Raw genomic sequence first — 144,179 nt, forward strand, 5'->3', positions numbered from 1 at the left:
GGGTTCCTGAAAAAGCTAACAAACTGTTGTTAAATTGTGAGCCATCCAGTGTCTTCACAAAGGGTATCCAAAGACATTCCAAAATTACCATGGTTTAATGTTTCAAAGAGGATTAATCAAATTACATTAAAGCACTGTGTGGGAATGCTTAGTCAGAACTGCAAGGTTTCAGTTCAGTTTGGTTTAATGTATTTTGAAGTGAATTGCACCAGATCAATTATGCCATTTAAATTCTGAATGAACATGCTCATATCAATAGTAGATGGGTTTAAATAATCTACTTTAAACTCACATCTTTAGTTAACTTAATTAACTTTTCTCCCATGCTAATGTATGATGGTCAATTTCATGGTCTCTAGGTTAATTTCAGTGTTGATACAAACACAATGAAATTTACCCCCCCCCCCTTTTTTTTTTTTTTTTTAAGGCCAACATTTGAGAATAACTAGAGAGAGAGAAGAATTACTTGTCTCCCTCTGACCTCTTGATTAAATCAGATAAGAGTTATTGATCATGTTTCACAAATTAAGTATTACAGTAATTATCTCTTAGGCATTTGATCTTAAAATAACTAAAGAAAAATACTTAGCAAGTAATATTCACCTAAGTTAATAGTCAAGGAAAAAGCTCTTCTTAATAGTTTCTATTTTCTTCACAGAAAAGTTAAGTGCAGAGTCTTCTCTCTGAGTGATTCTCTCATAGCTGAAAACAGTTCTGAGTCAGGGAAACTCAATTGCCGATTAATGTTACTGATTCTTATACTGAAAATTAAAAACAAACAAGTGAACACTTAAGGAACAGTGTGTTGTGGCTCCTACTCAGCTGCTCCAATATGGTTCCTCCTCCTGTGTGTCCTCTCTGTCCCTGCTTCAGTATCTTTTTTGCTCCTGTTCTGCTCAGGGCAGTTAGCTTAGTTTTGGTGCTTTTCCTTCTCTACTGTCCCTCCTGCCCCGACATATTTCTTGCTTCTCTCTTGCTCCTGCTTTGATGTTGTCTCTTGTTCCTGTTGTTTAGTGTCCCTCCTGCTCTGGCATTGTTTTCTCAGCATTTAATGTAATTTCTTAAATGCCTTCATGGAGGCATCATAAATTCATCTCATTATTTCAGTTTTGGCACACAGTGTATCTGTGCTTTCTGTTGTGAAGCCAGCTGGAAGCAGCTGGCCACCTGGAAGCCCAGCACAAGTCAGCCCCTGACCCCACTCCTATACATCCCTCCCATCCCTCTTCCACTACCAAAACCGTGCCAGTTACGCCCAATACAGTAATGGGCTCCTAAATTTCTTGTTTGGTCAGGTTCAGGCAATAAACTCGTCAAGACTTTTCCTGTGAAAGACCTTTAGAGATCCAAAAGGCATGTGCTGTAAATGACAGATTTCCTATTATTATTATTCTGCACCCTTGTATGCCTGAAGCTATTCTGCTTCTGTCAATGACCAATTTAATAACCTGTTGACCATTTTTTTATAGTCTTCATCCAGACAAAACTTTCTTGGCTGCTGGCAGGTTGGTGTTTCCAAAGGGACACAGAAATGTCTCCTGCTGTATAGACAAATAATGAAGGCCTCACCAAGTTTGAGACATTTGATTACAAAAACATTATCAACTCAGAAAACCCAAGCTGTCAAGAGTGAGATGTTCATCAATTTCAATTCAGAAATCAATTCTTTTTTTTTTTCTTTTTTTTTTTTTTTCCAAGTTTGAGTTTCACTTAGACCTTGGCAGTCCCTACCTAAACCAAAACAACAAACATTTCCTGAGAGGTTTGGCATTCTTCACATCAGGCTTTCACCATCTGTTGATAGGTAACTGGTGACCGAAGTAAGGAAGAAAAAATAAAAAAAATATAGCCCAATCAGTTCCTACATCTGGTTCAGCGTGGCACAAAGGCATAAATGAGTTGCTAGGCTGAAGAAAGTGCTAGACTTCTTATGGAGACAGTGATAACACATATTGACTAAAGTTTTCATGGTATTTTGGGCTAAATCTTCCTGCTGCTCTCAGAAACAATAGCTCTGGTAATAAAATCTGATTGTGAATCTAGAACAGATCATAGGTGAAGCAAAAAGAGAAAAAAGGTGCATTTGAAAGAGTGTGACCAAAGGGTTTCAGCTTAATTCAAAACCTCAGAAATGGAAATAAGTTATATGTGACTGAATGCAAAATTAGGACTAACCACTGAAACACTTAAAACTGACTGGTAGTGCTTCTATCCAGATAGATAGAAGCCATTTTTTAGATAGATAGATAGATATATTGATTGATAGATTGATAGATAGATTTAGATTTAGATTTAGATAGATAGATTTAGATTTAAATTTTAGATAGTTAGATAGATAGATAGATTTATATAGATAGATGCGTTTTTTTTTTTTTTTTTTTTTTTTTGGCATCTCATCTTTAAATCACCTAAAAATAATGTTTTCATATTGAAAGGCTTAATATTATAAAATTAAATTTTGGTCCACCATTCACAGAATATCTGGATGAAATGACAGAAAAACTTGTTTTAATCATTATATGTCATCATTTGAGAAATGTTGTACAATATGACAGACCAATAACTTACTGTCTTTTGGTTGATAAAAATCATGCAAGAGAACTTTTTTTTTTAATTATTTTTTTTTAAGTTAAATAATTCCAGGATCTGCAAATATTCTTTCTACATCATTTTAATGTAGGTATAAATACTTTTTTTTTTTAATATATTTTCTATAATAGCTCACAAAACTTGCAATTTTTGTTTCAAATGAAAGAAAAAGTGTTCTTAATTTAAGTATGTTTTTGACAGAATTGCATGCAAGCGCATCTAATATAATAGAAGCTAGATTAACTATATACCCTTTCTTATTTTTTTCTTCCCAGCTTTTAAGTACATTTACAAAACCACTTTTAAAAAGTTTTTCTAAGTTTTTCTGCTCTTCTCAAAGAGTGACTGTGAGTTTTTAGGGCAGCAGCCAAAAAGGGTTTTGAAAGGAAAGCTTCCAACATGCGAAGGAAACTTTAAGTGTCATTATGCAGATCATCATTTAGCAGCCACTCATATCTGAACAGATGGTAAAATCAATTCAAATGAATATGTAACCATATTTTCAAAGATCACAGCACCCTAAAGGAGAGTGTTAGAATTTATTTATCTTGAACATTTCTGATGTCTTAAATTAGGATAGAGATAAGGTTACTGAGGCAAAGGTTTTCACTGATAATTGCCATTTTAGATGTGTAAATCCAAAGTTTACACCCTTAAAATGTTATTTTAGCTTCAGAGGTTCCGGAATTTCCCAAGCGCCTTTTTTTTTTTTTTTTTTTTGTCAAAAGGAAACTTATACTCCAAAATTTCTGAAATGGGGAATATTCATGTCTGACTAAATTTTACCACTATTTGTTGCTTAGTTTACACTGAGGGTCCAGTGATATTCACAGGGTGGCAATTTATGTGTGTGTTTCTGATAAAAAAGGCCAGAAAAGAACAGAACTACCCCTCTATCTTACAGAGATGCAAATTTTGACAGGTTGCATTGTTTTTCTTACAACCTACAATACACCTAGATAGTTCACTTGGAATATGAGAGATTTTTTCTTGTCCTTTCCTATACTTCCTTTCACTTCCCTACCCTTCCTCCTCTTTCTATGCCTTTTTGTTTTCTAAATTTGTATTCCCTGATTTTAAAAGCAGTTTCTGGCCATTTATGACTGACTGAAATCAGAAAGCTGTATTTTTCTTGGGATGATGGACTTTAAGTGTTGCACTTTGTCATTTTGGAGCACAGCAAGACCCTGGTCCTGTTAAGAACACTCATCTGAATCTCTCTTTTTTAGATATTTTCTTCTTTCTTTTTCTTTTTCTTTCTTTCTTTCTTTCTTTCTTTCTTTCTTTCTTTCTTTCTTTCTGTCTCTGTCTTTTCTTTCTTCTTTCTTTCTGTCTTTCTTTCTTTCTGTCTTCTTTCTGTCTTTCTGTCTTTCTGACTTTGTCTCCTTAAAAGACTTACTGTATTGTGCTTCTTTGAGAAAACAACTGACCAATTTTAGCCTTTTGAGGATCTTGTCCCATTTTTAAAGAAATGTTCATAATTTTTGTTGGTGCTTCCAACCACCTCATTAATATTTATGCTGCAGTTTTTAATATTTGCTTGTGCCTTTATATAGAACAAACTAAAATCAATAACTTCTTTTCTGTCCCAAGCATGTATCACATGGATGAAGAAAAAGAGAAGGGACACATTATTATTGGAGCTGAAGGCAATTTTTTTATTTTTTTTTTTCAGTAGCATGATTTCTTTATACGTAGCTACCATAGGATCACCTTGTTATATGATGCACTGGTAATAACATTTATTATTGTCAAGTACAGCCAGTCTGGATTTTGATTTAAGGCAGTAGGTAATTCCTTTAAACAATGAATTATGTCTCTGTGCAATGTTAGCAGAGGACACAAATCTAAGTCCAGTTTCAGATTGCACTTATCCTACTTCACTACTATGAAACCATATTGTATTGCATTAAATGCTTTGAAGGTTCAAACAGGATCATAGAGAGAGGTGAAAAGCTTGTAGTTTTGATGAAAATGAATACGTATGTAATGAGAGGTTGCATTTTGGGTATCATTTATTACAAAATGAATGACAAAATACATTATTTTCCAAAATCCTCTTCTTATTTTCACTAATTCTGAATGATCACTATTTTAAGGTATGGTATGATTGATTATATTTAATTAAGTCTTTATATCATGAAAAAAAAAATGTGGATCTCAGTATTTTCACAGATTTTTGAATAGTAAAACAAGGACTTTTACTGCAGATAGCTATCTTGTTACTTGCTCTTGTTGGATTATAAGGTAATCTTTTTGACTACCATGCATAGATGTTTAAGATTGATGCCATTTATGGTGTGAATATGAGCTCTCACATTCTTTAAACTCTCAAGGCCACTATGTATTTAATCCCCAGTTCCTACTAGAGCACCCCTGAGAAGAAAGCAAGAACTAGCTTTTGTATATATTTAGCATAAAGCACATTAAATCTGCACAATTCTTATGTGAGATGCTAACAGTCAGAACAGACAATTTAGCCACAATGAAAACCTTTTGAAGTTTAACTGACTAACATCTCTTTTTCATATTCTCTATAATTTCAGTCTCCTCTAAAACATGTCTAGTTATCAGGAACGAAGAGTATCCTTAAAACCATCTTGTCATATCCTTTTCATCTCCCACTGAACTAAGAGTTCCATTGTCAGTTCAGTGCATCTTTTTTTCTACTGCACATGCTATATTTCCCTACAACATTACAGTTGCAGGTGCAGCAATTCAGAAGTTGGCCATAGAATGTGGATATAGAGAGACAATATCAGTCGAAGAAAATCACTTGCAGTTAAATATTTTTTCCTCTTGGCAGTGATCTGCATCTATTTGTGGCTGAAAGCTGTTGCACTGTAAGTGTTCCTGTGCAATAGGAAAGCAGAAATGCTGATGACAATGACAAACTATGTGTATTTATGAAGACACACACACACATACATATATTTATATAACTTGGCATTAAATAAAAATCCTAGCTTGAAAGAATAATTATGATTGATCATCAACTATAAAAGAGCATGATTTGCATGACAAGGTAAACAACTTTAAAATATTTTTGTACACTTGTTGATTGGAAAGAAAGGTAAACAGGGAAATGAGGTTTTTCTTACTCTTCCAGTATAATCAAGATTTTAATCAAGCCATGCAGATTCATCATAATGTTTGCCACACTATGTGTCTACAAGTGTCCTCACTAGACAGAGGAGTTTCCAGGGATCTTCTGTATTACACAAGAGTAATTGTCTCACACTAAGAAACGATCAAATAATCAAATGATCAAAATTATAGGAAAGGTTGCAAAGGCTGAAGAATTCTAGGATTCTAGAAAAATAGCTCACAAAGTAACTTGAGAGAACAAATCAAGAAGAACCTAATCACTGTTAGGTGATTATTAGCAATACTACTACTACTACTACTACTACTACTACTACAAGATTGTATTTTAAAGGTTACCTGGTTACCTTTTCACTCACCTTTTTATATCTATGTTGCCTTTTTCTTAAGCTTCCAAGTTTCTTTCTTATCTGATAGAAAAATGGTGAATCTCACATCCTGTAAGTCTTCTGTAGCTCTCACAAAGTACTATTGAAGCTCATCTAAGAGCAGGAAAACCTGAGAGAGGATAAGATATATATTATTAAAAAGTGCAATTTACTGTTTGATACTGTGGAGAATTTACATTAAATATCATGTGATTATACTACAAAAATATCTTTCTTTGTCAAGTACAACAATCATAGAATCATAGGATAATTAAGGTTGGAAAAAACCTTAAAGATCATCTGGTCCAACCACCACCGTACTACCACAGTCACCCACTAAACCATGTCCCTAAGCACCAGGTCCAACATTTCATTGAACACCCCCAGGGACGGTGATGCCACCACCTCCCTGGGCAACCTGTTCCAATGCCTGACCACTCTTTCTGAGAAGAAGTCTCCTAATTTCCAACCTGAACCACCCCTGGCACAACTTGAGGACATTCCCTCTAGTCCTATCACTAGTTATCTTCAAGAAGAGGCCGACCCCAAGCTCAATATAATTAACACCATACTATTGGGAAAAAGAGAAATATACATTTTGTTTTGTTTTGTTTTTGTTTTTAGTACAAACCAGAGATATTATAATTTTAGTCTGCTTTGCCTGTAATATCAAGGCACAGAAACGTCACTGTAAGTTTATAACCATTGCCAAAGGCCTAAAAATAAATACGATTGGCAGCAACTGTGACATAGTCTGCCAGTATTTCACTTTGTTAGACTGGTTTGATAAATCCTTTTCCTGAGATCAGATTATGGCAGACACTTATGGTGGTGATATTGTTGCAGCAAAAAGTGAATTTTGCACTGAAGTAACCCTGATAATCTAAAAGCCAATGGACATAGAATCCTTGTGACAGCCCACTCGTTGTTAGTATGAACTGAACCACTATGTTAGCCATGAAAAGAAAAAGACAAGGTGGTAAAACTACTATGCAGTAGTTCATGAACAATTGAAGTTAAAGGAGTTCTGGTGTGGTGTACAATATAAAGAAATTATTTTTGTAACTACTGCAATGCAGCTGGAAATAATGTACTGGATTTTTATAGACTGAAAATCTACTGAAACCAAATGCATTGAAAATGCAATGAAACAGTGATAAATTCAATCTATATGTTGGTAATTGAACACTGAATGTGCATGGCAGATGATTTTTCTAGATATTAGAAACCCATGTCTCATAGAAGTATAGTGACACATTTCCTTGTTCCTATATTCTGTCAAGACATTTCTGTCTACCTACAAGTAAAGGAACTGACTTGTGTGATTTGTCTATTTAAGCAAGTTCACTGGAAAACCTTAAGGCATGCTTTATTCTCTCAGTAATGTTTGCTGGTTTGTGACATCAGCTTGCTAATCTACAAGGATTTGTTAATTTGAATGTGCTACATCTGCTTTTGTAAAACCATTCATGAATAAGCTGGTCATCCCTAACTACAAGACAGTAATGTTGTAAAATATTTTTAATTTTGAAGAAATGGATGCTTACAATATATAAGCTGTAAAAGTTAGGATAATGAGGTAAAGATAAGACTTTTTTATTTTATTTTGTTTATTATTATTATTATTATTTTTTTGGTCAGTGCGTTTTAATTTATCTTCTCTTCATTTAGGCACTTGATTCATTCATAGTTTTTTACTTGTATTGTTTGAAGTCCTGTTGGTAAATTCTGAAACCTCCTTTATGTGTCAGTGAAAAATTCCTGGGTACTCTCTTAGCTGTAATCCCCATTCATTCTTCTTGATTGCCCTTGGACAGAGAAAATATGATGGCTCAAATAGTTTATATAAATGCTTTAAGGAAAGTACCTGTACAATGTCGTCACCATAACAAACTAGTGAAAACTGCCATAAAGTTTCAAATAATTTCTATGGCTATGTGTCTTTAATAGGATAGCATCTTCATTTGCTTTGATTTAATGTTGATTTTCCTTTAAGACTGCAATTATCCAGCTGGCAAACACAGAATGGTCTCCTTACTTATTTCCCAGCTTAAATATACAGCTATTCATCCAAACTGAGTCTACCAAATGAAATGTGTAGGTATTTTGGAAGATAAAGGAAAAGATTGCTCTTAACATTTTGATCTGTCATTTTCTAAGTGTGTTTCAGAATAGAACTGCATCCACAGATAATAATTTAAATATGAACGAAATACAAGTTATGGTGAACGGAGCAATGGAAGCTGGGTATGTTGACATTCTTTGGTAGCTTGAGCTTTTGAGGAGAGGTTTTGAGAAAAAAATTGCTATGCCATCATCTGCACGTACAGGATAATTTTCTAATCATAAGCACATATGATCAGAAATATTTCAGAAATCATTTTGAGAGCATAAACAGAAGAAAATTACATAACTCTGTTTCTTGGCTCCCCCCAAATTGTATTTATGTACCATACAATTCAGTGTTCTGATTAACCAAAATTGAAATGAACGGAAGTATAACCCCCATACTGACAGTAAGTATGACCAGACTTTTTTCTATCTGGACTATAAGTCCATGAGGTACAGAACACTTGCTTTGCTGCATTTTAAAGAAAAAAAAATAGTTATTGCCAGGAAACATATTATCTGAAACTTTTAGAGGTCTTCTAAAAGTGTCTTGATAAAAATAGATTAAAAAAAAAAAAAAGTTGAAACACAAAAATATGCTCAGAAAGAAGTAATTTTGACCTCATTTCATGTCAGAACATTTTTTGTAGTATTGCATTGCTTCACCATGTTGGTGAAAACGTTATCTCAGGCTGATTGCTCAAGGTCCCAACCTGCATATAAAAGAGATTTTGATTGAGATTTTTCAGTGTAGACTGAAAACTTTTTAGAATCCTGTCATCCAAGTGAACACCCTAACCTTTATACTTAAAGGGCACACACCTTCCTTAAAGAACTCAAAGGTTTTTATTTTATTTTTGAATTAAAAAATAAGAAAGAAATCCTAAAAAAATGAAATTATTATCTTCTGCTATGTTCTATTAATAGATCCCGCAGCTTAAGGCAATGATCTATATCAGCTTTACAGAAGATTACAGCAGTCACTTGGTTGTTCATAAGACACCGGAAATTCAAGTGGTTGCTTATTTTCAACTTGTAATAAAAAAAGGCCCAAGGACCTGCTATTAATATCACTATGTCATTCATGTCACCATCATGAGACTGCCTTTAGCAAGCTTTTAAGTGGTATTTACCCTCGAACTAGTACTTGAACAGCTTGTATAATATTTGCCTCTCTCAAAAATAAATCACTATCAAAACTTTAATATCCCCAGACATGTGACTATATCATTAGCAGTGTCTGTTTTCCTGCATGACCTTTCTCAATATATTTAGAACTGTCTTATTATTCTTGACACCACGTGAAAGATTTCAAAATAAGTGTATGCAGGTGAAATTGCTAAATGAAATCTCGTCTGACTTTTTGTTACCTTCTGGAAGAACTATGTTCTCTTTTTGCAGTGGTTATTCTGTAGGAATAATAGACTATACCGCTCAAGGGCATTTTGCAGATAGGCATTTGCTGCACTGAGTGTTTTTACATCCTGGAATACCCTGATGATTTTGAAACTCTAACATTATGTTAATGTATCTGACAGTGTAAGACAGACTTGCAAGCACATCAACATTAGTTGCGAACCTAGATATGTCTTATCACCTCATTTTTCAAGCTACTAAAAAATGCAGAGATAAATGGCCACACATTGCTTGCCCCAAGGACAGTGAACTGTAGGTGTCAAAGCAGAGAAAACTAATTAGTCAAAATCCACTACCTCAAGGTCAGAGAAAGTTTTTTTTTTTTTTTTTAGCTTGCATGAAGTGATCATCTACAGTTTCCTATGGTCCTTTCATTCTGGTCAGAGTGTCCCTCTCCATTTTTTCTTTCCCTGTACCTTTAGCATGGGCAGCCAGGAGGAAAAGCCTCCAGTATTCAAGTCCTATTTTTGCAAAGTGCATTGTTAATCACCAAGTCTTTGTATAATAATTTATTTCCTCATGGAGTCAACTGATCATGTCATCATCTTGGCTGTACTTCAGTAACTGGGTAATCTGACATTGAAGTCTGTTTATCTTCCTATGCATTGTCATGTGTTTTGGATCTTTCTGATGCATACCAGGATTCTGCGAGTTCAAAGGCTAAAACCATCTTGTACTCTTGTGTGTTTAACGTGCATGTATGGTAAATGAGTGTCCACCCTCATTCAAGCTTTCTTCTTATAATGTCTTTGAAATCACTTAATACTACATTAATGCTGAAAATAAGTTCATCATTTCTAATACACTGTGATATCTGGGATATCTTTCACAGCTTTTAAAAATTTCATCCAAAATAAGCTTTTTCCAGTCACAATTATTTTTAAAGCATCCTGTAAGTCACATTTTGCACCATTCAGTATTTGTCTAGCCATAGATATTGCTCAGGTAAAAATTTTACAGTTTAATAATTAAAAAACATTCTCTCTGTACTCCTATAATTAATAACATACAATTGCAATGAAGAGACACATATTCTTTCTAAAAAGGGCTTATTTTACCTGTAAAACTCTTCTGGCTTGGGCATGTGTTCAAATCAGATAGTCCACAAACATATTGTACTTTAAGAAGCATAAACTGGATTTTCAAGAGAGAAGGATCTCCTTACTGCTCTATAGGAGAATCATGTAAGCAAACTTTTGACAGATGCTCCAGGAAGAGCTCTTTGGTCATATTCTGGAATATGGTGAAATATTATTAAAACACATCTAAAATAATTCAGATTTATCATGAAGCTAACACTGCCTTTCATCTATGACATCTGTATGGCACATAACAAAATAAACCAACTATCTGGCATCTTGATCATGTTTTTATTTTTGTTTCTATTCTGCTCGCCCTTCATTTAGTCAGTCAGATAAATAGAACATTTGTTCTCAACCAAACTACATTGTCCAAACCTAAGTCAGTTAAAAATTCTTGTCCATTAAGACTGCAATTAATCACAGAGGCAACTAAGAATATCAGTTATGGGTCTATGTTAAATCAAGAGAAGAAAGGAAATTCAGATGGTGATTAAGATGAGAGACTAACTTTGAAACCAAAATTATAAATAGATTTTTGCTCATGTTTAGGTAGGAGTATTGCATTATATGTTGTGGATATAGCAAGATTTTCAGCATGTCGTTCATTCAGAGTATAGAAAAAACCTGTAAACACATTGTATATTGGGAAGCAGTAAAACTTCTGATTTTTTTTTTTTCCATTTACACTTTGATTCATACAATGAAAATGAATTTCAATTTTTCTTCTTTTAGATATGGCATCTTTATGTGGCATTACAAAAAGAGAGAAGAGTTAAACGCACTATTTTACTCATGACTGGGAAATACATAAAAGAAAATTTGACTCCAAATGTAGCTTTTATTATAAACAAACTGCTAACTTTTCTGTAAAATTCTGCAAAAAGTTTGAGACGTTTGATTGCAAAAATGTTATCAACTCAGAAAACCCAAGCTGTCAAGAGTGAGATGTTCATCAATTTCAATTCAGAAATCAATTCTTTTTTTTTTTTTTTTTTCCAAGTTTGAGTTTCACTTAGACCTTGGCAGTCCCTACCTGAACCAAAACAACAAACATTTTCTTTTCTGTAAAATTCTGCAAAAAGAATGTTGATCTGTTATTATTATTATTATTATTATTTTTCTATTTGGTTGGGTAAGCTTTCTCTGCACTTTCATAGCAGCCTGTAACAGACCTGAGTTGTAGACTTAACAGTTCAATTCCGATATTGATTAAGTTTAAGCAGAGATTTTTGCCTCTGGTAATGTAAATGAATTAGATCAAATAATTGAGTATATATTTCAAGCACTAAAAATTTTTAACTGGCTACAGACTTTTGCTTAAATTGCAGAAAAAGCGTGGGTTGAGCTACTACTGAAGTACTGACAGTGAGCCTTGAAGCCAGGCTTTCCAGACTCTGTAGCTGCTTAGAATTAAGTTAGGGACTCCAGAAACCCCAGGGACTGCGAAGACAAGAAAGAACCTTTCAACACATCCCCTAGGAAAAACCTGAAAATCCAGAACCTTAACCTTATTCAACTACACTTGGGAAGACTGTCAGCCCTTTATGATTTCCAAGCACCTCAGGGAGCTTTAAATATTGCAAGAGCTTTGTGGTCACCAAGGCAGAGGAAGATTTTTTGGCAGGACCCTCCTGGAGTTAAAGTATCTGATTAAGTTTTTGTGACCTGCTTGAGAATAACTAAAAATAAAATAAAATAAAATAAAATAAAATAAAATAATAAAATAAATTAAAATAAAATAAAATATAAATTAAAGAACCTTGCAGGTCCTTTATAGAAGTTGTTTTAACTAGGTGAAACTGGAAAACAGCTACCTTTGAAAGAACCAGTACCACTCAGTGGAAGTCCGTACCAACACATGACAATACCTGATCAGCAATTCATACGATAAGAGCAAGACAAGCTAAAAAATCTTACTTTTTAGATTATCATACTGATTATATGCAAATTATGCTGACTTTGATATGATTTTTTTTTTCTTTTTTGGAAAAGAGACTAAAATCAATGCAAACGAGTATTTCAACAATTCTTCACTTCATCAGACGAGTTTCATCAAACCAGAGTCCTGTCCCTCATGATTGCCAAGAGCAGATACATAAAGGAAAACAAGAAATAAGGTGAGTATTTATACTCCAGCTTTCCCATTCACCCTTCTCATGTCACCGATAACTTTGTGGGCTCCTACCATACTTGCTACCAGTAGTCTTTCTCCAAATCATTTTATTTTATAGAATCTATTGTTCCATGCCTTTAAATTTTAATATATCTTGGTGTGGGTTTTATTTGTTTGTTTGTTTTGAGATGGAGTGAACAGAACTTTTGGCAGCAAGTAAAAGCGTGAGTTCTAACCAAGTTGTCTATTTTGTTTTTCCCATTCCTAATCATTGCTAACACTCATTTTGCTTTTTTGCCTGCTGCAAATGTTATGTGATATTTTCAAGGAGCTATCCACATAAACTTCAAGAGCTCTTTTATAGATCGTACTAAAGGGCAGGTGGTTATTGTTAGTATACCACTGGCTGATTTCTTTATAAAATGAGTTACCTTATGTTACATCCTTTGAGTTAATCTGCCACTTTATCTCTTCTTTTTTTTTATTTTTTTTTTGGCATAATCCAAGTATTATAAGGTTCTTCATTAATACTTCACATTCAGCTTTGACTCTTCTGCGTATTTTTTTATTCTCAGCAAGATATGCTCATATAATTTTCAGATTTATTGCAAACAAAATTAATAACACAGACCTGAAAAGATTTCTCTTAAAAGTCCCTACAATTGTGAAAACTGACCATTTATTCCTTTGTTATTTATTTTTTTTCTTACCTAGGTAAAATCTTAACTGGTATCACTGACATATTACAGGAGTTTTTGTGTAAAATATACTGAAAAGCCAAGAATGGCCTATTAAACAAATCACCTCTCCCTTTCTCACGTTTATTCCTGTCTCAGAGAACTCTAATAGATATATCAGATATGACTTTCCTCTACAAAAGCTGTATTGTTACATTGTACCATACAGTATTTATCCTTTGGATTTATCCTTAGGTGACCCCTTACTCTCATTTCTACAGTTTTGTCCATGATAGAGCTCAGATCGATCTATGGTTATTCAGATCATCACCTGGGTTACTGGCATTGCTAGTGTCACCTTTTATTCCTCTTGTAACAATTGCAGTTTAAGCAACGCTTTAAAGTGTTTAAAACACTATCCTTATAAAATAGTTTAAGAGAGGAAACATCCTTACCTCTGTGATGAAAAACAATACACAGAGTTTACCTATTATTATTTATTATTATTATTATTAAACTTGATTTTTCTTGCATATCATCTGTATCTTGAATGTATCTGCCTTATATATCTACTTTATGCATCTGTCCTGACAGGTTTTAATTAAACTATGAAGCAATGGATACCAAACAAATATATTCCATTTTCTGCTGTATCATGTATTTCTGATTCTGAAAAGGAGCGTGAAATCCAATGCTAACCCTATTAATATTTTCATTTTTGAATGTGAATGTGGCTTGTGGTAGACTTTAGCAAATAGAGCATTTCATTAAATCAAACAAAAGTGATATGTTTATTTAGTTCAGATCTGTTATGGAAATACGCTCATTAAACATGATTAATAGTTTTTTTTTTTTAATAATTTATTTTGCAAAGGTAAAGACCCTTATAATATAGTGCAGGGGTTCAGTAGTGATGAATTTGAGTCCATTTTTTTTAAACTGCATTTCAAAATAAAGTTAAGGACAGCACAACTTTTGTAACACTGTCATCCTACAAATGAATGAGTAGATTGTATGTAACTCTCAGACCATTTCTGAATTAATTTTTGAATGATTTCATAAATGTTATCACCTGCAATTTTTCACTTTCTCTATGGCAGCTGAATTCTGAATATTTTGAAAGTGGATTGATATGATTTATGAGGATTATTGCTTTATTATTTTCACGAAATCAGATGCCTGTCCTTGAGATTTATTAGAAAATTTAGGGATTATCTAGGAATTACCTAGATTCTAGTAAGCATAGCCTTGTGCTGGACTCTGCCTTCACATCATATGCTATAGGTAAAGCATAAGGAATTTTGTACTTTTTAATTTGTCTCTTTCCTTGCTTATGAAAGACTTATGCAGAAATGGCCTGTGATAACCAAACTCTGATTTGAAGTATCAGCCAAAATGGCAAGGCAAGCAGTAGTGAAGGGCATTGTTTCATATGCTGCGCTAAGCTGCTGGGAAAGAAATGAAGGAGGAATACTTGGCATCCCGAATGTCTCAGGCATGTGGTCTCATGTTATATCCCGTTCCACAAACAACTTAAATGGTGTAACTGAACTAAAGCTGCAATGCTTTCCATAAGCCACTGATAAACCGCTTAAAGTATCCCATATATAGCTTACAGGGGCAGTAAAATTTTGGCAAAGATCTCCTCTTCAGGCTCTTTGGAGGGAGGAACTATGACTGTTAAATCTGTAGTTTATGCTTTATCATAACTGTTTTTGATATCCTTTTGTGATCTCTGAGCCAAAGAATACTAAACTGATCATACAGTTTAAGTGCAAAATCTAGTTGCCTTAATGGAGGAGTAAGCTTCAGCTGAGCAATACCACTGTACTCAACACAGTGTAAGCCCACTCATGATGCTTAGATATGCTCTATTGGTCAGTGGCATATTGTCAATATATTGTAAATTTGCATCCAGAAAGATTCAGGTTACATATTAGCATAACTATTTCTAATAATAAATTTACTGAAGCATGGAAATGAATTGCCCATCTAGACTTTGCTATCTCCTTCACTAGAGATTTTTAAAGATTGGCTACACAAGCATGCATCAGGAATGACAAAAATATAGTAGCTGATCCTGCCTTGTGCCAGAGAACTCAGTGACCTCTTGAAGTCCCTCTTAGCTTTATTTCCTATGATTCTGTGAAGATTTGAAAGTAAATATAATAAAAGCTTTGAGATACTCACAGACTGCAATAATGGAGCTGTATAATGTTTTGAATAGATGACACAAGTGCTCCCTTCCTGGGACTTTTGCCAGGTAAAGGGTTTTGAACTACAGCTTATCTGAATACTTACACTACTGAATTCCTCAATTTATTTCCAGGGAAGCCTTTATTCTTAAATCCATGTAAATAAATTGGGCATCTGAACAGAAGGGAACACATTCTGATTGTTAGGAATTAATTAGTATGTTGTAAGTGGTAATAAATGTAAATAACTCTATAGAGGACATTTCTCTGATTTAGTATATTTCCTCTTTGACCTGTGGAGACCTCTTTGACCTCTAATCTCTGTGTAGGTCAACTGATTTGTTATACGTACATGCAAATCTCAGAGGATTGTATCATTTTTTGTTTGGTTGTTTGGTTGTTTTTCTGGCTTCCTTTTTTTTTTTTTTAATTTAATATTGTCAATGGAAATTGACAAGCCTTTCTATGCTCAGTGACTCATTTTAGTATTAATTTTAAAGATCAAATCAATAGTGTTGAATACTGCAATATATTGTAGTTATGACAGCATTTAAATAAAATGAAAATTACCTTAAAAAGTACATGAAAATATCATGTATACATTCAAAAGTTAGGTAATACAATATGAAAGACTTTTTTGTTGTCTTAACATGATCTATTTTTTGAATAAATGGTATAGACTGTAATTAATTTATCACAACCTAATTCTTTCTTTTCTAAAAAGATTTTTTTTTCCACAATTGCTAAGCAATAGCACCATCTAGAAGTATAGTTTCAGTTATGTGCTAGTCTCTTTGAACCTATCATTTCCCTCCTTTCTTGCTAATGGGTGGATGATAGCCCTAATAAGCTTCCAAAGTGAATACTCTCAAAGTTTCCTAATTTTGTGAAATTCAGTACACTTTTATTAATTTACACAAGTCACTTGAAATTTAAAAGAAATTCATGTTTCTCTATTTAAAATAAGATCTCTATAAAAATTATCAGTGAAATAATTATAGAAAGGAATTATTGAAGAGAATATTTTTCCTTTACATCAGACTGAGAAATGGCAGAACCATTTTTGACATTTTTCAGAAGTATAGAGATAGAACCAGATACTTGGCAGAAAAAGTCTGCACAAATGAATAAAGCTTAGAAAAATATAAGAAACTGAGAATGGACCTTAAAATTGAAAATGCAGAGAAACTCTTGATAAGCCTTGATACACCATGAAAGATATGTGCTCATATCAGTAACATTGGACCAATACTAACATGTCATATGACAATAATGTAGCTTGTAAAAATTCTGTCTCATATACTACCTTGGTAGCCCTGACAAAATTTTCTCCCAGCACAGGAATGACATAAAATTTTATCTGTAGGTAAAGAACAGTTATTCCATGTGTAGTACATCAAAAACAAATTTCACTGATCCTGGATCACTGAATGGTCAAGGAAATGAATGGTTAAACTCCAGAGAATGAATTATTAAACATCCCTCTCTGTGTATCTCCGCTGGTAATGTAAATTCAGAAGCCAAGTTCAATAATGTTCATGGTATGGATATTTATGCTTTAGATTTGGAGTTTTGTTCTCTCTCAAATTCTGCAGCTGACCTAACCTGGCACCTGAGCCACACAGTTTTAGTAAATAAGTGTACCAGTTAGTGTGATTAATACCACTCAAGTGTTTGACAGCTTGCTGTCTTGCTGTCTGGAGTATGCAGTGGAATGGTTTGCTATGTTTTGCTTTATATATATATACATATACATATATATATGTATATATATATAGTCAATGTACTATCTTAATCTGGAACGTCTAGGATATTTTCAGGGAGAAATTTCGTGAAGATGATTATTATTATCATTATTATTTTTCATTAAAACATAATGACTTGTTGAAGTGAAACATTTTCTGACAACATGCTAGTTTCAAGAAAAAACTTTAGGAAAAGTTTCTTCCATCCAGCATTGTATTTTCCAGAAAAAAAGTAAAAAAGTAAAATAAAAGACTGTGGTCAACATTTGGATAATTGCTTAGTATGCAGCATGCAGAGATTGCAGAGATTTCTCAGATTCCAGATACAAGTTTCCTTTCCAACTCTTTAAAAGTGTATTATAGAAGATGGGATCAGAGATGAATGTTGGATCTGGGAAGAAAGGGGAATATTATACTTCTCTTTTACTTCATGGTGATCTTAAAACTTTGTACCAATTCCTTAAAAAAGTAAATCCCACAGCTTTATCCCCTCTTACGGACTTAGTCTATAAAGTACAATACATACATATTTATTATTTTGTATATTTTTAACTGAAAGAATGAGTGTTGTCACAATTTACTTGATCTGTTCAGCCTGGAAAAGAGGAGGCTGAGGGAAGACCTCATTGTGGTCTATAGCTTCCTCATGAGGGGGAGTGGAGGGGCAGACGCCAATCTATTGTCTTTGGTGACCAGTGATAAGACTTGAGGGAATGGAGTCAAGCTGCAACAGAGGAAGTTCATGCTGGATATAAGGAAAAGGTTCTTCACTAAGAGTGTGGCTGCACACTGGAACAGGCTCCCCAGGGATGTAGTCATGGCACCAAGCCTATCAGAGTTTAAGTGTTTGGATTATGCTCTCAGTCATATGATCTGAATTTTTGGGTAGACATATATGGTGCCAGGAGTTGGACTTGACGATCCTTGTGGGTCCCTTCCAACTTGGGATATTCTATGATTTTAATTCAAAGTAATTTGAGTTAATATTTTAGTTTCCCTAGGCTCTAGCCATAAAGAAACAACTCAACTAGAAATGTAAGGGAAAGCCAAGTATCATGGACAGGAAAGAACAGGCCTGGTCTCTTGTTCATGCCAAAGAAATGTGCCTTTAATATCTTATTGCACAAACTAGAATTTCTCCACATGGGAATTTCCATGCTGACTGAATTGCATTACTGTGGTTCAACTAAGAGGTGAAATAAACATGACAAACATAAATAATCAGGCAGATCTATGTTGTGCGAAGAAGCTTGGTACATGATACCTGAGACAGCACCAGAAAATAAACCATGTTTCCCGTGGGTGCCTTGTAACTCAAGCTCCTTCAGGCCATGTTGATTATCCTGATGGAGCAGGATTTAGCAGCAAGTGGGATACAAACTGGATTAGGAGCTGCCATTCTATGGTTCTTGGCACACTGAATGCAACCTGCGAGAATTTCACTGCTTTCCACAAAGAGACAGAATCGCCAAACAGGAGAATGTAAAATTGCAGTATAAACCAAACTGCCTAAAACTTATGTTTCTTCACACATAGAGTAACTTCTTTATGTAAACCTAAATTTTGGGTAACCTGGTAAAGCTGTAAATTTAAAAAGGATTTTCCTATACAGTGCAAGTTGGAAGAGAATCAAAAATAAATAATGGTCCAGTATAAGCAAGAAATATGGTATATAATCTAACTTTTATATATATATATATATTTATATATATATAAGTTTTATTAATATCAGGAACTCAACATATGCCTTTAATTTATTTCAACTTACATTTAAAATGTATTAAACAACTGATTTAGAATGTTCTTTGTGTTGTAAGTACAAAAAAAGCAGGACATTAGTATTTAGTGCTCTTTTAATTAAAATAGCAGTTTACTCTAAGCCCTGGAATTAATTACTTTTTGAACTGCTTCTCTGCTTTGCTAATAATGTTTGGCAGTTTTAAAATAGGGTAGCTAAACTTGAGGCTATTCATTTTAGAAAGTTGATTCAGAATACATTGAATAAGCAGAACTATAATTTAAAAAAAACGGTCATGTATAACTGCATACTACTAATTTAACCATGAAGACCTCTGTGAAAATTTGCATATATGAACTGTGAATGAAAGACCATTCAAAAAATGGAAATCCAAACCAATCATAGCATTATTGACCTAATGATACTAAATTTTGCCCTAGTGAGGACTTTAAATAGAGATGATTACTTTCTGTGAACCTAGCCCTTGGAAAGAAACAATGCATTTTGAAGGAGACATGTACTAAAAAAATGCTGGGTTTTAGCATATTTATTTAACTATGGAAAAGTATTTTAGAATTTAAATAACAAGATACTGATTTTAAACTGGAAATTGAGTAAAAATTTCATCTGGTAACAATGTACTGATGCAAACAGTAGTCAAGGAAAGATTCTGTATTTATAATAACTTTTTTTTTTTTTTCCCCAGAAATGATTGCCTTAATACCTTTTAATATTATCCCCCGTTTAGAATGTTTTGGTGCTAGTGTCCTAAAAGCAAAACCTCTATGTATACAGAACAAGAAAAACACCCCAGATAACTTCAGGCATTAATAAAGCAGGCTTCTACCTAAGTCAACTAACTTCTGGAAACATTAAAAATATTCAAGTAAGGACAGATGTGCCATTAGCGTGTCCATTACAGACAAGGACTGATTGTGTGAACCATGTGCGATACATAAGCAACAGTCCGTTCCTGATATTTGGGAAGGTAATGAACACTCCCTGAAGTAGCAGTTGCCAGCTCCACTTGTGTAAGTGCTGCTGGGGCAGTGACTCTTTGGAGTGCTTTTTATATTCTTCCCAAGTCAACAGCTTTGTTCCCATTTTGGGGACACTACTGCTTGGATTTGCTTGTATTTCTTAGAACCTCCATGTGATTCTGTTTTCACTCATGGTCACTGTGTTTAAAGGTGAGACACCTGCTGGAGGGTGTAACTGGATGGCATGATCCTGAATGAATCAGTCAGAGGTCATTGCCAAGTACTTCTGTTATATGAATTCAGATCCACAGAAGTATTTAATGTTCACTGCCAGATGTTGATTTGATATTTAATAGTGGAGCTTCCTGTATTTTGAAGTATTAATAATGAAGTATTTTTTACCTGAGAAGAGTTGTCTGCAATGGTATCCATGTATCTCCATTAGAAGTATGTCCCACTTGTCACCTTTCCATAGCCTGCCAGCCTTCCCTCTTCTCTCCACCCCAAGATTAAGAGAAGAACAATGCAATGCTAGTGCTAATCTAGAAGCTAATAGTTAATACAGAACTTCAGCTGGACTAATAAATGTGCATCCAACAGCCTCAGTGAAATTTTGTTGATTTACGCCTGCTGACCAAGCTAGGCATCTACATCTAATTCAGTGATCCTGTATAACTCTTCCTCTTTTACTGTCATCTCAATCTAGTTATTGATACATCATTTATTTACTTGTAGCTTTGACTTATATACTGCATATATAACTCATGTGCTAGGTATAAAAAAGGTGCTGATTTGGCAGTTAAAAAATAACATGCAGCATTCAAATTCTTTTTCTCTAAGACATTATAAATGAGTATTCTTTGATGAGGTTTACAGTGTTTTCATCGTATCTAACAATAAAGAACTTCAGTCCAAAATATGTGACCAGACACTGCCTTTCTTACTCTCTCAAAAGTTTCAAATGTTTGACAAGACAGCAAGATTCATGCTCTTCTTTCCACTGCTTGATATTACAAACAGTCCACTTAAAGAATACCTATCCTGCCTCCCTAGTGTAAGAAAGAATATTTGTCTTAAAATGTAAATTGAGTCCTATTAACTATCCCCTGGAAAAATGCATTCAATCACATTGTTCCACTGAACATTAATGAAATAAAAATTAGTTGAACTTTCCAAATTAACTCTTTTAAGATTCCACAGTATTAGGTAGTAGAAACAGTACTGTTCAGTCTTAAAAAAAGAAGTCATTTCTTTTGTTAATGGCAAGGAGAATATTTAATGAACTTCAGGAAATTTTGCAAGTTTCTTTATAAATAAATTCAACTTTACTATAACATACATTAAAGAGCATATACTTTTTAATGTATTTTCACAGTCCCTGTGCATATCACTATTTTTAAAGACAGTTTTCAGGTGGGAAATCTATTTGCTATATGGATATCTTTTTCCAAAATACAGTTATAGGAAGAAGGCAAAGCTGTAATGAAATGGCTCAGAGTTAAGTGCAGATGATTCAGCTAATAGCTAATAAGCCACTGGAACACAGCTATACAGCGATGTATAGTCTACTTTACCTGTATATTGTGCCAAGGTCCCAATGTCATCAATCATTAAGCTTCATTACCACAATAGTTATTTCCAGACATTTTCCATTTACACATGGCAAACTGATAGGCAAATGAATGCTCTGTTATAACATTTGCATGTAACCAGTTAGGGATGATATAGGAGAAATGTTCTATTCCCCTAAGACTTGAAAGGGAAGGTTATATTTCAGAAGAGCAGCAGGAGTGAGGCCCAGAACTGTCCTACTTGCACTCGCAAAAAGCTCCTCATCAGCAGCTTCTACTGTTTGCCTGTGGGCACTGGAGTCTTCTTAAGTATGCAGTCACATGATTATACTGAGAAATCCATCCTACAGTTTTTATTTTATTCCTGCATTTGGAAGTGTCATGGCTTTATCAAATGCTTTAATTTGGATTAACATTTTCTACAGCTGGTATCATATGGAAAGAATTCATCCCCCATCCTCCCATCCCCCCTATTTTTTAAGGTTAAGCAAGATTTCTGCAAGACCTTCTTTAAATTCATGTAAATATGGAAATTAAAATTTTAAATATGTTCTGCCTTGTACGAATGTTCATACTTGAATTGGCATAGTTCAAAAAACGTGAAGTTAGAAAGCTCAAAGTTTACTTATTTCTAATCTTCATTATACAAGATAAAGCATTGCTACTATGAATACCTAATTCCAAAATTCTGCAATGCATATGACTGTGTTTATGCATATATGTAGTGTTTGGTTTTAGGAAGATTTAGAAATTTGAAATACAGTTTAGGATATAAAAGTAAAAGATGACCTACATATTTTGCAGGCTTGAAAAATTCCCAAACTTTTATTTGTGTAAATATGAATCAAGGGGAACATATTTTTGCACCCAAGGGATTACTCTCAGAATTTAAAAATAGGTATATATATTAACCTTTGGAACTAGCCTGAATGATTCCATAGTATAAGATCCTGAATCATTTAATACCACATATTGTTCTTGAATCTAACACAGTCTTTCTGAGTATTAATAGCAGGTTTAATAATAAAGTAATTTTCGAAGGACTGATAAAATATTTGTAATTAATATATAGTGATATATTTTTAATTTATTAATTCATAATAAATATCAGATAGTTGTAATTCTTTGACACATTTACCTAACATTACTTTTTTTTTTTTTTTTCTGGGAATGCATAAAATATATGCGGTTGCATTTGATTTTGCAATAGGTCTTAATTAATTATACCAATTATCATTTATATGGTGGTCTTTAGTTTTAAAGAGTCAACCTTAACTGTGATATAAAGGTCCAAGTTTTCCATAGGCCAATTAATGTTATGTGATCTCAAATATTAGTAAATATTTTTTTACTGTAATATTTATGATTTCAATTAGACTGACCTATGTAAAAGAAATTTTGACATTCACTTAATATGCTTTTTGTGTGGCAACTAGCTGGAAATATTTTTTTAGGAAAAATGTAAGTAGCAGTTTCAAATTATTTTTTCTTTATGTTGTAAGGTAGAAAAAATAGACGTTTTGTAAGAAGGAAAATATAGATTTTAAAATTAATTTTACCTTCTGCCATTTCAGATTTCAACAAATTTCTTCAAATTCTTAGCCTGCGGTTGATGATCCAAAATATAATTTTGGGAGAGTTTTGCCATGAGATTCTTGTGGCTTCTTTGAAAACTGATTATTTAGAAGTTTTTTCTTGTTCACTTTTTTTTTTTTTTTAGTCTTTATTTTGGCAACAGTATTAATCACAAAACTCCTACTAAATGAATTGGAAAAGAGAACTGTCCAATATTTCTTTTTAACAACTTTCTTCGAGATTTTTCCAATAATAAGCATAGAATTTCAAACGTTCTTTCATGTAGCAATGTCTATGTTTAACTCATAAACCAATTCAACAACATGTGAATTACCAACCAAACAATCAACCAAACAACAACAACAACAAACACAATAACAAAACAAAAAAAACCACCACATATGCTGTACTCATAAATTCTTTTAGGAATGACCCTTATTCTTCAATGGCAAAATCAAAAGTCCTTGAAGCCCATGTGCCAAATGTATCTCAGACTCAAAAATGGAATCCTGACTAGCACTTGTGCAAGAATCATTTACTCCAGAGATGATAGGTTGACTTCCAGGTCAGTGGTCTCCAAAGGTATTAGATTGTGAATTCTTAAAATTGTAAGCATGCAACCCCAATATATGCACATTTATTTATTCATAAATTATATACTATACTAATGTATTGTGAACATTATAAAATATATTAAAAACAGAAATTAAAAATATGAGATAAAGATGAATTAAACATTATTTTTAATCCAATATTTTATTTTATTTTATTTTATTTTTTAATGCTAAAAAAATTTGTTTTTCTTCCACCCCAATGGATTGTCTTGTGTACCCTTTGGAGTGTGTGCACCCTATTTTGAAACCACTGTTCTTGATAAAACAAAGAAGCCTGTGTGCAATAAGCAGGTTTGTCAATTCCTGTGTCACACAACCTTTTAACTAGTTTAATTTCAGAGTGAGGCTAAATCAGATAGTAATAAATAATAACAACAACGATAACAATAATAATAAAGCATCCTGTAGAAAGAAAAGTCTATTATCTCTTTGAATTATGAGGTATCATGTATATAACATGCGTAGCCCAAGTAGCACCTAGTAAATCCTGGGCTAATTATGAGTAACTCTAGTTAAAAAGCAGATCTTTCTTCTTTCTCTGGCTAGATTTAACTGTTTTCTTCTGATATTTAAGTATTATCACCCAAGCTGGATTGAAGAAGGGAAACGCTCTTCCATTTCTAAGACAAGGTAATGAGAAGAGGTGCTCTACCCCTGCTGTGTTCAGGATATTTGGTTGAAAGTGTGTAACCCCAGAGTCACTTACAGGAGAGAGGTCTACATATGCCCAGGAAATAGATAACAAGAAAATAAGTTTTATTTGAAGTGACCAGAAGATGCCATTATCCTAACATCAAATAGCAACCTGTCTGATATATAAATTCTGCCTCTCAGTAAGTGTTTCATCACAAAAAGAAAAGAGTATATTTTGGTTTCCATTGTTTTAGCTTTGATCCCAGATGAAAGAAATAGTGGGCAAGTCCACACTCATGAATATGTCAGTGAAAGAAGAGCTTGTCCAAAAAGTGAAAAGGTTGGTACTAAGATCCCACACCTTGACTGTATCTGTTTTGGGGGAACTTATTATGCATTAACATAACTCTGTTCCTGTGGACTGCATGCCCTTTAGTAGCTGGAAAACAGATTCTGATCTTGGAATTCATCTTTCAGTTTAGTTTCATCCATAAGTAATGAAATAGACTGCTCCAATTTGCAATCCAAAATGCAGTAAGTGGGGGCAATTGGAAGAATAACTTCAAAACCACACTCCTAATCTGAACCAAAGCACAAATGTAGATGTGCTGATTGGCTTGGTGATTCATTTTAGCGTTTCCAAATGTCACACTGTGTACAGCTGTATTATTATGAGCATGTAGTTTGGATTTGCTACGTTCTAGCAACAACAACCATTCACAACGAGATCGTGACAAAAAGTACATCTGTGATTACATACGTCAGCATAGAATTCACACCATTTTTTTTTAAATGTAGAGAAGTGAAATATCTTTCTCTTATTTCTTCTTTCCCACCCTCAGCTGGGTAGATTGCTATTCATAAAGCAGTAAGCCAAAGTCTCCTCCATTTCAGAACTTATCTGTTTATTGCAGTTCAAGGTGTTCTTTTTGTAAAAGTATGGGAGTAACTCATGGCTACTTTGAATCTTTTCAGTCTTCTATCTACACCAAGAGGAATTAATTCACGTAGTTATTAAGTGACATAGAACAGTATTCAATGGCAGAGTAGGGCTAGGATGAGACAAGCTGAAATGGCCAAGAAAAAGTATAAATGCTGGACTAGTTGTCTTAATAAAAAATATTTTAACAGAAAAAGCTACTGGGACAATTTACCTAGGATACCTTCATGTTACAAAATTATCAACTGAGACTCAGTAATCTTCCAAAAGATGTCATTTGGTTCAAGGAGAAAATCATTCTTATATTTTGTCTAATTCTATTACAAGTTACAAATGAAAGCAAGATAATTCAATTCTCATCTCTACTTTTTCTCCCTTATCATAAAAATGAGAAAATCCTTTTTATCTCTTTCCTTATGCTTCTTCTTCTTCCCCCAGTGCTTTCTTCTTCTATTTATTGTATAAATATGGAGATTAAATACAGAAGAGGGAAAGAAAGACAGAACACCACTAAGACAGAGTTCCAGAGGCAAAAGCTTTTCTTCTGTCTGTTAAAGTGTCCAGACCCTCACTTAGCTCCAAATGGGAGATTGTACACTACTGTTTCTGACAGAACTGTTAGAAATATTTTCATAGTTGTCTTTTTTTTTTTTTATTTTATTTTGTAGTTCTCACCTAAAAAGATCCTCCATACTGCCTTTATCTTCAAATGGTTGTTCTCTTTTCTACCACACCAACCATCCTCAGGATGATCCGTGCCTTAGGTTACATTAAGGACTGACTACAGGAAGGAAGTGCTCCATGTCCTACTGAATAAAATCTTCTGGATCCAAGCAAACTCTCATAAAAATCAATAGAAAAACTCAGCTGTGAAAGTGAAAGACGGAGGCTGGCAGAATACAGAGAGATTGCTGTGTAACTGATGGTTAAAACTACAAAGAATAAAATTGTGCTATATGTACTGAATCAAAGAACACAATTGCATTTCCATGCCTGTCTTATTTTTAAGAATAAGATTTCAACTGACATCCAATAAAAAACTAATACAAAAGTATATTTTTAAACTTAAAGTGTAGTTGTCTTTTCTTGTAATAAAATAAGGTGATTTTCTTACTGTAAGGAAAACGCAAAATTTAGCTTCAAACCTAAAACAAAACAAAACAAAACAAACAAACAAACAAAACAAAACAAATAAACAAACAAAAAACACAGCAACCTTGAAACCATTAAAAAATATATAATAACAATGGGAATTTTAGCAAGGAAAACCAAAAGATTCCAAACAATACTTAGATGTCGTTTGAGAAAATTGTTTATGATCAATATTCTTTTCTATTAAAAAAAAAAAGTCTTTAAACATTTCATGCTCTATTAAATATGAATCCTTTTCTCCCTTTTTAGTTTACCATTTAGTAAAAATGTGAAGGTATGTTATTGGCTCTTTAAAGATGTAAAAAAAATACTCACTACTTATACAAATATTTACCCATGTAAAACCAGTGTAGTGAAAGGTGCACGCTGGCTGGTGAGCTGGTACTTTTTCAGAAAGAGTATTTACCAAAACTCTTGTTTTGGAAAACATACCAAACAGATTGTGAAACAAAATAGAACATAAAGACAAAAAAGGTAGTGGTGAAGACTGTTTGAAGTTCAACTTTTCAGACTCTCTACAGGAGGGAGATCCATCTAGGTAGAAAGTGTTTTTGATGGGTCTGTAACTTGCAACCCCTGTGTTCTTGCTTACAAACACATTTGAACAAGGTTTTTGGCATCCAGCTATGCAAATCCTAACATATCCCCTTAAGGTCTCATTAGCAGAACAGACAATGGTCACTGTGGCTATTCCTCAGCTATTTTGTGGATGTCTTACTCTGCAGCGACAATTGCCAATTACATTTTGGCATAATTTAAATATATCTGCTATGAAGCACATGCTATTTGTCATTACTATTACAATGGTGTCCTTAAAATGAAGAGTGCCAATCAAAAGATATCTAAGATCTTTAAAGAAAACTCACTAACTCAGAAAAGGAGAAATGTTGAAGCTCACTCTTATATGATGTGACGCAGCACATTTTCCCAGGAGAGCAAAATCAGCTGTTTTGTGCCTACTTGTTCTATTACCTTTTTTTAAGTAACTATAACTTGAAACTTAGCCATATGGATGGCTGCATCATCCTGCAGAAGAAACATCTGACTGTCTATAAACACTCTGGCTGTTTCCAACACTATCTTGTTTCAGTTAGCCTACTGTTGCTTGACTAAGGCAGACTCTACACATCTGTAGTTTGGAAGTTTATCTTATGGGATAAATCAGGCGACTTTCAATTACTGCACAAATAAAATACTTTAACTTGAGGTGGGAGAGAATAGAGAAGGTCAGAGAAAGAGCTGAGAGGGCTAGAAAGCAGAGTAGAACAGTTTATTAAGATTAACAGCTGTAGACAATATTGCTAATGGCGAGATAGATTACACAAAACATAGGTGAATCTTCTCATGGAGTCCTATTTTTCTAGATTCCTTATGATAAGGAGATTACTGCAGAGCCCTGTAGCTGAATCTTGTGCCCTTCTCACCCAACAGGGCTTTTAAATGCTCAGAGTCTGGCTGGCTGGGGTGATGGCCGGCTGGCTGGTTGAATGGATGGATTGTACCAGCCAAGATCACCTCAGACTTATTGTAAAGCACATGCCGCTATTGCTGACTGGCTGCATTCGTAAGAATTGATGGCAGATATATTCTTGATTTCAGAATACAGAGCAGGGAATCCACAGGCTGAAAATAAAAAACGATGCTCTTTCTCAGAGCACAGAGATTTGCTGAAAACAAACAAACAACAAAAAAACGTCATCCCGAGGCTTTCTCATCGTTCACCTCTCGGATTAGCAGTTCAGCCCTGTCCCGAAGGGAGCAAATAATAATAATAATAATAAAGAGCTGGTTAAAAAGCCGCCCTAAGGACAACAGGTCTCCCGACTTCTCTGTCTCTGTCCCTCCCCACCGCACCTCCGTGCCCAGCCGCGGGGACCGCCTGCAAACGCGCACCGCGCGGCCTGACCCGCACTCGCCTCCCCTTTGCCTTTCCTCATCCGTGCACAGCCGGAGCCCGGGCTCTGTTTTGTTCCTACTCCTTCTACAGCCTCGTACCCCAGCGGCCCCCCGGAAGGGGTGCGCTCCCAGACTTTTCTCGTTGCAGCTGTGGACGAGGAGGTGAGGGGGCGGCCCTGCTGGCCGCGGCCTGTGGGGGCCAGGGAGGGGGCCGGGGAGCTCCCCCCCACCCCCCACCCCCGCAGCCGTGATGTGGACAGGCGAGGGGCTCCCATCCCATATCCCATCCCCTCGCACTTCGGTGGCACAAATCCTCTACTCTCCCCGCCGCCCTTCCCCCCGCCGCCCCCTTCATCCCCTTGCCCAGCCAGGGGTGCATCTCCCGGCTGCCTCGTCCAGGAGGGGATGCTGCCCTTGATGTCCCTCCCCTCGTCCTCCTCCTCTCTCTCTCTTTATTCCCCTTTGGAATCCTTTCAGCTCCTCTCACCACTCTTATTATGAATATGTTTTCCCTGCTGTGCCCCCGCGCTGGCCATTAGCCCTGTGCAACCTCAAAGGGATGGGTGTCTGGGGTGAGATGTAGCTGGGGAGGAAGACAAGCCTGAGGAAGGGAGGGGGGGAGAGAGAGAAAGGGAGAGATTTTGCTGCCGTCTCTGGGCTGATTGGAAGAGGCAATCATTGTATCTGCGGACGGAGGATTAGCAGCTAAACTTTTATTGCTCCCTTTTGTGCGTGTGTGTGTGCAAATGGAGAAGTCTTTTCTCAGAAGAGAAAATCCTTTCAGGCTCCCTGTGGAGGGTGCAGTTCAAGGAGGAACTCAGGAGCGGTTTGCCTGATCCATAAAGTGACCAGGTGAGGGGAAAAGACCCCTCTCCTCTCACTCTTCCTCTCCCAGTTTTATAATCATTCTTCCCCCACTGCCGCCACCCTCCTGTCCTTCCCCTCCCCTCCCCTCCCCTTCCCTGCACTGAGTGAATGGAAGAGTCTCCAGGATTTTCTTCTGCTTCTCGCCCTGGACTGGAGAAGTGAGGGGACATCTCTCTATCCTCATCCATCTCTATCTCGCTCCATCCATACCCGAAAGGATTTGAGACAGTGCAATGTGTTTTCATCCTCTTGCCGCTGCAACCACTTGATACTATGCAATGCGCAGGGAGAGGGCTTTGCAAAATGGATTTGTTCGATTTTAAAGGATTTCTTCTTTAATAAGGATCGCATTGCACACAAATATGACTAAATCCCCTATTTGGTAAATCTTTCTTCCCCCCCACCCCTCCTCTTTGGGTTCCCTCCCGCCCACCCCCACCCCTTCAGAGGAGCAAGCACAGGGAGCTGATGACGGACCCATTAATCCCTTCTTCAATGCATCAAAAGAAGCCGAAGGGCTGGAAGTCGCTGGGCTCGGAGTCCTGCAGGAAATGCTTCGATCTGCTTTTGGTTTTGTATGAAACTGGTGACTAGGGGCTCGGCTAGCCCCGCCGCCGCCCGCCGGCACCTGGATGCACGGGTCGCCGCCGCCGCCGCCGCCTTGCCCGCCGCCGCGATGCAACGCTTCTGGTGGTGCTGCCGGTAGCTCGGGTGCGATGGGAGCGAGCCGGCGGTGATTAGTGGAAGGCGGCGAGGGAGAGCGAGCGAGAGGAAGGGCTGCTCCGCTCTGCTGTGTGTGGGCTTCAGGATTTTTTTTTCTTCTTCTTCTTCTTCTTCTTCTTCTTTTCCTACTTCCATCCTCTCCCCACCACTGGAAGTCCTCCCGTATCTAAATGGAATTAGTGGAGACCGAAGCCCCTTGTGTAAGGCACAGACATGACCCATGGGCGCAGCTTCTTTCACAGTGAGTATCTCCCCTCCCCGCCCGCCCCCTCCCCGCCTGAGCTCAGCTGCCGTACTGGACTCGTACCCTCCGCTGCCTCCCCAACTCGCCTAACGGGACGCCCAGACTCCGCGCCCTGGAGGCAATCTCCCCCCACCCCCCAAAAAAAACAACCCCACCACCCCTTTCCCTATCACTCTGCGATGCAGCAGAGGGAGGTCGGTATCTCTCAGCGCCACGGTCACGCTCGTGTGGGCTGGTGGCTGTCACCCGGGCGCGACGCCTCTGGTGTTTTTTGGCGTGGTGAGGGTAAGGGGTAAAGCAAGAGGCGGCCCCCTTGCTGTCTGCGCTGCGCTGCTGCCCTGGCCGGGACTCGAATCCGCAGCCACGGGGCAGCGCCGAGCGCCGCAGCGGGGAAGGCCAGGGCGGGCGGGGGTCCTATGCTGGCGGCCCCTCGGGAGAAATCCTCCCGGAGCGTCAGGGAGGCCCCGAAATGCGTTAATTATTCGTCGGAGACCTCGGGCTGAGTGGATGGGACCCTCTCCCCTGCCACAGTTTTGCAGAGGGTCCCCTCTGCCGAAGGGGCTTGGCTGGACCCTTCCTTTCAGCACATCACTCTACGCCCACACCTGTAAAACAGCAGTGCTATGGGCAGGTATTGCTTTTCCCAAAACTCTTTTCTAGGCTAAACCGTGTCCATGCCAAATCATAGCCTCTGAAAAGCTGCCTGGAAGAGTGATAAATCTCTTAATATACAACTTGTGATGAAAAAATGCATGGATCCATAAAGATGCAAAGATGCGTAATCAGTGGAACTAGAAAGCGTGATTATAATTACACTCTTGATTAGGAGAGAAAAGTGGATGAGGAAGACAGAGAATGAAACAAAAAATGTGGTGGAAACTTCTTTGAAATAATTCCCAAACCCAGATAATGCCAATGTTGTTACAGTACTGTCAAAGCTTCCCAGGTGACAGCTTTGAATGAATAAAGACTGTGTGACTGATCTCTTTGGAATCTTCTCCTTCTGTCCTTCCTTCCTTCCTTCCTTCCTTCCTTCCTTTCTTTCTTTCTTTCTCTCTTTCTCTCTTTCTCTCTTTCTCTCTCTCTTTCTCTCTTTCTCTCTCTCTTTCTTTCTCTCTTTCTCTCTCTTTCTCTCTTTCTCTCTTTCTCTCTCTCTTTCTCTCTTTCTCTCTTTCTCTCTTTTTCTTCCTTCCTTCCTTCTTTCCTTCCTTCCTTCCTTCCTTCCTTTCTTCCTTTCTTTCTTTCTTTCTTTCTTTCTTTCTTTCTTTCTTTCTTTCTTTCTTTCTTTCTTTCCTTCTCTCTTTCTCTCTTTCTTTCTTTCTTTCTTTCTTTCTTTCTTTCTTTCTTTCTCTTTCTTTCTCTTTCTCTCTTCCTTCCTTCCTTCCCTCCTTCCTTCCTTCCTTCCTTCCTTCCTTTTTATTTTATACCTCTGTGAGAAGCACTGTTCTTTTCCCATTGTTTGAGAAAGAAAAAGTCAAGGGGTTATAGAATAAAATGGACTGTCTTGACTGCTTGAGTGAAAAATATTTTGCTATCTTTTCCCATAAAGTGCATAATTGTAATTACTTTCTGGCATCATACATACTTTTGTAATGGTGGTGTTAATGCCACTAAATCAAAAAGATTTTTTTTCTTATTTATTTATTTATTTTAATATGGAAGAAGTATTTCACTCCAAATTCTGGATATGATATGTGCAGAAAAAAAGCTTAGAGTCTCTTAGTCTGTTATTATCTATTACATTTAACATTTTATTATCAATACAATTTTGACTCCTTATTAATAATAAATACTGGCTTGCTAATGTGTAAGTGTAGCTCCCTGCTTTGGAATAACATGGCTCTGCAACTTGGAAACAGTCTTTCTAGTGGTTACAGCTGGAATTGAAAAGACCGGTGTTTTTGCTCTCATATCTATAATAATATCCTGTTGACTTGGACTTAATCTCTTTAATTCTCTGAACTTCAATTTTTAACATGTAGAAAAATGGGGAAGAGCTAATAGATAAAGATACTTGAAAGGAAGCTGTTAGAATAAAATATGAATTAATTGCCCAAGAAGAAACATTTCTCATGTAGGGTTTGTTTCGCTGCTGTACCTTCTATTCTAGCTTTCATAAATTTGTGGGAAGAAAGAATGTTGGCAGCTGGCTACATATTCCAACAACAAACCACCTTAAATATTGAGAAATTAGATTTTGACTAGTGAGGATTAAAGGCATAGATGCAGTATGTTCACTGCATGAAACCCAGCTAAGTAAATGAGCAACTTAGTGAATGCGTGAATCCTTCATTGCCTTCAGATTCTGACATAGCCGATGGGCAGAGTCCCAGCTAGGATGTGTTTCCAGAATCTATCCCTGAGGACAGTAAAGGCATGAATGGTTGGGTAGCATCCAGATCTGAGCAGAAGATGTAATGTTCTCACTGAATGCCCATGACACAGAAGAGTTTTTAGCCACCAGCTCTGCCAACATCCGTCTCTGTTAGCTGGGGGATTCAAAAAGACACAGGGAGTGTGAGCCCGACCAAGAAATAGTGAATATGCTGCCAAGCCTTCATTTTCCCAGCACTTCAACCTTTCCCTCTTTAATAAGTTAGCCATCATCCAGAGCTAAAGCCCTCTGTCACACAGGAAGAGTCAAAGGCATAGAAATAGAGATCTCCACATTATCAGAATATGGAAAATACAAAGAGACTTGCTTCCGTCAAGGTAAAAATTGCACACAATTTGAAGTAAAAAAAGCTGGAAAGTATGCAAGCACCATCTTCAAAAGGACCATTTAGGTACCTTCTTACTAGCTCTTGATGATCTTTGGTGTCTCTTGGGGATAAGAGGAAAATCTGTCTTTCAGTTACATTTATTAAAGATTACAGGTCCATCAATTCCTTGTCATAGTCAACAATATAAATGTCAGCAGATCAATCCAAAATACTCAGGATAAATAAGGAACTTCATCTCCACTTTAACTTTAGTGCAGTCTGAGCACTATGTCTGGACTTTATGCCAAACTAGCTGGGGTCAAAATTCTGAGCATTCCAGGAACTCATGTACCTGTTCTTTCATGCTCTTACTATCCCACTTTCTCCAATAGCCAAAAAAGACGTGGGAGATGGGAGAAAAATATGATCATCATCAGTGCATGTCTGCTTCATCAGATTGCTATCCAGTCACTTCGGTCTTCCAAAGCAGCCTCATTGCTACTGATCTGAACTTTTCCCTCTTAGCCTTAACACCCAGAAACTCAAGAATTATCTCCAGGTTAAAATCCACATTTGTTCCCAAGCCACAGCTGTCCTATTATGGTTGGAAATAGGAGATTTTTATTTGTAAAATAGACTGCAAATTCACTGCAGCATAAAGCAACATACCCTCGTCTAGTCAAACAAACTAGATTAATGAGACTGTTAAGCACACACAATAATTTATTTCACTGAGGGTTTGCATATGCCTCAGTGGAAAAAGCCAACCCCTCACTTCTTTCATAGCTTATGGAAGTACTTATTTTCAAATATTATTATGCCATGGCAAGGGACCTAAGTGAGACCAGTGGCACTGAAACATAGTAGGTCTTTGTCTATAAATACAGACTTTTTTATTATTATTACTGAACCCACTGACGATTATATATATAAATATTGGTAAAATATTTTCTTCTAATATTAAAAAATGAAAAAAAAAAAGAGGGAAACATCAATGCTTGGAAATTTTGTTTTAAGCCAAAAAAACTTCTCCTCTTAATTTGGATACATTCATAAAGATGAATACACGGGCAGATCACCAATAAATAAATAAATAAATATATAATTTAAAGATGCAAGTAAATGAAATATTGGTTTTGTACAGTAATTTTATTTAATTTATATGGTTTTCAGATGGATGTTTACAGTTGTTTTGTTTGCTGGCCCTACCACACTGTTATATCATCTAATGTATATTTCTCTTTCAGTTGTAGCAAGTCTAATCATCCTACATTTGTCTGGGGCAACCAAAAAAGGAACAGGTATGTAAACATCAGACATTTTTTCAGACATCATATTAAAGCCCAAAGTATGGATTTGAGTTGTTTAGGTCTGTCCTTTGTTCATCTGCTTTTAGTATTAGTGTTCATACACTGTCAAAAATCCAGTGGTACTTTTCAACAAGTTAGTGAGTTACTGACCTGATCCATGGCTAGATCTAATTAAAGGCTTGGACTGACTCTTGCAAAGGCTGTAAAGTCCTACTACCCGCCCCCCCCCCCCTTTCCAGATTGGCATGTTCAGATTGGGTACTGAGCTGTCTAATCTTAAAGTCTTTTTGATTGTTGAAGTAGAATTTAAAATCTGAAATTAGGCATCCTGGCTCCTCCTGCAGTTTTGAGGATAGAAAAAGGTTCTTGAAAACCCTGGATTTAAAGTGTGGTGACAGCCAAGCAGGGAGAGATGATAAACACAGTGTGTGTCTGAATTTGTGTCTGAATGCTCAGTCCCTGCAGGCTTGAATTCATTTTAGGAAATTAAGATCCACACCATCCTTAGCTTGGATACAGACCATGAAGGAAGGGAAATGCATGCAGAGTACAAGGCAAATCTCTTGTGGTTAAAATCATCCTTGGAAGTTTCAGGACAGGAAGAATCATCCTGTCTCTGTTTGCATTGATCATAAGAGCAAACAACTCACCTCTGAACATGAGAGGCTTAAGTTAGATAGAACGGTTAGATATAGGCCCCTGATTTGGAGCAACACACAGGAGGCCTTACCCAGGAAGCCTGGGTGAGGTCTAGAAATTTCTACTCTTCCTAAAACCTACTATCCTTCAAGCCTAATTTTTTTCCCCCAACAAATCCATTTATTTTAGCTTACTAGTTAAAGTCCAATGTTCAAGAAGTGATTCTTCATCTCCTTCAGCCTGAAAAGATTCAAAGCTTTATGTCTAGGCTCTCAGACAGTGTGCTGAAAGGAATGCAAGAGTTTCAGGGCTAGGAAGAAAGCAAATGAGAAGGACTGATTCTCCTTTCTGGTGACTCACCTAGGAAGAGGAAAGTTCTGGGCTGTGATTTGTGACCCCAGAGCTATTTATTCATTTTACAGCAAACAGCAAAATAAAAATAAAGAATATTTTTGAATCAGAATCCAGGATTGCCTCCATCCATCTCTGTCAGGTGAATCTAGAGTCAAGCCACAGTAAATTAAAAACAGTTCTTACATTCTATCAGTATGATGTGATTCATTTATTTCTTCTTGATTTTGTGACTCTGATGTATTTTGGTATTACAGCCTGAATCTTTCTGACAGGGTACATGTTTGAGTCTTTTGAGATGTGAGTGGGAAACTCATGTTTTCCATTCTTGAGCATATGTTTTTCCTACAAGGTTGTTATTTAAAAAGCAATATAAGTATGACTTTCCCTAGACATCCAAGCCTCTTCTTTGTTTAAAAAAAAAAAAATGTTTTCAATGAGAATTATATGTTCATACCCTTAAAGAACTGGCTCATTTCTCTCCAGATCAATGATCATACATGATAATACATGATCAATGATCATGTTTCAACAGAAAAAAGCTGAGAAGAGACCACCAACAGAAGGAACTGTTTTATTGTGTAAGAGATTTCGAAGCCTCATAGGAACATAACAATTGTTGAGTTAACTATATAATGCTTAATGTGATCATTTCACAGAAAAGCAGACTACTGCCGAAGGACAGAAACCAGTGCAGTGTGGAACTTGGACAAAATATGCAGAAGGAGGCATCTTCACTTCTCCCAATTATCCCAACAAGTATCCTCCTGACAGAGAGTGTGTCTACATTATTGAAGGTGACTAACAAAATAATCTTTGTATTCTATCTTCAACTGATTCAAAAAATGTATTTTACTTTGCTACTTGTGAAGAGTAGGTAAAGCCTGTAAGATCATGATCAATCTTTTCAAGAAGCAAGGTTTAGGGAAACTTTTTTCTTTTCTTCTCTTTTTCTTTCTTCTCTTTTCTTCTCTTTTCTCTTTTCTTCTCTTCTCTTCTCTTCTCTTCTCTTCTCTTCTCTTCTCTTCTCTTCTCTTCTCTTCTCTTCTCAAAAAAATAAATAAAATAAATTGCATAGCATACTAAGAAATACTGGCAAATACTAGATTAGTTTTCTGATACTACTACTAAATTAGCTCATGTAGGAAGTACGCACGAGTTCCTTAGTGATAAACAGTATAATATAATTCAGTATTTTCAGAGAATGTATAGAATCTAAAATACTGTAACATGGCAGAAGACAGAATATTTAAAAATGAATAAAATGAATTAAAAAAAAAAAAAACAGAAAAGAGTAAATATGAACACGAACCACCTGTAAGACACAATTCTCAATGAGTAGTTAGATAGTTGCAGATCTGGAAGTAACGCAAGAAAGGCTAGAGGCATACTACAAGCAAGTTACATGGTTTCTTTTCACCAATCTTAGTACAATGGATGTTGAAGGGATTCTTATAAAAATAAATCTCTGGAAGGTAATAAAGATTAGATACTGTCAGAGCTTAGTAACAAAAAAAAAGATGAATCAGAAACAGAATTGGTAAGACAATTGGTAAGACATTGGAACCAAAAAAATGCATGCACAAGTTGGGAATACATGCGAAACAGAGCACTGATAATTGCTCTATCCATGCTTAGCTGGACAGAATTATTTATTTATTTTATTAAGAGTGCAGTTGTTTCAAGAAATTTACAAAGGCATATACAGAATTCAAACTGCTTTAGAATCTCCCAAAAGACACAGAAAACAGTCAGCCATTCCAAATCTAGTGATGAGTTAGTGATATAAAGACATTTCATAAAAATCTTCCAGGGAAATAATTGATGGTAAGTGTTGTATATCTTGGTTAGGAAAAAAAAAAATCACAGCAAAATGACTGAGATCTCTAAATTACACTTTAGTGTAATTTAGTCAGAAGCAAAGAGGTGATTATAAATCAGGAAGTCAACAAGCCCTTTGAGGAAAAGTTATGCTTCTCCAATATTCTTCCAACTTGAGTCTAGAATTTAAGCAGATGCGTTGTAAACATATAAATTCTTTCATAGTTTAGAGATTGTTTTAAAACAACAAAAATCAATAAGTATAATAAACAATGCTCTACTAAGTATTATATTATGATATTTTTCTTACACTTACATTGCTAAATCCACATTTTTATGTATATAGTAGCCCAATTATCTTCTCAACATTCCCATGAGGCCGGGAGAAAGTAAGCCTATTTCATCTTCAGGAAACTGAGGCATGGAGAGGTTTATAATCAAAGAGAAGAGCTATGGAAACAAAATATGACCACTTTTGTAAACCCTAATCCAGTATCTTAAGCCATGAGTTGTTCCTCTCATTAGTAAGAAGGTGTTTGAATGTTCTTTATAGTAAAGACATGTCTTTATCATATTAATTAATTGCTTATGAAAAGATGGTTAATAAGCTGAAAGGTGGCTTAATACACAATTGAAAAAGACTTTTAAAATAGCTCAAATTGGAAATGTCTAAGAACAATTAAGAAAGGAAATATTTAATCAAACATTTTCTATGATGAAGATGAAATTCCATGTTGACAAGTCTGGGGTAATGAGCAGTACAAGAAATAGCCTGAATTCAATAGACATATTGTTATAAAAAATAATCATTTTTGAAAAAAAAATCTCATAATTTCTTACAACATTCTTGCTTTCTACTGTGTGTCCAACCACGTTCAAAAGTTTGGATTCTAACTGGCTAGCTTAAAACCTGTGATAATATCAACTGTATCAGTATGTAATTTGATGAAAACCATGTATACTGCACAACATATTCAGCTCTACCTGTTTCTGTCTTCTAAAAAGATCAGGAATAGATATGTCTGAAAAAAGTCACCAAAATAAATAAAAATGTCTCAGTAACCATACTTTAAAAAGTGATGGTTTTGGAAAAAGGCAAAAAGAGACACACCGAAGGACAAATATACATATATATACATACAGTAGTTAAAATAACTTATTTGTTCAAATTTATTCTTTTTACAACATATAGATATGACAGAAAAAGATAACGAAGTGAAAAACTTTTCCTATATCTTTTATGTACTCATTGACATAAGATATTGAGGTTAAAGGGTTAAAAAAGATTAGTTTTTTTACTAATTGCAATATCTTTGAGGCAGGATAACAGTATATGAAGTGGATAATCTTTGCTAATCCAGAACCTAAACATCCGTTAAACTTGAGCATAAACCAGAAACATCTCTATATACATATTATTCCTAAAATTAATATTAAGATTTCAAAAAACTTGGAATAGCTTCTCTCTGCTGTTGAATATCAAGCATCAAACTAGGGGGACTGTTAATGTGATCCAGAATAGCATTCCCACATTCCTCTCTCCTCTTTGTATGTCTTAGATAATTCAGTGTGCGAGGTTCTGACATCTTTGTGACCTAAATTTAAATACATATATGGATCAACGGGTTCTTTCTTGTCTGCTTGCTTTCTTTCCTATTTATTTATTTATTTATTTATTTTTTGCTGTCATACACAATCTAGGGCAAATTCTGGTGGCTTCTCTCAAACACCATTCCTACTGACTTTAAAGGACTTGTGTGAGGACTGTAGCATGTAGTCTGTTGTAATAAAATTGAATTTCATTTAACGATACAATTTTGCCCCCTGTATTTTAGCTCATCTTAAATGTATGCAAGTCTTTTATCATTTCAAAATTACTTTGGTGAAGTAAAAGAGCTGGCAAAAATTGCCGTGATCATACACTCTGAGTTTCTAAAAGGGAAAAGGATTTTTGATTGCAGTGGAGCCTATACTAGCAGTCAAAGGCATAAGAAGATCAAACAGCTAGAACTTTCTTTTTCTTTTTCTCTCTTCCCCCCCCCCCTTTTTTTTTTTTTCCTTCTATTTTGGTAGTAATGACAATTAGCTGTTGGAACAACTAGGAATTTTGAAGTCCAGGTTGGATGCCTTTCTAAAAGAAGTCCTTTAGGTCATCCAGAAGTCATGGACTCAGTACAAAAAATATTATGCTATAGAGGAGCTTCTGGTGAGTCCCATCTGCCTTTCAAAATGCATTATTTATTTATTTATTTATTTTGGTTCAGTCTTATTGGGCATATAGAGAATGTAGGAAATAGCTGAGTGTACACTCAGCATTAAATTCCCTGTTGGCCCCAATTTTACCCTTATTTTGCATATTCATGACTCTTACCTGGCAAAATTTGCAGCTGCTCAGAACAACCGCAGCAGCAGCAGCATTAGCCTTTGCCAGACTGCAGAAAATTTGGCACATGTGCTTCAAAGGGAAATATGCACAGGAATTTCTGTAGGAACAGATTTGTTGGTGCTAAAAATATGTGGGGAGAGGGATAGACATAGTTTAGACAATATATTTTAAGAACTGATTTGGAAATCTAGTATCTTATATGTTTTGATTAGTTGTTTATATATATATATATATATAAGTGCTTGTTTATAAATATAGGTATAGACTAGAATTGATTTATGGAGATATAAAGTAAATCTTCCACTGTATATACTTTTGGATATTTAAAGTTAGCTCTCTTGAAGATCTTCCATATTTTTGACTTAAGACCATTAAACACTTTATTTCTAGATATTTCACTGTACGAAAAATCTCATGTCAAAGGCCTCTGGTATTTCATGGTGATTTTTGTGTCCAAAAAGTGTTCATCAAAATGAGGAAAGAATCTTCTTTCAAAAGGAGGTTATAAGTGATTTACTTGTCAATAATAGCTGAACAACCAGAAACATCAAGGACTATTCAAAACTATCAGTTCTGTACAGCCCAGATAGATGGGGGTAGGTGTTGAGTTCAGTGTCTCATTTCCATGCTACTGCATAAATTGAAACAGATTCTTTTGCTTAACTTCAGCTGTCAGTTATGGAGACCTAGAGGCTGATCAGAACTAAAACCTTAATTGCATGTTTGTTGCTGAAAATGTTCTTCTGCAAGTTGGAACCCAATATCTTTTATTTTCATTGAATGTAAAATCTCAAGATAGCACTTGTGTAAGATAATTAGATGAAAGATGACAAGACATGTAAGCATTAAGAAGTCTTTCCATGGTATTAAACATCTTTGAAGACAGATAATTAGAAGCTAAATATGGAAAATTTTAATATTTGAAGTACAATCACTTTATGAGATAGCTTCAACATATTTAATTTGGACTTTATAACATCTTTTTTTCTGACATTGTAACCACCAAAATTTTGTTTGAAGTTGTGAATATGATTTACCTGTGAATGAGGATGCCAGAAGTGACCACTTTGTCCCTCCTTTTCTGATTAGATGGCCAGATTCTGCTCCAGTGTGTAAGAGATATATATTCTCTTTTTATTGTTGTCGCTGCTAGTTGTTTACTCATTTTATTTTTTTTATAATTATACATTATTCTTAGTCATCATTCTGTACTTGTTATCACTCTATTTCTGTAAGTTTTAAATTTGCACACAGTTTATTGTGGAAGGCAAAACTGTGGCATGAGGCGTGTTCATACAATACCTGCTTGATTCAGTTCACTTATAGCAAAGAAACCCTTTGTAAAAGTCAGAGTATAACTCTAAAAAGACACCTTTTTTTTGCTAAATGGCAGCTAAAGTTGGGAGTATTAATCATGTGTTTCGTTCCCTTACTGTCATTTTCAGGAAGATCTGAATCACTTTTCTTAGGCAGATTATTGCAACCAAAACATCTAATTTTTTGCTCTAAGATGAAGCATGGAAATGTATTTGAAAGCACATAGTGGAAAGGTAGCATGGATACTTGCGCAGTATTCCTTCCTATCTTTGCCCAATATTCTGTAATCACCACAGTCACTGTAGTTACAGAAACACAAAATGTTACGTTCCCCAGACAAGTTAGGAGAAAGAACCTAGAACCATTTGGGCTAGTGTGCAGAGCAGGTTGGGACATAGGCTGTACCAGTGCTAATACTAAAACTTAAGTCAGGCCTAAGACTGATTGGCACAATCTAACATCCTTTCACCTTCCTAGTGAATAGTACATATCCAAACTAGTTGTGAATAGCCCTTGACCGATGAGGACCACCACATCATGCCTAAGAAAGTTTTTGGCAGTTCTGACTGGCATGGGACAAAAACATGCCAGGAGGTGTTTTTAATGGTTAAAGGAGTGAGGACAGTCAGTGGCTCAGCCCCCAGCCTTGTTTTATTTAGCAGTGGAGAAGCAGTGCTGATGAACTATCAATATTCCATTGTTGCAGTGGTGCAGCCTGTATACATGGGAGACCTGGCGAAAAGTCAAATCTTCCTTGAACTTTCCTTGAGCTGGTGTGATTTTCTGTGATCTTTTAACAAGAACTGAGCTAGACTAGAATAAGCCTTATCTTGACTTTGTTGAAAAATAAATAAAAATAGAAGAGAGTAAACTATAGCAACATGTTGATCCTAAAACTAGTTTGCAATGTGAGATTCAGAGTTCTGTATGGATACTGTGAAAGTTGTGTAGTCTTTAACAGGCCATACTTTTACCGAATCAGTTGATTTTATGCTTAAGTTTGTACAACTGAGTTTCATTTACCTTTTTACAAGTCCTTTTACAAGAACTCCTTTTATATTATAGTGAGATTATAACGGACTTTAAGTTTTCGTTTCAACAACAACAACAACAACAAAAATATGTATGATATGTATAACTCAGAGAGGGCCTTATGCCCATTCTTACCATATGTTAAATGAGTTTTGGGTTCAAGCAAGGCTTGCTAAGGATTTAACTTGCTTGCTTTAACTAGGCTTGCACTGGTAAGCCTTAGCATAAAATGGAGTAGTGAGACCTAACACTGATAGTTTAATGAGGACAAACGTGTTATGTTAATGGCATATACACAAGAACGATGGCAAAGGTCATTTTTGAAGCAGGTATCTCCTTGTTGCCATGGAAAGCGGAGTAGCTATATGCTGTGTTAAGATGCTGTTTGACACTAACAGTACTAATGGAATTAATCTTCATATCTAGCTTGCAATATTAACAAATTAAAATAAATCTTTAAGTAGGATAGTAACATATTTTGGATAGTGAGTATATAAAACTTACAAATCTTAATAAGAATTCTCAAGTTTACCCAAAGTGTTACTCTGTTGGAATTTCTGATACTTAACTCTGTAGTCCCTAGATGAATGATGAATAGCTCTTAACAAATCTTTTTGCATAGAATAGGGGCATACAAAATATAATCGCAGACTGAAAGGTGATGATTGCTTTCTTCTCCCCTAGTATTTTTTAGTTAAGTTTAAAACAATATTTATTGTAAATATATGACACTGAGAATAGAAACATATGAAAAAAAATCAATGATATCTTCCAGTTATTCAGACTATTTCTATAATCTAAAAGATTTATTTCTGTATTTAAACCTCACCCAAGGTAGCATTAATTGTCTTTACAAACTTTATTCCCTGATTATAATTTTTTTTCCCACTTCCAAAATAGTTTCATTTCCAGGAATAGTGAATTTCATATAATTCCACATAAAGTTTTAAGTTTTGATTTTTCTATTAAACTTGGATAGACAAAAAGATCACAGGATGAAAGTATTACAGAGAAATACATACAACTCATTTACCTACAACTTCCTTTAAATAACAGTGGGCCAATAGTAAGTACTTTCTTAATTGTGAACTTGTTCAATTTTATAGCAGTAGGTAAGGAGTTTGTATTTTCTATGTTAAATCTTTCAATAAATAGGAATCACACAAACATATTAAAATTAGAAGTAAAACTATTAAAATATTTCTTCTTTTCAAATAACCTGTGTTATTAATTTCAAAGTTAACTCTTCAGAATCTTATAAAATGAGCCTCTATTAATTTATATAAGATAGTTGCAACAGGGATCTGTCTGATAAGGGTATAAGGTTTACCTTGTATCTACTTATATTGTTCATTTTAATTATTCTCATTTCTTACTTGACTAAGGAGCTCATCCCCAAAAATTCATCTTCAACCATTTAAAAATGTATATGTGATCTATTTTCTGGCCATGTTGATCATTTTCTCACTGTTCCTGAGGTAAGAAATAAAAGGATATTTGGCTGCCAGAGTGGCAGTAGTTGCCATGTTAAGCTTATGCAGTAAACTTGGAGTTTGATCTTGTATATTTTAATGTGAAAAGAATGATAACTTGGGCAAAGCTCATAGCAATTTCAGTCTCTTCTAATATTTGTAAGGTGTAGAACATGATCCCATGAGAGGTGGAAGATGCAATGACACAACAAAACTTTGTCTTAGCAGAAAACTTTATTAGAAAAAAAAGTATATTACACCAAGATCTGTAAACATACATCCAGTGTACATTTTTAGCTATGGACAGGATTAAGTGCAGGAGTACATACCCCAGGGATTCTGCATCTTAAAATTTCTAGACAAAACTATGATTTTCTCCTTTTAACAAAATGCTACAGTTCAAACAATAAGTGTTTTTCTTTTTACACAAAATGCCAGGCAAATCTTGTTTTTGAGATCATTGTGACTGCTACTAGCCTATGAATACTGGTACTAAGCTATGAATAAAGACTATTATTATTGTTGTTGTTGTTGTTGTCTGAGTTGACCACTATAAGTTTCCTCAAGTTTTTTCTGCAGAGTATTCTTTACTCTTTACTTAGTTAATTTTGCTTCATTGTTATTCTTAAATGAAAATTCACTTCACTTTTCCTAGGTTATAAATGAGATGATTATATTCAAGCCAGTCATTGACTGCTGTACATATAGGAATAGAATGTGTGCTTAGTCCTATAGCACAGTTCCGACCAGACTTTTCTTCATCTTTGTGATCATCAGGTTAAAAAATATTCTGATTAACTTTTCCCCTCAAAACAAGACTGGTTTTCCAGATATATAAGATTCTTTGAAAGATTTTGTGCTTGAACCAATTGTTCCTAGGCTGTATTTTGTTTTACATCAAACATCTCTCTTTTAGTTTCACTAAAAACTACTGTCATAAGCACTTCTAAAAGAACAGATGAGTAAGCTTATGATGCAAAATCTAAAAAAAAATATGTACTAATTTTCAGAAACAGAAAATACTGTTTTTAAGGATAATGTTGATGCATATGTTAAGATTCATAAATATATATATTTAATACTCTTAATTTTTTTTCAGATTTTAAGGATTTTGGTTCAGAAAATAATTTCATTTTCTTTTCATTTCTAGCCGCCCCTAGACAATGCATTGAACTACACTTTGATGAAAAATATTCCATAGAACCTTCATGGGAGTGTAAATTTGACCATATTGAAGTACGAGATGGACCTTTTGGCTTTTCCCCAATCATTGGACGTTTCTGTGGACAGCAAAATCCACCTATGATAAAATCCAGTGGCAGATTTCTGTGGATTAAATTTTTTGCTGATGGTGAGCTGGAATCTATGGGGTTTTCTGCTCGATATAATTTTACACCTGGTGAGTACAAAACATCATACTTTTTAATAGAAAAAGCTTATCATACTAACTTTGTTAATGACGTATAATTGTGCCATTGTAATTAATATTAATGAGGACTATATTTAATATCAAAGAAAGTATTCATAGATAAGAAAATGGTATAAGGTATATATCTTTTGCATAACTAGTAAGGCTAATTCAAGGAAGAAATTTTCAGTACAGTTTTGTCCAAGATACATATACTCAGCCTCTGTAGTTTTTAAAAGAATTGTTTTCAATATAATTTTATAGAAAATCATTCAAAATAATTAATGGGTAGTTATGTGTTTCTTGCTTGATTGCTGGACTGTACAGCTTTTCCTTCAGAATGATCATTGAGAAAGTATTCTAATAAAAAAATCTAATTATCTCCGGAAATTCTATTGTTGTTTTTCCACTTCATCAATCATTTCCCTATCTGAGAAGTAAAGCAAACTGTAGCCATAATTGTGAGATTCAAATACTAAAAGCTATTAAGTATTTTTCTAAAAAAAAAAAAATAAATAAAAGGATGTAAATCTTAATTGTAATTGCACAATTATTCCCTTTTTGTCAATTTTTAAACTCAATTAACTAAAATAAGGTAAAATTCTTAGGCAAACTTCCCATTCTTTTTTTCCCCCACTTATTAACAAAAGATTGCTGATCTTAATTTTCATTTTTGGCTGAAGCTACAATATATTGCACTGCACTGCTGTATTTGACGTAGTTCTGTACTTTCTTGTTTTGAGTGATGAGTCATACCTTAATATAGCCTACTCCAAAGCACTATAATTATTATGTAATTTTGTCAATTATGTCACTATTGTTTCAACTAAGTTGTTGTGTTAGGTGGAATGATATTTTTTAGAATATCTACTAAAATTAACTGGCTCAACATTCTGCTTGCTAAATTATTCCACTAGCACCATAAAAGATACCAGGACTACTTGAGTGTTCCTTTCTGTGGTCTTCTCTGATGCAAGGAAAATAGTTATAAAATTACACAGGGTAGTTCAATATTCTTTTAAATCAAATATACTGTATTCCAGAGGGAAAACATATTTAGAAGGTTTAAAGAGGAACAGAACACAGAATTTCTTTGGAGAATAACCTGAGAGCCAGATAAACATATCTATTGTACATGCAAAGACAATTTTTTCCATACAGTTCTCAGTGGGTTTTTGTCATTTTCCTCACCATCTTCCCCAAAAGTTCTTTCCTTTAGATTTCATGTCCTTGTTTCAAAGAGATATGCATTATGAGTGAAAAGATGTTCATAGCAGGACCTTAAGCTTCTTCCGACTAAAAAACTCTCAGGTGAAAAACAATTTAATGCACCATGTTTTATCCTCATTCATTTTCTCCTGATGTAGGGTGGTTTTCTACACTGAGATCAATGTTTTTTTTGATCTATATTACTGTAGCAGTATAAATTATTCCCAACTTCAGATGCAATAGCTATCTCGTTTATTATTATTATCTCTTCCTCTTCCTCCCTTCTCATAGTTTGTAACAGAAAGCTATACAAATGGTAATGGGCTTCTATGAATATTGGCCAGAATGAGGATATGATTAATTTAACAATTGCGAAGCAGCACTGCTGCCTCCTTAATCACCAATAATAGGATGAAGTTATCTTTCTAGACGAATTACTTGACCAGCTGTTTATTAGGTGGAATGGATTAGGCCTGACATTTTGAGATCCACTGTCCAAAGGTTTGCAGTGAAAGGGATGACTGTCAACTCATCAAAGAGTGACAGCATTCAAAAGTGTGTAACAGAGTAGCAGAGAGGCATTGGTTCCAGATATTATCACTCAAACCCTCTGGATCCATTTTGGGTAGTGACTACTTCTGAAATTAAACTATTTGCATAGAAAAGATCAGAAGAAAATTTTCAGCTAACCTCTCTTTAAAAAAAAATCAATAATATGATATATGTATAAAAAAAAGGAAGAATTCTGGAACTTTTCTTTCTAGAGCAGATGTTGCTCAGGGAGATGCAGTTTGTTGCCTCCATCTCACTAAGTGCAAGCAACAAACTCCGTCTAAATGCAGTCTTGTGTAGGAGGCTTCCTCCATCCTGGTGGTGAGAACAATAGAGGTGTCTGTTTAGTACCATCAGTCTTTGATGGTCCCCACTTGAGTGGTCCTCACACACTGCTGAAAAGTTCCTCGACTGCTACCTTTGCTGGTGGTAACTAGATCAAGGCTTTTGCTTGTTGCTAAAAAGAAATGTGATGTTGAGTGTGGTTATGTGTGTGTGGAAGTATGACAACTTAAAAAAAATAAGTAAGTAAATTTTATCTAAACTGAAGCTGCGACCATTTATTACTATTTGGCTGGTACATAGAGAAACAGGAAAAGAAATTATTTACTATGTCTCCAGGGTGTACATAAATAGCTAACTGGACGAAATTGGAAGAAAAAGATCAATTAGGGTAACTGGACAAATGTTCCAATGAAGACCTATTAGTCTGTGCAAAAGGAAAGAGCCCTGTCACCTGAGGCTTTTTAAAACTAGCTAGCATTAAGTCCTAAAAAAATAAATTATATAGAAGAATTCTAAGGAATAAAGTAATATTTTGCATTTACTAAGCCTTTTCTGTTTCATAATTTCTTTGATCTCTTGGAGTTTAAATGGTCAGAGTCCTAGACTCTGTGCAAAGATTGAGCTTCATCAACTAAAGCAAAACACCAGTGGAATTTCAGCAGTCTGTCAACAGGTTGGGATCTCAGGCATCTTGAAACAAGCATCACTGTCTTGTCATAAGCTCTGTTCTGTATAAATAGAACAGTACTTATTTTTCTCAAAGCACTTTTCAGCACTCTGAAAGATGAAATCTAGCAGAACAAATGAATTTAATAATTCCAGAACTCCGCACAAAACCAAAACAAACACTCTAAATAAGAGAAATGGAGAAAAGATTATATTTATGTTTTCATTTTTATAATTTTTAGGGTTAAGCAAAAAGTGTTTGAATAAAGTTGTATATACGGTATCATGCCTGAATATTTTTAATGTAAGGGAAGGACTTCTCTTTTTCTTTTATGTTATTCTAGGTAAATGTCAGTAATAACAACATGCAATTTGGATGTAAAATAAAGTTTCAAATATTTTGTACATGTGAAAGTTAAAAAATCTCAGATATGATAGAAAGAACATCTCAGACTACAATATTTTCAGGTTGTTCCTTGATTCATTCTGAATACAAATCAGATTGGCTAGGGAAAGACAACACAAAATGAATCACATGTTAAATGTCCCTTGCTCTTGTTTCATCATTTTCAGGATCATTGAAAGGCCTATAGCACAAATTTCATTTCACATCTCTGTGTCCTTGTACACCATCTGTTATCCTCATTTCTCCTAAAAAGTTAGTGTCAAGACCATTTTCTGAGGTGATGTTGAATCACTATTTTGTCTAGTCCGGTCTTGCTGTTTCAAGCATTACTTCAATGGGACTTATTCTTGAAAACAATTCTTCATGATTCATTTTTTTTAAGCATAGACAAGGATTCAGACAGAGAGAGGACATATTTATTTGGGCTGTGTTACTCAGCTGGAATAATCAGATTTTTGTTTATCCCAGTCCCTGATTTTGCAGGACAGTGGCTTAAGATAGCACATCATTACTTTCAGTTCCATCACTTAATAGAAACCATCTGTGTTTTTATTTAGCCTCATTAATATAAAGGTCAGTCAGTAATGCTTTCTGTTCGACTGCCCGATAATGGAAAAATAAAAAAAAAAAACTTCATACTCGTATGCACTGAAAAGTGGGGCATAAAACTGTCTAAACAGAACAATGGTACTTTTACTTCAACATTGTACTGGTACAAGTAGCTGTAGAAAGTCAGAATATTACAATAATGACATCATTGAGGAAAACAAAAAACAAAATGAAAAAACAACCAGGTAAAATTCACCCTGACTGGGGAAGGTCCATATTTTAGGACTGATGAAAAATCAGTATTATAGGTGCACTGAATTCAACTGCAGTTTGAAAGAAGTTAGATAAGATGTTGTCAAGTCATTTTGACACCTAATGTCCATGTCCTGTCTGTGTGTATTTAAGCCTCCCAGCCATCTGGGATAGGTGAAGAATATTTGCAAGGGCTTGCTCACCTGCTTTTATTTATTTTATTTTATTTTATTTTATTTTATTTTATTTTATTTTTTAATTTAATTTAATTTAATTTAATTTAATTTAATTTTATTTTATTATTTATGCTTTCCATTTCTCTTCAGAACTTGGTCTCATTGCTTCCAAGTTAACTTCAGTGACAAAAATTATTAGTCAATTTGTAATCGATTTAAGTTTTCTGAACAATTAACCAGTCATATATGTAACTGTGAATGTGTCAGTCTCGTCCTTTGGGAAAAGAGTTGGTTTGAAATTAGTGAAATGACTCGCTATAACCTTTTCTTTAAGCTTTTGAGCTGGAACAATATTTTTTGTTTTTGTTTTGTTTTGTTTTGTTTGAGTTTATTTTATTTACTCAGGTTTGTAGTCCTCAGCACTTCAAATTGCTATAAGCAGCTTCTCTGAGTTATGAATTTTTAATGTGTCCATACAAGTGTGCAACAATCAGGCACTACATTGCCATTTATAATAAATGTATTAGGACTTCTGGTCTTGTGAATAAGAATGAATTTCACTGTAGCATCTAGGATGATAAATTTTCTTGTTACAATTAAAATCATGATTGGCTACATAAATGTTGTATTTTCAAGGGAATTTGTTTTGCTCTGTGCTACAGACTCCATTAACTTCTATGAACTGCAGGCTTACGCCCAGAGTATTTCAGTACCATGCGTATCAGAAGGTAATGGAGTAATATGTTCATTTTAAATTTCAAGTTTAAAAGAATTTATTTCATAGAGCAAATGAGTGTATATAAGATCTTACAGGATTCTCATGTTCCATAATACCTTTTTATCACATCCTTATTTTATTTTTTAAATTATTATTATTATTATTATTATTTATATTTTATTTTATTTTATTTTATTTTATTTTATTTTATTATTTTCTACAAACAATCAAAAAACAATAGAAATAGAGGACAGTTTTAAGTATTCGAATATTGCGGGGGGGGAGGGGGCGAACTATTGCAGGGTTTTCTAACAACTGCTTTCACTGAGGACATGAGAATTACATTTGCGTTGACTGTGTATAAACATCGGATGGAAGGGGCTTTCTAAGTCATGTAGTGTTGTCTCACTGGGATTGCAAGCAACATGTTTCTAACTCATAGCATAAATATTCAAATTTGTTTTCCTTTATTAATGGATCTTAAAAGACTTTGTTTTTTTTATCTGGTTATTTTCTGCCTCGGACATTCCTATGGAAGCCCTGTGTCAGAATCCAAATTATTATGATTTCTCAGATATAATTATTCATGGCCAGTTTATGTCTTTGTTTTCTTGCACCAATATTACTTGTTGGCTTTGAAATACCTTTTGTTGTTGTTGTTTTTTGTTTTTTGTTTGTTTGTTTGTTCCCACCAGGAGTACCTGCCACTGCAGCATAAAGATGTTAGTCATATCTTTTTTAAGATGTCAATTTGCTTGGCTGCACAAGCCAAATTCTTCTACTCTCTTTATGCCATGGACTCTTTGTTCCACTTGCCACCAGTACCACCCCACCTCCCTCCAAGAGCCTCTGTGTGTCTTCCACAACTAGCTGAACACAGACTTCTAGAGGAAGTTTACTAGGACAGTGTAGAGTAGTATAGGTACAAATAATTATTTTCTACTTCCACAACTTCTCTTGTTGTATATGTGAGCTTACCAATAAAGGTCATTATGGTGTTGCATTGATAAATATTATTTACAGAGGAACCACATTTATCTGACAAAGAATCTATCCTTTCAGAAGCATCTGGGAGGAAACTAACAAAATTAGATGAGAGTTCAAAAACAGTACAAGAAAAAAGAAAGCTTTTTAATATTAAGCAGCAGTTTTACAACATGATTCTAATTCTCAAAATAGTTTATAGTATTACTTATTTCAGAAATCTAGAAAAATCTTAGAGGCAAAGGAGGATTTTCCTTAAATATTATCCTTTTCACAGAATCACAGAATCACAGAATCGTCTAGGTTGGAAGAGACCTCCAAGATCACCTAGTCCAACCTCTGACCTAACACTAACAAGTCCTCCACTAAACCATATCGCTAAGCTCTACATCTAAACGTCTCTTAAAGACCTCCAGGGATGGTGACTCAACCACTTCCCTGGGCAGCCTATTCCGATGCCTAACAACCCTTTCAGTAAAGACGTTCTTCCTAATATCCAAACTAAACCTCCCCTGGTGCAACTTTAGCCCGTTCCCCCTCGTCCTGTCACCAGGCATGTGGGAGAATAGACCAACCCCCACCTCTCTACAGCCTCCTTTAAGGTACCTATAGAGGGCGATGAGGTCTCCCCTGAGCCTCCTCTTCTCCAGGCTAAACAACCCCAGCTCCCTCAGCCGCTCCTCGTAAGACTTGTTCTCCAGACCCCTCACCAGCTTCGTTGCCCTTCTCTGGACTCACTTGAGCACCTTTGTGACTTGTGACATTTCTTACATTTTTTCGCCTAAGGATACAGTTTCATCTTTGCATTATTACTACACTGAATTGGTGAGCCTCAGGTTTGATATGGAGTGGTTTACCTTTGCTTTAAACACTGTTGCAAAGTGTAGAAATAAGTAGTGAGCCCATGGCATTTATTTTCCTTTTCAACCATTTGATTTGTCTGTAACATTTTTGAAGCATTTGGAAATAATACAGAAAGGAAGATAATACAGAATTTTTACTGAACAGAAAGCCTGGATAGTCTTCTTCCACAAGTGTTTGGAAGCAAGTTGATTACTACAAACATTTTCACATATTCAGAATAGCACTTCCAAAACTTATAAAACATCCTACTTGGTATTTATTATTCAAACACTTTTACACCTATTTTCTTCAGGGAAAAAAATAAGAACTTCTTACTTCATATGTAGCAAGTAATGAGTTTTTGAATGCTCTTCAAAGCTGTTTCAGCAGATTTTCTAACAGTTCTACTGGGATGCATTTCTGGGTGATTGTGTTGTGGCCCCATCTTGGCACTGTTGTCTGTTGGTGACCTTGGCAATGTGAATGTGGAATTAAAGCAATTTTTCTTCTTATCCATTCCTTAAGCAGCTAAATTTTCATCTTTATGTATTGTATCTACAGGTTTCTGAGGTTTATGGCCAATAAATCTAGACAGTCATCTCAATCCTTTTGTCTAATCAGCATGACTGTGGCCCTTCTGTTAGGCAGAGAAGCTATTTTCTATTGTAGCCACAGACCTGTAAGTGGTCTAATTCTTTAGCTGTCCCTATGTGAAATGATGCTTTTATGTTAGACACAAAAACATGTTTATATCACTTGTTTTCTTTCATCTATATTTGATAATTTGACATCTGCATAAGTTCAAGTAACTGTGATGTTTTATTTTTTATCATCTGTTCTTTTACTGAAGTATTTCTCAAATCTAACACCAACAAGTAAACCTCCTTACTGACATATATAGCTTTCCATAGCAGGTTTTTGTACTCTTTGAATAGTTCTCTAATTTTCCTTAAAGAAATTGACACAAAACCTTCTTAGTAAGTTCTCTGTCCATTGTAACAAAGAAAAAGTTCTTGCCCAATAAGTAGGAGCTCTTATTCTACATAGTGTAGTCTTTGAAAAAGTCAGTCATGTTTCTGTCCCTAGAATTGAATATTTTTACAACATGCAAGGGTTAGTAAATGTGTTAAATTCAAATATACCATCTGTCAGCTTTCAGTATGTATACTCAACAATTGTTTAGCACTTATTTATTTTCTTATGTTAGTATTTATACTTTTTGTCAAGAAATCCATTCAGAGGGTCTCTTTTTCTTACCAGTACTGAGGTGGTTTTTACTGAATATTGTTTTGTATACTTTCAACTCCAGTGGGTATATGTTGTCATCTTAATATATATTTTCTGATATTGAGTGATATAATCTATGTTGATTTGTTTATTGGTTGTTAACTAATGAAGACCATGTAATTCTTTCATCTTAAATATCACATATGAGCTTCTTTGGTGCCCATATCCAAAAGTAAGACTGTACTTACTTCAACTTCAGTAGAAATTTTGTCCCACCTTTTATCTATGCATTTTATCTGTTCTCTTTCTTTCTTATGGGATATCAAAAACCTTACAATCTTCAATATATTATTATAGTGGTCTTAAGGGATAGAGAAATACAAAGTATTTTCTGTATGAGGAATAGAAATACAAAATTATTGTGAGGTAGATGGCAACTGTATGGCTATGCATGAAAGCAATAGAAAATCATGTGCTTGAATCAAGTTTCTAAATACATGGACTTATTTCTAGCTGTTTTTCCCTTTCTCTCTCGCAGTCTCTCTGTATAATAATATCCTAACTCAAGCTATTGACCAGTTCTTTTTACTACATACACTTTTACCTTATATATATCCATTAAGGATTTATGAATAAAGTCTATCTCAGTAACTGTAACTGAGGTATATAGCAAATTGAGGAATTAAAAAGTTAAGATTTTAAGCAAAATCTTAAAAGAATCCAACTTTAAAATGAAAATTTATAATTAAGGTTATGTGATGATGATAGTGGATTCATGCAAGTCACCTAATTATTGTGAGTCCTGTGCAATGTTTGTCAATGCTGAGTAGATTAAAGATTGTTTTTTTCTTTCTTCTAATATTAATTCCCTTTGAGCAACGATATTCCTTTACAATCTCATGAGTAGAACATTCTTCAGGTAAAAAGTGTAAGGCTGAGAAAAAGTTTAGTCACCAAATATAGAATGCCACAGAGCATCCCTATTTAAAGTTTGAGAATCCAAAATTTGCCAGGTTCAAGTAATCTATTTCTTCAATGTCAAGAAATGTAGCTTACACTGTATCTTGCAGGTGTCCTACAAGTTAGCTTTGAAATTGAAAATAGAAAGAAAGAAAGAAAGAAAGAAAGAAAGAAAGAAAGAAAGAAAGAGAAAGAAGAAGAAAAGAAGGAAAGAAGGAAAGAAGGAAAGAGGGAAAGAGGGAAAGAGAGAAAGGAGGAAAGAAAGAAGGAAAAGGAAGGAAGGAAGGAAGGAAGGAAGGAAGGAAGGAAGGAAGGAGGGAGGCAGGGAAGGAAGGAAGGAAGGAAGGAAGGAAGGAAGGAGGGAGGGAGGGAAGGAAGGAAGGAAGGAAGGAAGGAAGGAGGGAGGGAGGGAGGGAAGGAAGGAAGGAAGGAAGGAAGGAAGGAAGGAAGGAAGGAAGAAGGAAGGAAGGAAGGAAGGAAGGAAGAAGGAAGGAAGGAAAAGAAAAAAAGAAAGAAAGAAAGAAAGAATAGGAAAGAAAGAGAGAAAGAAAGAAGGAAAGAAAAAGAAAGAAAGAAAGAAAGAGAAAGAAAGAAAGAGAAAGAAAGAAAGAAAGAAAGAAAGAAAAAGAGAAAGAGAGAGAAAGAAAGAAAGAAAGAAAGAAAGAAAGAAAGAAAGAAAAGGAAGAAAGAAAGAGAAAGAAAAAGAAAGAAAGAAAAAGAAAGGAAGGAAGGAAGGAAGGAAGGAAGGAAGGAAGGAAGGAGGGAGGGAGGGAAGGAAGGAAGGAAGGAAGGAAGGAGGAAGGGAGGGAGGGAGGGAAGGAAGGAAGGAAGGAAGAAGGAAGGAAGGAAGGAAGGAAGGAAGGAAGGAGGGAGGGAGGGAGGGAGGGAAGGAAGGAAGAAGGAAGGAAGGAAGGAAGGAAGTAGGGAGGGAGGGAGGGAGGGAGGGAAGGAAGGAAGGAAGGAAGGAAGGAAGGAAGAAGGAAGAAGGAAGGAAGGAAGGAAGGAAGGAAGGAAAAGAAAAAAAGAAAGAAAGAAAGAAAGAAAGAATAGGAAAGAAAGAGAGAAAGAAAGAAGGAAAGAAAAAGAAAGAAAGAGAGAAAGAAAGAGAAAGAAAGAAAGAGAAAGAAAGAAAGAAAGAAAGAAAGAAAGAAAGAAAGAAAGAAAGAAAGAAAAAGAGAAAGAGAGAGAAAGAAAGAAAGAAAAAGAAAGAAAGAAAGAAAAGGAAGAAAGAAAGAGAAAGAAAAAGAAAGAAAGAAAAAGAAAGAAAGAAAGAAAGGAAGGAAGGAAGGAAGGAAGGAGGGAGGGAGGGAGGGAGGGAAGGAAGGAAGGAAGGAAGGAAGAAAGAAAGGAGGAAGGAGGGAGGGAGGGAGGGAAGGAAGGAAGGAAGGAAGGAAGGAAGAAGGAAGGAAGGAAGGAAGGAAGGAAGGAAGGAGGGAGGGAAGGAAGGAAGGAAGGAAGGAAGGAAGCAAAGAAGGAAGGAAGGAAGGAAGGAGGGATAATTTTCATTCCTGTAAACCTTTGAAATCATCTTTACATGCCGAATGTCACTAGCTCAGCTGATGTCTTTCTTTTGCTTGGGAAAGCCAGTGAATCATCTTTGTTTAATATATGTTGAACAGATTTGCAATTTGCACACAATTTATATTGTTGTAAGTCCAAATGTTAGGTATTGTTATTTTTCTTCTCTTCAAAAAATGTCCATTTCATTAAGACCCTTTGGCCAAATAATAATAAAGGCAACTATAATTTAACATTGTAATCCATCAAAAGTCTCCAAAATTACTTTCTTATACGCTCAGGGATAATTCCAAAGAACAGTTGCTTAAGCTAGCTATATTCAAATACTGAACTGACAAGCTACTAACTCTAGTCCTAGTTTAGTAAAAGACTTCAGGACAAGTCTACCTTGAAGCACATACCTAGATCGCTGGCATCTCACCTAGACATGGGTACTTAAAGGTATGTTCAAATACTGTCTTCCACCTTGCCATCTACTGATCTATGTCAAATTGAAACATTTATTTATTCTGGAGAACTGAACTACCATTTCTTCAACTCTTTTCATGAATCAAAATCTAGTTTTCTACTTTTACTCAAATTATATCAGTTTGGTGACTGTCTATTTAACCAATATTGTAAACCTAAGATAGCCTTAAGGAAGATAAGTTTATTCACTAACTCCCTGTTTTCCTTTATTATATTTCCTTTATTATATTCTGCTACAATAAATTGAGTTTTTGTATGTGTTAGAATGACATTTTCTGTGCTATTCTTCTTCTAGACATCCTTGCTCCTCAAAAACAAACAAACAAACAAACAAACAAAACAAAAACACAAAACAAATACCAACTCTAAGTCATCTGCAACTATTTTCCTGTGTATAAAAATAATTCATTTTCTTCAACCATGGTTAGAACAATTCATTCAGCTGTGTTTTTTAGTCCAACTCAGTTTGTCAGTCAGGTTTACTACTCATAAAATGCAGTGATACTAGTTCTTCAATCACTTGCAATGATTAGTGGTTCCTCTCCTTGGATTTTATATTTTGAATATAAAATAAATAGATTTTTGCTACATTCCCACTATGTAAACTTTTGGTAGTGCATCCATTGGCAACTGAGCTTTTTAAAATGAAAATGGAGCAGTATTTGAAGATGATTTTTTGAAAGGAACAATTATCTAATTATAAGAAAAGAGGCTCTTTTTAAAAATAATTATGCCGTGTGTGTGTGCATTATTATGTGCTCCTTTCTCTAAAATTGGAAGTTAGGCTCAGACAAAATCTCTACAAACAAAAGGTACCTAGAAAAAGCCAAAAAGATCTTCTGTCCCTCCAAAATCTGATCTCCTTACTCTATCTGAATTTGGAATTCAGTAGAAGTCAGGATTGAGAAGTTGTCTTCCAAAAATGGAGAAATTGAAAACTCTTGATCTTGAGCTAGCACAGCTACATTCTCTCAGAGAATGGTGTCTGTCTTCCATGTTGTATGCTGTTGACAGTATTTTTAACTAATTTATTTACTCCTTAGTAACTTCATCTATTTATTCAGCAATCTGGAGACACCTAGGAATTCCTACAACCTCTGTTTGCTTATCTTCTTAGCACATTTAGGAACAAATATAAATACATTAGATGCTGAGATATTTATTGAAATAAACAGAATGTAAGCAAAAGTAGATTTTAATTTTAAAAGATTTTAATTTTAAAAGATTATTTTGACCTGGCAATTCATTATCTTTCAATTAGATTTTATACATTTGCACCGCCTGTCTTTCCTTTCCCGTTTAACTAAAAACAAAACAAAACAAAAAAAGCTTGTTTGCTGGAAATTGCATATTATCTATAAAAATATATTTTTAATTTATTAGTGCAAAGTGATACTTAAAGCTACTTTCAAAGTTGGCATTTATGATTACTAAATGAAGACCACTGAATTCCTTAACTCTTCATGTCTTCCTAAAATGTAAATTTTGTTTTTCAAAGTGGTTCCACTGCAGTCCAGTGTTAGTTTAACTAGTATAATCTTATGCATAAAAGCATTGTCTACAACTTCACACAATGCAGAAAAAATTCAGTTTAACAGACCAAATTCTTTTCCAGTTTCAAGATGGGATTCTAATCATATCATTGATGTTGGATACAGGGTCAGATGTGTTAGATTTAGTCTGGCATTCTGCTCTGCTATGATATTCCCAACCTAATCCAGGAGTATTTTGCAATTGTTAAGGACTGAGAACTTTTCACTAGGAATATATTAGTAATTCATAAATAAATCAAGTGATACTACTGGCAGCAAAATTACACCTGCTTACATTTTCAGTTTCTTAAAAACAAAAAAACAAAAAAACAAAAAAACAAAAAAACCCTATGGTATCATAAATACCACAAATACTCAAATACACAAATATATTTTGAAATCAAGAGATCTGGTGCCCTCAAATTATTCTTGCTCTGAAGACTCTACTCAGTTATGTCATATGTACTTAGCATGACAAAAGCACAGTCTGTAACTCACTAGATAAATGAGAGTGTGACAATAGTGTTTCCTCATATAGATTTGCAGATGAGAATTTATATTCAGTGAGACAAAATGTCTCAGTCTGAGCTACACAGTCTAAAATGGACTCTATTAAAGAAAATTTGTAACATTTGTTGTAGTAAGATCTACCAAAAAACTGAGAATACAATCTGAAAGGAAGGAGAATCATTGCAAAACTGTAAAAATAAGTAAGCGAATGTTTTTGACCAATACTTTAAAATATTGCTTCAGAGATCATTATACGTTAGAGATGCAGAAAGGTTATTTGAATACTTTGATGTCGAAAGATTACAGTGTGATTTTTGTTAAGAAAGATTGCTTGAGTCATGAGAAAGATGATGAGAAAAGAAATGCCAAATATTTTCTGAGAATTAAATTCAAAAAAACTGATGCCATGGCACATCCATTGTTAAAAGTCTGTGGTAGCATGACAGAAGCAGACAGCGTGAAATGTGTTATTGTGTTCACATATCAATCCCCTCAATGACACCGAGAAGTCAGAAGATGTTGTGTAACAGGACTTACAAACATCATTTGCCAGATGTTATCTGATAGTTGAAGCTCAAGAGACAATGTTATCAAATCTGCTGGCTTCAGTATGTGGGTTAATAAAAGATCATATGATACCATTTCTTGACTTTTTCCTTTCCTTTTTTTTTTTTCCTGTAGCTCATTTCTAAACCCGATGTTGAAATTAATATTAATAGAGAATGCAGCAAATTATTATCAAAAGTATTTTCTTCTTTAATGGTGATCTGATTTTATGGATTATGGTTATTAACTGCTATCAACTACAAAGTTCATGCTAAAATTATGCAAAATAAGAGTGGTGGTTTTTTTTTTTTTCATTTCTTTTAATAAAATGCATACTGGTGTAGTAGTTTAAAAATCAGATTTGGATAATTTGAATTTCTTTAATTGTTTATGCTCTCCCCACAATGAAAATTTGTAGCAGTAATAAAGTTATTTGTATTCTAAAATGTTTCATGTCAGTGATATTCCAATATATGTATATTATATCAATGATCTACTAAGTGCTTTTAAATGAAATGTTTTATTTAGAGTGTTGTTTTTTGTTGTTGGTTTTTTTTTTTTGTCACTAAAGCTTTAAATGACTCTGTCAAATCAAGCTAGGAAAAATCCTGCTGTTTGGCAGCCAGAAACTTGATCTGGTCAAATGAAATTTAATTATTGCCTGCCTGGATAAGCAGCTGACCCATACATAAAAATCCTGAGTACTGTGACTTATGATCATGCCTGACCTGTTGCTGACAGAGAAAACTGTTCTGATATCTCTTTTTTTTCTAAATATTACCATATCAGTGGATGAACTGGAGAATTTCTAATCAGTACTCAGTTTGCTGTTCTTTTCCCAGTCTCTTCATCCAGTTAATGGCAATATTGAATATTGTATGAGGTAGACACAAGGGCCTATGAACACTGCTGTCCTGGTTTCAGCTGGGATAGATAGAGTTAATTTTCTTTCTAGTAGCTGGTATGGTACTGTGTTTTGGAATTAGGATGAGAATAATGCTAATGACACACTGATGTTTTAGTTGTTGTAGAGCAGGGCTTACACTTAATCAAGGACTTTTCAGTCTATTGTGCTGCCCTGCCAGTGAGGTGGCTGGGGGTGCACCAGGAGATGGGAGGGGACACAGCCAGGACAGCTGGCCTAAACTGGCCAAAGGGATATTCCATACTATATGGCATCTTACTGAACAATAAAACTTGGGGGAGTTGGCTAGGGTGGGACAGACATCCTCTGCTCATGAACAGTCTAAGTGTTGGTCAGCAGGTGGTGAAAATTGTGTATCGCTTGATTTTATGATTATTTTATCATTGTAATTAACAATTATTGTTTTTATTTTACGTTCCTTTTTCATCCTATTAAACTATCTTTACCTCAACCCAAGAGTTTTAACCTTAACCTCCCCCCCCCCCCCCCCCCTTCTCTCTCCCATACCACTGGGTAGAGGGGAGTGAGCAAATGGCTTTGTGGTGTTTAGCTGCTTGCTTGGTTAAACTGCAACAACTGCCTTTCCAAAGCGTCCTTCAATGGATCACAATGGCTTTTTAATATTGAATGCAATGCAGAAGACCAGTTTTCATTCTTTGCATGATACTGAGCTGGTCAATCAATGTAATATTCAATACACAAATTGCTAAATTCATATCATGTTGTGGGCCTAAACCTGTTTATGTTAGAATGAATATAAAAACTGTTAGCAAATCCAGTGGTAATCAAATTATTTCTTCAGACTGGTAGTCTTTAAAGAAAGAAGAAAAACATAAAATCTGTTTTCATGGAAACTATAATTTTTTTAATCTAAATTCCCAAGCTATGACAACAGAATTTGAAATTATGTAATAAGCTATGTTGAATATAATCATTGTTTAGCCTGACTAAGAGTGAGGCTTCTGTGGTAAGGAAAACCAGATGTAACTTTTTTTTTTCATTAGACATAAATCTAAATCTGTTCAAACTCTAGATTACAGATCTCCAGTTATCCACAGACCATTTTTTTTCCCCTCATGTTTATGACAAACAAGTTTCAGAATCATTTAGTGAACATTGAGCATGTGGCATAAATGATATTCAGAAGAACAGACAATCCATTACAAGGATCTTGTTTAAAGAGAAAGTATGAAATGCTGAGGACACTTTGATTTAGAATTTATCACCTTGCTAATTTTTTCATGTGGATATATGGCAAAACTTGGCTTACTGTTACTGATGCACAAAACTTTTTATTCATTAATTTAAGTGGAAACCATTTGGGGATAGGATTAATATGAATTATGTTTATTTTAGTCAAATACATAGTAAAGCATACAGTAGGGATCTCCTCTTCAAAATAATAGAAGTCTCAATTGCCCTGGTGTCTTGTTTCTAACAGATTATGTCTACGCTATATCACTACTAGCAATTAATCATGGTTTGGATTTTACTATGGCACTTTAATTGCCTGAAGTGGGATCAAAATGATCTATTCAAACAAAAGAGAATGTCATTCATGAAGTTGTAACCAACAGAAAGCAGCTGAACTGTAAGGCAAAAACCTAGCTGCAAATCCTTAGATAGAGAAAGACTTATCAAAGTGTTTTCCTCCTGGAGTCTCAGGAGAAGCTGAATTTCATAATGCTGGGAAGAGTGGAAGGGTTATTGTTCTCTTCTCATATATTAGTTATATCCTTTAAATATCTAGATTTTATCCTGTATAATGAAATGTAAAATTCATAATTATTTGGGTAATTTAAGTAGGAATTCACAATTTAACACACACAGCCTTCTTTCTGAGAACTGGACTATCCTGAAAATCTTCCTGCTAGAGAAAACTTCTACACTGTGCTGTTAAAAAGATAAAGAAGGAAAAGATAGTAAAAGAATATCTCCAAGGCATCTCCTCAGAATATGCTGCATCTAAAGCTCATGAAAACCCATCTTCACATCCTGTAGAGAAGGCTGTGTAAATTTGGGAAAACTGCTGGGGTCAATAGCTCAGTGCTCCCTGAAAGAAAATGATTCCTAGGCAATAAACCTCCAAAAAACAGCTGAAAGAAAAACAAAACTGGTATCACCGAAAGCTATGCTGTTATGTGTCCTGGAAGGACAGGACAGAAGGCTTTTTTTTTTTTTTTTTTTTTTTTTCCCTGAATATGTTTCTTGGACTTGGTGCTGATATGCTTCCTTCAGCAATTCCTTGAGTTGCTGGGCTTTTAGAGTTCTTCTTATTTGATAAAAGTGGATGTTGCATCATCTGTGGTAGGCATACACAACAGCAATTAGCGTTAATGATTTGGTTTAATAAATGATATATATCTTTTTCCTTTAGAAACAGTGCATTCAGGCTCCAGTGAAGTAGGGTGAAAATCTAGAATTCTTCCTTTGTGTTAAATGTCTACAGATTTCTACTCTATTTTAAAAAAACATCCCGTGACGTTGGCTTTTGGAATCATAAAAATATTTTATTATAGGAGAGCTCTACAATATATTTCATCCAATAACTTCCCAAAATCTTGAAGCTGCACAGTGAACTAATGAAAGGCTCTGTACTATGGCTATTTCACCTTCCATTCTAAGGATCATATTTTCAAGAGTATTGTGTCTATTTCTTTTTTTCTAGTATCTTATATGGCCAGATGATTAAACAATCTGTTGTTTTTGCAAACACAGCTCGATTCCCATTCTCATAAGCTTATTCACTTTAACAAAAGTACACCTGGTGCTTTGCTAGGCAGTAAGAGAAAAATATTGGGAAACAAAGAGATCTCCTGTTAAAGTGGAAGTTGAACTGTTCACACATGAGAACTAGAGGAGACACTTGTGGTTCTCATGAAAGATGAAGTTATCTCCATAAAAATGACATAACCTATATGCCATAGCTGGCATGGACAGCTACAGCAAGGGGTTGTCAGGTAGTGTTAACACTATGCTGATGTTTCTGTCTGTATTGGAAACATGTCTTACTGGGTGGTCAGCTACAGGTTATTCAGTACTACTTGAAGTAACACAAATAATATATTCTGTTGAATATAATAGCTGAAAAAGGTGTAGCTCTTCAAAATAATTGGGAATGTTGTAGTGAGTGTATTTGTTCTGGGTTAAAAAAAAAATTAGGAAGGCCTTTCTCTTATGATAAATTCACAATGGTTACTTTATATTGCAAAATTATTCCTTTAAGTTCCCTTTCTCTCCTGGTAAATCTACACAATGGACTGTTGTAGCAAGAACAGCTTATTTGAAAAGATTATGCACAGTTATGCAGTGTTAGCAAGCAAAAAACGTGTAAATTGATTCAATCTGAAAAAGTAACACTTAGCAACCAGTTGTGCCTAAACCTTCTGAGTCATTTTTCCCTATACACTGCAGAGTGAACTGAAAGTATTATTTTCTTGGAGTCATCTTTAACATATCTGAAACTGAAAATATTATTTTCTTTAGAGTCATCTTTAACCAATTAATGACACAAACCCTAAGCCTTAATATTATTATGATGAAATTGCATAACTGGGCCATATTTAGTATTCAACATCACTCATGAAAGGCTCTGTGGTAGTTTTATGTTGTACCTCTTTCTTCCTAGTGAAGTTTAGACACAATTAGTCAATCACAGGAAGCCACTGAGATATTGTATTGGGATGACACATATGCAGTACTACCCTTGATGACTGACAGTCAGTCCTCATGGTTCTGCTGCACTTTGTCAGCAGAGATTGCTTGGCTGCTATTCTCAGATAGAGTGGGCTCCTGAACTCATTCATTCTTGTTTCACACACTTCTGGGCAACTGGCAGATAAAGGTATATGCAGCCCCTGAAATATATACAGCCACTGTGCTGCATGACGGGAGTCTGATTCCTAATTGGGGCATCCAGGAGCTCGTACAAATATTTAACATAATAAAAATTATCTGCCAAATAATCCCACCCAGATCATCAAGGACCCAGACTTCCTGTTTCCATTGAGCAGTCTCAGAGTATGACATTGTTGCCCATTACTACTCTCCTTTATAGAGTAGGTCTATAATGCAGTATCAAGATGTACTTCCCACTTTTGGAATTTAGCTGCACATATTGAACAGTCCAAACACTGTTTGAGGACATGACCTATGAGCCCTCTCACCTTCCAGCACGGTTCCTTGGTTCCTGTCCATACAAAATTTACAGTGGAGAAAGAACCTGCTCTAAATAGGTGACAGAGCAGACAGGGGAGGGAAGCAGGCAAGATATCAAGCAAGATATCAAGCCTGCCATTGTGTACACAAAAAGAGAAATCTAAATTCAATCTCTGTATTCATGTATTCTTTTCTAGTAGAGTTCATTCAGACCATTTCTTGTCTAAGTATTTTGACCAATCTTAGCAAGATGCTACATAAAGATATAGATTTTCTTTTTCTGATGATACTGTTTTTTCATTTCCAAAATGGTGTCAAAGAAACAAGTATTAACTTTTGGTATAAAAATGCCTGGCTCTTGTTAACACTTGCAGTATTTCTCATCTCAGATCGCCATGGTAGTGAAGTTTGTATGTCAGTATAATATACCAGTTACAGCCTACAGATACTTTGCTTGTCAATATGAACTAAGATCAGTAAATATGACATTAGAAGAATCAAAAAAAAACCAAACCAAACCAAAACAAACAAACAAACAAAACCTCTGGGAGGCAGTCTGTGTTACTTCAACAATACTACAATACTATAAGGACTCAAATTGAAGTAGCTAGGGTAAGTGTATTGTATTTTTCCGTGATTTTTTAAAATTATGATTTTACATCCCCTACTGCTTGCAGCTTTCATTTATAAAATTTCTTCCTAAGAAAAATAGTAGCTGTGTACTTTACTGTGAATCAGATCACCTAACAAAAGACAGAGTAGTCTCTCCTGATGGAACTACATCTTCAAAAACAGAGAGAACTTCTCCAGAGTATTCTTTGAACTTACTTAGTTTCACATGACTTCCTGCTGATGTAGGACTTTAAGGTGAAAAGTTAAGAGTCTTAGTCACTTCTACATAAACACTTACTGCCTTTAAATTCTTTCATGACTGTGCTGAGGAGTGAACAATATACAAAGCATTGTTTTAGATTATAAATATGTAGCCTCCAAAACATCTGTCATCGCTCACAATATTTTTCAAAAAAAAAAAAAAAAGTACACAGAAAACAAATAGCAAATGTAGCACATACTCTTGCCAGATAGAATTATTATAGAACTGTTTTTTCAGGGTGTAGAGCAAACTGTATATTCTCTTTTAAGATCTTGTTGTATCTTTAATACAGATATAAACATATTAATTGAAGTTTCAATAAGACTACAGGGCTGAAAATATTCCTTGGAACAAATTTCCTTTTCAGCTGACAACAGTTTTTATTTATTTTTATGTGTCTACACCACTTAGTACTTTTGTACTACTTAACACTTTTCCCTCACTCTCTCAGCAGAACATTTAAGTCCCCTTGCTTGTACACCACAAAATGTTTACTTGTAGAATTTTTTTTTCCTATTTTATAATTATTTTTTGTGATTCTTTAGCATATTTCATTACTTTAAAAATCTTTTGGTCATCATCCAGTCTTTGCATTGCATCATCAAATACTAGAAGACAACCACGTAAAATAACTTAGAACAATCCTGCCCTTTTTTTCTGAGTTCTGCAAGCTCTGCTTTTACAGAAAATCACCACTGGATTTGGTCCAACCTCCTGCTCACCAGGGCAACCTAGGGCAGACTTCCCGGGACCATGTCTAGGCAGTTTTTGAATATATCCAGGTAGATCTACAACCACTCTGAGCAACGTTTTCCATTGCTCCATCACCTGCACAATAAAGAAATATTTCCTCATGTTCAGAGGGAACCTACTGTATTTCAGGTTGTGCCTGTTGCCTCTTGTCCTGCAATTGGTCACCACTGATAAAAGCCTGGCTCCCTCTTCTTTGCAAACTCCCTCCAGCTATTTATATACTTGGAGAAGGTCTCACCTGACCCTTCTCTTCCCCAGGCTGAACAGTCCCAAGTCTCTCAACCTCTCCTCATAAGAGAGATGTTCCAGTCCCTTCACCATCTTTATGTCCTTTCTCTGGACTCTCTTCAGCATCTCTGTAGCAGTTTTGTATTGGGAAATTGAATATTGGACACAGTACTCTCGGTGTGGCCTCAGCAATGCTGAGTAAAGCTTTCTTGGTAGCAAGAGCACCTTTCTGACTCATGTTCACTTGTTGTCCACCAGAACCCAGTATGTACTAGTGCCTGGGGCTGTTCTACCTCAGGTGAAGATCTATGAACATCTTGTTGAACTTCATGACATTCCTGCCGGACCATTTCTCTGGCCTGTCAAGGTTCCTCTAGATGGCACCATTGACCATCCACTACTCCCAGCTTTGTGTCCTCTGCAAACCTGCTGAGTATATGCTCTGCACCATCTTCCAGATCATTAATGAAGATGTTGACCAGAATTTCAGCCAATATTGTGCTCTGTGGTATACAAGTAGTTACTATTCTCTAACTAGACTTTGTGACACAGATCACCATCCTCCGGGTCTGGCTGTTCAGCCACCTCTGTTTCCTCATCCAGCCCATTTTTTACAAGTTAAGGAAATCTATAGATTATCATAATTTTCTCCTTGGGCCACTGAATTTTCTTGTTCTGCTTGTTTGTCAGTAACTCAAAATAGCCTGACACATATTTTTACATCTCATAATATTTTTCAAATGTAATTCTGTGCTTCACAGAGATCTTACAGGAAAACTTGTGTTAACTAAACATTTCAGGAATCTATTATTTGTAGAATGGGTTGTAATATATCACCAAAGGAAATTTCTGGATACCCTTTTTTGTTTCTTTGTTTGTTTTAAAAGAGATATTCAATGTTGAAACAAAGAATACCAGAATTTATTTTGGCTGCAAGGTCTTCCATTTACATAACTTTTACACATTTACACGTTTCTTATATAAATCCCCTGTTTTACAGGTTTCATTTAATGACACAGATCCCCATTTAAAAATAAATAAATAAATAAATCCATGTACTACAGTCTTCTCAAGACTTATTACCTCCTGTTTTTCTCTCTCATTATAGGTGATCAATCTTATTTTTCACAACAAAATTTTTCTGACTTGGGATTCTTCCCTAATGGAACATACTTTTCATTAGGTGCAAAAGAAAAGAATATCTGGCTATCAGAAGATCTAGACAGTCAGTATTTAGCTATCATTAAAAGGTTTCTGACTCAGACAAACTGATAATAACAATTTGATTGAATCACATACAGAAGAGCTGCTAAAGTATAATCTATTTAATGGTAGATTATTTCAAAACCAGACATTTGTTTTGGCAATATTTTAAACATGGTAGAAATCTCAGTATTTCTCATAATGCCTTACTTACAAATTGTTGCTTTTATTATAATAATACTGGTTATTAATGTGTAATAAAGCATGTTATACACTTTATTGCATTATCACTCTCAAAATCATAGAATCATTAAGGTTGAAAAAGACCTCCAAGATAATCTGGTCCAAATGTCCCCCTACTAGCAATATTACACACTAAACCATGTCTCTAAGTACCACATCCAACTTTTCCTTAAACGCTTGCAGGGACAGTAACAACTCCACCACCTTCCTGGGAAACCTGTTCCAATGCCTGCCTACTCTTTCTGAGAAGAAATTTCTCCTAATTTGCTACTGAATCCCCACTGGTGCAATTTGAGGCTATTTCCTCTAGTCCTATCACTAGTTACCTGTGAGAAGAGGCCGACCCCCAGTTCCCCATAACTTCCTTTCAGGCAGTTGTAGAGAGCCATAAGGTCTCCCCTGAGCCTCCTCTTCTCCAGACTAAACAACCCCAGTTCCCTCAGCCGCCCCTCATAGGACTTGTGTCCCAGGCCCTTCACCAGCTTTGTAGCCCTTCTCTGGACACACTCCAGGGCCTCGATGTCTTTCTTGTACTGAAGGGCCCAAAGCTGAACACAATACTTGAGGTACGGCCTCACCAGAGCTGAGTACAGGGGAATGATCACCTCCCTGGTCCTGCTGGCCACACTATTCCTGATGCAAGCCAGGATGTCATTGGCCTTCTTGGCCACCCGGGCACACTGCTGCCTCATGTTCAGGTGAGCATCAAGCAACACCTCCAGATCCTTTTCCTCTGCATAGCCACTCTGCCCCAAGCCTGTAGTACTGCATGGGGTTGTTGTGGTCAAAGTGCAGGACCTGGCACTTAGCCATGTTGAACCTCACCCATTGGTCTCTGCCCATTAATCCAGCCTGTCCAGGACCCTCTGCAAATGCTGAATGGTTGTAAATGCACCTGAATACTTGCATGTCCACTAGATCTACCATATTTCTAGAATGTTAACAGATTTTTGTACTTCTGTGTGATTTTGTTATAACGGTATTGTTAAAAAAATGGGAACATATATTCAGATTTGTTTTGTGGGTTTAATTACATGATTGCACTTCAAATTTATTAAGTTTCTTGAAGGAAGATATTTTGTAAATTAGTTGTAGACAGTAAAACAGCAGCTAGAATGAGTTTTGCATCTAGAACACAAATTTACCCCCCCCCCTTTTTTTTAATTTGACTTCTGTGAACTCTGTTTATTTCCAGTTTATTGCAAGTTTTCAAAATTATAGCATTCTTTTATTATTTTTATTACCAAAATAATCTTACCAGTCTTGGAGAGCAAAAGACTTCCCCCTCTGCTTCTGTCATTATTTTTACCAAAAATAGAGAAGGAAGCTTTCTAATACAAATCATCTCAACTCTCTAGGGAACACGGGTGGGCAGCCCCAATTTCTCACGGACTTTGTACTTAGACTTACCTCCCCAAGCACTATGTAATGACACAAGTCTATCTCCTGTGTGTAAACCTTCAGAGCTGTCTGGCCTGCACACCTTGGCAAAGGGTTAATGTACACTAATTGTAAAATATGCTCAGACTTAGAAACCTCAGAGCAAAAAGTCATTCATGTTTTCTTTCTGACATGCAGTCTGCCTCCAACATTCTCCACATCCCTACCACTCCACCCCCAATCCTTATTTCTAATATGTCAAGTAAGGCCAGTAAATCAGCAAGGATTCTTGCTATGAACACTCCTATCTATGAAAAGCCTTTCATATGGGAGAAATCCCGTCAGAACTTTTTTCTCCCTCTTTCCTCCTCTCTACTTTGTAAATGTGGTAGTGTTTTGAGTAAATCAGACTGACCCCTGTAAACTCAGACTAGAAGAAATGCAATGGATACACTAGACATGGTTTGGATATTATTTTGAACCAGTGAAGTGTACTTGCTTTAAACACCTTGCTTTCAGCAGTAGATATCAATATCTGAGTACATTAATAGAAATATCTAATTACATTTAGTGTTGTTTATTATCATATCTATCTGCTGATCTATAAAACTGAATAACAATTAATACTAATTGCCTATTAAATTATATTTGCAGTCCCTTAAGTTAATGAGTATTTAGTCAAGACTTATATTGTGCCACTGTAAGAGGAAAACTGGGAAATAAAAAAAGTAGCAGCCTGGTTATAACAAGACAGTTTTAAAAGGTGATTTTATAACTCTGCTTTTGACAGTATATCCTCATTGTTCAGGCTAAAATTGCTGTTCTTGCTCATAAGACACTAGACTTTGTTTTTCATGATATTATTTGGTTATAATTGTTACTGTGCAGACTAAGCAAAGGTTAAAGGGGAACAGCAGGTTTTGCTGTTTTGGTTTGGTTTTACTCCAGTTGATTTCCTACTGCCAGACTCATTGTTTTTATAGCTTTGGATACATTGAGTCAAGCCTGAAGCAATAAGATGAGTTCTATGAGTATATTCTATAGCTCAAACTCGACCTTGATTTTCTTTCTGTGCAATCCTTTTGAGGCCTGGGTGGAATGTGGCCCAGGAGAAGCTTGATGCAGAATGTTTGCAAGTAAATGTTTAACATTGATTTCAGAAGACCAGATCCTGCCAAATTTCAAGAAAAAAAAAAAAAAAAAGAGCAGTGGATTTCTTTTTTGTTCTCTTTCCCATGAAGATCAGGAAAATAACACAGAATTTTCATGTTAAATAGCATAATAGTGCAAGAGATAAAAACTCCAGACAAGACTAGTCTATTTTGAGGAGATAATTGAAATAATTTAGCCCCTTTCACATTTCTGGTTTGGGGCAATATATTCAAACTGCAGCAAAATTTTATGAAATGTTGATTTGTCTATGGATAGCTGTTTATTGAGCCATAGATCCATGACCAAACTCATTTCATATAAGAGTTATATCTGGCTATAAAGGCATAATACGAAGCATCTCAGACAATAAATATTATCATGTTTATCTTATCAAAAAATAACACATGTATTAGACTTATTACCTTGTTAACACAGTAAATTACATGGTAAATTCTTATGATATTTATTCCTGGAATACCAAATGGATTCCTCTGAGAAAGAAAGAGACTCCTCATTGTTGGTAGAGATGGTAGAGTATTCATAACCACATAATGAAGTTGTGTTATAATAATGCTGTAAAATAAGCAAAGGGTTTCTGAATGGATTTGTAAATATATCTTTTTCATTAGACTGATATCTCTAATTTAACTGATGTTAAAATATCATGTGGGTAGCTGTGTGATGTTCTTGCTTTCTAGTGTGTACAGATTTTATTTTTTAATTCATTCTTCTGAAAGAGAGTGAGACAGAGAAAATTGTGAAAAAATTTTCAAAGCAGGATTTCATAATGGAAAAATATAAGAACTTTGCATGATAGTACCAACACTTTCTGCATTAATAATTAGTGTTGTCATAGTTTTTAAACCTGTTGCAAAAAACCAAGTCACATTCCAAAGAAATAAATGTATAATTATGTCACTGAAGTGTACAATTTTACATTGACATTATATACAAGATATTGAACAAAACTAATTTTCTCTTTCTCAATTTTCAAGATCCCGATTTTAAGGACCTTGGAGTTTTGAAACCATTGCCAGGTTGGTATATTGGTTCTTCCTAAGACTTGGAAGCCTTTGCATTCTGCTGTAGAAAATATTTTTGTTTGCTGTTCAGGATTCATTTTTCTGGTATTTTGTTATTTAGTTTGTGAGTTTGAGATGGGAGGACCTGAAGGAATTGTGGAATCTGTACAAATTGTCAAAGAAGGAAAAGCTTCTGAAACTGAAGCAGTAGACTGTAAATGGTACATCAGAGCACCACCCAGATCCAAGGTCAGTCCTTTGTCCACTTGCTGATTTGCCACTTAATTTAAGAAATTGACTTTTCTAATATGCTGTACATTTCTTAGTACAGACGGCTCTTGTTTAATAACTTTACAGCTTGAACTTGTAAACTGTTTTTTCCTTCTGCTGTTGAAAGGTAATTTGTCACCTCAATCAAAATAACCCTCTTTCTCTATAAATAATGATGTGGGCAGCATTAATGTGCTTTTTGTGCCATAAGTAATTTTCTTAAATTCATCTTTAATTTTGCTCATATATTTAAAGAATCAGTGTGTTTAGTTAAGTGGGAGGTGATCTTATCTAACATAGAGACTATTAATGGAAAACTGCTGGGTCCCTAAGATCATTGCTGTTTCTCATCTGATAATGGTGAAAATGGAACCAAGGTAAATTAATGTTCCTATGTACAAGGTCTTTAGTTCCTTTGTTTTAGAACCACTGACAAAAAGAGAGAGTGTTCTTGTTTCTTTCCCACCACGATCAGCAAAACACGTCTTTGTAACACAGAGGACAGTGCTGCAATGAATTTAATGATTTTTTTTTTTTTGATTTTGTTTGAGTTTGTCTCTTATCCATGGCTTATCAGTTATTATTTGGATTAATTGTTGCTGGCTATACTACTGTTTTTCCTCTCTGTAGTTGGAACAGCTCTGTGCTCCCACCTACTTTCATTTATTCTGCTAAAGATAACTCCCCAGTATATTTTTACTGTCTGTCTTTTATTGGACTAGAAAAGTTTTACAAGGTATAATTTTTATATCCACTAATCTCTGGATCTTTAAACAGGTATGGTTTTTGTGCGTAATCCCAGAGCAGACTGTACTGAATATATTAGACTGTTCCAGCACTGAATAGTGAATAAACAAGATGAAGGGTTTCCAGTAGAGAAAAATGCATTAGTATCAAAATTTTTTCTATTGTGAAAGTTTAGGTGTTGAACAGTTGGCTCATAAGACTAGAGATAAATTATTTCCAGAATATGTTTTAGTCTCATATTTTTTACTTTTGGAAAATTCAATATTCATAAAAGTTTCCAATTAAGTAGATGAAGTTTCCAGAGTAAGTGACTATACATGTGAAATGACTGGACTAATTTATCAGTATTGCACGTTATATACTTAGATATTAGTTGGTAAGAAAACTGATAAACACATTATTAAAATATAGATTCAGTACAATTAAATAAGCTAATAAAATTGCCCCACAGTTTTAATTCCGGTCTGTGCTTAGTCGGTCAGATAATGTCATCATGACATTCTTACTTGATCTAACTCTAAAGTGCCACATGATTTAAAGTCCTCCTAGAAATGTCATATTTATTTATCTGTAGGATTTATCCACAGTTTAGTCCTGATGTAAAAGAGCAATATATGTAGCCACATAGCTGTAACCACAACGTTTAACAGAAGTATGCCACACTACCACTGTCAATAGAGGGTTTGTTCCTTGTGAATAGGTTAGTTTGTGAATTTTTGTACTTGGATTTAGCTGTATTTCATCTCAAAAAGCATAGACTAGCTAAAGAGTATCTGGAAGGGAAAACAATGAGAAAATTGTAAAAGGCATGAAGAAAGACCGAAAGTTTTTAAATATCACATTAAGGTTTTAGTGAAGGAGGGTGTTATGAGACAGTATCTTAAATGTTTTAATAATGAGGAAGGGCTGCTCAGATGTCCATGGCTCAGAGAAGTCATGGTTCTGCACTGGAAAAAGGTAGATTCTGGTTAAATGTTAGGGAAAAAAAAAAAAAGTAGGGAGTGGATTATAAATGATTGGTTAAGGAGGTTTGTTCAGCCAGCATGGCTAGCATTGTTAAAGTGGAGGTAAAATAAATAAATAAAGATAAATAAACAAATAAATATGAGACAAACATTACTAATCCTACCTTTAGAAAGAGGGGTGGGCTGGGTCATCTCCTGAAGAATCTTGTTCTTCCCGTCTTACAGAATTCTCTGGGTAAAAACATAGAACAATAAAACAACACATAAATCAGCGTTTCTTAACATGAAAATGAAAGCTTTTTTGGTAAGGTAGGAAAAAAAGCCAATTTCGAAGCCTTGATTCAGTTTGAAGGACAACTAGTTTAGTTAAACATTTGAACTTTATTAGTCTGTTTTTCATATACACATATATATATGTGTGTTTATATACACAAACATAACTATGTCCATGGTGTTTTCACACTGGGAATGTTTGAAAATATTCAGATATTAAGGATCAAATTAGTAGATAATTTTTGAAAAAATCATGTAAGAAGTAAGATCTATGTTAATCTTATTTATAGGTCTGAATTCAGTTGTCCATATTTTACAGTCAGCTTCCTTTGTGCTTATCTACCCTTGAATTAATGACATATTCAGTACAACGTCAGTGACATCATTCTAATTTATAGCAGCTTCCACCTATAAAAACAGGCTTTCCAGCTAGGAACAGTAAGAACTCAACAACTGTCTTTATATCTACATGCTCCTGTACTCTGAGCTGTACAGTTTGTTACTGGGATCTATGCCTAAAAGGTCAGTGTTTCTCAGACAGAATTTTGGATCCTTACATTTTAGTTTCTTAAACTGTGCTAGAGACTGAGCTGTTTGCAATTTCATTTGGCTTAAGCTCATCCAATCTAAACTCTCTGCAGAAGGAAGATACAAGTCCCTTCCATGGTTTGCAATTTCAGATTCAAGCCAAGTGTGAGCTCAACATGTATGCAATGAGATCAGTCAGGGTGAACTTGAGAGCTCTAAGCCTGAACTTCAACCTGACAGTCTGGGTGTAACATTGCTGCTACTCTCAGAAAGCTAGATTGGGACAAAGAACAGTACATTTCTTGCACATGCTTAAAATACTGAGTCATCACAGATCACCTTGTAGCACAAAAATTATGAATTATGCTGAAAATGCATGCAGAACTGAAACTTTCTGGAAGTGCAGAAGACAGCAGAATGCAGCTAAAATACAATTTCAATCTTCATGCAGACTTGCAGCCTTATTTTTGATAGTGACGAATTGCAAAGCATGTGATTAGTGCATTCATTTGAAGTCAATTCCTGCTGAGTAGGATAACTGTGAACCTGGAGTTCAGAAATACTGGGGGTTCTGTACTACATGTAGAAGTAGATTTCAATCAGTACAGAACAAGACTGGCAAATAAAGAAGAGAGCTGCTGACTGAATGTGTCAACCTACTCAGAACAATAAAGAGGTAAAAGAACCTCTCCATTCCAAGATACTTGGCCCTTCACTGCAAAACAAATGCCAAAAGATAAATTAGATAAGTTTATTGCACTGGGGTTTCAAAAACTTTGGAATCATCATTGGCTACAGCTGTGGATAAACAAAGAATCCTTTATTTGTGAATAGAAAATTAGAAAATTAAAATAATGATGACAAGCAATGTCAAGGCACATACAAGACAAAGAGGTGATCTGAGACAGCCAGCATGGCTTCATCAAGGGCAAATTGTGCCTGACCAATCTGGTGACCTTCTATGATGGAGTGACTGCATCAGTTGACAAGGGAAGACCGACCAACATCATCTACCTGGACTTCTGTAAGGCCTTTGACACAGTCCTACATGACATCCTGATCTCCAAATTGGAGAGACATGGATCGATGGGTGGACCATTCAGTGGATAAGGAGTTGGCTTGAAGGCTGCACCCAGACAGTGGTGGTCAATGGCTCTATGTCCAGGTGGAGGCTGGTGATGAGTGGTGTCCTTCAGGCATCTCTCCTGGGACTGGTACTGTTTAAAACCTTTATCAATGACCTAGACAGTGGGATCAAGTGCACCCTCAGCAAGTTTGCAGATGACACCAAGCTGTGTGGTGCAGTTGATACAACAGAAGGAAGGGATGCCATCCAAAGGGAACTAGAGAAGCTTGAGAAGTTGGCCCCCATGAACTTAATGAGGTTCAACAAGGCCAAGTGCAAGGTTCTGCACCTGGGTCAGGGCAATCCCAGACATGAGTATAGACTGTTGGAAGATCTCATTGAGACCAGCTCTGCAGAGAAGGGCTTGGGGGTTCTGCTGGATGAAAAGCTTGACATGAGCCAGCAGTGCGCACTTGAAGCCCAGAAGGCCAAATGCATACTGGGCTGCATCAAAAGAGGAGTGGTCAGCAGGTCAAGGAAGGTGATTGTCCCCCTCTACTCAACCCTTGTGAGGCCTCCCTACTGCATCCAAGTCTGGGGCCCCAAGCACAAGGATGTTAATCTGTTAGAGTGGGTCCAGAGGAGGGCCACAAAGATGATCAGAGGGCCGGAGCACCTCTCCTACAAAGAAAGGCTGAGAGAGATGGCACTTGTCAGCCTAAAGAAGAGAAGGCTCTGGCGTGACCTTATTGCAACTTTTCAGTTCTGAAAGGGGTCTTATAAAAAAGATGGAGAGCAACTTTTTGCTCACTCAGATAATGACAGGATAAGGGGGAATGGTTTTAAACTAAAAGATGAAAGATTTTTATTAGATGTTAGGAGGGATTTCTTCACTCAGAAGGTGGTTAGGCAGTAGAACAGGTTGTCCAGAGAGGGTGTGGATTCCCCACCCCTGGAAGTGTTCAAGACCAGGTTGGATGAGGCCCTGGGCAACCTGATGTAGTGGGTGGCATTCTTGCCCATGGCAGGGGGGTTGGAACTAGATGATCTTTAAGGTCCCTTCCAACCCGAGCCATTCGATAATTTATGACTCTATGATTTTCTTACTTTCTGTTTGGGGTGAAAAGGTATAGGAAAAGATTGACAGGAAACATTTTTCTTTTTTGGATATGTCAGCAGAGTTTGACAAAGTTCCGTAGAAAGAAAATGTATGCTTGTCATCATGTGGTGGTCCCTTTGGTGGTAGCTTCCCCAGCAAGCTACCATCATATTGTGCTTAGTCCTTGAGTGGTTTTGTAGGGGAAAAACCTAAACAACGAAACAAACAAAAAAACAAACAAACAAACAAAAAACACACACACCAAAAAAAAAAAACAACCAAGAAACAACAAATAGTAGAATTTGATGGTAAAAGTAATAAAATATTTACAAAGATGATGTTCTGATTCTGGGACAAAACAAGAAGTGTTCATAATCAAAAACTCTGGGCAGCACAGGAAGGAAGACAAGTGTCCAGAGCACAGACAGACAAGCATTCCAGTCCAGTCCAGTGGAAGCGACCTATTCCTGAGGAGCAAGCATTTATACTGGGAAAATGCTGAGGCTGCCTTCTGTACACCTATCACAAGAAATGAAATGAAGTTGTAAGCTAATTACACAAAGTGATGCCTAATTCTGCCACCCCACTTGAGTTTGCTACTAGGCAAAGAGGATATCTCTGCAGGTTATAAGATGCAAGACTTAATAACAAACTTAAGAAACTGCAAGCTTAACTAACAAGGATCTAGTTTTGACATGTTATCACAATATTCTTAAACCTGAGTTGTCTATGGGTGGTGATTACTGTGGGGGTTAAGGTGAAGACAGCTCTAGGGCTGGAATATGGCCAACAAAGAGAGATTGGCAGGCCTATCCATGGTGGCCACAGCATGGTGACAGACAGGCTTGGCTTGAGAGACTTCTTGAGGAGAAAGACTTGGGGGTACCAGTGGCTGAAAAACTCAACACCAGCCAGCAATGTGCACTTGCATCCCAGAAAGCTAAATGTATTCTGGGCTGCATTAAAAATAGTACAGGTAATAGGTAAAGGGAGGTGATTCTCCCTCTCTGCTCTGCTCTTACAAGACCCCACTTGGAGTACTGCGTTCAGCTCTGGGGCCCTGAAGAATAATTATTTTTGCACAATCTGCTTAAAAAAAAAAAAAGGGTTTCCTAGGCCAACACACTGGAGGTATTATCTGCAAATCACATAGAGCTGAACAAGACACAGAATAAAGCAAGTACTGTAACTGGTCACTGAGCAGTAGGGAAGAACATAAAACCATTTATCCCAGTCTTGTGCTTGCAGAAAAACTGACTGAACCTAGAAGCTTAATATGCAAAATCTGGAAGTTGGGCTTTGTTGAAAGTTTTTGTCTCACATCTTAAATACTTTTGGCAGTTGAACGATGGTTTTTTGTTAATTTGTTTTGGTTTGTTTGTTTTATTTTGATGCAATATAAGGGACTGGATGTCTGTGCACACATATTAAGTCTGATATGCTAGGATAAGGTTTGAAGCTTTTCCTGACTGGTCTGATCAATCATGTTGTCAGCACTAACCTTCAGAGATTGATTAAAAAGCAGAACTCATCAAAAGTGATTCACTATGAAGAGATTATAATCTGACTATTTTACTGAAGTGATATATTATTCATAGTTTACAATCCTTTTTTTTCTAATATATGCAGAGTTTTCTGTCATTTTCAAATTTAAATAAAATAGTAAAACTTATCCAATATTTCCTTTTCCTTTATTATGATGACAATACAAACCTTAAAAGTGACAAGACAACTATTTAAACTAGAATGTGACTGAGTGTAAATTATATATGCCACAGTATAGTGAGGCTTAATCAGTTTTGTTTTGAATGGCATTGGCATTTGTAGCGACATCTCAAAGCTCTGTAAAAGTTAATACTTGTGCACTAGCAGTCTGTTCTTCTAAATAATGTGGATTTGATGATTTGAGGAAAGTGTCTTATTAAAACTTTGTAAGTAAAATGTGAAAGAAGATACAGCCATTATACTTCTTTCAAATAAGATGTTCTCTTCAACAAGAAAGTACTTGTTATGCTAATATGATGTGTCAGTACCTACAGAAATATTAACATTCCAAAAGTTCTCATTAACATCAGTGGAAGAAGATTTAATGAAGACAGTGGATGGTATTTGAATTTGTGATCTTTTTGTTCATTTATTTGCTTTTGTTGTGAACAAAGTTCGTTATCTACTGCTGGTAGAAGTAATGACTAAGTCCATAGAAAATGAAATAACCAGAATGATTATCCATATCCATATGGACATTTTTTTTCTCTCACTTTATATTTAATTCCTTTTAGTGAGATCCACATGCCAGTGAAAGTAATGAAAATCTTGCCATTGATTTCAAAAAACTGTGCATCAGGAATATTTTGCATTTGATAAAGTTTTGTTATATAATCAGTTTTATTCTTTCCTTGTGGATCCCAATTTATTAGCAATTTTCTCTGCCAGTGTTGGTCTTACACCCAGTGACAGCAACAATGGCAAATATATTGTAATAAGACCGTAAAAATTGGCAGAAGTGTGAAGATGCAATTAAATTACTTTCAGCTCTTTAAGACAAAATCTGATTCAATATTATGATGTCAGCTTGTATTATCAGTTCCCAGTTTTAAAAAATATACTCCAGCCTTAATCCATAGGTCTAATCTAAATAAACTTAAGTAAACGTATTTCAGGTAGCCTTGGATCAATTCTTCATTGTTTTATATAAAGTTTTGGGCATAGTTAATATGGAAATTAAATTCCAGCTCAACTCAGAATACCACAAGTTTATTTTCTCTAATTTATGAAACTTCATGCCATTGTAGAAGGTGCCATCTTTCTTCTGAAGAATGGACATAGATTTTTAAGCCAACTATTAATTTCCAGTACCTATCAAATCTATCTATATATAATGAACTTATCTGAATTTATCACACACAAAAATTAACTGGTGTCACCAAAAGCAAATTCAGTCTTGGGAAGAGCTTAAAGTGTTGGCTTCTTCACTGAAAGAATCAAAGTGAAATGCTAAGCTATTGTTCTCTTTATTCCTTCTCAACATTTATAACTGCCTACTCTGAGAAATATTTTATTATTTTAAAAAGCTAGCATGCCACCAGAAGCTAAAGAATGTCAAAGGATGAGCCCAAAGTAAGACTTTGGCTGTACTGTTATAAGAACAGTCTATTTAAACAGATCAGGAATAACTGATGAATGCTGGAAACTGTTGTGAGAGCTGGTATTTTATAATAGAGAGGATTTGTTCACATTTCTTGTAAGAATGAAAACTGTTATAAATTACATCTCAATACTGAAATGGTACACCATGTACAGACATATATATGTGCTTAAATGTATATATGCACAAATACATATAAACGTACATTTATAAGACTGCAGGATAAAAAAAGAGAACAAGCAAACAAAAGTGAGAGTTCCTTGCCCCATTTATTTATTTATTTTTCCTGGAGTAGGTTAAGAGTTTTCCTGAATAGTGGAATAAGATAAAAGTATGATCTATGTACATTACATTATATCTGTATGGGCTACTAAACATGCATCTAGTCTATTATACATATGGTATGCATGATATGCATTTAAGGCATAAAAACAAATTCTCATGACAATAGTGTATCGGAAGCCTTCTGTGCTTTCCTATGAGACATGTTCATCTGAGAGTACATACACAGATGTACTTCATTACTTGGAAAACAGTCGTGTATGCAATATTGCACATAATCAGCTGCTGAAGGTTTTTATTCAATTGAATTTTATTCAATGACTTAGACAAAGGGATAGAGTCTACCCCCAGAAAGTTTGCTGACGATACAAAGCTGGGAGGAGTAGCTGACACACCAGAAGGCTGTGCTGCCATTCAGTGAGACCTGGACAGGCTGGAGAGCAGGACAGAGAAGAACCTGACAAGGTTCAACAAGAACAACTGTAGAGTCTTGCACCTGGGTAGGAATAACTGTATGCATCAGTACAAGTTAGGGACTGACCTGCTGGAGAGGAGCTCTGCAGAGAAGGACCTAGGTGTCCTGGTGGACAACAGGTTGGCCATGAGCCAGAATTGTGCCCCTGTGGCCAAGAAGGCCAATGGCATCCTGGGGCGCATTAAAAGAATGTGGCCAGCAGGTTCAAGGAGATTATCCTCCCTTTCTACTCTGCCCTGGTGAGGCTACATCTAGAATACTGTGTCCAGTTCTGGGCTCCCCAGTTCAAAAAAGACAGGGATCTTGTAGAGAGAGTCCAGAGGAGGGCCACAAAGATGATTAAGGGCCTGGAGCATTTCCCGCATGAAGAAAGGCTGAGAAATCTGGGTCTGTTCAGCCTGGAGAAGAGAAGACAGGGAAGTGATCTGATCAATGTTTATAAATATCTAAACTGCAAGAGGCCAATGGATGGGACAGGCTGTTTTCAGTGGTGTGCAGTGATAGGACAAGGGGCAATGGCCAAAAACTGGAACACAGGAAGTTCCATACAAACATGCATAAATACTTTACAGTAAGGGTCACAGAGCACTGGAACAGGCTGCCCACAGAGGTTGTGGAGAAGCATCTCCCTTCTCTGGAGATATTCAAGACCTGCCTGGAAGCTTTCCTGTTCAACCTACTGTAGGGAACCTGCTTTTAGTAGGGGGGTTGGACTCAATGATCTCCAGAGGTCCCTTCTAACCCCTATGATTCTGTGATTGCATTAGTGGTGACAAAGCTGGTAAGCACTGAATTGCCAGGCTCAGAAGCAGGAAGTGGAAGAAAGAAAACTAAGATGCAAATTTAACTCCCCATTCTAAGTGAAATATTATGCAGAGTTGGACTATTTCAGCGGCTTTACAGGAGAGGCTAGGAGCCAGGGTTTCACGGTGCCTGTTAGGCTCTTGTTTGAGCAGGAGTGACTGGTCTCTACGACACAGGAAGCTGTTCTCCAGAGTGCCCCAGTTATGGCCAGTTGATGGATGTATGCATGGTCCTGCTTTCCCTCTATGGGAATACATCCCTCCCTCTTGCAAAATCTTGCCCTGCAGGACAACGATGTGCCTGTACCAGCTGGATACTAGGAGCCACTAAAACAAGAGGGCCCTGTCAAACCACTGGAATGAGGAGTAAAAGCTCTTTTCATACTGCCCATCCCAGTTCTGCATGGCTTCATTTGAATCTCTCACTGGTCCAGAATTCTTGTCTGAACATTTCCCACTGGACTTTTGCTGCTGGAAGTGAAGTTCAGCCATCTGCCTGGTGGCCATGGAAGCGGCTGATGTTGTATAAATGGAAAAGAGCAGCAGATACGTTGAAGACTGGGAAGACCTGAGGGGCTAAAGTCATCAGACATCAGTAGGACATAATGCTCTAAATAGCTGGAGAACAGCAAGAACAAGAATTTGGAGCACAAGAAGGAGAAAAGAGTCAAATTACTGAGCACCTATTGAAGGGAGGAAAACAGTACAGAATGTAAGAGAGATTTTCAAAGGGATATAGCCAGTGCAGAGAAACTTCAGAACTACTCTCCCTGTACTCAACAGATTTAAGAATTCAAAACAAGCTTTTAAGTATGACTTTGCCAAGGCAGCAGGTGACCTGTTTTAACAGGAATGGAACTGTATGCCCCCCAGTAGGAGAGGAAATGGCAAGACATTTCAAGACAATACATTTATAAAATTGGTGGATACTGTGAGAAAATTTCAGCAATGCTGGATGACAGAACTCATAATTTTTCATTCCACTGCAAGAGTGTAACAAGTAATACATAATAATAATAATAATAAACACTACAAAAACTATTTCTTCACATTTGATTTTTGCTATCTGAAGATTATTACTTTATGTATTGTTGTTAAACATTCCATTTTGTAGTGATCAATAGAAGCAGCTTCCTTAATTTATAGTATTAAAAAAAAAAGGGGGGGGATGGAAGAAGTATGAAAGAAGAATTCACTTAACTACTATTTAATTAAAATATGTTTCTCACATTTCTTTTGGAGGATGGGAATGTTGGAACAAAATTAAGATCTGCTGTAAGAAATAACATGCTAGAGAAAGGTCAGGCAGGAAAAATGAAATTTAGTATACTAAATTTCATATGCTAGTAAAAACTGTCTTGCAAATATTCACTTCAAAGAGACCAGTTGCAAAGCATAACAAGGAAAAAATGTACTATTATACAGTATCTAAAAAAAAATCATTTAAAAATCTGAGCTGTTTTTAAGCAGCATCAAACTTTTTAATAGTACATAATTCTCAAACCATGTGAGTTCTAATATATCAACAACGTGAAGTGTTGAGCCCTGTATGCTGCTAGGCTATGCTGTTTGTGTACTTTATGTGAATTCAGAGAAGATTTTTAAGCAACTGTTCTGTGCATGGAAAGAGCTACCTGAAGTTAATAAGACCATTTGTAAAGAAGTAAGTAGATCTGATCTGTAATACAGTGGAGTCCTTTTTTGGTTATTGTTTCAAGATGCATACAGCTGGATGCTGAGTATATTTTCTTTTCATGCTATTTCTGCCCTCCTCCACCTTTCTGTATCATTCTCATGAGGTGTCGTGGGTGCCCTTAGCAGTTTGAATATGTACTGTATGTCTACTGAAAATGGTACCAGTTTCTCTGTTACTGGAATATTTGATGTTCCTCGTATTAGCAATTGGTTTTAAAATGAGTGTGTTTTCCTGTTAAAGTGCATATTGAGTTGTGTATCAAATAATATCATTTTCTCCCCACCCGTGCTTCCTTTTAGGTAGGTTTAAAGAGTTCTTTGTAAAGGACAAGACATCTACTACATTTATAGGATAACTTAACTGGTATGCAAGAGACATTTCCTTGGGAAACTTTCTAGGTTTCTAGCAGTTTCCATGAAATACTCTTGATTTCATCCCTGTTAAATTATGAAGATATATATACCATACAGGCTTTGTTTAGAAAAGCTGAAATGGTAGCCAAATTGCTTGAGGAAACATGAAAAGATTAATGATTGAGTTCTGCCTGGCTCCCAGCTTCTCACTTCCTGAATCAGTGTAGCTGAGACGTATCACAAAGATGACACATATTGACTCTGGGGAGGGAGCAGCAATTATTTGCCTTATTATTTTCCATGTCAGGGAAGTAATAGAGCAATACTGTGCCAGTGAAAGAAGAAATTTCTAGCTTGTCTGCCCTTCAGCTTGAAGGACTGTTGTACACACTTCTCATGCAGAAAGAAAAGAAAAATCTGGATCTTCCACTAGATTCTACTTTGAAGTAAGACAAAATACAAGGAAGAATAAACTGTGCTCACTTTCTGTATTAATACCCATCCAGGAAAATGACCAGGAAATGAAAATTCTGGATCTCCAGCTCCAGAAAAATTATTTTGATGTTGTTGTGTAGTCTTTCTCTCACAACACTGAGCAATGTTGTTTAATGTTTGTTTAGCCATTTGCAAATGTGTCTACATGTTGCCTTTTTTGTTTGTTTGCATCATAGATATACTTGCGATTTTTGGACTATGAGATGCAGAATTCCAATGAGTGCAAAAGGAATTTTGTCGCTGTTTATGATGGAAGCAGCTCCGTGGAGGATTTAAAAGCAAAGTTTTGCAGCACTGTTGCTAACGATGTAATGCTGCGGACGGGTCTCGGTGTGATCCGCATGTGGGCAGATGAAGGCAGTCGAAGCAGCCGATTCCAGATGCTCTTCACATCTTTCCAAGAACGTAAGACCTTAATTAACATGCCCACCTTTCAGTTTGTTAAATGACACTAGTCCCACAAACTGCTAATGTTTTCTTCATGCAGAGTAAGGATGAATAAGTAATATCAAAGGATGCTCCTGAACAAGCTACGTAAATCACCAGAACAGTTTAAATCCATGCATAGTGTGCAATAATTTGTAACAAAGTAAGTAGAGCACAGGATTCAGAGACAGAAAGATGGGTATAGCTAGTCACAATGACCACAATTTACCTGATCCCCAAGATACTAGTCCACTCTGTCTCGGTTTTCCTCTACACAATTGGAAAATAATACAGCTCTGAAGGATTTTAACAAGCCCAGTCCTTTTCTATGATTTTGATTTTTTTTAAATCTTACAATGATAGGCACTTGAAAAACACCTTATGATTATTTTATCATAGATGATGAATATGTTTGTTCATATGCCAGAATGCATATATCAATAAACACATATCAGATAGTTTTAAGCAAATAATTAATGGTGGTTTTGTTGTTGTTGTTGTTGATATATGTATATGCATATATATATAGTAACATAAGCTATCTGAAAGCTTAAATGATATCTCTGTTTACAAACATAATATTCTCCCTATGCAGATTGCATTCATTTGTATTTATATTCATTTATGTTCATTTATATGATTTTTGAGTTCAAGTAATAGGAAAAGTAGCCTTTGAAAGAAAAAAAAAAAAAGCTACTTATTGCCGATTTGAAAAATAAACAAAACCCCATCAAACCCAATAATCTCATTCACTGAAAATGACTAATTCAGTTAAACACCTGTGAAAGATATTGGTTTGTTTTCTTTAATGGAAACAATGCATAGATGGTCTCTTGAGGAAGGAGTATAAGCATTTATTTTCACATGCTGTTTCTTTTTCTTTTTTTTTTTTTTTTGACTTGTGCATCACAAGTTTCACAGAAGATTTCTGTGTGACTGTGTTACTGAAATGAAGGCACACTCCTACCAAGCATATTCTTCATCTGTATTCTGTGTGTGTGTACCCTGCAATGAGGCAATGAGACTCTGTTGAGAACAGCCTCCATAATTCCTTAATTATGGCTCTGATTAAAAAATTTCTGACGTTTTGCATGCTTGAAACTGCATATGCCTCTGTAGTCTCACACTGCACCCTTAGGGTGGGTTATGTTTTTCTTGTCTGCAAATCAGGCCAGGGTCTAAATGATACTGAGAACCCTCAATTGAGATGATACTGTCCTTTTCTCATTTCTGCAACTGGGGATGTCTTGAATATTCAAGATCTGATTTTTTTTTTTTTTTCTTCACAAAGCATCCTGATCTGTTACCTTAGAAACAACTGCATAGACACTGGAGGTTCACAGCATTAAAAGAATTGGAGAGTGAAATACTATGATGACTAACCTGAGATGAGGGTTTGCATAAGTGTGTTTGCAAGGTTTCATATTTTAAAAGAAAATAAGGACAGATAATTTTTTTTTCCTTATAGCATTCCTAATATGGTTATTTGATGACTAACCTGAGATGAGGGTTTGCATAAGTGTGTGTTTGCAAGGCTTCATATTTTAAAAGAAAATAAGGACAGATATATATATATTTTTTTCCTTATAGCATTCCTAATATGGTTATTTGACATACTACAGCTTATGAGCTACTCTGTTCTTGTAAACAGCTAACGTTTTATAATGTATTCTGACTGGGAGGTTAAAAATATTAATATGATGTGTCTTCTGTAATTCTACCATGCAAAGTTGTTGCAGACTAAAAGTTGTAAATTTACAAAGGGTGAAATTGTGCTTTGAGATGTCTACACAGCCTGATCATAAATATTAGGGGAAACTGCATCTGTGTTTTTAATGCTGTAAGTTGATGTTAAAGGTTTAAAGGTGATGACAACTGTACTTTCTATGCCATGTCAGCTGTCCATAAGTTCTGTCCTATACTGCAAACTGGTGTTGACTGTAAGAAGTAAGGTAGAGCAGATGTCCAGTCTGAGCACAGTGAGACACAGCACATAGCATGCAAACTGTGAGGTCTTTCAGTAACATGTGGGAATAATTAGATCGTCTGCGTGGAAAAGAAGGAATGTCAGACTTCATTCAGGGAGATAAGCATCAAGCAACACACACCTGTGTCCCTGCAAAAATGCAGAGACAAAGAAAGAGGGAAAAAAGCTAGTTTGTTCACTTAGAGCTGTGGGGAAAAAAAAAAAAAAAAAAAAAAAAAAAAAAAGATATTTTTGCTGTGAAAGAGTGACAAAGTAAAAGTTCTTTTTTATTGTTGCTGTGGTAATGACCAGGAGGTGTTGTTATGTGTAGCTCCTCAAGTTCCTCTCCTTAGTATGGGGTACTGTCTGTAGAGTTAAGTGAGACTGAGTCCACTGTAGTCCTCTGTTACACAAAGCTCTGTGAATTGGAAGTGTGGGGTGTTTTTGTTTGTTTTGTGGAAACAGAAACAGGCTACTTAGCCTGAGGAATCTTTTCTTCCTGTCTAAGTCTGTTCAGTGTAAATTCTTGTTGCAGAGCTGTTTCCTGGGGACTTGACGTTTGTGTAGAACAGAGAAATCTTAAAGAGATTTCTTATATGACTATTTTCATATGGTTTGATCAGCGCTCTCCAATTTCATCTGAAATATATGTATATATGTTTTTTTTTTTTTTTCTCCCCTCTAAAAAGTGGTCTTACAAGTTTCCAAACCTCTAGTGGTGATGCTCTGCAAAGCAGAAATGCTGTAAATATATCTCAAGAAAAACAGGCATACAATGCAAGAAGTTGTTAAATTTACTACTCCAGAAAATCAGTAATGATTCTTACATCATAAAAGTAGCAGTAGAGCTCTAATCAACTTTTAGCAAACAAATAATTCTTAATAGCTGATAAGGTACAATGATGACAGATATTTTGTGATCAGTATTATCAGCTATTCCAAATATATATTTTTTTCTGTTCATGCCCTTACCTTTTCAATCTTTTATACAACCTGTAATCATATACATTTACTTCATACTTTTCTGTATGGTAGTATGTTAGTCACTGTCTACAGTAGATTTCAAATAGCAAATACATTAATTTAAGAATCAGAAAAAGAAAAAAATAAAAAAGAAAGAAATCTGGTATCATCAAAAGGCATATGTTCATCTGTTAAGAGGACTTGAAAAATGAATCCTTGTTTTTTCACCTACTAACTGTTCATTTCACTTTCCATGGTTGTGACAGCGATCTCCAGCCTGATTAATGACAGACATGCTATACTTACAGCTTCTTCAAAGAGATGTTCATGAGCAGGCACACCTACGCTTTAAAAAGCAGTTTCATAAAACCAGGGCGTAGGGGATAAGAGAAAATCCCTCTATATGCAGAGCACACAAGATGCTTATTCTCTCATCTGTGACAGCTATTTGGTAGCACTGCTTGCCTCTATATCCACAACTTTTTTTTTTTTTTTTAAATACAAACAGAAAAATATTGTTCCTTCTCTTATTTTGTTGCCACTTTGAGCTTTGAAGGTGTTTTTAAAGCCCTATCTCATGGTGTTTTCTTAAAGGATCACAAATTCTATTATAATTGCTTTCTTTTTATTAACAAAACCCATATTTAGATAGAAATCTAATGCTATGTTTAGAGGAGTAGTGCACAGCTTTATAGAGTAACAGCAGTCAAGTCCTTATTTACAGCCAGAATCCCTGAAGATGATCATCCCAGCATGGGCAATTTTCTAACGGGTAAAAGGCTCTGTAGGTATTCAATATTAATGGCTGTGTTTATTGTGATAATGCAAAAGGAACAACTGAGAAAAGGAACAGCAATGCAATCAGTGCAATACATGCAAAGAGATAGTTTCCACTTGGAAGGACTTAAGAGTGTAAATAGATTATGGCCTTCTTGGTTTTGTTCCCTGCTTCCACACACATATATATAAAAGAAATCATTTTGATTGCCTCCTTAATGGTGAATATTCATCTGTGATTTTCTGCCCCTCTGTTATATCTACAGCTATCTGTAGTCAAAAACCCTCACTGGCTAAGCAACCCTATGCCTCTCTGTTCCTGAACAAAATAGGTGTCTGTGGTGCCTAGAGTGTATAAATTGAACATTGAATGGAGCTCTGAGCACACACTACTGAGCTGACAGTCTCTGCTGATCTCATATTGACATGTGTCTGGTATTAACACTCAAAAAACATTGTATTTATTTTGAACAGAGTTGTCTGAAGGTGGCTGAGGAGGAAAATTCAGAATTAAACACATTCCATTTTCAAGTATCTAATAGCTATATTTTAATAAGATTTTTTCATTAATGGCAAATGAAAAGACAAGTAATTTTACTTCAGATAACACAGTTTAGTGTGCATTACTAAAACCACTGTAATAATTTTATTTTAAGAAAGTAAGTGAAACTGTCTGTCAGCATGACTGATGGACTTTTCCTTGGGGAGGCTGAGAGAAAATTTCTGTTTCAAAGATGATTTGAGGAACATCTGAAGAATTTCATTTTTCTTTCTCTTGTGAAGAAAAGAAAGCTCTAGTTTTCAGTAAGGAACAGTGGGAAATTCCAAATGATCTATGCCTAAAGAATTAATGTGCAGAGCATGATGCAATAAGCTATCTTGAGAACATGAGGAGTAGGTGTGAAATGTGTAATGAGTTCAGCGGAAATTATTTTTCACATCTAACCATTTTTCAGACTTCAGAATTTTCCTATTCACCCTCAGGAGAAAGCAAGACCTCTCAAGGAATGTTATGACAAGAATGGAAGGGGTGGAGATAGAGAAGCCTGAAATAGTAAGTAGAATAGGGCATTCATCTAAGATTAAGGAGTCCCGGATTGAAATCCCTACCCTGAAATGGACTCAAAGGGCAAGCCCACAAAATTCAGTGAAGTGAGACATAGACACCCAAGCTAGCTTGCTCAGATCTAGTGCACACCTCAAACAGAAGGTGTGGAGTTAATGCTAACTCTACCTGGTGCTTAGAAACAGTGTAAATACACTGGGGAAGGCCGAAGTAGAACAGCTAAGCTTCACACCAGGTCCACAGCAAGTTGGATTTTGACTTCATCATGTAAAAATATTTTTACACCGCCATGTCTGCATTTTATACCCAAAGTATCCTCACTCCCCGGAATTATGCACAGCACACACACACAGATAATGTATTTTGTTATTAATGCCACTACATCACGATCTAATAATTATTAATAGCACAAATAATGTTTGCTGTAGTGCTGTATAAATATTGCTATTTTATTTTATAAATGGCCATATACCACTTGCAATTATTTATTTTACTGCCCTAGTGAAAGCAGTATTTTCTTGGAAAAAAATATAAAATATGAATTTTTAGTTCATATTACTTTGTAAGCATGGTATATGGAGGAACTATTAATACTCTTTATGTTCCTCTGCCTTAGGGCTATTCAGGATTAAAAGAAGTTGTGATCATTTTTCATTAGTAAATGAAAAAGTATGGATTATTAACTCCATGTGCATTCCCAGAACCTTCTAATAGTAATAAGATATAGACAACTCCATTGGCTCAATTTTTTTAACTTTGAAAACAGTAACATTCAAACGCTGAATCCAGGCTTCTTTGAATACTGAGATGGTAACTTTCTGGAAATATGATTATTGTAACAATCCTCTAATGTCCTAGTTTGTCCCCATTAGTAACAAAAATATATTTACAAGTCATCAAACATAAATAATATAATTAGTCTAGGTTTTTTTAAGTATAGGTTTTCTAAATCTGAAAAATTCAGTGGGTTACCAACTCCATTCCTGTTAACATACTTGCTTATACATGTTCTAGGATAAGTGCTCCATCTTGTGTTCAGTATAAATACTTGTTGAAAAGTGGAAGACACTACGTTGTTTTTTTCCGTAACTAAAATATCTGTGTAATAAGATACCAGTTATACCTACACACAGATATAAAAATTTTAAAGATCATATTGAAATTTAAAATGAAGGGAAAGGTTTTGAAGGTTTATATGTATATATATGTCTCTCTATATTTAATTTTATATATATCATAATTTTACAATAAAATAATATATGGTTCAACTCCAAATTGGAAAAAGACCTTTTGGTATATATATATTTTTTATTGGCACTTTAATTAAATTACAATATTTCATGCTGTAAAAGTCCGATGTTTTATGAAAAAATTACTGTAGTTAAAATACACCAATGTGAGTTATAGGAATGGTTAAAATTTGCTCACTTCTTTTCATTATCATTATACATTGTTCATTGTGCTGAATATGTTACCTCACTTTTTTCTAGGCCAGTACCTACCTTGGTAGATCTTAATTCAAGGCTGCTTTAGGGCACAGTAAAAATAAATGTGCTTGTGTGATCTAAGCTGTAACTTTTGATCTAACTATGTAGCCATCTTTTCAGAGCCAGACAGAATGGCTGAGGTTGGAAGAGACTTTGGGGTTTGGACTTTCTCTGTTGAGGGCTGTGGGTCTGCATCCCGTTGAGTTTTCAGTAACCCCAACACAGTCTTCACAACCTCTCAGAGAAACCAAATCTTGCCCTGTGAATGACAAGCCACAAAGTAAAAAAGTTTGTTCTTGTGTGTAAGTGAAATTTCCTGCATTTTATTTAGTGCTCATTGCTTTTTTTTTTTTTTGTCTTGTCACTAGGCTCCACTGAGAAGATCCTAGCTCTGTCTTCTTTACTCTGCCCTGTCAGGTATTTGTACACATTGACAAGATCTCCCCTGAGCCTTCTCTTCTCCAGTCTGATCAGTCCTGGCTTTCCTAGGCTTTCCTCATATGATTATCTAAGTCTTTGATCATCTTCGTGACCTTTTGTTAGACTGACTCCAGTATGTCCATGTCTTTCTTGTGCTGGGGAGCCCAGAACTGGACCAAACAGAGGTGATTCACCAGTGCTGGGTAGAGGGGAAGGATCACCCCTCTTCACCTGCTGGCAATGATCTTTTTTTTTTTTTTTTTTTTTTTCCTACGATACTCTGTCTTTCTTTGTCACAGGGGCACAGTGCTGGCTCATGGTCATGTTACTGTACACCAGCACCTTTTCTGCAAACTTGCTTTCCAGTCTGTCGTTCCCCAGGACTTAGTGGTTCATGGGGTTATTCCTCCCCAGTTGCAGAACTTTGTATTTCACTGTTGAAATGCGTGTGCTTACTATAGACATATTTCTCCAGCCTGATAAGGTCCCTTTCTACAGCTGTCCAACCAACTGTTCTATTAACCAGCCCTTATAGGTCTGCATTGTCTGCAAACCTGCTGAGGGTACACTCTGCCCCATCATCCAGGATATTAATGAAGGAGTTAAACAGTACTGGCTGTAGAACTGACCCCTGTGTTAAAATGTTAGTGACTGGCCTCCAGCTGGACTTCATTCTATTGATCACTTTTTTGAGCCTGGCTGCTCAGCCAGTTTTGGTCATAGAATCATAAAATCATAGATTGGCCTGGGTTGGAAGGGACCTCAAAGACCACCTAGTTCCAACCCCCATGCCATAGACAGGGACACCTCCCACCAGACCAGGTTGCCCAGAGCCCCATCAAACCTGGCCTTTAACACCTCCAGGGATGGAGCATCTACAACCTCTCTGGGCAACCTGTTCCACTGCCTCACCACCCTCTGAGTGAAAAATTTCATTCTAACCTCTAATCTAAATTTCCCCTCTTTTAGTTTAAAATCATCCTCCCTTGTCCTATCATTATCTACCCTAGTAAAGAGTTCTTTTACGTCCTTTTTATAAGACCCCTTTAAGCACTGAAATGCTGTGATGTGATCACTCCGGAACCTTCTCTTCTATAGGCTGAAAGGAGCCATCTCTCTCAGCCTGTCTTTGTAGGAGAGGTGCTCAAGCCCTCTGATCATCTTTGTGGCCCTTCTCTGGACCCGCTCTAACAGGTTAATATCCTTCTTGTGCTGGGGACCCAGACCTGGACGCAGCACTCCAAGTGGGGCCTCACAAGGGCTGAGTAGAGGGGGATAATCACCTCCATTGACCTGCTGGCCATTCCGCTTATGATGCAGCCCAGGATGCAGTTGGCCTTCTGGGCTGCAAGTGCGCACTGCCGACTCATGTCACTGTTGACTTATGTCATGAGTCTATGCAGACTACTCCCTTCCTGTCCTTCATTTTTTTTGGAAATGGTTTCCAGGGTAATTTGCTCCATCATGTTTCCAGGGATTAAGTTGACGCTGAACAATCTGTAGCTCTCAGGATTCTCCTTCTTGCCTTTCTCAAAGACAACGGAGACATCTGCTTTCTTCAAGTTCTTAGGAACTTCTCTCTATGGCCATGACGTTTCAGAGATAATCAAGAAAACAACATCAGCCAACTTCTGCGGGCATCCCACAAGTCCGGGGTCCATGGATTCATGCCTGTACAGTTTGGTTGATGTTCTCTGACCCAGTCCTCCTCCACTGAGGGTAAGTCCTGCTTGCTCCAGACTGCCTCCTTCATCTCAAGTGCCTGGAACTCCAAAGGGCAAATCCACCAAAAAAGGTGGAACAGAAGGCGGCATTTAGTACCTTATCCTTTTCCATATCTCTTGTCAACAGGTCCCATGCCCCATTCAGCATCACACACATTTTCCCTCACCTTCCTTTGGCAGCGAATATACCTGTAGAAATCATTTTTGTTGCCTTTCACAGTCCTTGCCAGATTCAACATCAGATGGACTTCAGCTTTCTTAGCTATTTCCCTGTATACTTGGTCTATGCCCCTATACTTCCACTGGGGTCACTTGACCATGCTTCCACCTCATGTACGTGTCCTTTTTTTGTCTGCATTTAGTCAGGAACTCTTTGTTTATCCATGCAGGCTAACTGCCACCTTTGTTTGATTTTCTGCTTGTCTGGATAGACTATTGAGCTTAGAAAAGGTGATCTTAGAGAGTCAAGCAACTCTTCTGTTGGACCCCTTATCTTTCCAAGTGGGATTTTTCCAAGTAGATCCCTCAACAAATTCTGCTCTCCTGAGGCCAAGGGTTGTGATCCTGCTTTTTCCTTATTCCCTCCTCTCAGGATCCTGAACTGCAACATCTTGTGACTACTGCAGCCAGGGCTGCATGTAGTGTTCACATTCCCAACCAGTCTTCTGTGTTTGTAAAAGCATGAGTCCCAGCAGAGTTCTCTAAAACAGCTCCCTGTATCAGGAAGTTATTATCAGTGCTCTCCAGAAACCTCCTGGGTTGTTCGTGCCCTGATGTGCTACCCTCCACAGGTAGTTAAAATCCCCTGAAAGACCAGGGTCTGTGAATGTGTGACTTCCACATTGGTCTGCCCACTAATCCTGACCCAAAAACTATCAGTTTGCTCAACACAACCCAAGGCAGAGTTCTGTTCATTTCCACTGCTCTCTCATATAAGAACATTTAGATAGTCATAGTGAAGATTGCATACTGATAGACCAGGACTTCTGCTTGGTGGAGAAGTTTGCCTTATTTTATCTAATTGAAGCTAGTGATACCAGTAAATTCCTTTTGTGAAAACGTTCACACCCTTTCTTCATTTTTAAATTTTTTACGTATTGAGGCAACACCACAGATGTTCAAAGGTTAGGTTAAGCTGTCCAGTGTTGGAGCCACATGCTTTGTCTGCTTGATTCCACTCCCACGCAGGGTTCTGTAACAGCCTCAGGAAAGTGTTAGGACCAGCTCCACCTTGCTGAAGAAGAATCCTGTTCACTACCAGTTCATGTATCTTTCTGCTGTTACTAGAATATCCTCGGTACTGCACCCTAAGATCCCTTTACTGTGCCTCTTCAAGAGCAATAAAATAAAATAAAAAAAGCTAATTCCTTCAATGAAAATTGGGACTGACAAGTTTTCAGCTTCCCTTGATGTTTTCATTCATTCTAACAAAAAAGCCTCATTAGAGTGGGGAAAAAATATTGATTTCTTGTCCAGCTTAATCACTCTAGGCTCAAGGGACCACAGAGAGGATTTGACTATTCTAATTTTAAAAACATAAACAGAAGTGTACTGTTTATCTTTAGATTTAGAAATCTGCCGCACTTGGGTTTCTCCAATGCTAAGACTTCTGTACTTGTTTTGAAATTTCTTTGCTGTCTATCCATTTAGTCATGACATTTATTCACATAGCATTTCTTTCCTCCGTAGTTCAACAGCACGATTTAGAGAAGCAGAAGCTCTTTTTTCTTCCTTGTTTCCTCATCTGTTGTTTTCAGATCTCCCTGACATCACTTTGCATAAGTATTCTGTCTTCTAAAATCTGAAAGAAAAAAAAAAAAAAGAATTGCTCTTATTTTTTCTCTCTTGTTCCTGAAACATATCCTAATATTCTCACTTGATACAGTATCTTGTCATTCATTTCAGTGCAGAATGCCTAATATTTAATTTATTTTGCTGTCTTGCATAGTTCTCTCATTCTTCCTTTTCCTTTCTCTTCCCTTACTTCCTCCCTCCAGGTCTTCCTTTTCTATTTAACAAGTGTATGCTTCTAGATGCCCACATTTCTGCCCACACAACTGTCCTTCATTCCCCTAAGTTGTCCTCTATTCTTCTGGGGGGCTGTTTTCCCACTGTTATTCCTTTCTTTGCTGTCACATTCAGGATTAGATCAGCTTGGATTTAAAGTGGAAAGGGAAGTCATATGCATTTAAAAGGTTCTGCCCGCTGAGACAGCACTTTTTCCTCACCACTTCACTTGTAATGCTTTTCATGACAGTCTATGTTTTGTTTGTTTGTTTTCTTTATGTCTTTATTAGCATAAACTTTCCTAATGCTGCACTTTCCCCCACCACCCCTGGCCCTCCTTGTGCTGTTCACACTTGTCCTTTGGGTCTTTTCTTGGTCTCTTCTTATGTATTCTCATATATTTTGATTGGTGGCTAGGTATTTTTAGGTTTCCCTTAACTCCCTCTCTGTTTTTTTTTTTTTTTTTTTTTTTTTTTTTTTTTTTTTAGAGCAGGCAGTAAGACTGCCAAAAGATTACTACCTTGCCCAGAAAAGGGGCTTATGGTTTATGTGTGAAAGGATGATAGTGCCTCTGGAAGGTCCTCTATACCATGACGTGACTCTGTCCCCAAATGGCAGTAACAGATAAGGACTGTCCCAAAGCACCCTCTGTTTCTAATACATATATGTATGCTGATCTGCTCTTTCTATCTATTTTTAAGTAAAATATTTATTGTAACAAACTTAGCACCTGATCAGGGTCTCTGCAGGATGGAGGGATGTTGTACAGAGGTTTGCAATAACTGAACAGTGCTAACTGGGACAGAAACAATTTGGCCAGTTTGTCTTCAGCATTGGTTTAGCAATTGTGGTGGTTTTACTCAGCTGGGCAGCAGAGCTCCACCAGAACTGCTCTCTCACTCCTCAAAGGGCAAGGGAGAGAAAATAAAATGGAAAGGGCTCAAGGGTTGAGAAAAGGACAGCAAGATCACTCAACAATTACCATCATGGGCAAAATAGACTCAGCATAGGGAGATTAATGTAATTTATTACCTATTACTAACAAGCTAGAGCAGTGAGAAACTAAAAGCAAACTAAAAACACCTTTCCCCCATCCACCCTCTTCTACGTCCTCCACCTTAGCAGCGCAGGGGAATGGGGGCTGCAGTCCGCCCCTAATGCTTTCTCTCTGCTGCTCTTTCACGGTCACTCTCTGCCCCTGCTCCACGTGGGGTCCTTCCACGGGACACCATCCTTCCTGAACTGATCCTATGTGGGTTTCCCACATGCAGCAGCTTTTCAAGAACTTTTTCAGTGTGTGTCTGTACCACAGGGTCCATTCATTAGGAGCAAACTGCTCCAGCACAGGTCCCCCATGGGCGGCAGCTCCCCCCAGATCCCCTGCTCCTGCATGGGCTCTTCTCCATGGGCTGCAGCTCCAGCCCAGGGCCTGCTCCTGTGGGGGCTCTCCATGGGCTGCAGCCTCCTCCAGGCCACATCCACCTGCTCCACCAGGGGCTCCTCCACGGGCTGCAGCGTGGAGATCTGCTCCATGTGGGACCCATGGGCTGCAGGGGGACAGCCTGCTCCACCAGGGGCCTCTCCACAGGCTGCAGGGGAACTTCAGCTCAGGGGCCTGGAGCACCTCCTGCCCTCCTGCTGCGCTGACCTTGGGTTCTCACTCGCTCTCCCAGGTGCTGTGGTGCAGTAGTTTTTTTCCCTTTCTTAAATTAGCTCTCACAGAGGTGCAAACAACACCGCTTATTGGCTCGGCTCTTGGCAGTGGCGGGTCCCTTTGGAGCTGGCTGAAACTGGATCTGATCTGACATGGGGTAGCTGCTGGGCTCTTCTCACAGAGACCACCCCTGCAGCCCCCGATACCAAAATCTTGCCACATAAACGCAGTACAGCATTGCACCCAAATCTCCCCCCAGGTCAGGGAGTACCTGAGGCCAGGTACTGTGTAACCACAAAACTCATGCTGAAACTCAAGCAGAAGGAGCATACAAAGCTCTAAGCATTACATTAGATCTTCTATTGTGGGACTGTAGCTATTGTGACTAAGGGATATTTTAATGTATTATATACATTTTCATGTTAGCTGCTACTTTTAGAAAGCAATGTAAATGATGGAGACAAAAGAGCTGTTATGTCTTACAGTTCACAAATACATAAAGCCAGTAGAAAACCCTTCTACAAATAAAATATGTACTTTTTTTTTTTTTTTTTTTTTTTTTTTTTTACATAAGTATCTGCATTTTAAAAATGTGTTATTTATATATTAGACCAATAACTGTTTAAGCTCCTGACAATATTAGGGTCCTGGTGAAGTGCGTAAAAGTGATGGGTGAGTAAATTTGAAAATATATGCTATTTGAAATTGCAAACTTTTGTGCATGCTATTTTAGTATATATGTATACTATTATATCTGATTGGATGACAGTGTTTCTAGGGACAAGTTTTGATGGCGTTTATCATTTCTTTAACAGACTATAACTGATCTGAAGAAGCCATTATAGTCAGTTATGGATATCTGAACTTAAGCAGTTATTGAAAAGTGGATTTCTTGACATGATATATGGAGTCTTTAAATTCTGCAATCTAAATCCTTTGTCCTGTCCTTAGTTAACAAACCACTGAAGCAGTCTTCTGCTCTGAGCCAGTGTCTGTGCTAAGGATATATGTTGTCATAGGAACTGCTTTTAAAATTGCAGAAGAGAAAAATTGCCATGAAGCATCAAATTCTAAATACCAAAATTTAATAATGTGAGCATCATAACTCCTTTCTGATTAGTAAGGGTCTTAGGTTATTTTTTTAACTTTCCCTTAGGAAAGGAAATAGTTATAATATCGGTTTTCAGTTGAGCTAAAAAAAAAAAAAAAAAAAGGGAAAAATAAGCTCATTTTTGCTGATTTCACACTGATAAAATGTATAGTTGTTTTTGTTTGTTTGTTTGTTTCTCTTATATTGAGGAAGAGCTTCTGGTTTGTTTTTAATGAACAAAATATGAGGAGTAAATTATCTTTACTGCACAGAATTTTGGAGTACAACCCAAACCTCAACACCTAAGGATCTCTAGCACTTGAGTTTAGCAGCAGGTACAATTCCTGCTGATGATCTCCAAAATGCCATCATGGTAAAGGTTTATGTCCTTCAGCAAAGACTTCATCCTGTAGCTTTAATCCTGCATGATTCTTCTAGATCATGGGCTCCTGGGACATTGATGACTATTTCTGTTTTTAATCTCCCCATGTAATCAAAAGGATACTTTTTTACTGTAGTCTTTTGTATGACTGGAGCCATTAGACACACTGCAGCCATTAGAAGGAAACTATGGGAAAGAAGTCCATAGTCAATGCACTTAGACAAAAGTGAAAATATCTTTTCAAAGAATAATAAGTGTGTGACTTAAGTGCCTTTGATGGTGCATGTCAGATATTAAATATGTCAGATATTGAAATAAACAAGGAACCTCTGCTGTAGAGTTTTCCTCTAGTACAGACTACACGATTCTTCCTTGATGTGTCTGTTGTGGAAAATTGAATGACTTACTATTTAATATCAGCTTTTTCTCTTTGTTTTTAGCCCCTTGTGAAGCCAACACATTCTTTTGCCACAGTAATATGTGTATTAATAATACATTGGTCTGCAATGGACTCCAGAATTGTGTGTATCCTTGGGATGAAAACCACTGCAAAGGTAATGTGTAGGACTGAAACAGTTAACTCATCAGACTGCATGAGATACAACATATTACTCTTAGTTTCTTGTTAATATCTGTCAGAGGGCTCAGGAGGAATAATTCAGGGTCAGCATGCATCAAGCAAGAGAGAAAATGGAGGGGGTAAAATACAGATGGATTTTTCTTTCAATGTTTACAATTGTTTTGCTTGGTGTTCATTTGTGGTGGTTATAGCTTTTTGGCAGGCTTTCTGATCACTTCGTTTCTGTACAATTTACAATGCAATTAAAAATAATGTTTTAGTTCCTTTGTCATAGTTACCTTTGTAGTGAAGTAGCATATGCATAACAGGTGTCTTTTAGCTGCATGCCATGTCCATAATAGCCCAGGTGGGCTAAAAATCCCAGGTGAAGTAGAACTAACATTGTAGAAAAAAGCAACCAAATCCGTATATAGTCCTCCAGTGAAAATGAAGTGCAAGGACATCACATGAAATTAGGCATAATGTCTATTTCATAGGTAGGGACTGATGTTCCCTACCAGGTGTTAACAATGATTTCTAAATATTACTCTGTATTTAAAAAATAAAATAAAATTAAAAATCATCAGCATCTTTGCTGTCTTCAGAGGAAAAAGCTTAACTAACTTTCATTACAGGCTAGAGAGACAGTTTGCTTTTTTTATTTTTATTTTTATTTTTTTTCCTCCTCTGTTACAACAGATTTGTTCCTGAAAACATGGGTAATGCCAAATTTAGGAACCAATCAAGAAAATATTCAGAATGAGGATTAGAAGTCAGCCCATAAGTCTGCTGAAGCCTGTCAAATCTTGACAAGCAATGCAGTAGGGTAAAACATAAATGAAGTCATATTTCAAATGAACACAACAAAACTGTGACGTGAAATAATATTCTTCAAATGAACTAAACATGGGGAAGAATTATATGTTCGCTGTTTCTTTAGCACAGAAGAAAAAAAAAAAACCTTCCCCTCTCTAATTTCCAAAATTATTTTCATCTTTTAGTTGCTGAGTGTCTTTCTATTGGCTCATGTGCATTTATCCTGTCTTGTATTTCAGACTAGAAAAATAAGGTTTGCTGGTTACAGGGGAAAAAAAAAGGCTGTTTGTTGCTGTGTTGCTTTTTCTAAATCAACTCCTTCTGCAGAGTCTGTGTCAGTCAGAGAAACCCCAAATGAGTCTACAAGAGTAGGAAATAGGGAGTGCTGAAAAGTTCATTGTTGGTATCTAGAAGATTATAAAAAGGTGAATGTTATTTTGGTGTCAATAACTTTCATTTCAAAGGCTTTTTTTTTTTTTTTTTTTTTTTTCTCAAGTCCTTTGGTATGTTTTAGGTTGCCAGGAAAAATTACACTCAACTGGGTGTTAAAACTTAATCAGAGATGTCAAGTCTTGAGATGCCTGTAAGAGACTGATGCGAATGCTTTCAGCTTGGCTCAGTCACTGTTTTATCTGTCTGCAGCCATCTGAAAGCAAATCACGGAGAAATATGCAGAACAGGAGAGTGAAACTTTGTATTATTTTACTGCATACTTTTTATTTTCCTTCATTCTCAATACTGAATTTGCTGGCCAACTTCCTAGCAGCCTCTGAGTAAAGGATAGTAGGTCTGATCAGCTTTTGGATTATTGAGCATGTTATAAAAATTTCTGGTAATTAATAGGTTATGAAAAAAATAAACAACTTGCACACTTTTTTTTTTCTTTACGAAAACTCCTTTCCTTTCTGAATAACTTTTCTATTTTATTCAATTTAGTTTTAGTTTTTCATTGAGTACAGTCAACAGTCCCATTCAGCTCATAAATTGTAGGAGTTCAAAAAAGTTCCCAATGCAAAGAAGAATTTATTTTTAAAACATGTAAAGGCTTGTTGTTTAATTTATCCTAATGTTCTAGCAGTATATATCTACTAGAGAAGACAGTAAATAACAAAAGAAGCTCCTGCAGAAATCTTAGGGGCTTTAACAGGTGAAAAGACTGTGATACTAAATCCATCTGTTTATTATGGTGGTTGCTTTTTATATATGAAATAAGAACAACAAAACCACATAAATAATTATTTCATCTAGTTAAAAGAGTTTGAAAAAAAAGCACTAACCAAGCCACTAAGTGGAGTCATGTGTTGTTTATTTGGTTTTCATGAATACTTGATTTCTTTTTTCTTTCCCCAGTAAGACTGATTAATTGAACTCAGACATAGACTAGGCATGGCTTTGCAGTAATCTGTGAACCCCTCATGGCTGTTATTTTTGAACTGCAACTAATTCTGTGCCTTTTTTCTTCTTTATTTTTATTATTATTATTTTTTTTTTTAACACAGAAAAAAGAAAAGCTAACCTATTGGACCAACTTACCAATACCAGTGGGACCATAATTGGGGTGACATCTTGCATTGTTATCATCCTCATTGTTATCTCTGTGATAGTACAGATCAAGCAGCCTCGTAAAAAATTTGTCCAAAGGAAAACAGACTTTGATCAAACGGTGTTCCAGGAGGTGTTTGAGCCTCCTCATTATGAGTTATGCACCCTCAGAGGGACAGGGCCTACAGCTGACCTTGCTGATGTTGCAGATGACTTTGAAAATTATCATAAACTGCGGAGATCATCTTCAAAATGCATTCATGACCATCACTGTGGATCACAAGTGTCTAGCACTAAGGGCAGCCGTAGTAACCTCAGCACAAGAGATGCTTCTGTCTTGACAGAAATACAACCCCAACCTGTAAAACCACTCATTCAGCCCATGAACAGGAGAAATATCCTTGTCATGAAGCATAGCTACTCACAAGATGCTGCAGATGCGTGTGAGATAGACGAAATTGAAGAGGTACCAACCACAAGCCACAGGCTGTCCAGACATGATAAAGCTGTTCAGCGGTCAGTATCCATAGATTTTTGATGAAGACTATTGTGTAAGGACTTGATTGCCCAAACATATTCACTCTTTATTCAGTAAAGACATATTTTCTTTTCTCTCTGTTTATTGTTTAAATTTCTGTTTCTTGATAGTACATACCATTATATTATCTTTCTCTGTCTCTCTCTCATCTCTGCTCCAGTTTCCTGGAAGCTTCTGTATCTGTTTTACCTTTCTATGTGATATCTTTCTTTTTCTTTTACTATTTTATATACATGCCCACATGCATTCATGCACTGGTCAACAGAGAATAGGTACATTTTTTAAAAAACCAAAGAAGATTTTGTGCAAGTCTAGTTTTTGACAGAGCCACATGCATGTGGTTTCCTTGAAACTGAGGTGGCCTTGAATATCATCCACTGTTGGTCTAACATTTCAAAATCAATACATCAGTAACTATAAAAAACACATCTACCCATTTTGATTTACACAATAATGAGAATCATTAACCTGGGGTAAGGAAACCCCTTTTCCCATGAAACATTATCTTTTATACAACAAATGAAAATATTTGCAAAACATTAATGTATGTGTTCCATTATTGATCACAGCATGTTTATATATATAAATATATATTAATTGCAATATGAGACAGAATAGTAAATAGAGAATGCTCCTATATTTACGTAGAAGAATATAGTTAAAAGGAATCTTTCTAATCAATGAAAAAGTTGAGTATGATATTTTTAATAAAAGAGCTATTTCTACTGTATATTACACTCTGAATGACTGTAAATATGAATGGTTAAAAGTAAAAGAAAAAGAAAAGGAGAAAGAGATATGAACCATTTATTTGGAAAAGCAAACAAACTTTTTATATATATTTGTGTTTTCTCTTGCATGCATTATTTATGCACTTCTTGTGACTGTTTACATGCTCTCCATATTTTCTTTGCGCGTTAAGGCACTTCTATCTCTTAAAAACAAGTTATTTGACTATTTTAACCTAACTGCATGCCAATGTAAATTTCTTCATGAATATTGATCAGATTATCAATGTGTGCAGTTTATTAAGTATCTATATGCATATATTTCTTTTTTTTCTATGCAAACATTATTATTTTGAATGAAATAGCCATAACATTCCAGGTTCTGCCTCATTGGGTCTCTAAGCAAACATGAGTCTGAGTACAACACAACTAGGGTCTAGGAGACAAACTTGAGGTAAGTAAACATACCTATACAACAAATGAACCATCTGTTCCATTCCATTTTATTTGTTATGTTGTTAAAATGTCTGTTAGTCCTCAAGCTTTACACCATCTTGTTCTTGCACGGAGAGAGCCAGGTTTTAATAATGAGAAGATTGAAAATCAGACAGATGACCACTTCAGCACTGTAAACTACGCAAAATCAAATTCCTATCCTAATTAAATTCTTACTCTTGACTGTAGAATCAGTTAAATATAATCCCCCCAAATATTATCTGCATTCTCAACATATCATAAAGACAGATGCTTTGCATGGCTCTAGAGTTTTATTGATTTTTAATTTATGAAAATAAAATTTAGAGTCCCAGCATGAGAAACCGTAAAATTTGGCAATCTAACCCAAGCCATGAAGATATGGAACAACTTGTTTTCAGTTTGTTTTACTCATTCAACCTTGTGAAGTATATAGGAGTACAGGAAGAGTATGTAGGAGAACAGATAAATTTAGAGATTCTGTAGCACTAATGTTAATTTTTTTGTTGTTGTTGTTGTTTTTGAGTCTTTTCCTAGGCTTTTCTTTTTGTATAATTTGTTATCAACAGTTAATAAACATAATCTCATATTTTTATATTGAAGTTATAAATAGCTGCTAGCCTGTCAATTTCCTTATATACATATATAAGCATATATATGTATATACACGTTTACACATGCATATGTATATAGCATTTTTTTAATGGGAGAGATTCCATTAAAGCTTTTATTGCTTCTAGATAGTTTAGGTAAATATTTGTCTCTATTTTTCTTCACAGGGAGAACATATTTTAACTTTGTTTTGCTTTCAGAGAAACACTATTTATACAATCAAGGGAACTGTGAATGGAAAAATCTATAGTGAACTATTTCAGCTATCAGGAAGAAAGAGTGGACATGTTTCAAATTTCATTTCACTGCCTTTATCCAAACTTAAAAATTACAGACATTTCTTACTTCTTTTGAAAGGGATTCCCACTGCACAATAATATGTTTATTTTGTAATTTGCTTGCTGGCCACCAAGTGCTCCTTAGTTTTTAAATACATTATCAGGTTTACTACAAACTTGAAGAAATTAACTCATGACTGAGACTGTCCCTACTTTTTTTTTCCCCCTTTTTCTTTTTTCTTAGTTTTATTTTAGTTGATATGTTTTAAGTTTGTTATCTACTTGTTTGTTGTGTGATATGTGGAAGAAGATTACATTGAACTTTTGCTCTATGTACATTGTTTTCATTATATAGACTGCTTGAGAATAGTGCGCTCCTGGGTGATTTTGAACATGCTACAATGGAATGTGAAACTATCGACCTTGGAACCACCAGCTAGAGGTTTTATGGACTCTCTGACCAGCTATTCTCATATCATGACAAAATTCAGCAGTGTTGAGTAAAATTACTAGAAGGCAATAAGACTTTCATTATTATGCTTATCAGTCATTTCTCTTTTCTATTTCTCTTTTCTTTTCATTGCAAGTTAAATTCCCAATTTCAGGAACAATTTATTGAAATCAGGTATTTAGCCATTCATAATCACTTCAATAGAAATGTTTGTTGGATAAACATCTAGCAATATGACTGAATTTGACACTGAGAAAATAATTTGCATGTATGTTACTGAATATTTGAGTTGGCAAAAATCCCCTTGTTAGACACATTGTAAAAAAGCATGCATTCACAATTGTTGCTGTTACTGTTCTGTTTCTGTGTCATATGCTTGCTACTTGTAACTTTTTATATAAAGATACATAAAACAATGTATAATAATTTCCTACCTTGAGTTTAATGTCAATGTTTTCTTTTACTAAATTTACAGATTTTGTAGAATTAATGAGTTTAACCTGTAGGAACTGGAGAGTCAGACACATCAGAGAATCAGCTGCCTCACACCCCTTACTTATCGAGAAAGGAAAGACATTAATTTCTTGAGATTTAATCGAATTCGTATTACATAAAGACGATTGCTTAATTTCAGTGAAAAGGTTTGTGATAACATTTGTTTCCAATTCTGCACTCTGTATTTTTATGGCAGTTATTAGGAAGTTTGTTTCAGTGCAGCATAAAAGCTGATTTTTATCAGTTATGCAAATATTATGGAAGGACTTCAATTTTAGAGATGCATATAAACATCAGTTCCTCATGCAAGATAAAATGCCATTCATAATTCAAGCCATAAACATTAGTAACCAACACTGAAATCAAATACAAGAGGTTAATTTAGTACGAAAATAGTGTAGGCCGAAAAGCCACAATTATGTAAATTTGAAAAACAAACAAATAAAAAAAACCCCTTTGTTTGGTAACTCAATAACCACGCGTGAAGTCATAGGATGAACATCTATTTGAACTGCTACCTTGCAAATTCTGTCTCAGAACAAATCCCAATCCTTTCTTAAACATATTGTGTCATTTGTGTTTGTTTTAGCTTTTTTATTTTTTTGCCATTTTTTTTTCCAGTATTACTGATAAGTGTTGCTAGTTTTACTGAAAAAGTAGAAATAATTTCATGGATATCCCAAAAATATAAAAAGGTGGGAAAAGAGAAACCCTGGAATCCTGGAATGCTGACATTAAAAAAAAAAAAAAAAAAAAAAAAAAAAAAGATATCAAAAGGTTATCTATATCAGTTATTTATATATACAGAGAAAGTACATCCTTTACATAATTACAGACACAGAAAATCTAATTTCTACAAAACATTTTCTACAAAAGTAATTTAGGAATTACATAAGAGGAAGGAGGAGTTCAGGTATTTTGCCTCCTTTTTTGTACATGATACAATAAATTTTACATAACAGGATTTTAACTTGATTAGTTTGTTCTCATATACAATCTGAAAAAACAATCCTCCCCCCTCTACAGTCATTGAGAGTCATTGAGCCATCTCTCAATTACATGGATTTTTTGCATGTGATGATAATACATTTCCAGATGTACTCCGGAACTCCAGATGTACTTCCAGTACTATATCCAGATGTACAGATCCATTTCCAACTTCAAGCAATTTATAATTTTTTTCCTAATCTTTCCAACTCCTATTTCATGATCATTTCTTAAATATACTATGTTAAGATTTTTTTTTCTCGCATCCATGCTTAAAATGGATGCAACCATGCATCCATTATAAAGCCAAGGAAGTAGGAAAGACTTGCTGAAAACAAATGTATATACATTTGCACACATTTATGTATATTTATAAATATTTGCTAATAAGATAGTGTATAAACAAATATATAAGGAGAAATTTAAATATGTGAATTTAGCTTTGAGCTAATTACATTGGTCACCTAGAAAAATGCTAAAGCTGCTAAATTTTAAAGCTGCTAGATATTTAAGTGCCTAAATCCCACTGAAATGTACAGCTAGCCTGGTCTGTACTAATCATGTAGACAAGAAAATCCATTTTATGTGCTTTTTGTTTGTTTGTTTGCTTTTTGTTTTTTAGTGAAGTGTTGACAGAAAACTGGAGAAGGCATGGGTATTAGTACTTATGTAACACGCACATCCTTACTTTCTTAAACAAAAAAATAATTGTATCAGGGAAAATAAGAGAAAAACATTAAAACCTATGTAAATATAGCAGTTCAAACAAAGATGGAATACTTACTGGCTTACTTGCTCTTGGAAACTCCCTAATAAATAAGAGCTAGGTACCCTTACACAAAATTGTCATTATTAATGACAAAATATGTTTATACTGGGGAAAGAGGGTCAAATTATAAAATTAATTTTTAAAGAAATAAACAATTATGAATTCAAACCAAATAAAAATTATAAAATAGAAAGATTTAATTTTGAGAAATTACATTCTGCATATAGTCAGTGTAAATAATAATCTAGTCTATAACAAACAGTAAAGACAAATTTTGCTCAGTATCACACAACAGTAAGATATCTTAAAATAATCTATAAAACTCATAATATTAAAATAAAAGAGGGTGTCATTGAAAGTAAAAAGTTTGCCTTTCCTATGAGTATTTTTTATTATCATGAAGCCACTTTTTTGAAAAACAGAAAGCAATTCAAACAAGTTTTTCAGTTTCAAATAAAAGGGGTGCTCACAATTGCAATTTGAACACACTACGAGGGAATTTTTACTTGTTCTATTATACCTTTTCCATTCATTGGAAAAAAAAATGGTAAAAAAAGGTTTGGCTTATTGAATTAACACAGTTACATGTATTTCGTAGCTGTGAATTAGATGAGTTGGGCATGTTAGCTTCATGCATTTTACCTTATGTTTGTTTTAAGCTAAAAGTAAGACTAGTAGTTATTAGACTGTTTTGGTTTGATTAGTGGGTGCAATGTGTGTGATGTATAGCCATGTTCACAGTATGTTTACTCCTTACATATTTTTTAAAGATGAGTTTTTGCCACCACGATGCATTGCCATATTGCTCACAAATTTTTACTTATTTTTTTCCCTAGAGCCATAGTTTTATGTATTTACTTTTCTTTTTAGATGATAGTCTGAACAACCAGTCTCACCCATTTTTCTCCTATCCAGGGAGTAAGGTCTTTCTGTTTGTGAAGTCTTCTTTCCAACATCATTTAAAAATTACAGGAATTCCTTTTCCTGTAATTATACCTTTTCAATTTTTACATGATACTAAAAACAGCTTGAAGGAAAAAAAAAAAAAAAAGACTACATGGATCTGAGAAATGTTAGTACCATATTCTTCTATTTTTCTCCATTTTTCTACTGGAGATATTCTCTCAGACCCAGCAAGGATGTTACCAATGGGAAAGGTTTCCTGCTAGCACCAAAATAAGGCAGAGGCAAAGAAAAGTAACACAGAAAGGAATATAATTAGAATAGTAAGAAGGATTTTTTCTCACATCCATTCACAAATTTGTGGACACATGTAGGACAGATAAATCATTTAGCTACCAATAGCTACAAATATCCATGTCCAGCTCCAAGATAACCGCATTACCTCTGTTTTATGGAAACACTATACTGCAGACAACAAGTTGGTCTTTTGTATTTTCTTGTCTTCTGCTTTCTTTATGTGGACTCTCCCTGCTACCACACAGAGATATTCTAGTTAAGGGAATATAACCAAAGACTCTTTTGATATAAAGAAGGAAAAGTGCATCATTCAGAACTGTTAAACATGGAAGTTTGTATCTGAACTTGGAGTCTCTTACCTCCTCACTCCTGACTCGACATTTGATGTAAAGTCCTGGACTCATGGCTCTGCTCCTCTTCCTTATCATTACTTCAGCATCATCTCTCTTTACTCTTTGATGATGATTTTATGTCATTCTCACTTTCACATTTCATTTTTGTCCACAGTGAATTTAGTTTTGTTCCACTCTCTCCATCAAATTCATTGAAAATGCTGAAATCCTATCAGCTCCTTAACCTTATTATACCCTTTCATTCACCTGGCTCTTCCCCATCTATCACTTCAAAGCCATCTTAACCTTCCCTTGTCCATAAACAGCAAAGTGAAGACATGATCACAGCATATCATAATTACCTTTAATTTATACAGCACAACAAAAGCCATAAAGATGTATTGGGAAGGTCTTGAGTAAGAGTAAAGGCTTATTAAGGATATTGGATTTGTATCTTAATGATTGGGCCTCAGTGTTGTCTGGGCTGCCTACCTCTGGGCTGGCATGCTTGCTCCTGCTATAGCCATACCTCAGTGTGCTGCAAAGAGAAACTCACCTCCATCTATTCCCTGCTCCCAGTGATACCTGCACTATTGTTAAACAACATTTTGCTTCAAGCACTTTTATGTTTTATCCTATGTCCCTCAACACAACATAAATCACCATCCTAGCTTCTTTTACATGTCTAATAAAACACGTTTTTGCTGCAAAGCCTTGAAAACACCTGCCAGTGGTATGGCAGAGCTAGCAGCAGCAAGGTAAGAACATCATTTACCAGGATAAGCATGAGCTGCTTTCCCAGGAAAGAATCATGTTGATCTGCAATCTCTGTGTCACCATAGGAGAAAGGGAAACCCTATACAAACTGCAACTAAGAGTACAGACAATCCAAATGCTCATGATAAAAAAATGGAAGCAACAACGTTGCTCAGATTTCATTATCAAACTAACAGGCCTGACCAACACCATGCATAAACATTGCATCTCTTCATTGTCAGATAATGGAAGACTGCTATGAAATCCTGCTTTATCCCAGGCAGCAGGACACCACAACTGTGAGTACCGACTCTGTGCAGTGCCCTGGAAAGGACTTAGCAGCTTCTTATACAAGAGTAGGCAGACAAGGATTTAATGGGAGTATAGGGGCATTCTTGTGATGCCACATGCAGCAGATAGCTCTGCAATATCTACTTATTTAATCCTTTTAAGCTTACCTTTCTTCAATCCATCCTCCTCAGCTTCAATGAGAGACGCAGTAAACACAATCAACTTTTTTTGAAATGGTGGCTTCACTGGAAAGTGGTCATTTGGCATTTAACTGTATTCATATATGAAAGACAACAACGGTGCTTGCTGAAGCTATTGTAAAACAAAAATATTTGGAGTTTTTGCACAGATCCTCAATACAGGATAAATGAACCATTCAGCTGCAACAACTGCATCAGTAAAGGAAGACACCTTGCATCTGAGATTTTTCTAATAGAGCTGCAGGCTCTGATTCATGACCTATTCACATCATCCCTCATGATCCTATTTTTCTCTCTTCAGTGAAAATTTTAATTAGGAAAAAGCAGTTTGTTGGAAGTGAATAGTTTTCAGTACTTTTAGTGAAGAACAGAATGCAATTTATATTGGGGAAGGAGAGCTTCATTCCATGATTTTTTCCTTAGTGTTAAAGGACTTTTCAAAGTCAGTGAAGATATAGGTGAGCTGCTCTTTCTCTTTGTTTAACAAATCAGTGATTCAAAGAAAACTTAATGCTTTATGCTAACTAACCCCTGTAAGGTAGAAAAGTAAATGCCTTTCCAACTTTTTCACTCCCACATTTTACTGGATATTTTGGTATAGAAAATGCACTTGAGGTGGTTTTGTTTGATATTCTAAATGTATCTGGCACTTGCTTAGACCAAGCTTGAAGAAATTCCTCCTTCAGGCAAAAGTGTAATGTATTGTTTCTTTACTAAGTTTCATGACCGAGGCCCAGAGACTTGTGTCATCATCTGAGAGTAACTTTAGTGACATAATGGATCTTGTCAACTTTTAGTGTGTTGATGGAAAGTCTTCACCAGCCTAGGCAAATATTGAATATTTTGAGATAGCTATTAATAATAAATACTTTCAGAAATAATGCAACTATGGCATCTCCATTGGTAATATCATCACCATTTTGGTGACTGAAAAAGAGAAGTGACATTAATTTCAAGAACTTTTAGTTCTTATCAGAAGGGAGCAAAAATGATGGGACATCATAAGTGTTTTAAGATGTGTGATTTTTCTCCCTAAATTCAGCTAGGATTCTTAGTTTTAGTCCTCCTCTTCCATTCCTAATATATACATGTTTATGTCAATTTGGTGACTCAAAGAAAAATAAAACAAAAATCAACCAAAAAAAAAACACACAAAAACATAAAACTACATTGTGATACAAGGTAATACACAGCTTTTTTAAAAAGTGCTATCAGATGTCATTAGCGTTTAGCTGAATCACTTAATGTGCTGCTGGAAAATGATTAGATCCAAGATGCATAAAAACAGAAACAGGAAAGTACTCTGGAAGCTCTGCATGATTTTACTTCTCTCAGTTTTTGTTATTCAACTGGCTTTGATCAAAAGACAGAAAGCTCAACAAGCATAAACTTTTATAGAAATCTCTACAGGGACATAAACTTCATATAGCATAAAGTTTTAAACACACATCTGTTTGGAGTACATGGAGAAAAGAAAAAAAAACATTCAGGAACTTTTTTAATGGTTTGAGGAAATGAGTGGTTCTTCTGCCTCTCAGAACTAGTCAAACAGAATTTGCATAGGCTCTTGTTTGCATAGTTGGCACACCGTGATGAACTAAATATCTAAATAAGAAGTATAAAATCAATCTTTAAGAAGCAAGAGAAGAAAAACATGGTAAAAAAGACTGTTGAGAAGTATGGTGTGTGACTTCAAACCTATTAAATACTACCCTGAAATACTGTAAAACTTGACACCTCCCTTTGTTTTTAGTTTTACTGTAAGCCTTATGGTTTAAAGCTGCTACATACTAAGAACGTAGTATACAATGAAGCCACTAACAAAACTCTTTGCTTACTGAGGCTCTTGGTCGGCTCCTGAATCAAATCTTGTCATCCAGTCTGTGACAGTGGGCTCACAGCCCTTTGTTGCTGATGACACTAAATTGGCTAATGATACAGAGGTGATGTTCTTTGTCTTTGTGACAGACCTATTGCTGACTTTGGTGGCACTTTCAATTCTACCTCCAGCTATGATGATAACAACAGAAGTTAGTGGGTGATGGAGAACTTGTTTCAGTCAAGCCTTAACCATACACACATCCATATCATCTGTATCTGCCTCTATATTTTAGCAGTCAAAGTAGAAATAACTAATTACATTTAAAATAAATTATTGTTTATTCATATATTATTTATTATTTATTATTTATTTTAATTAAATATTATTAAAATATTAAAAAAATTAAAACACATTGTATCACCCTGTCTGGGTCTTCAGCATTTTTGAGACATATTCATATCTGAAGTATTTCTTGTTGAATGCTATGATTCAAAGGACACTTAGTTTGAGCATGAAACTCTGAAGATATTTTTATTATTATTTTTATTTTTCCTGGGATTTTAAGGCTCTCCAAGCCAATCAGGAACTGCTATACTGTTTGGGGCTGACTTGTTAATGATGAGTATCAGCTGGGTCAAAAAACAGAAGAATAAACTTTGCATCTGAAGATTGCTAAAATATTTTCTTAATGTGAAGAATGACCTGAGTACTTGGATCCTCCATGTGGATCCTCCCAATATTAGGGGAAAAAAGAAACTAAAGTTCCAGACACCTAGGTTTATGCTATAGTTTTATTTCTTCCACATTAAAACTAGTTATCCTAGTTATCTTCGTTTGCAAAATAGATACAGGAGAAAGTGGAAAGCAAAGTGGCTGCTAAGAAAAAACACTGAAAAATCCAGCAATGGTAAGTAAATTATTTATTGTACACTTATGCATACAATTAATGTACAACATGCTGTGGAATGAGACCACTTCTGTTTCTCTTGGAGAGTTTGCAAATCATCTAAGTTTATTTGTTTTGGTTTACACTTGGACAAGACATTGGCTGACAACTTTTTAATTATGTTTATTTCATATAGTTCTAAGAATTATGAAACCTCTACATTCCTAAGTAGTCAGAAAGCTCAGACACTTTCTACTCTACATATTTTATAAGTCCTTTAGAAACAGGTTCTTGTTGTGCCTTGCAAAACGTTGCATAGATATGGCATCTAGCCAGTACTGTAGTCATAATACGTTGTCTGATGGAGAAAAATGCAATGATGTAAAAGAAAGTCACTTACAAGGATCCAATCCATACAACCTTGAAATGGACCTTTAAGTGAAAAGTCAGTGCAGAGTTATTTTTGAAGAGCTTGAATTTGTTCTTTTTCATATGCTGATGTCTCAAATGATTAGAGGCATTGTGAAGGAGAAAGGGAGAACAAAAACTTAATCCAGATTTTTTCTTTCATGATAATAGTATTGCTTATCTCTATATCTGCTGCTTGGGTGATGTGCTGTTAGGAGAAAATTCTGTGCTGATACAGGCTTTTGATAATTACATATAATGCTGATGCTTATACAAGCCTCCCCCAACCTTATTGAAGGTTTTTGAAATTCATAAGTCCAATAAACATTTTATCAGAATATTACAGCATTTTGCCTTTGCTGTTTTCAACAGAAAAGAAACTCCAGATAAAAAATTTGCAAGAAGCTTGAGTTTGAACAAAGGTCATGAATCTCCCCTTAAATCATGCACGGAGGAGTTATACGCAGACTAATTTGTAAAATGTGGTGCATACGCTGACATATGCAATCAGTTTTGTAATATAGCATGCTTTCCATCATTTAGTATGCATATTTCACAGGTACGTGGATACTTCAGAATGAACACAAGGGTTCATGTGTCCCCAGAGAGCAGTAAGCAGTCATCAGATTGCTGAAAATGGCAAATGTTCCCAAGTTAATGCTGTAAGTATTTGGACTGATATTGCACATAGAAGTTAGACTGAGAAATACAAAGAAAACCTCTCATCCATTTCCAGAACATTTCATGCTTGGCATTACAAAATGTATTTCATTTCCTATGATAATGAACATAAATTTAAAAGATTTATTAGTTCACTTGCTGAAGTTGCTTGTAATGTTTTATTTGGGGAGGTGGGGGGGAAAGGGAGGAGAGAAGAATATGTAATTAAAATGTCATGATGCTTAGAAAACATCTGTTCTACCAGATCATGACTAAAATATTTTATTTGTATTTTGCTATAATTTTTTATACCTTTCAATTACTCTTAATGAATGTTATAAGCTGCTAGTCAAGGATATGTAATATCTTGAAACTGAATCTTACTTCAAGAAGAGCTTTAATGGGTTGAACACTCACCAGCATAAGTTGAGCAGAACCAAAGGGAATGATGGGTACAAATGGCCTTCTCTGAAAAGTTCCTACATGTCTGTTGTAATCTTTAATCTCAATGTATGTTTGAAACCAAAGCACTGTAAAGAAAGACCCTCATCTGTAAAAGTACTTCTCTTGCTGACATCAAAGAGAATACGAGACGCAGATTCAATCTCTCTCTGTTATTCTTCTGTTTTGTTAGCAAATTGTTGTCTGCATTAGTTTTCACAAGTAGAATTGGTCTCTCCTTAAACTGATCCTTGAGGTTTGAACCTTAGTTTCCCACAAGAAATAAAATGGCCTCTAACCACTGGGCTAAGGATTTATACTCTTCCCTACTCCTCTACCTTCATTTTCCCTCTTGTTCTAATGAATGGTTGTTTTTAAACAGAAAGAATAACTCTCATAACAGTAATTTGACAAAGAACTATGTAAGAACAGCTAGAGCTGCATTTGCAGGCAATTTGTTTTAGGATAATTCATTACTCCTGTTGCTTGAATTGCTTGAATTGGCAGCTTTGGGTAACAATATCTGAAACCTTCCAGTTAAAGGGGAACTCTGATATTGCATCCATCTTTCCATGTTTCAGTTCTGCTACTGCATTGAATTTGAAATCTCCTGCTTCTGAGCCCTGGAAGAAAATCCCTACAGAAAATTCCCCAACATAATTAGGCAGCCTTAGATAGCCTTCCCCCAGATCAGTCACTCTCACAGATGACCAGGGTCAAAGAGGTGGCAGCAACTAGTGGCAACTGGAGGAAGGAGACCCTGAGGTGGTGTTGTTTGAAGAGGGCAAGGAAGGTCTTTCTCTGGCCTATTATTACGGGTCTTTCATCACTAAGAGCTAAGTCCTTTTGCATTCAGGAAAGAGGAGTGAAGATTTTTTGAGTAGCTCCTTCTTTTGTGAATTTAAAGCAAGACTGGTAGAGAGGACTGTAAGCACAAAAGGATGAACCCCTTTTTGTCAACTAGTTCTGCATATTTTTCTGAGAAAGGTTCAACAGTTGTTGTGTTAAAATAGAATTTCCTTCTCAGTAAGGTGTTTAGACAGTTCAGGTTTCAGTTCAGGGCAGGTTTTAGACACATCAGTAGAGTTGTAAATTTCAAATGGAAAGCTGAATGTCTAACTCTATTAATTCAACGAATTCATACTCAAAATTACTCTCCTTGTAAGTACTTATTTCCTTTGATCCAGGTCAAAATAAACTCAATTACCTGCCTCTTTGACAGATTTCAATAAATCTTTGTTGTTTCTTTCTGCTAGAATAGGAATGTGAAGGAAAGAAAGTAACTTATTTTATCTGAAGTCATTTATTCATTCAGTTTGAACTTCATCTTGGCCCCACTGAACTCACTGGGCTTTTTGCCATGGACTTTAATAAGGTTAGAATCAGAATCATAACACACAGTTTCTTATTTGTTGCAGATAACCAATTAAAATATTGAGTGTCTCAGGGTGAATGCTTCCTTCTCTTCTACCTCTCCCTTGATATTATGTTATTGCTTTTTCTGTACTTCATTAAGTTTTAATTAAGAGTTCCTTTGTTTATAGGTAAAGAGGAGTTATTTTATTTTTAAACTTTTCAGAATATGCTTCAGTTTGGATGGTTTTCTAAAGACAGAAAAACACAATTATGAACATGACTTTTCTAGTGGAGACCTAGTCTACCAAATGTGTTTGCATGAGGATGAATGGGGAAAATAATGGAGATATGAGAGTAAGCATGCATTCTCTCTCCTCTTCTAATAAAAAAATAATAATAATAAAAAAAAAGCATTTGGTTAATAAAAATCATGTGTATCATCAAGCCTTTCCAGAGGAAATAGAAGCCTATTCTATTTTCCATCGTGGAAACAAAATTAATATTACTGATACTCAACTTTATTTCTGAAGTCTCATTGCATTCTTATCCATTCATTCTTCTTTGTAAACCTGTGAGATCAGTGCTTATAATTTTATATCATTGTCAACTAAAAATATTGCCTTTTGATGCAATTTGTGGCAGTGTTTGCTGTGGCTGACAATACTAGTGGAAAGCATGTGATAACAGGGACTACGGATTCAGATAAGAGAGTGAAGGAGGAGATGTGGACCAAGCAATGCTTTTGAAAACATTGAGAAAAAAAAAACATTCTGGAAAAAAAAAAAAAAAAAGGAAAGAGAAAAGCAATGATTTGGTATGATGTTCACTTTGATTTGTTTTAGTGACCATGTACTTGTTCGGTTGCTGTGTAAGTACCAGTACTATTGCATGGCTAATACATGAATTCATGTGTATTGCCCTCATTTCAGGTACGTATATGAAAATCATAACTTTGATCTATGTGAAGATCTTACACTACAATTACTGACTTAGGCTTTGTTCAAGGCCAAAAAGATCAGTACTTGTCTCTCTTCTGTGTAAGTGCACACAACATATTGGTACATGCAAGATGACACTTGAAGACTTTGGTATGGCACTTGAAAATAATGAAAAACTGCATTTTTACTTTCATTGAATAACTGAAGGGGAATAGAAGAGATAGAGAAGGAGAAAGTAAAACCCAATCTACTGATTTACAAAAGTAACAAGGGATTTCTAATGGCATAAAATGTAGCTTCTTCTGCTTTAAAAAGCTGATTTATACAGTCTAAGGTTTTAGATGTGTGATAGCAAGCCCTATTCCTCGTAAGAATGAAACTGTTGGTTATTTACAAGGTTTTTCAATGAAAAAACTGACTGTGAATTCATTCCGGCCTTGTTTATTGATTTCTTTAGGTCTCCAGGGAACATTACAAACTTACCAGAAATTTCTATTTCCGATGTACATTGAAAGACAGAACTGCTAAAATATATATATATTTAATATACAAATGTCTCTGCCTAATTTTTGATTTTAAAACAACCTTAAACAGTACAATGGATGTCTTCATGACATGAACTTTTCCTCTGATGAGGTTGTTTAAGCGTCCTGTGTGCTTTAAGTTCCTTGCTGTAGGAAGTAGACAAGGAAGAATTTTTTTCAAAGCAGAATTGTGCTGTGAAATCCTCTCTAGCAGTGCTGGACTAATACTTTATCTGAAAACCAATGGGGGAAGTTTTCTATACATTGTACATCTTGGACAACTTCCACAATTTGAATTTTGGATAGTGTCACTACAAGATTCTAAATGAAGGAATTTAACATTTATTTAGTTAAATAAAATGGGGGCTATAGATCAACACATTATTTATAATCTAATAACCCAGGCTAATTTTAGTAGCCAAGCTATATATGCCTCAGGCAAGCAGTTGCTAAAATTTGCTTGAAAAGGCTTGATATCTGATAATCTTACTGATGATAGCCACACTTTTAATCTGAAAAGTCATAGATGGATATTCTCAGATAATTTGAAAAACACATCAAAGCAAATTAATGGCTTTTGTTCAAATAGATGTGAAAAAATCTTTGATCTATATTGGCTTCAGACAACAGCATGTAAAATGCACGATCTTTCTTCTTTTTTTTTTTTTTTTCAGCTGATCCAGGTGGTGGGAGGCTTTCACTTTTTCCACTACATTTCAGACTATGGTTTGAATGAAATAGGATTGACTAGACATTACTTTACACAAGAATGAAGGGAGAAAAAAAAATAAAGGGAGCTTGTACTTCATTTGTTCAGTGAACTTTCAACTTGGGTTGGCTTTTGTGTTAGTAAGTTGAAGTGGTGAATCTCATCATTCTCACAGAATGCCTGAGGTAAGAAGGGACCTCTGGAGGTCATCCAGTCCACACCCCTGGCAGGGCCACCTGGAGCAGGTTGCCCAGGACCATATCCAAGTAGCTTTAGAAGATAACCAAGGAGGGAGACTCCATAACCTCACTGGGCAACCTGTGCCAGTGGTCCATCACCGGGAGCTCTAGAGAAGGGCAAATTTTACTTTGCCAAAAAAAAATCACAAGATTTGTAAGTTTTACATACCTTTATTTTACAGCAAAATCGGCAGTTTTTTTTTTTTTTGTTTTGTTTTGTTTTTATTTCAACAAGAAAGAGAGAAATCCAGAACATCCAATAACATTCATAATTATAATATTCAGGTGTTTTGTTGTCTGACATGATTCATACTATGGATCCAAATATGATTTTTTCCCGTACTTCATAAGAGTTCTTGGATTAGCAAGTTTGTGATTATATTTAAGCAAAAATAATATACTTATCTGGAAAACTGGTATATTTTGATGAAGAGATTTAAGACCTCATTTTTTTATATCTGAAATTAATTAGTATAAATACTATCAACAGGTTATTGAGTTGTTTAAAGTTAAATCTAGGTGGTCAAACAGTGTTACAGAAATGCATCTGATAAAATACCTGACGTAGAAATGTTTATCTATATTAATGCAAAGGCAAAATTTTTTTTTCAGCTCAAAACTTAGCTTAAATTAATCTATTCCACTAGCTTAGTGGGAGGACCTTTATGTCACTTGCTTTGTTTTTCCATTCATTGATCACTGAATATGTTGATCTGTTAATAGTAAAGCCTGTTGAATTTATGGTAAACTTACTTTTTTTTTTTTTTGAGATAAAATATATCTTTAGAAAGATCTTTATTATATAGTGCACAACAGCCTGGATGATATATATATATATATATTTTTTTTTTGATCCATTGTTGTCAATATAAATCAACAAGGTAAAATAATAAGTATTGCTAATGGCAATTTAATGAAAGGCTAGCAATGGATAACACTGGGTTCTTTTGGAATGTCTGATTTGCCCAATGGTTTATTAGAAATTTAAATTTTAAATAAGAAAAGCACAAAATATATTTGTTTCAGATTTTTATTTTATATAAAACTGATCACATATATATATATTTTTATCTGATTTATTGACACTGTAGTAATTCCATTCATTTACTGTCAAAGCTTATACTAACATAACCTTATTTCAAAATTTATATCGGCAAGTTCAAAGAACTTAGGGGTGTTATTACTGTTTGTAATGTTAATAACTTTCTGCCATTTTTCATTATGAACTTATTGTGCTTTGTTGTGCAAACTGAGAAAACACTTTGAGAATCTTTGTGCCATGCCTTGTCTGTTAGCTTAAAAAAAAATAAAGCTAAAACCTTTATATATTTAACTGTGTTATATATAACCTTTTAGCTTCTCCTGTATAGTCAGGAATTATGTTGATCTCTCCAAAACCATAGTGTTGCATTTATTCATTGATCAAATCAGAGCCTACACTGTGTTTCTGAAGCGTATATGTTCAGGACGACATATATTTCTTTAGCTTCACTTATTCTTGGTGTTTTCTCATTAGGATGCCTAAAGATTTCTACTGAACCGGTGGGTTTGTCTATAACTAGGAAATGAAAATGCCCACAGTCAGTTTTCTTATTACCAAAAAAAGACCTCAGCTTCATCTTTCAAATTCCAGTGGACTGCAGTCTAAAGTGAAATTGATGGGACCTTAGGTACTCCAGGCTACTGGACAGTCATCTTATTATTAATCCTGCATTAATGAAGAGATTGGACTTAGGGCATGATCCAGAGCCCATTGTAGTCAATGGGATTTTTTTTCCATTGACTTCAGCGGGGTTTGGATCAGGCCTTTACTTCCTAAAACGAATAGACTCCTAGCAAAAGTCTGCTCTAAGCAAGTGGCATCCTTTCCTCAGACCTTAGAAGATCTTGAAGATATAATAGTTGTGATGTGATTAGCAAAATGGTTATATGTATGGCTCACTGCTCATATTCAGAATATGAATCAGAATCGCATTCAGAATACTTGATCTAGAAAGCAGAAATTTATGTTCATATAATAAACTGGTAAATTATGAGAAACAATGAAGATACATATCTAAGTATTTCTTAGTTCCCACAAGACAGGGGAGAATTTAAGTTTAAAATTCCCAGCACACTAGTATGTGAATACTTGACATACAGATATAAAAATATTAGTGATATCACTAGAGATTTGACTTTCTGTCACAAGCATTGTAATGAAAACTAATAGCACAACCAAGAGTTATATATTTCATGAGAAGTCACCATTTTCAAAATGTCTATTTATATGAAAGGAAATTAGACATGTTACAAATTGAAGGAAAACTTTTTGAAGGAAAGATTTCTTTAAAAAAATATATTTTAGGGAGATAAAAAGGTCCTTTTTTTTTTCTTTTTTTTTTTTTCTGTATAACTTCAAAGATTTTTCCTAAAGTGAAGAGAAAGTAATAAAATTAAATTCTCCCCTACCTCTTGAACCCATGTACATTCAAATGGAAAAACAAACAAACAACAAAAAAAAATGTATCAAGTCATGTAAATGTGTGAAATCCTGAATGCCTGGGAGTACAGACTGAGCTAATGAATTCAGGGCTTTTAGCTTCTCATTCTTGACATGATGTCTGATTAAGACATCTGCAGGACTGTCTCAACATCTGATCTAGTTTCTCAAGATTTCTCTTATAGATTGTGTGGGCGCTTTTGTAGCAGAAATCTTATCATGCTCATGAAGTTATTTGAAGTAGATCTGATGAACTAAGTCCCTAAACCACATCTCCCTCTCCACTGACTATGAAAAGCATAAATATGACAACTTAAAAATACATGTCTACATTTGAGCACGATTTGCTTCTGCCTCCCTCTCCAGTTGATATAAAAGGAGATCCTTAAAACTTTGTGAAAAGGACCAACAAAAATCTTGTACTCAAGGCTAGAGGCTCAAAAGATGTGTGGCTGGACTTCCAGTTTTCGCCTCTGGACTTCCAGAAGTCATTATTGTAACAGTGAGAAGGCTTGGACACTGCCAATCATAATTTCCATAGCTCTAAAACAAGTAATTTTCAAAGGCAAGAAGAGGGAGCTTGAAAGATTTCTGCCAGATGTGTCCCAAGTCCAGACACTCCTGACACTTTCTCCTTTTTCTCCTTCCACATAATGGTGCTCATGTCCTTCCATTTCTGCCCAAGAACTTGAAGTAATCGCTTTCTGGTACTTTGGAGAAAAGTCAAACAAAATTTGCCTCTTTTTATCAGTCTTTGCTCTCCCTCTCCTAGGCATACAGATATGCATAGAGTGAAACAAAACGCCTCTGAAACTTTTGTTCTGTCTGTCACCTCTGAAGAGAGTAACCTGTAATTTTTAGCTAGCATAATCTTCAACAAAACTAATCATTTCTGGTGAACAAATAGTAAAAAGTGGATTCTTACACATCTGAGGTGGTTCCATCCTCTACGATACTTCCATAAACCATTAATCCTCTGGCTCACTACAATGGGACTTTACAGGAAATGGAGCTGTTTGAAAAATCTGTTTTGTAAAGAGAATGATATAGTGGGACTCCTAAATAATTCTTGTCTTTTCCGATTAGAAATGGAATGCATTAATTTCATCATTAATTCACAGAAAGTTCACGGAAAACTTTATAATCAAATAATGCATCTTAACTGGCATCACTGATATTTTGCCTATTTGTTCTCTTATAAAAAGTTGTGTTTCATACCAGGTGACTCTTGTGATAGTTCCTATATCTCTTGATTGATGTGAGCCTAACTGACCCCGTTTGTGCTGTTAACAGTGTTGTATAGGTCAAAAAGACTCTCTGAACACTGGAAAATTGCACCATTGAGTTTTGCAAAGTTATATCCTGTGGGGCAGACTGGCATTACTGTAGATTATGACACAACCAAACTGTAAATCTGTATACATAAATTGTAAATATATTCCTGAGGTTCACAGTGGGCTACTGGATATTTGAAGATTGCTCTTATATTATAGTTTTCTAATAAAAATTACACTTGTGCTTTTATTTTATATAGTCTCTTCACTTTGGTTTATCATTTTCTTATGGCTAGTTCTTAGACTTCAAGCAAGAACACAAATTAAGTCTATTAATATTATGCCTGACATAATGAATCTCTTTTCCTAACTTGCAAGAGAATGTTGGTGGTATGCCATGCTATATTCTTAAAACAACAACAAAACAAAACAAAACAACAAGAACACAACCTGGGATCACACTGTTGAAAATTTTTGGAATATTATTCTTTTATGCTATATAAATTACTTTTGTCGTTTATATTATTGAATTTTAATTCAGTAAAACTGAGTTAAACTATGAAAGATACAGACTACAAACCTTTCATCAGTATTGGCAAGAAAAGTTACTCAGGGAAACCATTTGTACAAGTAAGAATGGGGATTTGAAGGACTATCTGTGTGAGTGATGTTATAAAAGAAGAACTGCATTTAATATTATGGTTAATGACACATCTTCAGCTTGAAAAAGTTTACATATTTTTTATAAAATGTGATAATTTAAAAATTATAGGGACGTCAGTAAACTTCCTTTTTTGGTGTGTACCTAAAATAAAACACTTTCCCTTTCCCCTTCCCTTTCCCTTTTCCTTTTCCTTTCCCCTTCCTATTTCCCATTTTTTCTTCTTTGTGATAACATACAAATATGAAATGCTAGAATTCACTCAAGTATGCCGTTGATGGTGTGGTATATTACATATTGTTTCTACTCAGATAGGATGCTCTGCAGAAACTTTACATGTTGTCTCTAGAACTTTGCAATATCTACATGTAGATCACCTAAAACTTGTCACAGTCTTATCTTTAAGAATCTTTTAAGAATTGTTAACTATGTAGCTATCTTTAAAACCATTACTGTTTTGGATACATCAGGATACTGATGACAGGATACATCATCCTACTAGTTTCCCACGTCAAAGTAATGTTTGTGCATTAGCAGAGAATAGAGGTGCAATGGCAGAATATTAGAAAACCATTCTGAAGGGCAAGTTGGCAAAGAAAATTAACTGAAAATTATGAGGAACTGAATGGCTATAGGGGTTTGTTATCTCATTGATTAAAGTTTACTTAGGAAAATAACCCAAACATATGCAGAAATATAACTCAACCTCTCATACACAAAAGGAGAAAGAATGTGTGCTGATATGGAAATTAATTGTCTAAATAACCATTACACACAAGGGTATTGAATGAAGCATAGTTGTTGGCAAACATGATTGATTTCTCTATATTGCCATATAATGATTTAAATAAGACTATAAAACAATCCATTAATGTGAAGAGACATCTCTTATGAGTGCTAGAGCGTCAAAGTTGATTTTGTACACAAGGGATAAAAGTTAGAAGAGAAACCAAATCAAGACCTCTTAACCTGACAGCTTACATCACATGAGCAGAATAATTATTATGATTCAAAGTTGATAGTCTCAAATATATTTATGTAATTGTAAATTAGTTTCATTGTTCCTAGCTGGTATATCCCAAAGTACTACTATGTAGAGAATCTGAATATTGAGAGCCTGAAAGAAAATCTCAGTTACCATGCTCACTTAAATATGCAAGGAAAAAATGCTGTTCTTAACTGAGCTGTGGAAACGTGATACACACAGACACACAGGCACACAGCCCCTGCCCACACACACAGATTATACTTTTACTATTCACTGTTTTGATGATTCAGATTCTGTACTTCTGATGTACTTTCTGAGAAGGGAGGATGTACTTTCTTGAAGGGAGATCTTCCATGAATTACACAGACAGCAGATAGAGATTTGATTTTGGTACATGTAAGAGTTAAATTTAGGAACAGATAAACTACAGTTTCTGTAGTATATAGCCCTAGAAACACTTGCATGATGGTACAGGGTCCAACATGGTCTGCAGATATATACCCAGCCTGGTAACCTGCATTGTTGGCTCTGTTAAACCTCTGTCCTGGAGAGGACATCATGCAGCCTGGTCAATTGTGGATCTACCATCACCTCTTTATTCTGATGCACAAAAACAGAAACCTGGATCTTTCAAAGGTTTCATTGTGCATAAGAACTGCATCCTTTAAGTCACTACAGTGGGCCTCTCCTATTACTCCTGTAATTATCTTAGTATCATAGTATGGTTTGGGTTGGAAGGGACCTTAAAGGTAGTTCCAACAGTTCCGACCCCTCTGTCATGGGCAGGGACACCTTCCACTAGACCAGGTTGCTCAAAGCCCCTTCTAACCTGGCCTTGAACACTTCCAGGGATGGAGCATCCATAACATCTCTAGGCAACCTGTTCCAGTGCCTCACCACCCTCATAGTAAAGAACTTCTTTCTAATATCCCTCATTATTCCTAATTATTGGATTATTGAATTATTCCTAATTATAGAAACTATCAAAAATAAATATTTTAATGATAATTTCTTCCACATCCTTAATTAATTATTATCACTAGTAAATTCTGGAACTGATAGATATATATTGTTCCTAACTGCCACAAACTGCGAGATGAAGCTGAAAACTGTTAATGTGATGCAAATAAGATGTTGAAGATGCATTGTGAAGTAGACAACTACTGCAACTATTAATTTAAATTTATATCATTATTTGATATCAGTACCACTTAATCTCCCTGACTAGCACTGAAGTTGCAATGTTGTTGTTTTTTTTTTTGTTTGTTTGTTTTTTTGTCTTTATTATTTTCATAGAGAACAATCTGCCCATCTATTCTCTAGGGTATATTAGTTTGGAAACAAAGATGATGAAGGGTAGTTCAGGTTTAGACTAACAGACTAGAATATTTTTGTTTTAGTCTCTGCAAGCATTAAAATCCTAAAATTGGACAGGGAAGAGAGATGTTTTTTTTTTTTTAAATTACTTTACTTCAAATCCGCTTCTATATTCTGTGAATCTTCTATATACCATGAAAATATAGGATATAATTTTGTACGTTTTGAGAGGTGAGCTGTCAAACTTATCTTTTGCTTTAAGTCTCTCAAAATCTTACCAGTTAATGAGGAGGTAAAGGTTTCAACAAGGCTCCTTCATTTTGTCAGGTTCTCATCTGTCAGTGTGCATGTGTTCATCTTAAATTCCAATTTTTTAGTTTATGTCACTCTTTCTTTCACACTTCTCACTTATATCTTTTCCAGGAGTGACCCAGAGAAAAAATACCAAAATGGATCAGATTTTGCATATTAATTGTCACAGCTCTAACATAAAAGCATAGATCCTTTTAGCCTGTGGATATATTGAAAGTATTGTATTCTTTCATAATACCAGATGGTTTCTAATTACTAAGGCAGTTGCCTGAAAGAGCGTTTTTAGTCACTGACAAACAACTCACATCCATTTGCATTTAAACGTCTCTCAGATGTGCCTAATAGCTTCACAATACGGTGTCAGTAGGGATGTAATTCTACACTTCAGTTCTATACAGTAGGTACATATTTCAGTGTACTACATTGCTACCACATTGCAGCCTGTCTAAAAAGTGAACATTTCTGATTGAGGTAAATATCTGTGGCTCTAGTGTGATGAATAGTTACCTGCTCCTTTATTCTTCAGAAGAGCTTCCCAGTCCAATAAGCAAACCTTTATCTTAACACCAACCATTCTTCTGACAACCTCTTACACTTTTCATTGTAACTTTCTCAGGGCTAATATGGTTTCCCCTAACTAAGTGAATGACCTCCAAGTACTACAGGTACTGTGCTGAAAAAAAATCTTCCTCTTACTTTGAAGCAGAGGCAAAAAATCCCCATTTGTTTATGTAAAGCTTTCAACATAGCATTACCAATACAAATTGATTACTGCATTTCATCTGCAAACTGACTGAATTTATGTTAAAAAATGATTTATCTTTGGTATAGGTTAACTTCATAGAATAGATTATACAAAACTGAACTGTGCTTCAAAAGCAACAACTTCACTGTGTTGACACTCTTGACAAAAAAAAAAATGTTTGGAGAATGTGTGTAATATAAAAATATGGATATTTAAAAGTTCAAGCAACCATTGTACAGACTTGTACACTAGTGGTCACTGACACACAGAAATTGCATTGGTATTATTTCAAACATGCTTCTGAATTTGACTAATCTAAGAGCACAAATTCAGAGATAATTGTTTCTGATTTGTGAAAATGAAGTTGGCAGGGTGTCTATTAAATGAATGTGATTCTGTCTTCATTGTATATGTTAAAAGGAAATCTGCATTATTTTTCTATATACAGACGTTTCATTTGTTTGCAAATTTACCATAAGATTTTAAAAAGTATTTATGCTTATTATTATAATTCATAAAGATAAGAAAAACACCAACTCCTGATTGTTCCATCATATCAGCTAATGGCATGAATTTACTTCTACAAGCTCTTTTGAATTTCTGTTTCACTGATTACTCAATACATCTATTTATATTGCTATAGCAGATTTACATATGGTTGCTGTTGAACAATTCCAATGTCAGCAAGACGCATGGTCACTGTCCTGAATCTGTATGAAAGCCCATGCTGATGTTAAAAGAATTCTAAGATGGGCAGGTAATTGTTTTCATGTGAGGTATTGTTACTCTAAGTACTTTTAGTAGCTTGCGGTCTTAGCCCACAAAAAGAGGGGCTTTTCTGAAGCAAAACCTCTGTAATACTGTTCTATTGATGTTGATGTTACAAGGCTCACTGAACTCAACACGCCAGATTTCACCTCTGGTATTCATACTCAACATAGACTGAAGTAAAAGCAAAAGTTTTTTTTTTTTTTTAATTGCTCTGCTTTTTTTTTTTTTTTTTGGTGGGGGTGGTGGGGATGGTGTATTGGAATTAGCCAGATATGATTGCAGACAGTCAGGACAGAATTGTTATCATGAGTGAATGAGCATGAATCATATACTGGATTGGGAAAATCAGCTGCTAGATTTTCCAGCACCTGCAGCTTTAAAAGAAATCCGTAGTTTGCTGAGGCACATTATTATTGTATAATTGGAGACAGTAGTCCTACAGCTGCCAGTTCACATGGCAAAGGCTGGGGGCTTGATACATCTGTGAGCAGTGGGATTTTTTTCTCTCTAACTTCAGAATGGTTCTGGAATGAACTGTTGGTCTTTTCTATCGTTTATCTATATCTTATTTTGCTGAGTTACCCCTGCAGTCAGTGGAAAGCCATACGCTTCTCTGAAGAGTGAATCATTCCATCCAAAGGCAAGTGTGAAGAAGTGTGTGGAGGATGATTCACCTGAATTATTTCCATCCACCCACTTTGAGGGGAATGAAAGCCATAAGTAATATCGGCAAGTCAAAGATTCAGATCTCTAATGACTCTTGTAAATGGGCTCTTCAAAATACCTTATTGAAAAATTTGACATGACTAAATATAACTAAATTAAGTTTAAAATTATTCTCAAGACCTACAATCACAGAACCACAGAATGGTTGAGGTTAGAAGGAACCTCTGGATGTCATCTGGTCCAACCCCCCTGCTCAAACAGGGACACCTGTTTGACACAGAGCAGCTGCCCAGGATCATGTCCAGGTAGCTTTTGAAGATCTTCAAGGAGGGAGACTCTACAACCTCTCTGAACAACCTGTGCCAGTGCTCCGTCACCCTCACTGTAAAGAAGTTTTTCCTGATATACCTTCTGTGTTTCAATTTGTGCCCTTTGCTTCTTATCCTGGCACTGGGCACCACCGAAAAGAGCCTGGCTCCATCTTTTTTAAACCCTCCCTTCAGGTATTTATACACATTCGTGAGATCCTGCCTGAACCTCCTCTTCTCCAGGCTGAACAGTCCCAGCTCTTTGAACTTCTCCTCATAGGAGAGGTGCTCTGGTCCCTTGATCATCTTGGTGGCCCACCACTGGACCCTTTCCAGTGTATCCATGTCTCCCTTAAATGTCAAATTATGATCAACAGTCTTTAAGTTAAGTGGGAGAGAAGGATGAAAACATTTTTCCTTGTCTGGAAAACTGAAACCTTTCCCACGTCTCCTTCATAAGGTGCAGGCTGTTTTTCCTTCCAGTAGCACTTTTGAAACTAGCTTTCTAAGTAGGGACGTTCAAGGGTAAAACTCCATTGATATCTGCCAGCCAAACTAGATAGATATATACTCTGTAATGTTGTAGTGATGTAAAAGCAGGCATCATCCCTCCCTGTTGTCTGGGAAGAGAACTGATCTAAGAATCTACATAAAATCATTGTTTTCCCAACGTGTTGATATGACTTGCTTAATTCTAATGAAAAACTATTTTTGAAATTGGTGATGTGATGGCTTCTTTGAGGAGCTATAATTCTGCACTGAAGCTGTGAAAATATGAAAATATTGAAAATTGATCCTAACTTGAATAAATAACATCAAAATCTAAAAAGGCTACATCGGTTTCTGGTGCCGTCACAGTTGCAATGTCACCTGTATAGGAAAAGGAGAAGGTACTCTGGTAGGTACTAAATATGATATGTTGGCCAATAAAGAAAAAGAAGGAAACTGTAGAGCCAAGATCCAGGTCCCACATTAGGAAATATCTGTCCAGCAGCACAAATTTAGTATATGCTTTTCATCTGATTGGACTATTAGCAGGGCTGAGTGCTTAGAAGGTATTCAGAGAAGCCCAGCAGCTCATCTCTTCAGAACTAGCAACAAAAATAGCATTTGCTGGGGTTGTTCTCCTGACAAAGTACCAGAATGAATTAATCCTTTGCATATATTAGACTTGCTTCCTGTTGACGGCAATGGAAATATTTTGTAAAAATATGTAGCACATCTGCTCATATATTTTTAGGCCAGCTAACAACTATTAGTTACTTCTAGACTAATTGCCATGTCAGATCAAATGGAATTTATCTGTGAACAAGAGTCCTAAGACAACACCGCAGTTAGACATAGAATCATAGAATCATTAAGCTTGGAAGAGACCTTCAAGATCATCTGGTCCAATCATCACCCTACCACCAATATCACCCACTAAACCAAAGTCCCTAAGCACCAGGCCTAACCTTTCCTTGAACACCCCCAGAGATGGTGACTCCACCACTTCCCTGGGCAACCCATTCCAATGCCTGACTACTCTTTCTGAGAAGAAAAGTATGCTTCAAATTTTAACAGCTGTGAAGCATTTCTGGAAAAAAACAAACAAACAAACAAACAAAAAAAAACCTTTTCCTAAAAAATCTTCACCAAAACTAATTCTTTATATCCTTAAGACTAAGTTGTATAGACAAGAACAGAAAATTTGTCTCCCCTCCAGCCCCCAGCCTGAGCCTTTATTTTTATATTCACAAATTTTGAGGAATTTGAGAGTTAACTGGTTAGGAACAACAATACACTAAATGTTAAAAGAATTGCGATGAAATCATTACAAAAACCAATAGTGGTTAGCTTAAAACAAGGAGTTTAAAAAGTAATTTTAACTTCAAAGTTTAAAAAAATTACAAATTAGTAAAGAAATGGTTGTTATCTCAACTGTGATGACAGCCTTATTAATAACAGACAGAATGAAAGCTAAGGCTAATATCTTACTCATTATGGTCTACAGAAGCCTACTTTTTATACCTTTACATAAATTAATCTCAAACAAACAAAAAACAAAACAAAACAAAACAACAACAAAACAACAAAACAACAACAAAAACACAACAACAACAATAAACAAAACAGAATATTAGTGTAGATTGTTAAGGAACAGATATAATACACACCAAACATTATATACTTAATATTTTTGATAAAACATATGTGAAAAGGCGTAGATTTGTAGATCTCTAAGAGAGTTTGGGGGAATATTTTGCCTCTGATCCACAGCAGAAAATGTGACATTCTGAAAATCCTAATAAACTAACCATGTAGATAGCTGATTGACTTGCATTTTAGAAAGAGTATAAAAGGCATCTTCAGCACAAATTGGCATTGATTTAAGTGAAATCAAGGATTGGACAGGAGTACACCCAGTGTCTCTGAATATGACTATTGAAGAAGCACAGTCACTATGAAAATTCTCAAGCTGGGCTAAATTTAAAGTGTTTGAATAAGTTTTTGGCTGGGCTCATTTGTTACTCAGTATGCACAGAAGGGATCAGAATCAGGAATTTGTTTGCTAGTAGTTCAGGTTACTATAGTTGAAGAAAGATAGCAAAATTTTGTGATACTCAGGACAAAGTGGCATAAACAGAGAAGGCTATTTCCCAGACAGGGAGGACCTATGATTGACATGAAAAAAAAGCCCTTGGTACCAGACTGCAGCCATGACTGAAGCCATTAATCACTGGGGCTGTGACCCCACCACCTAGGCCAGAGCACTGCACAGTTTTGAGCAGTGAGCTTGGATCTACAGGGATCTACCACTCTGATCTTTTCTTCAACCCCTTTTATGCCCAGCCCCTACCTTTTGAGGCAGTGCAGCTCTGATTTTATAATCTCCATTGCCGTTTTCTTCCTAGAAAGAGGCAGGGGTAAGTTGTGAGAGCAACCAAGGAACTTTGGGTTATCTGGATCCATAAACTATTTAGAAAAAAATTACTGGATGGCAAGTTTTCTGCCATGTCTGCTGCTTAGAAATATAAAAAATATATTTTTTAATGTATTTGCCTGCTGTGCCATTCTTCTACATTTGTTTGCAAATAAAATGGCTGTCCTTCTTTAATCCTTCAATATCAAGCATTCTGGTGTATAAAAAAAAAAAAGAAAACTGCATTTACCAGAAGTATTTTTCTATTTTAAATCAAGACAGTGGAACAGTGTTATCAGCTAAATCTATTCATTTCATTCTTATCATGTCAGTCTACCTGAACCTTTTTTTTTTTTTTTCATTGTCATTTTTCCTATTCATCAGTCAGTGCTTTTAGCTATTTCTGCTAACCAGTGGAACAATATCTCATTTTTTTCTATAATTAAGAAAGTACTGTGTATCTATATGAAGTATAAAATGGTGTGGATGGTACATGAATTAACCATCAAACAGACCACAGGCTGATCCATTTATTCATTCAAGTACTGTTTACTTCTGGACTTGTTTTGAATTAAAAGCAATTGACTGTCTTACATAATTAAAGGAATAAATCTTTTTGCTTTATAGCATTTTTCACTAAATCCAAAGCCTCTTTCAAAGCTGAAGGATGATTTCACTCTCTTTAGGGAATTACTTCCCAACAGAATTTAATATGCATGTGTATGTATACATATTTAAGCTAACATACTTGCAGAATTTCTGTTGCCTTTTTCATAGTTATTGCTTTAGTGAGATACATGTCTTGGTACAGCACTGTGACCTTGAAAACATATCAAGAAAAGCCTGTACATACCTGATAACAGTGAATATATAAAAAGTCCTCTCAGTATCATATTTAAAATTTTGTTGAACACAATGAACACATCAAAATGACTGCTCCTCATTCACTTGCCCACATGAAATTGTATTTGTGCAAAACTGGAATTTAAAAATCATCCCTGATTATCAACTGAATGAATGGCATTAGATCTGAAACATAATGTGTGAGTTTTTATCATCTAAATCAATAACTCCTGAAAGACATCCACTGAAATGACTTCAGCAAATACAGAAACCAAGTAATATAAATAGAAATCTGGGAAGATTGGTTTCCTTTAAGGTTATGTTATTTGTTTTCTTTTTAATATGGTGTTGTCATGCTACAGTAATCAAAAACAGCAAGGAGTTTATGGAGTGTGGTATGGATTTACGATGATACATTTGTGCATAAATATACTGTCTTGTTGTTAATTACTTGAAATTATTGTCTCCAAGACTGCCTTACCAACCCAAAACATTCTATGATTCTATGGTTCTATGATCATTAGTCAAGCACAAAATGAAGAATTGCTATTTGATTTTTTCTGGACATCTCTGTCCAGAAATTTGTCCCAAGAGTCTCTCTAGATGTATATACTCATGATGACATTTTCAAACGACTTGTGAGAAGTGTGACAATTCTGTGTAAGGCATATTTCCCTTAAATAGGACATTTTAATTGAATGGATCTGTCACCCTATATATGCTTTAGATAGGAAATGCCTCTCCCATCATCTTGTGGGTTGGTAAAATAAGCCTGCATTTGTCTGGCACAGTTTGTTAAAATTCTGGCGTTGCCTTATCTTTTCAGAACGGCTGGCTGCTAAAAGTTGCATATTGAATTGCTTGAGCTCATTCATATTTCAAAGCATGTTTATATCTGTCAGTGAGCAGTTTTATAACATCCCTCTTATATTTTACATCAACAGTATTAACTACAACTCTGTTTGCTATTAAAAGTAACAGATGGTACACTAAGCTGTTTTTTCTTCAACATAAAGCACGCACTCAGTTGACATTAAAATGTGGTTCTGTTCAGAAAAGTGGTTTTCACAAAAGCTTATTTTGTGGATTCCACATTTATTACTTGTCAATGGTTACCAGATGAAATCATATATTTTTTACAAGTTAGAAATTGGCTTTTCTAGCTGTGTGCAAGTTTGTGTGGTTTGCGAAAATAAAGCTGTCTTTAACTGTACCAGAATCAACAGAGGAATAGACTTTGCAATGAGGACTTAGGTACCAATTACCTTCATGTCATTTGAGTCAGGTAAAGATTCTAGTTCAGTACTCAGATCTGTACTAAACCTACTAAACATAGGGGACCAAAATATAAGTACGCAAGACAGAATGTCACCAACCCTTCTTTCAGAAACCAGCCAGCAAAACACCGGAAGTTTTTCTGTCAGCGTAGTGGAGTCCACACCAGCCCACAGCTGGATTTTCTTTCATAGTCTGTCGCCTCTCAGAAAATACCATGGGCTGCTGGTGTTTGCTTAGCAAGAATCTAATATTTAGGGATTTCACCTGTCTTTGGCTAATTGGGCAGTTGAGTTTTCCCTACTGCTTAGATAATAAAAATTATTATGGAAAACTCTGGTGTCTCTTTGCTGTCTGTGTGAGGGCTATATTTTAAAGTTTCTCATTTAGTTGTGCAGCTTTGATGAAGTTCTTGATGTAATGTGACAGTCATTGCTGAGAAACAATTCTCTCTTTCTAATTTCTTTTCTCTTTTCCTCTGAAAATGTGACGATATGGAGGCATCTAGAATAGAGTGATCTGAATGGTTTGCGTTCTAGAAAACTTTTGAAAAGCTATAATGTGGAGAAAATCAAATTTTTGTGCATTCTGATTAGAAGAACAGTGTACAGTTAAATGAGGGTGTAGAGGCAGTGAGGACATAGAGATTCATGCAATAATCCATATTTTATCATTGTAAGACCTTATCTCCCTTATCTCCCACTTTTGCTCCACTGAGTGTTCTGAGAGAAGACATTCAGAAAATTGCTGGAAAAAAAAAAACTTTTTTTTTTGATGACTAATTTTATTTGGACTCCAACAAATTAGTATTAAAAAATTTCTTCCTTTGTGTTGTGACACAACACTGAAAATTTTTCCATGTTAATTGGCATGTGCATTTTAACAATAACACTTTTTAAACTACTAATATTTAACCTAATACATAAGCTATCTCACAAATAAAAGCATTAGCAAGAGGGATAACAAGACTTGTCTGAGCACATTTTAAGAAACAATAGAAAACATACAGCATTGGTGTTTTTCAAAAGATAACAGAGACACCTAATGGCAAAGAGATAGAACTTGGTTGACATTAATCCTTCTGAACAAAACATTCCTTTTGGGGAAATTTAAGGTAAAAGGGACTATGCTCTAAAAGAATTTTTCCTTGTGATATTCTTGTCTGATTGTAACATAGATGGATGCAGAAAAGATAGAAGTTTATGCACTTGGGAATAGTTAATAATATTGGTTATTACCTGATAATTTATTTGGTTCAAAGTTCTCACCTCCAAATAATTATTTCTAGTTCTCAAATTTCTATCTTATCTTCTGTACAAATATCAATACAGAAATGTTCTGTTAGTCATGAGAGAAATATATATTTAAATTTTCATTTAATAACAACAATTCAATCAGAAAGTAGTGCTTTGACAAAATTTCAATGTAATTGAATAGGATTTTTGATTCAACTCCAAACCATTAGGAAGATATAAAGGAACTTTATCTGACATTTTTCTTAAAAATAAAAGCAAGCTGTTGAAATGGACTCATCCCTCTCCTCTGTCCTCTTCTTAAATCTACAGTGAAAGTGGAAATTAAGTGAGAATTGAAAATCTTGTTCCACCTGATCATGAGCAAAGATCAAAATCAAACAAACATGTCAGATTCACATATAAGCCAGATACAGACAGTACCTGAAACTCAATGCATGTGGAATAGCTGCCTCCCAAGGCAAATGCTACTCTGCTGGCATCCAGAGCTCACCAAAATTACAGTGATACATGTGAGAATGGAAATGGGCAGAGACTAGCAGTCTACACCCTTTATAAAAATTCCATGGATATACAGAGTTGCTTAAAATATGGTGAACTCTCACACTGTAACAGAAAGAAATGCATGGACAGTCTTCAAGATATTTAAGATATTATGTTGTACAAAAGAAAAATACGTGGTTGACTGCTGCTGTTTCTCCTAAGAATCAACCAAAGAACAAGAGTAAGTGTGAGGTCTCCTCTGCCATGCCCAAGCACCAACTAGAGCAAGGGTGAGAAATTAGCAAAAAAGATTGTTGTAAAGTAGTCATGCCAGCAAAAAGAGAAAAGTGTGACTCTTGTTCGATCACCTGTTCATCCCTGGGAATGTCTGACTATTCCTTAATTAGGTTGGATTGTAGGGTTATGATACAGCCTGAGGTGAAAGTGCCAACATTAGTTACAAAGTATTTAAAGGCATACATAAAACTGCACAGTAATGTTATAATTCTCTTCTGATTCCTTTGCTTTTAGATAAATTGCTGTAGCACACCACTGACTTCATTCCTGCTAGACTAGCTTGAGAAATAAATATTTTCAGTGACTTATCTAAAAAAGTGTGCAAAAGATTGTTCATTATAAAAGGTGTCAGAATTAATCTTTTTCTTTCTTCTTTCTTTTCCTTTCTTTCTTTCTCTTTCTTTCTTTCTTTCTTTCTTTTTCTTTCTTTCTTTCTTTCTTTCTCTTTTTCTTTCTTTTTCTTTCTCTTTCTCTCTCTCTTTCTCTCTTTCTCTCTTTTCCTTCCTTCCTTCCTTCCTTCCTTCCTTCCTTCCTTCCTTCCTTCCTTCCTTCCTTCTCTTTCTTTTTCCCTTTTTTCCCTTTTTTCCCTTTTTTCCCCTTCTTCCCTTCCCTTCCCTTCCCTTCCCTTCCCTTCCCTTCCCTTCCCTTCCCTTCCCTTCCCTTCCCTTCCCTTCCCTTCCCTTCCCTTCCCTTCCCTTCCCTTCCCTTCCCTTCCCTTCCCTTCCCTTCCCTTCCCTTCCCTTCCCTTCCCTTCCCTTCCCTTCCCTTCCCTTCCCTTCCCTTCCCTTCCCTTCCCTTCCCTTCCCTTCCCTCCCCTTCCCTCCCCTTCCCTCCCCTTCCCTCCCCTTCCCTCCCCTTCCCTCCCCTTCCCTCCCCTTTCGATATTTGTTTTCCATATACAATCTTCTAATTCGTATATATATATATGTATATACTGTGCGTCTGTCTATGTTTTTCTGTTGTACCTTTTCCACAGAAAAAGAGAGAAAGGAGGAAGACTGAGGAAAAGTAAAGGTCCCATTTCTCTTCTCCTCTCTCTCAGTAATTAAAGATCTCACACTCACAACACAGGAAAAACGTGTGGAAATTAAAAATTGTTTTTCTTCTTCATTGAACAACTCTGTTCAAAAATAGCATATTACCAAACTTGTCATGTTTCTGCTCATCTGTGTTAATCCCTGCATTAAGTTTTCATTTAAACACTATATAGTGTCATATAAGTGCTTATTTGCCTCTTCAATTTCAGTGTCAGAATATACAAACCTTAGGAAATAGTTTTGTCTAATATAGAGAAAAGCAAGCTCTTCAGTCAAAAAAAAAATATATATATATATAGAGAGAGAAATTTAACATACAGAATATATTTCCATTTTTCCATGTCACAGTTCTCTAAAGGTCATTTCCTTTATCATGGACTTTAGTTGTGAAAAATATATTCACGGAGAGGCAACAGATAAGATGGTGGGTTGTTGGGCTTCTTACACCTTTCTCCTTAGAGAATGTCTATCAACTGACAAATCTTTCCTAGTCTAAAATTATGTGCTTGGTCTGACTAGGAGTTTTCCCCACTTCCACACTTACAACACCTCCTACTTACAGTGAGCTTTCAAATTTCTAGTTTGTCAACACCAATTTTAAATCTGTTTCATACAAACAGGATTGAGTCCTATGGTGTCGTCATGTGAAAATACTTATGCCAAGAGGCAGCTGAAATAAAAATTTGAACAAGGAACCCTACCTGGACAAATTGTAAAATTGTTTTGGTTTCAGACCCCATGAACTACATGTCCACATGTGCCCAGAGGTGTCTGTTGACTTCAGCTATATCTTTAACCCTAACATCATCCTTAGCTTTAATCATAGCTATGCAGCCCCTGTTAGTCTCAGACCAGCACAAAGTTTGCTGCACCTGGAGATGCATGAGAGAAATTTATACTACTGCCCATTCTACAATCAGCTACAACTCTAGATTATCAGATGGCTGTAACAGTCATCCTGTACCAGTTTCAATTCTAGAAACCAAGCCAAACCAGCCAACCAAACAAAAAAAAATCAGATTTTCCCAATAATCTATTTCTCTCAGAGGCAGCAACTAAGGGTGTGGCTCTCCAGTCCTGTCAGTCTGAACAACAGAACCATCCTTGGCAAACTCAGCAGATTGAACAAGGTGTCAGCTATGGGTGTCAGTTCAAAACTGGCTGCCTTAGACTTCACTGCCGTAGGAGGCTTTCCAACCCTTGTTGCTTTCAGCACCAATATTGAACTAGACAGCCTCTCTAAACACAGCCCTTAACATAATTTACAGATCTTTGGTAATCTGAACAATATTTGCAATCCTAATCTTAGCTTTAATTATGTCCAGAGTCACTAGCAGTTTCAGAGCAACGCAAAGCAAGCGGATCTCTGCTGATGTATGTGTTGGTACTATAATGGTGAACTTAAAAGCATGCAAACATAGCCTTACATAATTTGCCCTCTGTCCATCACTCTGCTCTGGTAATCTCTGCTAAACACAGAGCCAATTCTAGACTTGTCCTTGTAAGCAGCAGACTCAGAATAGACAAAGCCTAGCAGCTCTTTCTGGCCTAGCCATAACTTCAGTTTATTAGCTTCTCCCCATTTGAACCTGACATTTATCCCTAGATGCAGGCTGAACACACTTCTAACATCTTAGACTTGATGACAGTTTCCAAAACCTTTTCTCCACATATAACACTTGGGGAAAAAAAATGACCCAGACTGGGATTATTGCATCTTGACATTGAGGTAAAACGGCTGTTTTCTAGGCTTTCAAGGGAAAGTAAATTAGATTGACTGACCTTGAATTATTGAAGATTTTACAGGAAAAGGTTTTCAAATCTTTATTCCTTAAAAGTGGAAACATGCAATACCTCAAACATGGCAAATGATTCCTACGTCCAAAGACCCACTGAGGAAAGAGACTGAAAAAGTGTCAAGGATGACATCCTTGTCCTATGTTTAAATATTTGCATTAGTATTTATTTTGTTCTAGATCCATCAGCTGGATAAAAGGATACTTTATTAATATGCCAGCAAATAAGTATTATAAGTTTTATGAATGTAAAGAAGATTTCATGTTTTGTCTTGTATGTGTTGATTGCTATTTTTGGTTAAGTTTTATATGTACAAATCTAAAATCAGTAGGTAATAACTGAACTAAAGGACCAGAGTTTCGTTTCTAATAACTATGATACAGCGAAGATCAGCATTCAACATAAACAGCATATCCATCCATGAAGAAAGCACGAAAAAAAGTAAAAATAAATACAAACAGTATATTAATTTTTCCTTAGCAGTTTAAGTAAAATAAACATACATTTTCATTAGAAGAAAAATAAAAATAAAAAAGACTTGAAGACAAGTGACAGACATTAGCAAACAATATTACAATATTACCTACATTGAAATCTTAACTGACATTTTCAGAGTTTCCCCCCTCAAATCTGAACACCCTGTCCTGCATAAAGAGACCTGAAAACTAATTTTTTAAGGCAATTTCAGATCATTCCTATAGTAAGCAGCAGTGCAGAACAGTGAAAGCTTCCCAGACTAAACAATGTCAGTGTAAATGTAAATGAATATTGCAATAATATATTTATGTTGTTGGTGATTAAATTATATCATAGACGTTTAAAGGAAGACTAATCATTTTTTTAGAATTAGTTTGTGGTGGAAGTATAACCATCTTTAAATTGTTGCAATCCATAGCTGAATTATTACCTTGCTAAAAAAATAGCCTGTTTTCCAGGTGAAATGTGTCAAGACAAAAGCTATCTCACCCATAAATTGTATACTAATTGTATACTTCTAATCAATACAGGGGTTGACATAATCTTTGTAAATTAAATTTGGAGAGCTTAGCTGAAAATAAAGGGGGTTTAGTGAAAATGAGGATATTCACATCCTATCATCATGTAAACAAGAGAGTATTCTTCATTTCCCTCTGTTTATATTTCTTTATGAAGCATTTATCAAATGCGTCTAATATGGAAGTAATGCTACTGTCTCATCATACTTTGCTGGGACTTGTAATTTTGTGCAACTTTGTAGCCACTCCTTTGCTGGAACTTTCGATTTCATCCCATTTTTGTGACTCAGTGGGTATCACCACTGGAAGAGAGGAACAAGAAAAAACAGAATTCTCTGCTGCCTCCCCTGCCTCCCCCAAAAGTGGTAAATGACACCTAAATATAGTATTGTTTCAGATATGGGCCTTGCAAAATACCTTCCAAAGGGAACAGTATTAGTGATAAGGAAAGAGAATAGTTTTCTATGAATCACTGAATTTCTTTTATATGTTGCAATATATTGTTGAATTGGATTAACCTTGATCAGCCAGAGGTCCTTAACATCTTTGAAGTTGTCTCTGCTTTGAACAGGGACTTGGACTAAGTGACTTTCGAAGACACCTTCTGGCCCATATTTTTTGTGGTATGAGGTTTAAGAATACAAATTTGAGAGTATTACTTCTAATGCTTCTATTTAAGGTCTTTAGTAATCAAAATAGATTCTAGAATATATTGCTAGGTGATTGTGTTGGTAGGACAATAAATTAGCAGTAGGAACTTGATGGAGATAACCTATGTGACACGACAAATCGTTCTGTAAATCTTGATTTCAGTTTTGCTGTTTGTGAGGTGGAGATAGCAGTCATCATCTCCTGTTCATAATGGTGATTGGAGTAATCAAGACAGCATTAAATATTGGTCCACTTGTGAAACTGGCTCCAAAATATGGTGGATCTCCCTGCCAGGGAGCAAATGGATTTATCTGATTCCTTCCTTTCCAAAGAGAAAAAACAAAGCATGATATAATGAATTTCCACAAGAAGTGACAAGATGGGGTTGGTAACATGGTTTTTGTCATGGGCAAAAGATAAAGACAATTCTTTCAATTGAACATGGTCTCTAAATTCTATAGTATACAGGTAAATTACATATTTTTAGCAAACAGCTCAATACATCAACACCTTTATTACTAAGCAGCTGAGATGGATGTTGGGGCAGCATTGAATAAACCAGTGCTCCCACATGTACTTTACATATGTGAAGTGCTGGCTGTGAATGACATGATTCTGCTAAATCAGTCATCTCTACCCCTCTAGTTCTTGTGCTGTCAAAGTAATTGCCATGACATTCTCAATATTGTCAGCAATAACGCTCCATTGACAAAAAGAAAAGAATGAGGGCACATGCGGCCCCAGGTCCGATGATATTTGCCTTTTCGCCCTTCATAATATGACATGCGATGTGCACAGTTCTGTGTGTTGCCCTTTCTATGAAGAACTGCTTTGGGGAAGCTTATATAATCTTCTGCATGACTGGAAAGGCACCCACCAGTAAAGCTGGCTTTCTTGTTCTTACATGTCAATCACACCAAACTGAAATTTGAATTAGATTAGCCCTGTCATTGAAATTATACCTTCTATTGTAAAGCTCCTCTACCCCCAGCAAAACAAAACAAAACCAAAAACAAACAAACAAACAAACAAACAAAACACCACCATCACCACCAAAAAGATTTAAATTCTATCTTAATGTTTACTGTGGGAAGGAATACATGGGTAAGAAAGTGAATGCAAATTTCATAGTACTGTTGTCTTCCTGCTTGACTTCATTTTAATTGCCTACAGTGTTTTTGGAAATTTTCAACATTTTAAACACAAAGAAAAGGTAAAAATTTAGGCTGCTCACTCTCCTCTCCTCCCCTCCCCCCAAAGTCTTGAAAAAATTGTACTGAGAACAGGAATGTTTTTTCCAGTCTTTGACTCTCTCTGGAGAGCATGGTGGGTTGAAATCTAAACAGTTTGATGGAGTATAGTCTGCTTTCAGATTTGAGAGACTCTGACATTTTTCCCAGGGCTTGTAAGTGATTTTGTCATCATGACAGAAACTGGTACCTTCTGGCACTGCATTTGGGAAGAGCTCTCAAGCAGTAAGACCGATATACCACCAGAGGGTGCCAATTACTTTCATAAGCAGGACCCTTGAAATAATCTTGTGAGATAAATGCTACATTATCTACAGCGCGGGCATGTTCAGAAGGTTGTGCTGGGCATTTTACTGACCACCAGAATCCTCTGGGCATGAGCACAGAAGTGAGGCCCTTGCCACTGAGCTGAAGCATGCAGTGCACAGCTGTGCAATCGAGGGCCACGTGGCAAATGCCTCTGGGTCTGATTTCAGAGACAGGATCAGGTGTTTGATTTGAATGACTACCTGCAAGAGCTATTTTAAAGCATATGATGTGCCATACCTGAGAAAGCTGCAGGCAAACGGGTGATTAACAAGGTGTGAGGATGCAGTAATGAATTAGGACCTGTCTTCTTGCAGAGCAGTCAGTGAACTTGCAGTGTAGCATTTTAACTGTGGTATGTGCAACAAGATTGGTCATCTTTGCACGTGCTACCTGCTACATGGATGTAATTTAAAGGAGCATGATGGCATGGGAGGTTTCCATGTTACAGAGCAATGTGTTTGATAAGTATCTTATCTTCCTTTGCCCTTCTGTCTCTATTGCTGCAGCTGCTCTCTTCTGCAAATACTGCTATTACAAACAGACTTAGTGCTTCTCTGAGCTGCCAAGACAGCCATTAGGTAGGAAACACAGAGAAAAGAAGACAGGTTTGGGGATAATTTTATGGAAGGTACAATTTATGAATTATGAGTATTTTAAAGTCATAGTAATCTCTTAGAGTTCTGCGATTATAGAGTATTAAAGTAGTCAGTGCTCCAACAAGTAGGATTTTTTTTTTTGTTTATGTAATATGTACCCTGAACTTAAAAATTATATAATACACAAGCAGAGTATAATTGAAAAATACATTGGTGGCTCTGTTTTTCTGGTTCTATTTTTTTCTTGGAGAGTGTGGGGGGTAGGTGTGGGTTGAGATGTTGACCCTGCCTAATGCCCACCCAGCTGCTCTCTCAACTCCTTTCCTAAACACAACAGGGAGAGAAAATAGGTCAGGAAAAACTAATGGGTCAACATAGGGAGATCACTAAACAATTGCTATCATAGGCAAAACAGACTTAACTTGGGGAAGATTAATTTCATTTATTGCCGTTTAAGACTAGATTAGGATGGTAAGAAACAAATACAAACACAGAAATCTTTCCTCCTGCCCACCCTTTCTTCCCAGGTTTGACTTTGCTCCTTCAAACCCTAGCTCCTCTACCTCCCCTTCCAAATCCTAGAAGCAAAGTTGGATGGGGAATGGATGTTGCGAACAGTCCATAACTCCTCTCTGCAGCTCCTTCCTCCTCACACTTTTCCCCCACTCCAGCAAGGGCTCTCCACAGGCTGTAGCTTCCAACTGGGCCCATCTACCTGTTGTAGCATGGAGTCCACTACAGGCTACAGTGTGGATATCTGCTCCAACATAATCCTCCATTATGTTTGCAGGCAAACAACCTGCTTCAACATGGTCCTCTCCACAGGCTGCAGGAATCTCTGCTCTGGCACCTGCAGCACCTTCTCTCCCTCCTCCTTCTCTGACCTTGGTGTTCACAGGGTTGTTTCTCACATTTTTTTTCATCATTTCTCACTGATGTGCAGCATTTTTTCCCCTTTCTTAAGTCTTTTTTCCCATAGTGGCAGCTGGGCTCAGACATGCCCTGTGGTGTGGCCGTTGGAGTTGGCTGCAACTTGCTGTGTCTGGCACCAGGAAGCTCTGGCCTCTTCTCAAGGAGGAGCCCTGCCACCTACCATTGCCAACAGCTTTCAAACTATACCCAATCCAAAGGATTAGGGGGAAAATACAACATTTAAATACCAAGATGAGAGGAGAAATGGAGAACAGACCGAAGGGGAAAGGAGCAGATACTAAGTCAATCATGAGGCTGAGGTGTCCTGGCTGAAAGAGGGAGCTGCAGACTGTATAGCAGGGCACTTGGTCCTTCAGAGCACTGGGCAGGTTGTGCTCTGAAGCTCTGGAAGAATTTTCTAAGGGTGAAATGGATGTCCAACAAAAGTAAGTGCTTTAAAAGCTGAATAATAACCTCATTTTAAAGATTGTCTTATTCTCTCCGAGAGATTATTTTTCCAAGGGAAACAACAAATAATCAGTTTACGAGGAAGATGGGGCAAGAAGGAAGGGGAGGTAAATTAATCTCAAGACTTCTTAATTCCCTGTGGCAGTATGTAAGGCAATCCTATCCTTTTGTAAATTTACTAGTTAGTTTTACATTTACTCTGTAAGGTTCTTCTGTGTTTTATCTGTATGTGCATAAATTAATTTATGTGTCCAGTCACATCCCATGCCAAGCCACTGTCTGACCCAAGGTAATGTTATTGACATCTTTTCCACTTTTGAGCAATTAAGGTTCTTCCCGGACAACATTGATAAATCAATTAATTGTCTAGTGATTTAGTTTTAGAAAGGTTAAAAGCTGCAGGTAAACAAATATATTTGTGGTAAGTAGGAAATCTCATTCTTGGCTACTGGGACTGTTAGTAAGTAGTTTTTTGCCATAACCAAAATGCAGCAGGGAAGGATTTTCATATTGCCTGCTGCTGTAAAGCATCTAAGATACCACTACTTTAACCATGAAATCTGTCCTATTTTGACTGTGGTAGGACTTTTTACAGGCTTAAAGTTGAGCTTATGCCTTTGTTGAGTCTCAGTCAAAATGATGCTAGGAAGCAGTTTGCATAACTAATATGTTTGTGGCACATTCCCTCTGCCTCCAGCTTCAGGAAGTGTCAGGTATTTCCACACAGCTGCCCTTGGTTCAAGCTGACCAATCAGAGAGAGGAAATACATTAGAACTGAATAGTGTGCATGTTGGGAAGCATTAACTCTTATGTCCCTTTAAAGCACAGTAAGTGCCCATTAGTGAGGAAGTCATCCTCCTTCATTTGTTCTCAAGAGGAGTATATCAACACTCACTGCAGTGTTTGTGTTGCAGACACTGACCTTGTAATGTGATCCATTCCTCAATTCTTTATGACTCCCTATCTGATCTGGAGCTCATGTGACTGGGAATGTCATCAGAAAGAAAGAGCAGTCCAGATTTGCAGGTGTAGTGAAACACCTACTTTTCCTCATTCTTCTTGATATGTAAGCACAGAATTCGTTCTCAAAAATCTGCATCTGTCCACTCAAATGATTACTGTTTTTCATCAGTTTCAGGCTGCTTCTACTGCACATGGTAGTTGCTCATTTTCTACTTATTGTCACTGGCAAGATGTAGGGTTGTTTAGACTGCTAGGAGTGTGGTAGAATGGTTCAGAGAGTTTGTGGCAGGAAATCACCTGTCTGGGTTTGCATAGCATTCCTGAGACACTGACTGCAGGTTCATTCATGTTACAAAAAACTGTGTCTTTGTCTTTAGAGTCTTGGAGACAGCAAAGCCGTATGAAGAGGCAGAGGGAACCACAAATGATTCGTGATGTCAGTGGGGCATAAAGGAGTTCATGAAGACCTTTTTGGGGATGGAAAGTGGTTTTAAGTAGATCACCCGTTATTTCTGACCTGACAAGAGTGTTTGAAATGTTATATGGAGGAGTTGCAAATTGATTTTTACTGATTGTCAGTTTGGCTGTGGGTGGGATTACACAGGGAAAAGCATGTCATCCCCCAGTGTTAATGAAATTCTTCATTTATTAGTATCCATATGAAATTATTCAATATTAATATCTGACCTTAGTACTCTAAGAAAAACTGCCCATAACTTGTTATCTCTTTTGTTATTTCTGATGCCTTTTTGCTATAAATAGTACAACTTAATAGGAAGATGGCCATCAGGAGGGATGATATTTGAGACTTTTCCATCTTTATACATAATTATATAATGTTAGTTCCTTAAAAAATGGATCAGGCAAAGCCACTTGAAAGGGCGATTGTTACTTGCCTTTAGTGGCTACTGATCCTGGTCAAATACAGAAGACAGAGGAGATTGAAAGTCATGGCAGGAATGGTGGTCACTAGTTCAGACAGCAAAATTGCAAGGCTGCTGAAAGGGGTGAGGGAGGCCAATTATAGTGGAGAAGGAAGGGCTTCTCTAAGCAGCTCAGAAAGTTACTGAGTGACTCAAATCAAGTCTGGAAGCAAGACTCATTTACAAGACGGTGTTGGATATGAACCGAAGCATCCATGTTATGCTTGCTCAAGTTACTTTGAATTTTCTTAATTGAAGTTCATGATCTTAGATTACAGATTAATAAAATTGGGCTTTCAGTATTTAAAAGTCTTTCAGTCCTTTTGGGGAACTCTCTATAGAAGAGGATCTGGACATCTGAACATCTCAGAGCTCTCACCAGCTCAGGCATCCATCACAGGCTTTTAGGACAATTGTTTCTGGTCTTTCTCTTTGTATATCTGAACTCTTCCTCTGTCTGTTTTGTCTATGCAGCTTTCATTTCTTCTTCCTTTTTTCCATTAAAATAATACAATTATTCTTGTTGATATTACAGCACAACTGCCAATTACTTTGTCAGCATACTTCCAGTTGATGCCTGTGGGCTACAGTGAGATTTCTACATCTAATTTTGTTTTTAATGATCATCAGTACTTTAAACTTAATAACTGAAAGTTATGGTAAGTTGCAAAAGCCTAGCCTAATGTAATCTTACTCATTTCTCTAAATTATCTATTGAAATGTCTGAAAACTGAGGAAGACAAAATTCTATATACAGTTACATTTACTTCTTTGTTATTAGGGTCTTCCTTTATCAAAACAACAACAACAACAACAAAAACCAACATGTATTAAAGGGAAAGGTTGAAGTGCTACTTTAATCCTGCCATGCAAAATGGGCATAAATTTCCAAGAACCTGAATGACTAAAAATTTTAACTCCATTTTCAAATCCATATTATCTCAGGCACAAGTGACAAGTAGATATCTACTATCATATTTTATTCATACTCCTTTCCAGGTATGTAGGCAGTTCTCTATAAAACTTACTCATTTGAATTTACAGAATTCTCTCTCTCTGAAGGTAATTAATCAAAATTTGAATGAAGAAAAATAAATACAAAGATGAAATATTATTATTTGACAAATATTTTTACCATCTATTTCAGAATAAAACAATTTATTAAAACCATTAAAAAAATAAACGATATATCTAGAAACTAATTAGTAGGGTTGCAGATTTCATTCTCGTTTTCTCTAAAAGTAACTTTAATTATCCAAAGGCCTTGATTTCAGGAAAGGACAATTTAAAGTGGCAAAACCCCATGTTACATTTTAGGCCAACTGCAAGAAATGTAGCACAAAATGTAAATATATTTACATAATGTTCTCATAAATGATTCAGTGTTTAGACACCAATCTAATTTTGTTTAAACTGTATCACTTGTAGGCTACAAGATTTTGAAGTTTGAATTCAGCTAATGGGCAACACAGACATAGCCTGTGGTTGGATTTTTTTCTTGTTTTTACATTGTGTTATCTTCATTGTGGAGGAAGAAAAAATAGCTTTTGAAGGAAGAAAAAAATTAAAAAGAATAGAGAAAGGTGTTCCCGAGTAAGCAGCTTCTCATAAATTTGTCTCCATTTGACAGTATGTCCCCACTTAAAGCAGATGTTCTAGCTTTTTCTTTTGTCTCTCTCCTATACTTAGTATTTTCAGGGGGAAAAAAAAAAGAAAAAAAGAAAAAAAGTAAAAGTTGCATTTAGTAAATTCAGCTAAGCTTCTCAAAACACGCTGCAAATAGAAGTGATAATAATGAAAATAAATTCTGTGAAAACAACGTGTATGAGTTGCTTTAATTGATGCACTAGCTCTGTGTAGGTGAGTATGATCTGCTGTGTTATGTTCTGTATACCAACCTCAGGGCTGCTCAAGATTTTGAAGGGACCCAGTTTTTGCAAATTTCCTCTTTTGTACAGATGTGGAGTGAAAACCTCTCCCAGAGAGAGAATATCTCCAAAACAGAGGAAGCCAAATGCCTGGATGCTTGTCCTTCTTTGTGTAAAAGAAAATTTCCCCTTATGGAAAAAAATTTGTCATTCCTTAATAAAGAAAATATGTTCCACTGAAAAGATATACAGAGGTTTCCCATCCCTAGAAAGAAATGCACTTCAAAAAACAGAAAGTGCTTCTGGGGACCTATCATTCTTTTGCTTTCAAAGCCACTTGCGTGTATATATGCTTTTTAAAAAAGTGTAAAATGCAATTTCTTCAATTCATTATGTAAACTTGGTTATTTTTAGTTTCTAAGAGTCTGCCTGTTTCTTGAAATTGTCTCACGAAAAGGCTATATTGCTCAACACTATTATTTTTGCTTAATGCACATGTTGGAGAGGTCCATTAAAATGCATTTAATGTGCAAGTTGCATGTGAAGGTTTCCT

General features: G+C 35.8%; 1 protein-coding gene across 1 annotated transcript; it reads left to right on the forward strand.

Moving 5' to 3' along the window:
* Positions 1-30,301: 30,301 nt before the first annotated feature.
* NETO1 (neuropilin and tolloid like 1) lies at positions 30,302-100,891 on the forward strand. Its single transcript, XM_035550574.1, has 10 exons — positions 30,302-30,329; positions 34,282-34,335; positions 35,994-36,131; positions 44,513-44,761; positions 70,083-70,124; positions 70,231-70,358; positions 82,483-82,711; positions 96,709-96,822; positions 99,143-99,701; positions 100,831-100,891. Exons 1-10 carry the CDS (start codon positions 30,302-30,304, stop codon positions 100,889-100,891), a joined length of 1,602 nt encoding a protein of 533 aa, XP_035406467.1.
* Positions 100,892-144,179: the final 43,288 nt, after the last annotated feature.

Source organism: Cygnus atratus, chromosome 2 (genome assembly GCF_013377495.2).
Source record: "Cygnus atratus isolate AKBS03 ecotype Queensland, Australia chromosome 2, CAtr_DNAZoo_HiC_assembly, whole genome shotgun sequence".
NCBI lineage: Eukaryota > Metazoa > Chordata > Aves > Anseriformes > Anatidae > Cygnus > Cygnus atratus.

What these genes read in the sequence shown, in the direction of transcription:
- NETO1 (XM_035550574.1), top strand. Translation starts at nt 30,302, where the DNA reads ATGACCCATGGGCGCAGCTTCTTTCACA. An exon ending in TGGGCGCAGCTTCTTTCACA is followed by an intron (nt 30,330 to 34,281) that starts GTGAGTATCTCC and finishes TTTCTCTTTCAG; the next exon opens with TTGTAGCAAGTCTAATCATC. An exon ending in GGATGAAAACCACTGCAAAG is followed by an intron (nt 96,823 to 99,142) that starts GTAATGTGTAGG and finishes TTTTTAACACAG; the next exon opens with AAAAAAGAAAAGCTAACCTA.